Source organism: Amphiprion ocellaris, chromosome 2 (assembly GCF_022539595.1).
Source record: "Amphiprion ocellaris isolate individual 3 ecotype Okinawa chromosome 2, ASM2253959v1, whole genome shotgun sequence".
Classification (NCBI taxonomy): Eukaryota; Metazoa; Chordata; class Actinopteri; family Pomacentridae; genus Amphiprion; species Amphiprion ocellaris.
This window is the reverse complement of record NC_072767.1, coordinates 22,423,612-22,567,790: the sequence shown is the minus strand read 5'-3', so window position 1 is coordinate 22,567,790 and position 144,179 is coordinate 22,423,612. Positions and strand designations below refer to the sequence as shown.

At 39.3% G+C, this 144,179-nt stretch overlaps 6 protein-coding genes across 25 annotated transcripts in view; 2 read left to right on the top strand and 4 right to left on the bottom strand.

Annotated features, from left to right (window-relative positions):
* The window catches only part of rabgap1l (RAB GTPase activating protein 1-like), a 120,672-nt gene extending 99,446 nt beyond the window's left edge, over nt 1–21,226 (bottom strand). Inside the window, exons 1-11 of one of the 5 annotated variants that reach the window (XM_055005224.1) lie at nt 21,087–21,159; nt 20,549–20,659; nt 14,860–15,088; nt 13,973–14,123; nt 11,667–11,874; nt 10,607–10,781; nt 8,464–8,621; nt 7,677–7,787; nt 6,050–6,116; nt 5,633–5,735; nt 3,231–3,397 (exon numbers count right to left, since the gene is read on the bottom strand). In XM_055005224.1, the coding sequence (XP_054861199.1) occupies nt 3,231–3,397; nt 5,633–5,735; nt 6,050–6,116; nt 7,677–7,787; nt 8,464–8,621; nt 10,607–10,781; nt 11,667–11,874; nt 13,973–14,123; nt 14,860–14,997 (1,278 nt within the window). In that variant the 5' untranslated portion in view covers nt 14,998–15,088; nt 20,549–20,659; nt 21,087–21,159. Of the gene's footprint in view, nt 1–3,230; nt 3,398–5,632; nt 5,736–6,049; nt 6,117–7,676; nt 7,788–8,463; nt 8,622–10,606; nt 10,782–11,666; nt 11,875–13,972; nt 14,124–14,859; nt 15,089–20,548; nt 20,660–21,086 lie in introns of all 5 variants that reach the window. The other 4 variants (XM_055005232.1, XM_055005220.1, XM_055005223.1 and 1 more) reach the window with 4 other exon arrangements.
* Nucleotides 21,227–23,316: 2,090 nt separating this feature from the next.
* Nucleotides 23,317–58,330, bottom strand: fam163ab (family with sequence similarity 163 member Ab). 4 transcript variants are annotated; one of them, XM_055005898.1, is made up of 7 exons: nt 57,777–58,330; nt 45,489–45,572; nt 43,872–43,943; nt 28,563–28,662; nt 28,440–28,461; nt 26,194–26,308; nt 23,317–25,633 (listed from the first exon to the last, which is right to left on the bottom strand). In XM_055005898.1, exons 6-7 carry the CDS (start codon nt 26,284–26,286, stop codon nt 25,235–25,237), a joined length of 492 nt encoding a protein of 163 aa, XP_054861873.1. In that variant the 5' UTR covers nt 26,287–26,308; nt 28,440–28,461; nt 28,563–28,662; nt 43,872–43,943; nt 45,489–45,572; nt 57,777–58,330; the 3' UTR covers nt 23,317–25,234. The 4 variants fall into 4 exon arrangements, with proteins under 4 accessions (XP_054861873.1, XP_054861882.1, XP_023125682.2 ...); XM_055005907.1 differs by lacking the exon at nt 45,489–45,572; XM_023269914.3 differs by lacking the exons at nt 43,872–43,943; nt 45,489–45,572.
* Nucleotides 58,331–68,168: 9,838 nt separating this feature from the next.
* On the bottom strand, nt 68,169–101,868 carry tdrd5 (tudor domain containing 5). Of its 6 annotated transcripts, XM_055014443.1 has the most exons (23): nt 101,212–101,868; nt 99,781–100,023; nt 99,408–99,619; nt 98,698–99,004; nt 98,422–98,591; nt 97,858–97,941; nt 97,186–97,242; nt 96,729–96,891; nt 96,283–96,458; nt 95,765–95,979; nt 95,463–95,672; nt 95,288–95,354; nt 94,510–94,710; nt 94,125–94,259; nt 92,775–92,840; nt 92,204–92,383; nt 91,874–92,057; nt 88,950–89,004; nt 79,217–79,375; nt 77,977–78,281; nt 73,592–73,663; nt 71,447–71,605; nt 68,169–68,968 (listed from the first exon to the last, which is right to left on the bottom strand). In XM_055014443.1, the coding sequence occupies exons 1-19, from the start codon at nt 101,222–101,224 to the stop codon at nt 79,342–79,344; spliced, it is 2,772 nt and encodes a 923-aa protein (XP_054870418.1). In that variant the 5' UTR covers nt 101,225–101,868; the 3' UTR covers nt 68,169–68,968; nt 71,447–71,605; nt 73,592–73,663; nt 77,977–78,281; nt 79,217–79,341. The 6 variants fall into 6 exon arrangements, with proteins under 6 accessions (XP_054870418.1, XP_054870419.1, XP_054870423.1 ...); XM_055014444.1 differs by lacking the exons at nt 71,447–71,605; nt 73,592–73,663; XM_055014448.1 differs by lacking the exons at nt 68,169–68,968; nt 71,447–71,605 and having other exon boundaries at nt 71,630–73,663; nt 95,765–95,952.
* An 856-nt stretch (nt 101,869–102,724) lies between these two features.
* nphs2 (NPHS2 stomatin family member, podocin) lies at nt 102,725–107,003 on the top strand. The gene is made up of 7 exons (XM_023269942.3): nt 102,725–103,132; nt 103,369–103,472; nt 104,408–104,480; nt 105,225–105,307; nt 105,429–105,688; nt 106,239–106,317; nt 106,567–107,003. Exons 1-7 carry the CDS (start codon nt 102,817–102,819, stop codon nt 106,774–106,776), a joined length of 1,125 nt encoding a protein of 374 aa, XP_023125710.2. The 5' UTR covers nt 102,725–102,816; the 3' UTR covers nt 106,777–107,003.
* A 112-nt stretch (nt 107,004–107,115) lies between these two features.
* axdnd1 (axonemal dynein light chain domain containing 1) lies at nt 107,116–119,592 on the bottom strand. The gene is made up of 26 exons (XM_023269906.3): nt 119,386–119,592; nt 118,449–118,606; nt 117,877–117,980; nt 117,484–117,577; nt 116,571–116,656; nt 116,404–116,460; nt 116,090–116,198; nt 115,542–115,663; nt 115,100–115,240; nt 114,250–114,354; nt 113,756–113,876; nt 113,200–113,301; nt 112,910–113,076; nt 112,760–112,829; nt 111,949–112,183; nt 111,550–111,760; nt 111,018–111,111; nt 110,511–110,701; nt 109,983–110,073; nt 109,750–109,893; nt 109,271–109,342; nt 108,854–108,889; nt 108,395–108,496; nt 108,187–108,278; nt 107,491–107,630; nt 107,116–107,384 (listed from the first exon to the last, which is right to left on the bottom strand). Exons 1-26 carry the CDS (start codon nt 119,453–119,455, stop codon nt 107,314–107,316), a joined length of 2,985 nt encoding a protein of 994 aa, XP_023125674.2. The 5' UTR covers nt 119,456–119,592; the 3' UTR covers nt 107,116–107,313.
* Nucleotides 119,593–121,104: 1,512 nt separating this feature from the next.
* Nucleotides 121,105–143,938, top strand: crb1 (crumbs cell polarity complex component 1). Of its 8 annotated transcripts, none has more exons than XR_008603493.1 (14): nt 121,105–121,310; nt 125,500–125,736; nt 126,665–126,860; nt 126,992–127,131; nt 127,498–127,680; nt 129,526–130,485; nt 131,749–132,299; nt 133,142–133,307; nt 134,095–135,049; nt 136,120–136,164; nt 137,165–137,290; nt 138,033–138,159; nt 141,897–142,219; nt 142,316–142,456. XR_008603493.1 is itself a non-coding variant. In XM_055015867.1 (14 exons), exons 1-13 carry the CDS (start codon nt 121,229–121,231, stop codon nt 142,134–142,136), a joined length of 4,008 nt encoding a protein of 1,335 aa, XP_054871842.1. In that variant the 5' UTR covers nt 121,105–121,228; the 3' UTR covers nt 142,137–142,162; nt 142,316–142,430. The 8 variants fall into 8 exon arrangements, 4 of the variants coding, with proteins under 4 accessions (XP_054871842.1, XP_035803904.2, XP_023125673.2 ...); XM_055015867.1 differs by having other exon boundaries at nt 141,897–142,162; nt 142,316–142,430; XR_008603495.1 differs by having other exon boundaries at nt 121,106–121,310; nt 137,168–137,290.
* Nucleotides 143,939–144,179: the final 241 nt, after the last annotated feature.

The window sequence follows — 144,179 nt, the reverse complement described above, 5'->3', positions numbered from 1 at the left end:
AACTGCCAGAGGTAAAAATAAATACATAAAAATAAAAAGAGGTAAGGTTATCCAAAAATGAAAAATAATGTACATTTCAAAATTATAAAAAAAAAGGCCTTTTTCGGGGAAGAAGAAATGGGTTAACAACTTAAAGCTGTTCTGCAGCAATGGAGGTTGATCAAGCCTTGAAAGTTGGTGCTACCAAATCCTACAGGTGTCCCAACTTTTCTTGAATTCTTACAACCCCCTCTCTGTCTGCATAAAAGTAGTGTTTGAACACACTGTGGCACCATACCAACGAGAGCATTATTTGAACAGTATTGTACTGCAGAAAGTAGTGTGTTGCTATAAACATGGTGAGGAAAAGGCAATAAACAATAGAAGAAAAACAGACCATCATAACACTTAAAAATGTAGGTCTTTCCCACAGAGGAATTGTGAAGAACAGTACAGTTTTCTTCACCATCAAAAGGCACTCAGAAACTGGGGGAAACTCTGACAGAAGAGGTCTGGAAGGCCCAAAGACACAACAGAATCAGAAGACAAGTTTCTGAGAGTCAACAGCTTGGTGATAGAAGCTCACAGGACAACAGCTTCAAGCACAGCTTCATAGTGGTCGTAGTAAGAAGTCTCAGTTTCAACTGTGAAGAGAAGATTTGGAGTTGCAGGTTTGACATTGCAGAAAGAAAGCCATTGCTAAGACGTCAGAATAAGACAAGAAAAAAGGAGGCTTGCCTCTCAAACACCACCAATGGACTACTGAAGACTGGAAGAAGGTATTACGGACTGACAAATCAAAATTTGAAATCTTTGGTTCATCACGCAGTTTTTTTTTACGCCATCGAGTAGGAGAAAGGATGGTTCCTCAGTGTGTGACATCAACTGTCAAACATGGAGGAGGAAGCGTGATGGTCTGGGGCTGTTTTGCTGGATCCAGGGTCAGTGACTTGTACAGAGTGAGAGGTACCCTGAACCAAAACGGCTACCACAGCATTCTGCAGCACCATGCAGTACCCTCTGGTATGTTCCTAGTTGGTCAAGGGTTCATCCTACAGCAAGATAATGACCCAAAACACAAGTCCAAGCTCTGCCAGAACTACCTTATGAAAAAAGAACCAGATGGTAAGCTTGAAACCATGGAGTGGCAGCACAGTCTCCAGACTTAAACCCCATGGAGCTGGTTTGGGATGAACTGGACAGAAGAGTGAAAGCAAAGCAACCTACAAGTGCCACACATTTATGGGAACTTTTACAACAGAGTTGGGAAGAACTTTCTGAAGAACATTTGATTTCCATTGTGGAAAGAATGCCACGAGTGTGTTCAGCTGTTATATCTGTCAAAGGTGGCTGCTTTGATGAGTCAAAAGTTTAGAATATATTTTCAACCTTCTCTAAATCTGATCTTGACTTGAACATGATGGAACTCTTGAAATAAACTTGGACTTGATACCAAAGATCTAGCCTACAGAATTATAATGTGGACACTGAATAAATATTGCAGTGAAGCAGACAATATAAATTCAGGGAAGTTGGCTCTGATAATGATTCCTTGGTGCTTCAGACGGCTGATGACTGTTTTTGGCGTAATAAGACAATAGGACTACATATTTTATATGTGTGTGTCTCACCTCTGATTGCCATCTTCTGCAGAAACCTCCACACAGTATTATCTTTTAATTAGCTCTTAACCACAGCACCAGTCCAACATTCTTCCATTTACTGAGGAGATAACTAGAGAGGCAATCAGGCGGACGAGTCAAACCGCTGCTGTTAATTACCCACATGCAAATAATGAGACAGAGCCTCTTATTAGCTTCCACAATCCAAAGCTTCCCCACACTCCACTGCTTTGACAGCTCCCCCCGGCCTACTAAAAGAGATCTGCTTTTTAACAGGGGAGAGGAAGCTTACGGTTTAACTGTATTTTTTAAGCACCTGCAGCAACTGCTCAGCCTGGGTGTGCTTGTGTTGGCGGGAGGTAAGCGAACGTGCGCTCTCTCTCAGCACTTTTTAATCAAACAGGTTGTGAGGAAACCCAAAAGGGAAAACATTTCTGGGGTTTGGTGCCATTACACATTAACAGCAAGAAACAGGAAGGGAACTGCTTATTTTTTGTTTTATCAACAAAAACGGTGACAGCGTATTATTATTATACACATTATTTGGTGGCCAATCAACAGAGCACAAATTAAATGTGACAACGGAAACAGAGTTTAGCAGAGGTTCTAATAATTTTGAGAGCCAACTAAAATATTGAGCTGTGTAAATGTGAGGGTATTGAGTGTACCCATTCAAACACTGCATATCATTACATCCTATATTTTACAGTACAAAGTGATCTTACACAGATGAAGGGAATAACATGTTGAACATAAATGCAACAGCTTGATAATGAGAGGCAGGCAGACTAAAACTGGAGGCAAAAGAAGAAGATGCACAGATGGAAAGAGAGAAAATGGAAGTCAGCTGATATACCATTTGTATGTTTCAGCACAGATCTTTAGCGTACAACGACCAAGTCTTTCATCTCTCTTGGATACAGTATTTGGCTGATCACAAACCCAACACAATGCCTCCAAGCTGCCCACTCTGACCTTCTCTTTCACTCTGGTCAGTGTCCAAGCTGCCCATCCAGTCAAACAGCTCTTCCCTGGTCATTTTGGAGAGCGTTGCCTGGGTTCAGAACTGATGCCATTTTGGGCAGTAAGGCCCTTTGAGACACATCATTACCGGTTTATATCAATGAAAGTAATTTGACTTGAACTATCTTGTAAATTCTAATCCTTGAAAGCAATATGGCTGGCATCTATCATATCCGAAATTCTCAACTGACAGTCCTCCAGTTCATTTACTTATGTAACTGTATGTCAGTGAGGTGTGTTGATCTGTTTCAGTTACGTTTTTGAAATACTTTAAAGTCTTGTAGACATTGAGTGGATCAAACAGATTAGCTCTGAAATAATGAAATCTCATGATACATATTGTTCCATTGCTCAGCCCTACGACCAATCAATCAGAAACCATGTACAAACTGCCCCCCAAGTAACAAACCACCCACAACAAACTCTGTGTCAACACTCATCCAAGGAGCTTCCTCTTTTCAAATGAAAGATGGGTAGTACATTACATAAAGTCTTCCAACCAGGACGCTTCAAGAAAAATCTAAGTATATGGAAAGCATGATCATGTATGACTAGGTGAGCAGGTGTGCTGGATCTGGACGGATTTAATGGTATTAGCAGTGATACCTGTCTGAGTTTGAGGTAGAACATCTCACTGAAGGTCTTGCGGCTGAAGTACCAGAAGCGTTCGTTTGATGGATAGACCCTGACTAGAGTTTCCAACAGGAAGCGAACTGGCTCCACCACTTCAGTCACTACCAGGTCCACTGCCACGGTCATGTAGACCTGCTTATCTAAAGCAAAACAAGAAAAAAAACAAGGTCACTGGGGGGCTATTATGCAAGACTTTTTGTTTCATTTCTTTTTACCCGATATGACGTAGTCTATGTAAAAGAAAGCTCTAATTTCAGTGACTAAAATACATTTACTTGGGAAATTGCAGTGTTTAGGAACAAATGGTGACCAGCTTGAGGTGTACTGTAGCCTTTAAGGCCTTTACAGCGTTGCCAGGTTATGAACTGTCCATCAGGGGTTTTTTTGTTTGGTCCTCTGAGCTAGTAAAATCTAACCTTACAATAAATGCAGAAACCCAAGCAGAACTGATTTCAGTATTTGTCTGTTTAGCTTCTAACAGAAAATCTCCACTATGTATCCTGCAGGGATGTCACACCCCCTAGTGGATAAGGATAAGACTCCGAGTGCCCAACTGAATTCTTTAAAAGTATCAGCTAAATATTTTATACTGAGAGATGAACCCCAAAACTAAAAATCATTTTTGTCATAGTAGAGCAAATGGTTCAGTAAATGGTGAGAAAAAGATGTGACTCTTAAACTAATTCATCACTTATTGCTTCTGTTCTACAGGCAGTCTGATTATAAAGGAGAGACTAACAAAAAAACAAAGTGAGGGTAATGAAGTTATATCACAGTAGGAAGGTTTCAGTATTATATTTAGCTCACAGAGGGACTCCATCTAAACACAACCAACTAATTCCTGACAACCAGTGAAAGAAAAAAAGATAGGAGATAAATATCCTGACCCTTTATTCAGAAATGTACAACTACAGGGGTATGTTTAACAACAATCCAAAACTTCTGAGTAAGGATGTGGTTACATTTACAAGTGAATACTCTGTGTGAGTGAGTGAGTGAGTGAGTGAGTGATTGAGTGAGTGAGTGAGTGAGTGAGTGAGTGAGTGAGTGAGTGAGTGAGTGAGTGAGTGAGTGAGTGAGTGAGTGAGTGAGTGAGTGAGTGAGTGAGTGAGTGAGTGTTCAAGTTAGTGCTCTACATTGCCTGACTTCCATGAGGTCGACTGGTAAGACAGAATTGCCATCCACCTCCAAGTCAAACTCTATGACCCTTCGAATCAGCAAGTTGCCACATCGTCTATTTTATTAGCTTTAATGGATTCAGAGAGGCAGGTTCTCTGCCTGGGAACATTCAGTATAAAATGTCTTTTCAGGTGCATGATGATAAATAAACTTCCTCAACTTCAATATACCTTTCTGAGAACACTCTAATTTATGCATGCACTAGCTTGCAGGTAGCAATTCAGTTCTAAGTATTTTTTGTGCACCAAATTAGCATTATATTTTATGTACTTGTTAAGTTGAGGTTTTAAACAGTTATAGTAAAAATCTTACTCTAACTTACTACCTACTATCTTGTAACTATAACTATTTAGAACTACATTTAGAAGGATTACATCAACTATACATAATATACATTAATTTTCAATTTTTCCAATTAAACACTCATAAAGTTGTTGATCCAATAGTATTTATAATATGAACACATCGCTAAAAATTACATCACATTAATAATAGCTAATGATGTTAATTCAACTTGTCAGTATTAACTTATGTAATTATGAGTCTCATCATGCAAAAATATTACATGATGTGCCAATAAAACTGCAGTTACAGGAAAAATGAATCTCCTCAAATTGCTGTTTTTAATCCTGTCTCTTTCAGGTGTCCACAGCACTGCAACCCCCAGTGTCTGCTTGATGCAAATTGTTCACACTTCCATGTGTAAAATATGCCAAGCTTTGACAAGCTACGGGTCACAAGGCCAGGTGCAAGACTGTACATTATGTCAGGGAATAGATGAACGCAATTATCACATCCCAGACTCAGTTGGCCTACAAACACTGCATAATTCCCAGATGTGGCCTCTAGCTGTTAGCAGTCTCATGTCATACTGACATTAATGTATGTAAATAATTCCTGCTGTATTTCACATGTGTGTGTAGAGCCAGTAAACAGGAACTTGTGGTTTTCCATCTTACACAGATCATAAACGCAACAAAAATGCAGCAAAAACACATAGGTAATTTTAAGGACATTTTACATAAGTATATATAAGTATAGACACAGTTGGCTGGTTTTGGAACTTAAAGTAACATAAATTTAATCTTTCACTGTGTAAAAGCTTGTCTAAATATGAATAAAATTGTAGTTCTATGAATTTGCACTAATTAAAACAATTCAATTTTTATGTAAAGCGGAAAGTAACTTATCCTGACCTTTTGGTGTGTCTTCGTTCAGTGGCTGGAAGGCTGCCATGTTGGGGTTCCATGTTCCTGTGATTATGTAGGCCTTCCCATCGGAGCTCTTTCCCATTGATTCCTGTGCATGTAGTAATCTGTGGTTTATTTTCTCGTAACAATTTTCAGTTTAGTTGCAATGCAATAAATGCAATTAGAGAAGTTTGTGACTAACAGTATATGTAAAGATGTCTTCATTTGTAATAGCTCATTCAGTCCTAACTAAACAATCAACAAGGTTAAGTTGAGATGCATCATAAATCAGTGAGGTGGCAATTCTCCACAGTGTTCCACAAATAAAAGCCACGTACACTACTACTCTCAGTCACAAGTAGTAAATAAAGTACTAGAAACTGTATGCCACTAATTAAATGAATTAAATTGAGTTCTGCTCACCATGTCTAATAGATGCATGTCACTGTTGCAGACTTTCTGTCCGGGGCTCAGTAGCATCCCAAAACACCTCGAGGGAAGACACAGGAGGTACAATCCACAAATCAATGTCCACTAATTCTGCTGCAGAATTTACAGACTGCACTCACCAGCGAGGGCAAGTCGAGTTAGTCGAGGAGGGAAGGAAAAATGGATGGTGGAAAGAACTCAACTGGCGAAAGCACAAACATGTACTATAGTAAAATGTTAAAGCATAGCATGTTTCACGCAGTTCATTAAGACACTCTGGTCCAATGAGTCTACAGGAAAAGAGACCCACAGCCATCAGAAAGGACTTCAAAAAACAGGAATGCATAATCTATAAAAGGTATCTTGATAACCTGTGCAGATCAGAAAAACCTATCCCAGTAGGCCCTTTCGTTCTAATAAAAACAGCCAGTATGTGGTATTGCTGCTGACTGTAATTCAGCACCCTGGACAGGGCCCAGACGAGCTGAGTTACAGCCTCAACATTTAAGTTTATCACAAAAAAAAAAATCAGCAAACAGTAATTCTGCGAAGTCCTTAACGCAGATATTTATAGTAAAGTGACAGCTTAGTTGGTTTCTTCAGCTTCAAGTTGGAGGTGCAGTTCCAGTTTCTAGTGTGAAATACATTAAGATATATTTACAGTTGGTCCATCAATTACACAGTATTCTTTATATTCATTTTTCAAAGTTGGGCTCAAGTGTCGTACCAGGTGATTCTTTAGTAACGTGGACGTAACATTGCAAGCAAGAACAGTTACAACTTTCAGATAAAAGGTCATCTTTCCCACCAAGCAGCAGCTCAGAAATAAATACAGAGTGATAATGTAGTGCATCCACACAAAACAGGATGCAAAACCAGACTGTATTTCACAAGAATTACCCATCAAAACCAAGGCTATTTAAAAAATGAATATTAATAAAGTGCTATCAAACACGGGCAGAGCACCTCAAAAAGGATTAGCTCCAAACACAATAGGTGTTTCCACTGGCACTAAAAATAAAAGAGAGGGCAGGTGTCTGTCTCCCTCTGATAGCAATAGGAGGCAAAGGCTGAGGATGAAAAATGGAAATGACCCACTTTTTCATTAATGCTCATGTAAATACAGAAAAGGGTGGGACTGCAGAGGTTGTAAGCAATTTTGTTGTTGTTCCAACATTTTGGCCAGTGTGTGTGAGCGTCTGTGCATTGTCCTTGAGAAAGAAATTTTAAAGCAGTCTGATGCTTTCATTTGGAAAACCACTGAATAATTTACTAACATGAAGTTTATAACAAGCTCTGTTCAAACCCTGCAGATTTAAAGTAGAGTTTTGAAGCACTACTTTGTTACCTCCTTTAGTTTATTTCATTTGTCCTGCTGAGACAGATGACTGCCAGAATATAAAAAAAACAGTCTGATCAATTATTCAGAAAATAATTCCCAAAAAAGCCAAGGGTGAACAAAAGGTAAAGATATAGATTCAGGGTGCAAGATTAACATGGGGCAACACCTGAGCTATGCAGTTGAGAAAATGAATCCCATACAAAGAGGGTGAGGAATAAATACAGTATAACACCCACAGATTGTCTCGTCATGAATTATATTTATTTAAGTGATCCTTACCTTTCGATGCCCAGCTCCTTGTTGCACATTTGTTGAACTGAAACCACAACTTTCTTCTGGACCCCCTGTCGCAGTTTGAAGTAGAACTTATCTCTGTCCTTAGGCACTGGACTGTAGTGAGGAAGAAGAATCGGGTAATGCTTATGAGCAAAGGGACTTAGAAAGTATTGCATTTTGATTTTAAGTATTGTTGTATTGTGATTTATTATTTTAAGTATTGTTATCTGTGCATGTCTGCTTGTTTCTTTTCCGGATTTTCTTTGAAAAAAACAGTATTACTGTAGTAGGACTAGCCCAGTTATAGATAAAATATGACACGTCTTCCCTCAAGTCTTCTCCGGAGTGTATTATATATATATATACATATATATACATATATATATATATATATATATATATATATATATATATATATATATATATATATATATATATATATATATATATATATATATATATATATATATAATGGGCATCTGCAGTGCTTTCAGTGCAACTATTGGGCCATTTTATTTCAGAGGAGAACAGATAACACTGAGAAAATGAAAATCCATCTCTAACAAAACCTGATATACAATGGCTTGTGAAAATGGAAAAATTGTCTTATTGAGATGATAAGCTTTGTGCTCTTTACTGGTGAACAGTAGAAGCCAGATAAAACAATACTGCAGCAGCACATTAAATCTTTCCAACTACCAACACATCTGTCATATCGACAGTCCAGTGCCGATAAGAAAATGTGTGCAAATCATTTAACTATGTTTATTTGCACATGTGCACCAAGTACCTGTAGTTGCCTTTGCCATCATCCTCCCTGATCTCCAGCGACACAGTGAAGGTGTACAGGTCACTGTCAGGCGGACTGGACTGTGTTGTGTCTCTGATGTCCGCTGGCCGCGAAGAACGCCGAAAGGCTGTAGAGAAACTGTACAGGATGCGACTGACCTAAATGGAAAAGGACAAGAGAATATGATGAATAAAAACGGAGGCTTTACACACAAAAAAAGAAACAGAGGTGCTTAGAGGGAGAAAAGGAGGGAAAAACTAAATGTAATGGACTCTCATTTAAGAGCAGGCAAAGAAGATAACATAAATGTTGCATAACAAAAAGAGAATGGAATAAGTAGTACATAGAATTAACATACATGAATAGGAATGATCTGAATATGAAAGCAAAAATATAAACAATGAGGCAACTGTAGAATAGACTGGAGATGACTGAGAAAAGACAACAGTGCCATCAGCTGGTTTATAAGTGTCAGTGCTTATCAGGCTGCAGTCTGTCATGTTTATATCAGTGCACATGCACAATAATAACAGATTAGATTTATATAGCGCTTTTCTAGACACTCAAAGCACATACAATGGATCCATTATTCACTCACACATTCTCACTCTGATGGTGGTAAACTACATTTGTAGCCACAGCTGCCCTAGGACAGACTGACGGAAGCGTGGCTGCCAATCCGTGCCTACGGCCTCCGACCACCACCAACATTCATATCCCAGTGTGAGTGGTCGCACTGGAGGCATGACTAGGACAGAGCGGGAACCGAACCGCCGACCCTTCGATCACTGGACGACCCGCTCTACCACCTGAGCCACAGCCGCCCACAAAAAGAAGAACTAACTGTTCATTAAGATAAACATTTGATATGGACAGAAGAGAAAGGAACTCAAAAATGTTCTCATGCAGTTGCACAAAGTAATAATGCAAATTAAAAAAGAAAAAGAAAAATCTATGTTGAATTTCTTTGTTAATATATTTGACAAAAAATGTAAAGATCCGGGATCAACATGTGCAACTTTTTTCCAAGTGCCCACTGGTGTTTTCAAAATTGTTGGTGACTTTACATACAATAGATATGTTTGCATTTAAATTTTAACTTTGTTTCCATACTTGTGTCCTACTTCTGTGTAAACACTGCTTGTAGTACAGCTGAAAAGTTTCTGAATTTTTGTCACATCACTGTTGCCCACAGTTGAGTCACTGTAGTCCATTTTAAATGAATTTTAAGAATAAACCGTGTCTTTTGGCAGTTTCTTGAATGAGACATTGCAAATGCAGTAAAGAGACTTTGATAAAACTGCTGCATGATCAAAAAAAAAAAAATAAATTGGAAACCCTCTCCTCCAAACCTTTCAGGCATCAGAACTGGTGGAGGGCTGCATATACCAATTACTGTAAGATTCTAAAATCACATTTCTCAACAGCTATTTGTGACATGTTTCATGAGTAGAACATAGTGCAAAACTGTGAATATTTTCCTGGAGAGATCCTCTGAACTTGTGTTTCATTATCCCTGCATCAAATAACAAATCACACATCTCACCCCTCTCTATGAAAGCCAACATGAACATGCCATCTTTACATGTGGCCCTGCAGATAAGTTTCACACTTTATGATAATGACATAGTAGGACAAATCTTCATATAAACCATGTTGATTCTAACTCAGCCCTTAATGCAGGATGGAAAAAAAACTTGACTAAGTAAAAAAGAAAAAAATTCCTCCCTCTTCTTGTCAGTCCTAAGTTTGTACTTCCAATGTGGAAAAATAGTCAACTAAACTTTAACAGTTTCTTAAGGTTCCTCGTGGGATTCAGACTCCGCTGAAGTGAATGTCTTCCGTCTAACCCGTTGCTGCCCAATCTGCCCTCCCCACGGACCTCGTTGGTCTTTATACTATCTCACCTGATCTGGGTAAAAAAAGCCCTGTGATTGGCTAAAGTCTTCTGTCACAGGCTAGACTTTCTAAAGCCTGAAAACACATCCAGGAGGCGGTGAAGAAGTCTGGTTTCCTCTCAGACCACTTGAATTACAACCTTTTGAAGGCTTATTATGGACATTTTGGGCAGTGATGCTAAAGATTAAGTTTTCTATAGCAGACTGAAAACCATGTTCAGTTGGAATACATAAATGTAACTCACAGCCTCTTTGATGTGGCAGGAGAAAACATGAATCTGAAAGTCCTCAGAACTTCGGTAGCTCTCAGTGAAGGAGAAACAGTCACTTTCCACTGAGCCCTCTCGGCCACGAGCACAGAACAACACTTTGTAGATGGGGAAGGAGGCGATCTCTGTTCCTGAGGCCTGGTCCACAATCCTGGGAAAAGTTACTTCATTTTACACAAGGAAATGATACACAAAAATATAATATAATATACTATAAGATACTATACTATACTATACTATAATATAATATAATATACAAAATGTACATTGTAAATGCACTTAATATGAGCCTATATGTTTATTGAAATATGTTCAATTGGAAAAATATTGCTTTTTTTATTTAAAGTTTGATTTATTTTTTAGATTGCTTTATCTCTACAGACCTGCAACATTCTGAAAGTTTGAACATCTCGTGCATTAATATGCAAACATGCTGTCAGATACTGTAAATTACTCAGTTTTGTGTGGGAAGATTTTTAAAATGAATTTTACATGTAATCAAGCTACCAGTCAGTCAAGGGGAAAGGTATCTGTCTTGAAACAGCACAAAAATGTAAACTATTTCAGAAAGTCATGTCTCATTTCCTCTTTGGTGTTATCTAAACATTTCCATGTTCCTCTTTCTTTGAATGACTGAAAAGTTTCTCTTAGCTCCTCACATTCATTTTATCCGTAACTTAATTTCTTCTGCTCACTATCAGGCTTCAACAATGACGGGCAGCTTGAACAAGCACATTATTCAACAAGTAGTAATGTAGTCATGAAACTAGTTTTAATATAATGTGTATATATTTTCTGATGACCACAAACTATATCCCATGAATATAGTAATAGCCTATATTCAGGGAGTTTCCTGTATATTTATTATTATAAAACTTCATGATAATTCTTCAAATTTGAGTATTAGTTTGGATCTGCATTATTCAGCTAAACAAACAAATGTACTTTTCATTGACCACAGGCTAGTTTATTTGACCTGAGTCTTTGTTTCACTGTCTCACACATAAATGCAGTCTATCCTGTTTGTCTGGCTAACCTGACAGAGCCATCTGGACCACAGGGGACATGCAGGGTGATGGGGATGGGGATGGCACTCTCAGCTCGCAGTGTGGCCATAGCCCTCTGCGCTTCAGCCTCGTTGCGTGGGGCTTTGACCCAGGTGCAGCCCAGGTAAGACAGCTTGTTGAACTGGACACTGTCCTCCTCTGTGGGGACCGTGGAGCTGGATAATGCTGGACATGCTTCTGTGGACAGACAGAAAAGTTGTGATATTGTCAGTGTTCCTCTCTGCCTATATTCTGAATTAAGTGGATTCCCTCAGTTTGGTAAAATTTTAACCTTAATAAGATTCAGCTGTTGCACTGTCAATGTATAATGCAAGCAGAAACATCACTGACAAGAAGTAAAGACAACAAGGTAACAAAATGAGACAGGAAGTTGAGGGGTCTTCTCTGAAATGACCTTTGACCTGGAACTTTTACAATTACAAACAGGAAGCAGAACAATGAGAGCAGCAGCCGGACCTGTAATGCTGACTGGCTCATTTTCTACACTATGTTAACCATTTCCTCTTAAGCTACTCTGCAGCTGTGCACCACCACTGCCACAGCAAAACTGGAAGCATAGAAAATGTGCTAAACAGTAAGAATAGAAAGCAACTGCAAATCAATAAATAAATGCTCAACCTAATGTAAAACTTGTCATAATTATCCACCAAAAACAATTTCTTTAGTAATTAAAATGCAAAAGTCAGTCAGACTACCAAACTGAAAATGTATGTTTTAGCATTCCACTTTAAACCGTCTTCGTTTCTCCGCATTCACCAGCTGACAGACTAGCCACACATGTATTAACTATATACAGCTCATTTAAAAATATTTACAAAGTACTACACACACATACCTGAACTTTTTGCAGTTTTCGGCCCTTTACATTTCATCCTTGACAACATTGCTAACGCCACTATTTGCAGCCGTGTACTAACCTTCTCTGTAACACATGGTATCACTAGTTGTTTCATTTCACCTGAAAGTAAGAAGCTTCACCAGAAAGGCTCCACCACGTGTCTACATCATCCAAAAATACATACAGAGGTAGTTGGCACTGGAGTTCATCTCTGATAATTCAAATCCTGACATTTACTTTTCTGTAGTGTTTAAGGAGTTCAATTTCTCAAATAAAAAACAGGGTTTAAATCACACTTCAGACAAGTATGCTTGATGTCAATACAGTGGCTGGCAGTACTACAAATTTCCGACTCATTTGGATATGAAACTGAAACATATACAACATCACAAATAAAACAAAAAACGTTTTCCACAGCTGAGTCAAATCAAATAATGCCAAGTTCTTAAACAAAATGAACACGAGGTTGGTCTGGGGACTCTGTATATCCCAGATAATTACATATAACTAATAATGAGTGCACTTTTAATTACCAGACACCCACAGGGAATGCAACCTGTTAGCTGTAAGTGCTAGTGCTAATTCCTTGCAGATGCCACTGAGTCAACAGTGCAATGAATTGACCCCTGTGGGAGCGTTATTTTTGTACCAATGTTTGTTGAACCATCTGGACCAACCTGTCCTTGCTAGTATACAATGCAGTTAGGTCAATGTCAGAGAGTTCAGATAGCAGTCTTGCTAATCTGATATGGCAAAACTAGATTTTGGTATGTCAGCGGTATGCACACACCACTCTTCTCAATTTACATGTTTTTGCAAACAAGAATATTATATATGTTATTTGTTAAACATTGATGTTTAGTTTCAGTGGAATATGAACAAATATACAGCGAGACTATTCACATCACTCCAATAAATAATAATCATAATAATAATGCATAATTAGAAAGGTTTTGCATATCCTTTTCTGCAATGTATATCCTATAACAATTGAGAATAGTGTGCAGAAAAGACCTAAGGAAGTTATTGTCATCATCATTTTGTTTCCAGTATGTTTTCCATTGTGACCATAACCTTTCCGTTTTACCTTTACTGATCCACTAAAACACTGAGTATGAATCCTGTGCCACATGTTAAATTCTGTAAAGATAAGTTGTCCAAAATATGACAGTTTGCTTGTGTACATGTGTACAGTCACAATGATGAAATTTCAGTTGAAATGTGTACATCGGCAAACAGTAAAACTCACAATGCAATTAAATCAATTACTTTTTGACAATAGTTTCTTATTAAATAAAGAAAAATCTGCAGAGAAGAATATGTTGTCCTTAAATTAAAGTTTTTAGATCGGGTCAATTCAAAAAGCGACTGGCTGGCAGACTGTAACTAGCTGCATGCACACATAACTACCTAAAATGAAACTGGAACAGTCTTTACCAGCTGGTTGGGTCTCCAGGACTCGGCTCTCTGGTTCCCTGTGCTTCTCCATCTTTTCCACACTGCTTTTCTCTACCTTTACCTCATCATCATCATCATCCAGTATCTCCTCCATAGCTTTCTCCAGCTGTTCACTCCCATTCCAAGACATCTGAGGGCAGAGAGAAAAAGATTTTTAAAAATTGCGAAGGGGTAAAAAGGGAACAAGGAGAAATAAAACAGTAAGGAAGAGGTGAAATGAAAAGGTGGATGAGTGACTGGGACTGAGACAATCATCTCCCCATTATTTTCCTCTCTTATGTGGAAATAACAGAATCACATGAAATGGAGGTGCAGTGTGAAAAACATTTACATTGGTGGCACTAGTGGGTCTGACATTTACCAAGTCCATCTGTGTGTGCAAATGAACAAAACATTTCTGCCTCTTTATTCCATCTGATAGACATTGTGAGTGTAATCTGATTTGCGATTAGTTTTTTTCAAGTCAAGAGTCAGTGTGTGATCGATTCAAAACGTGACGTAGCATAATCACATAAGATACCATCAAAAGTGTGACTGTCACACAAGCAGGCTGGCATGAGTTTGACTGAACAGTTTAATGCCTGGGTCAGACGTGGTGAAATACATAAATCGCAAATTGCAGCCTTTGTGATTTGCTAATTGCACTGTTTGTCATTTCGACTCCAAATTGATTATTTGTTCAGCCCTACAAGGAAGGTAATGGGAAAGAAGGCTGCTGCATTTTATATATTATCCCTTGAAACAAAACCATTAGTTTTCAGGCAGCTCAAAAATCGATTACTCTATAATTCTGTACAATGTGGACATGGCTACTAATAAAAAATGATTAAATCAAATGCAAAACTGTGCCCATGTGTTATTCTGACCTTAAGTCTTGGCTTGCCTTCAGAACCCTGTGGTGATCCGGCAGAGCTGGTCTGTACCAGAACAAACTCCTCACTGGTGACGGTGGCCACGGACTCTGTAGAGCTGCTGACTTTGCCCAGTGAGGAGCTGTCATCCATGGCTAGCTGGTTTACTCAGGGTCGGCAAGGGAGACCAGGGTTAAAGCTCTCCCCCTTCCCTCCTGTCTGCCCAGCTCTGTAGGAAGGCAGTCTGCATGCACAGCCAAATACAAGCCTTTACAACATATAAAAAGCTTCCTTGTGATATTCAATTATAGACGTATAATATTATAAAAGTTACATAAAGAGTTTGACACTGAATAGGTATACTTGTTTAGAGCCTGGTAGATGATATTTTTGTTGTATTCCACAAATACATAAAGGTGTGTCATAGCATTGTGTGCCATGGTGACACTGTAATGTGTGAGGCAACATCACACTACAATGAACATATCCAGCATATGGACTCTCCAAAGACATGCCATGCAATGGCCAAACAACCTTGTGTTTTGTAATCCACAATTATGAGTGCGGGCCAAGGTAATCTAAACACGCTGTCATCTTTGAGTTGATGATACCTGCCCATGAGTAAGAGTAATTTGCAAACCTGACCTCAAACAGGCAGTTTCACAATTCCTAAGTTTGTTGTTCAGTCCTTAGAGTGAGCGTCTTCTCACATTTGTCAGTCGAATGTCACAGTTTCTGACAGGTCATGCTGACACTGAATGGGGTCACTGAGCTTCCCATAATCACAGGTCTAGATGATTCCATCTCCAAAACACTTTTGATACAATTTTATGGGCATTAAAGGCTTAAATGTATATACTTCACTCAGCACTCATCCAGAACGGTGATATACAATGTAGTATTCACATAAGCAGTTGGTTTCATTTGAATATGGTGTTGCTAGTAGTAATCCCTATTGACATGTTTGTACAGTAACAGGGCATTGCTACATTTATTATTTAGGTATATCTGTAACCACGCATCTTTAATCAACTCCCCTAATTCCTGTTTTGGAATAAAGTCTGTACGTTCTCTTCTCGTTTTTTGTGAATTAGCAGAATTGAGTTTCTCTGTAATCAGTTTACGGCGAAGTACGTTACAGACTGCCAGAGACTAATGTCCTGCTAATACAACAGTCTAAGTTTCAGTTAGTCCAGTGAGCCACTTGTGGACACATGCATGTTAACCAGCTCAGCTCTAAAACACAAGCACTGACAAAGTTGGTCACGACATCTGGATTAGCTCATTGTCTCTGCATGTTTCATCCTGCTGCCTTAATTTTGCTGGGAGTTGGTCTACACCACAAGCAAACATGTCTTCATACAAAGCTAGTTGAAACATGACAGCAAGTAAGCACAGATAAAGACAACATCCAGCCATTAGCACATAATTAAGACGGCACAAAAGCACTTTTGAAACAAAGAAAATGCCTGAATCAGTATGTAATACTGTAGATGAAGCATAGCAGACATGATTTCAACCTTTTACAGATCACGTTTGCCTAGTCCTGAAACATAAGCAAATGTACTGTACATAGATAAACAGATAATCAACAGAAACAAAGTAAATTCTCAATTTTTCTGTTAATAAGTCTATTTTGGGGGGGCTAAAATTCATTGATTTGTGATTCTAATTGTAATGATTTCCTACTTGTCTCTGTTTTATATTATTACAAACTGAACATCTTTGGGTTTTTGGTTGTTAACTGCACAAAGCAAGACCTCTCAAGAGGTTTTCTTCAATTTTTTTTTTTTTTAACTATTTTCTGATATTTTAGAAATCAAATTTGATGGATAGGGAAAACAAGCAGTAGATAAATTTATGATGACAATAATAAACTAATATAATGGAAATAATAAAACTAATAGAACTAAAATGAGTAATAAACATTTATTGTTGTCCATAGCCCAATACCAACACAGGGAATTATTTTCACTTTGTTTATAGATTTTTCTTTTTTCCAGATTGAACAGAACAGATCGGGGTTGAATTTTTGAAGATGATACTGTGGAGGGGTGCACACAGGCACACAAATTAGCAGATACACATCGTCAAGAAGAAATGCATGAAGAGCCGATTCATTCATTCACAAAGACATTATTATTCACACAAAAAGGCATTCATACATACTTAACCCCAGCAAATTATATTAATACGTGCATGTGCACACGCACACAAACATAGATAAGAAAAGCAGCAGGATCATGTGCTCCATTCATGCTTATTTAATTACACAAAGCCCAGCGTGAAGCAGAAAAGGGAACACTCCCACTGATTCACTGATGGAAGTAGCTGCAATGAAAAAGAGCCTAATGAGCCTGATGACAACGAAAGAAGCAAACACACTTTTAAGATGTTCTCATGTCAAACTATTGCACTGTCATATGATAGTGACATTCATTGGTTTATTGATCTACAAATAGCTTAGGTGGTATTTATGAGTTGGCCAGAGGCCATATTAAACCAGATTATGATATAAATAGTACAGAATTTGTCCACATCGCATTGTTTTTACTCTCTCTAACCTTTGCTGCTCTTGTGTGGCCGGACACTCTCACCGCTCTCTTTGGCTTTAACTCAAATTGTAAACACGGCGATAATCTTGAACCTAGTCATTACCAGCCGGTTCCTCCAGTACGGCCCCAGCTGGCAGCCTTGCTACCACCGCCTCCATGGAAAGTGTGAGCGGCCATTGGGGCAGCCGGACTGCCCAACACCCACAGGAGTTAGGCAAAGTTGCCACATAGCGTCTGTAAGGGTGTGGGTGTGTCTAGGGGTGGATTTGCTTTGTTGTGTTGTCACAGATTTAATAGTTACAGTCAAACAGGAACTGTAATGTCTGTCAAGTGAGCCAGAGGAGGTACTATGATTACATTCTAATTTGTTGAGTGTGCGACCCTGGGTACAAGATGCACGAGAAGAAAGTCTGACACTTCAGTGGGGGGGTGACTGATAGGGCAAACCTTTCATTTAGGTCATCTTTTTTTCAGCTAGTGATAGGAGATATTGGGCTCTGGTATCTCTTTTAGTTGTAGATAATACTGGCTACGTGCCTAATGTATGGCTTAAACTAACTCCTGCTGACGTCACTGCCAAGATACTACAAAGGCTTTCCTGCTTTCTACTTACACAAACATTACAGGCCATAGGTAAAACTGAACAGAACTGTCATTTAAGGACAGCAAACTGGCAAAAATAGCAAAAAATCCAGTTAAAGTTAGAGAGGGTCTCATTTTACAAACTCATTTAAGACTGTATAAACGTGAAAAGTGCAATTTACTTTTTGTTTGTCAGATTTTGTCCCTGCCAGCTGGTGTACATGAATTCTGAGACAGTCAAATCACACTTTATTACAACCGGCTAATTAAAGACGATCCATTACAGTGGTTTCTTTGGTGTCTGAATAGGTAACACATTTCTAGGATCAGTGTGTGACACTAGCCCAGACAGAGTTAGGATGGAGTTCATTTCCCTGTAGGTATTACTGATCTTGGAAATTCCTCTGTGCAAAGCACCCAGTACATATACAAGCAACTACAGCCAGTTTCAGCATCTGAACAAAAAGACTTCACACAGAAACACTGAAACCAGTTCTGAAGCTTGTTGCTGAACACAACAGCGTCTGCCTCTTAGTGACACCTAACACCTGTCACTGAATCACTTTCCGTTTGGCTTAAAGCCACAGCCACATAAGTTACTTTCATATTTAAAAATAACACCGCATCTACGGTGTTGTTTATGGTGCATTTGAAAGTACCACTGTGGAGGAAGCACACCGTTTTGACCTGAAGTGGACTGTTGTGACAACACGTATTGCACACTGTACAACACAGCAGGAACAGGACACACCATACAAGAGTATGAAAAGCCCGTTTCAGCAAAACCAATGAATCATTGTGAAATGTAGGCTTATTTTTCCTGATATACTGGTTAGCATTCTGGCCAATCATGTAACACAACGTCCTATTATTGTCCTTTGTGTCAGAGATACACCTCTCCATCAACATGCATAACAAAAGGCTTGTTTGGTTCCGTGCCAATATTGAATCCAGGCTTACATCAGACTAATACCTGTTTATTAATATTACCACTGTCAACTGCCAGGTAGCCACATATACAAAAGCTCCATACTTGTCAAATTGTTACCAGTATTTCTAGAGGGTCGATCAATATTGTTGAGACACATACAGAAAACTTTTAATATTATCTCCTAATATATCAACACAAGGTTATAATAAACAATAATATTAATGATCAGTTAATTTATCCATCTTCTCAATTAAATGATCATTTGGTGCATAAAATATCAGAAAACAGTTGAAAGTTTCTGAGAGTTCAAGGTCACATCTTTAAATTGCTATTTTGCCCAATCAATGGTCCAAAACTAAACATATAAAATTTAAAATGATATAACAGAGAAAAGCAGAATGTCTTCCTATTCAAGGGGCTGAAAACAACATGTTTTAGCAGCTTGGCTTTAAAAAAAAAATTGCTCAGAAGATCAAGTTAGTTGCCTTTTCTGAAAAGTGATGTTGCAACTCTACATCAGCTACTTGTTATCTCAACGAAAAAATTCTTACATCTTAAAGCCAAGTCAAGCCCCCAGTTACGGGACAGTTGCTTGTAAGAGGGCTAAAAAGCAAGCAAACCTACTAGACTGATGTTTTGATAAATGAGAAAATTAACTGTGTCACTTTAAATCACAAAAATGTAATACTGTGAAGTCCAGTGTAGTAAGAGGTGTACGCGTTTATGTGAAGGAAACACAAAATATTTTATGTGATTAGCTGGCAGATGTCTCTTTAAATTAGACTACATGTCATGATACAATGTATTTTGAGGTGCAAGAAACCACAGCACAAATACATCAGCTTTACACCACAACATCACTGAGTGTCATCAGAGTACAGTAACTCAGCTCTTTACTGTTCAGGGTTACACTATAACTTTCACTTTTGTTTTATAATGATGACTTACAGACCACCTCCACTTTGCTTTCATAACTGGCCATAGTACAAGTGATATAACGCACTCATGTTTTCAACTGTCTTAAAGCAGTACGGCACCACATTCCTTTATTGCTTGTGATTTTAGGTCTTAAGTCTCTCCTTCAGCTGAACAGCAAAGACACAGACTGTAGTGGTGATGTCATCCAGAGAAGAATCCTGGATCTGATCCACAAACAGTGAAACAAACGCTGTGACAATATGACAACAGCTGCAGTAATGTGTCTGGGATGAAGTATGGCTATATCTTCTAGTGCACAGCTGTGAGCCTTCCAGTAAACTAAAGCTCGATTGCATGGAATATGCAAAACAACAGCTCTTTCCGGGTTACACACTAATACACGGTAAATGGCCCAGTACCAAAAAGTGTCACCTGATGGCATCATTAATTCAGATGTTGATGCTCTCTGATTTCCATCTAATGAGACAGTTATCAGTGTTCATAGATAAAGGTTTTGTGGTTTGAAATTGGTTGAAATATTGCCTTATTCAGTATTAGGGTGAATTCTCCCATTAATTACTGCAGTGAACTGGTTTTGCTAATCTCACTGATGTCTGCAGGCCTGGATGGAGCACATCACAGACTCCCACAGCATCAGCAGCAGGCTAGCTTTGCATTGCAGCTTTTCTCCTAAAGCGGCAGCTCAACGGACACTTACTAGGTTCAGTGACACTGGCAAGCTGTTGTGACAGAAACGCCTCTTCGTGGTTGTCAAACGCACATAACCAGCAGACTTGTGAAGCAGCCAGATTCATCCCACAGCAGCTAACTTAACGCAAACGACACATACACACAGACAGACAGGCACAACATTAGCAAGCAGCGTGCTAACTTATCCGTACACTCATTACACTTTTTAGTGGTAGCGGGAAAAACAGCACAGGTTTGTCACAGACAGACCTGTGGACTAGAAGCTAGCTGTGTGAGCAGGTGACTGCAGGCTGAACAGGAAGGAGCTGTGCGTGTCAGCCTGGACAACCTGCTAGCTGGAGCTAAATTCGGCTAACAGCTAAGGCAGCTCGAAGTCCAAAACAGTTGGAGCACTATTCAGCGGAGCGACGGCACTCAGCAACACCACGCCCGGCTCCGGAGGAAAATGACGAGAAATAAGAAGGAAAACAACATTTCCTTTGTCACCGACTGTGGACGTGACAGTGGAATAAACAGAGGTGTTGATAACAGAGCTGTCAGCTTACTTGTTTGGAGCGCCGTAGAGTTGCTCGCTGACTGTCAGAAGAGTTGCAGCGAAGATTGTGTGTTTAAGAAGATGAATCACTCGGGAGTTTAGCGACACGCCTTCCGGTTAGGAATGTTAGCATTGTGTCACGCATGCGCCGTACACCTCTAGATGGACTATCAGTTAATTAAACCATAATGTATGTTTAGGAATTCTTCCAAATAGCCAGAAATTTTTCTGACCAAAATCAAAAGTCATAACTTGATTTCAAGAGTCCTATATTTTTTAAAATTAGAATTGTTTTTTTTATAGTATAGTATTGTACGGCAAGATTTTCAGAGTACATACTAACCTTTAATGTTAATGTTACAAACCTGCCTTTTTTGTTATTTTATGTTGTTGTAAGCTGCTGAACACTTGAATTTCCCTTGGGATTAATAAAGCATCTAATCTTATTTTCATGGACAGGTACAGTTGACATTTTAGTTATTAGGTTGACCATCATACAAAATATGTCAACTGAAGAGATGCTGCAATATTTTTGGGAAAAAAGTTCACTTGTAGTTATCAAAAAATTGTACTTTATTTGTGATTTCAATGCTGAAAATTCTGTCCATATGTGAGGGTAATGTATTTAACTACAGCTAACTATGGCACAATAAAATGTGTTTTCCTTGTGACTTGACTACCACATTAAGGATTTTGATAGTTACTTTAATGATTAGAGAGGAAACGCTTTGTAGTGCATCCAGGCACAATATCTGCTGCAAATATCCTGCTATGAAACGGAAAAATCTCCCACACAAAAAATTTAATGTACCAGACATTTTTTTACCTCACTAAATAGATCATACTGCAACAGTAAAATAATATCAAAGATTCAGCTGTGTAAGTAATGATTTAACTGTAACTGATTAACTGTGACTGTGTGTGTGACAGCACAAGAAAAGTATAATTTACTATTAGATCCTAATCAATCCTGTCTCAGTGTTGAGGATAATTTAGACTTTTAAGTTATTCATGAAGTTACCGCTGTGTTGTTGTGTTGTGTTGTGTGCAAATGCATGCACTTCTCGCTTTAGAGAGACTGCTGCTTTCTGATCCTGCAAGTATTTAATAAACTCAGAGGAAAGACTCCTACAACACTCTGGAAGCAACAAACTGAACTGCAGCTCCTGTTTACAGTTTTTGGGGATCTGTATGTCGCCTTGATCAACTAATTGCACCAACTGTGCCTTTGTGTTCCCTGTGATGTTTAGTGACACGACAAATGGCCAACTGATGGCTGCTATACTTCACTTAGACATTGCATTCACTGAAACTTAGACTCTGGACTTTCGGTGAATGAACTTGACAGAAGCTATCAGATCTGGCCAATGAGATTTTATGGGTAACCATAGTCCCCCCGGCCCCTATGTGGAGTCACATTTGCACATAGATGTATATACATGCATCTTTTTTTGACATATTTTAAAATATTGTATGTGTTCATGTGCATTTCAGTGCTAAACTGCTGTTTTGGTAACACCTCCCATTAGGCATTATTTCAGCACTCCTTTCTTGTACAATAATCAGATTGATAAAATATGTAAGAGACAAAGGCTATGTCTTACACAAAAGAGCGTTCTTTGGGGGAAATATAGAGCAAATGAGCCCTTTGTACTGAAAATGAATCTCACAGTGTGATAGTGGTTGTTCACCTCATGACAGTCGTTGGCTGGACATCTGCTTTGTGCTGATTTCAGAGCTCATTTTTGAAACGTTGCGCTCTGCAGTAGACTGGTGACCTGTCCAGGGTCTCCCCTGTCTTCAGGCTAAGTCAGCTGGGATAGACTCCAGCCCAACCGTGACCCTAATGAGGATTAAGTGGTGTATAGATAATGGATAGATAGATGGATGGATGGATGGATGGATAATTGAAACATTGCTGGAAACATTACTGACTTCTCTCTGTATTTGAGCTGAGTGTATATTACACAGCTTTGAAAATAACTATTAGAATACCTGTTGTTTTTCTTTACCCAAGTCTACATAACAAACCATTAACACTGATAATATTGTTCGAAGTTTATCATACCTGTTAAACAATTACAGCATCTTTTAAAACACATTAACATGGCTTCATCAAGGAAGAGGAAGAGGCAGAAAACGGTTAGCACAGTGGTCTAATAATTATTTCCAAAGATGTATATACATGTATGAGTGTGTGCATGTGCGTATGACTTGTCAGTAACCACACAAAAACACAATTCAAGCAGTTACAAATCTTTAATTGTCAAAAGTTAACACCATCAAATAAATATTACTGTTTCTGTATTTATCGTGTACAGTTTCTGTTTTAACCACATTTCTAAAAATCTTTTTTTGTTATGTTTTCAAAGTTAATTGGTTAAATAAGTAATAAAATACAATGGCTAAATAAATGAATGATGACAATAAATCTGTGTTGGTGGACAGTGACATGGAGAAACACAGGTTTTTATCTCACTGAATACAGATCAGACATTGACCTTCAACGAAAAACTTTAATTTTGTCAATCTTCTGTACATTTATTTGCTCATGTTAGTTAATCCAGAGAAAACTAATTCTGACATAAAGCGGTTTTGAGAAGTTTCAAGATGCACAGCGTAATGGCACTGCAGTTGGAATCTATTTAATGATGAAATTCATTGATGGGAAAAAAAATAATCAAGAAATAAATGAAGCAGTTGCTCATAAAATTGTTCTAATTATGCACTGCTGAAAAAATGCTTGAAAGACAGCACTATCCAAAAATGTCACAAAACTCTCCAAACATTATCACACCCTGCAAGTCCTAAAGGCTTCTTGCACTGTTTATTCGGCTTACCTGAACCCTGCTGTACACAGAAATATAAAGACAGTTACCACAGGAAATATTATAGTGTATGGCAAGCGATGCTGGGTAGAAAATGAGCACTGTGAGACAGTTTTTCAACCACATAAATGTGTACATTGACTTCCTCACCATGTGAAAAATAAAAGAATGAGAGGAAATTTCATGGTTATTTGCATTTCAAAGGTTCAACATGAGAGTAGTAGAGGAATATAGAAGGAGTGTACAGACAAAATAGCACAAACCAGTAAATGGCACTCCCTCATTCAAAATGCATCAAGTTCAAATCCCAGCGTGCATCTCTCTCTGCCAAGAACACGATGGGATCAAGAAATGCGTTCATTGCTTTCCGGTTAATATTTACATTTGAAACTTTTTGCATCTCTGTCAGTAAAGAGAAATTCGCTCAGTTCATTCGAAGCTTACCGCTGTGTTGCATTCAAAGGTTCAGGCATCCTTGCTTGTTCACAGGTTTCCACATCAGGGGAGAAACAAGAGGTTTAGAGCTGGACCTATGAGCCCGCGGGGTTTTCAACTGCCGTATCCACGATCCAGATTTAAATGCTTGTAAGTCTATCTACATGTGCAGCATCACAATATATCACTACAGTGCACACAGAATTCCCCCGGGAGAGTTGAGGAGATGAAGACTGCTGAAAGAAGATGGCTGGAGATGAAGAGCCGCGGTAGTTTGCTAGACAGCTTGCATAGAGAAATCTTCAATCGTCCGCCCTCCTCCTCGTTTTATGCAGAGATCCACAAAACTACACAGGAGATGTTGACTTTTCCTTTGCCACTGTTTTCAGATACATTTCATTCTGCTTAGCATGTCAAAATTGCTTCATATTTGCTACATACTTCATCATTTTTGGCAGTCACTGGGAAGATATGGAGCTTGGAAAAATGATGATCTAAAATAGCCCTCAGTCAGGAAAGACACAGTAACAGTCAACAGTGTATAACCAAACCCTTCGTGCGGGAGGATAAAGGGAAGTTTTCCTACAGACAGTTTAACATCTACTATCAATCACAAAATTATCAGTATACTTGTGAACATGGAAAGTTAAAATTTATGGGTATGAAGTGGGGAACTGGGTTTGAAAGGGGCCCCTTCTTGCCACTTACCACAATTGGCCAAGACAGTTCTCAGTTAAAACATTCAAAACCCCTAAATAAACGTGATAATTTAACCTCCAAAAACAGTGAGCCTTCATCCAGCAGATCCTCACTGGCAGCTGCAATAGGAGTCCAAATTATTGTTGTGTTGATGGTGGGTGCTGGTGTGTGTCTGTGTGTAAGGGTGATGGGGTGCTCACACCTCGGTGCTGATGGCTCGGGTGTTGGTGTAGAAATCAGGAGGCCTCCCTCGCTGGGTGTCCCTCAGCAGGGAGCCTCGGACAGCGGGCAGTGGCATCGCCAGCGCCTGGTTGTCATAGTGTGTGGGCATGTAGGTGATGCGCTCGCCACCGTTGCGCATCTCATCGGTGGTGCGGATGTAGAAGGGGGAGTCGTAGGGCGAGCAGCTGGGGCAGTAGCTGCGACGCCCCCCGGAGGTTTTGGTGGGGTTGGAGGATTTGGGCGGCTCTGGCGGCGACAGGGACAGTGGGGTGATGATCGATCCGTCCAGGCCAGAGACACTGCAGGCATTGCAGGCGAAGTGTTGCTGAGAGATGGAGCCGCTGTCAGACCCATTCTTCTTACAGCAGTAGTACTACAGAGAGACAGCTTTAGTCTGAAAAAAGTTCATGATACTTCAAACAAAAATCAACAAAATAATCACATAGTCCATTCCTGAGTCCTAAAATCTTATTTTTTCTCCTTTATTCCATCTTTCTACTGGTACAGGTTTCTATAACTAAAAGGAGACAAACTGCATTGTGAATTGGTGGAAATTTTCTTCCCCGCAGGCAGAATTTAGTCATTCAGAGATTATTTGGTAATGCAGTGTTTAAATCATGTACACTGTGAACTTTGCGTTTCCCCAGTATCTTTGAAATACAAAACTAAAACAGTTAGAATAACAAACACTTGTTAATGCTAGCATTGCATAATTATTTCCATATATTTTATATAGACTTTGCAATATGAAATGTACACACTGTATACTCACTTATTTCTCACCTTCTCTAGCAAGAATAAGGTTACCAGTAATTATCATCACATGTTGATGTTAATGCAGTGTTTGAATTCACTGATGGAAATTTAGCACAGACAATACAATGCAATAATACAATGTATCTAATGTATCAAAGATGCCCAGTGAAGGCCTACCTGGAGTCTACAGTAACAGAGCACAGCTATGATACACAGAAGTATCACTGTGGCCAGTATTCCTCCGGTTATGACAACAGTTCCAGCTGTCATCCGACCAGCTCTCCATCAAACTCTGACACAGGCACAGAGAGTCATATCATCAGCGAGAGCCTTCTTACTACTAAGTTTAATCAAAGAACACAAAGGTCAACATCACAGTGAGCACACATGCAATATAATTAGTTCATTGTAGGTAGGGGAACGGAGCGGACTCCAAAGGTCATTCTGTAATTATGTGAATTTATTTTAGTTAGAAAACCTACATAATGCAAATGACCTAAATACAGGCATGAATAATGACTGTTTGTGCAGCTGAAATCTGCAACAAAGCGGCATCGCTTCTACATCTAGATGGGTGACAAATTAAAGGAAAAACCAACATAAAGTGTGTTAGTAATGCTTTGGACTGCTATTTGCTACAAGAGCCATCCAGTGAGCCTTGGTATTGATTCTTTAAGATTCTCTAAATTTCATGTTGGTGGTGGTAGAGAGCATAGTTTGACATGTTTGTCCAAAATCTCACATAGGGGTTGTACTGGGTTGCAATCTGGTGACTGTGAAGGCCATAAAACAAGATTTATATAATTTCCATCAAGTCATTCAGGTACCCCTTGTGCTTTATGGATATGGGGCAAGAGGCCACCCCCATCTGGATAGAAATGTTACATCATAGGATAAACAAGTTGTCTCAGAACAAGTTTGTATTGATTTGCAGGGATCCTTTGGTCAAAAGTGAGAAGTGGACTGAAACCATGGCAGCAAAATGACCCCCAGAACCACTGGAGGTGTCAAAGGTTCAGGTTTTTCATCTAATTTGTCACCAGCCTGTATTTTTCTATTACTATTTTTAGCTCTTTTTTGATTCTTGGATGCCTTTATCACCAAATTGAAACTCTAAGTTTTGCTGCTCAAATGTCTGAATAGAAAATAAAAGAAACTTTGTTTTATTTTGATGTAGTATTACAGTTTTTCTCAGTCGCTTTGGTACATTTCTCGAATCATCCTCGACATTTGCAAAACAGTAAGTGCATTTCTCAAAACAATTCATACAAATAGCAAAACACCATGGATTACCTGCAAAAGCCAGTCTCTTGCTCAACATCCTTAGTTTACCTCTCAAAAGTAAATATCTGTGTCAATGAACATGTCAGTGCCATCAGAATGACAAGTCCTTGTGTCATTGTGCGGATAAGACAGTCAGATTGCTTAGTCATGTTGTCATTATAACAGTGGATTCTGGAGGGATGTTCTGATGTAAACTATGGCTAAAGTTTTGATGACAATTATTATAAATTGTAAGTTACACCTTAGTGTATGTGGGAGATTGATTGCAAGAGACTGGACAAGATTCACATTTATGTTGTTACTGTTGTAATCTGTTGACAGACCGCGTCATTTTGATACAGAAAGGAAAACAGCACTGCATAGAACAAAGAAAAAAACAATAGTAGAAAAGTGAACATAGGACAATCTCCTCAGGGAAAACTGTACATACAGTGCTGTAGGAATTCCAGTCCAGTCTTCCTGCACCTCCTGACATTCCTGTCTGTTGGGCCACAAATTCTCATCCACATCATGAATATCTTCTCTTGTGTCTTTGAGTGATTTCAGAAAACCATAACCCTTCACACATTTCCCTTCTTAGAGAAATTCAAGATTCACCTGAGAGCAATTTACCAATTCAGGACAGATTTAGAAAAAAAGTCTAATGGAAATGTACAGAAATATCCTTGACATATTTTGACAACTTGTTCAACCATTTTGCATGTAAAGTCTTATACGATGAACTAATGCCTAAATGTTGTGGGGGGGTGAGACTATTAAACAGAGACACATCATAATACATTTAGATCAACATGACATAAGCAGTTGATAATGTAGGAAACAGCAGAGAATTGTACATAATCATTTGCATGGATGTACCAAAGCATTTGCAACTTGTTCAAAGTAATGAGAAACTGCTTTTTTGATGTGCACAAGTGACACAATGATGTGAAGATTGAACAAGTAGTTTTGAGAATTTCAATTCTGTACCAAAGTGACTGAGAAAAACTGTAAATACCTAAGTTATTGTAACTGAATCACAGCATTCCATTTGACAAACAGAAAAACGAACCAAATAAAACTAAGTTAAAATGAATTTGCCTTGTGGCATTCATCTCACAGACTACACTTATAAGTGTGATTTATACTGATATACTCACGTTCTGCAAAGTTGCTTAACACCTGAAAGCAAGAAAATAACAAGGCTTGTTGGATTATATTGTAGAAAAATAGACAGACAGACAGACAGACAGACAGACAGACAGATAGATAGATAGACTTACATCAGAAGAGTGTTTGAGGGTTGTACAGGTGGAGAGAATTCAAATCAGGGTTCAAAGGTGAGAGGTCACACCGCTGGATAGCCACGCTGTATGAACATTTCTGAAGAGAGCAAGAAGGAAGGAAAGAGGTAAGGAAGCATGAAAAGATGGAGGAGACAAAGGTTTAACTAAAGTAACCATTTTTGTCCACAAGATGGCACCATGAGAACAGAAAAACATCTCGCTGTGGAACATGACTGTAAAATTCAGCACCCCCTTAGGAATCACTTGAAAAACAAGGGGTGTAGAAGAAGAGGAAGTAAAAACAGTGTAATACAACCCCCTTCAATATTTTATGCTTTCACTACCACATCTTAACTTACAAGATATTATAGGCATCAATCAGATTACATGTTCAGTTTCACTATGAATAATATGAATAATTAGAAAAACAAGAAGAGAGATGATCAAAACTGAGAATCACAGTACTTAAATGAAAACCCTGACATTTACTGTCTCAAATTCATTGGACTCGCTCATTCTTCAGCAAAGTCTCTCTCCCATCCACACTGAAATGCCCACAGACACACACATGCAGCAGTAAAAGTGATTTAGTAGCAAGGGACTTGGCTGGTTGGGGGATTTGGCCTGCAGGCTGAGGCTTGTCCAGGTGAAGTGAAATCTATTCCTGCTGATAATAACATGTCAAAGCCGTGATTGGGGTGGAGGCGGGAGACACTTTGATGTGGAATGAGAAAGGAAGGAGATAATGCAAAAAGGAAGGAATAAATGAAATAGAACCATGGGTACAGAAATGTGTGCAGGTTGGTGTACACTCACAGCTTCCTGCATAAGCACACAGAGCTAATTTCTCAGCCTGTCACTTATGATTTCTGATGTTCGACATCTGAGTGTGTGTTATGTTTTCATGCGAGACGTTCGTCCTGTAAATGTAATGTGATGGATGACGTCTGTCAGTACACCATGATGGGAGAGCAGAACAACAAACCCGTCACTCAGTGGTGCTGACCGCCCCGTCTGCAGGCCGGATTACCGCTAAACCCACAACAACACATAAATAAGACATTCATTCAGAGCAGCATCTGACCTATGCAGGATTTATGGTAAATATGAGATGCTGAGGTGCTAAGCTTCGAGCAGAGATGGGAAGCAGGCCACAGAAGTCTGGTCAGTAAACTTCTTTCTAGCCCTGCATACAGACTTTGATGTGTGACTAGTCCCCTTTAAGATCCCCCTTGAATAGCGACAGCTTCTCACCAGGCTGGAGCGCACATTGAAACTGACTGTAGTTTTTTTAGGTTCCATCAGTCACCCATCTTTTTCATACACTATGAATTTCAGAGTCATTCTTGTCCTCCATGCCCACACATATGGATGGCAAATAAATACTGTGACCTAAAATGACATGTTGTTGTTAACACTTGTTAATCTCTACATTTGACAAAAAGCCTTTGGGCCAGTGAGAATCACTGTGGTCACTACAACTAAACTGCCACACAATCCGGTGGTGTGTTTAGTGGTACAACAGAAATCGCTCCACTGTGTCTGACTAAGATCTGGATGAAAGCCATCAATTCACTCAGATTCTTCATATAAAGATGGTGATCCATCTGTGACATCACTCGTAGGTTTCCAGAGGAGTAGTTTTGAAGCTGAGTGTGATAGCTCCGATGTCACCATCTTGGCAGTATCTGATGCCTTCAAACTCCTAGTTGATCAAAAAAGATGGAATGTGAGTGGAGCTGAGGTGGGCCATGCAAACATCTATGAGCCATGTCCTAAATAATGCCTAGGTTTCATCCTTGATACTGAAATTAGCTATAGAGGCCAAAACCATTTTCAGTGGAGAGAGAGTAAACATGTTTACTTCTGCTGCAAAGTTGGACAATTGAATATGAGGGTTTATGGGGATTGTGCTGCTTTTGAAGCAGTCTCAAGTGGCCATTTGTGGAACTACAGTTTTTGGCACTTGCACAGCCAAAAACTTTTTCAGCCCTGGACGTTGCTGCATATTGGCATGATGTTCCAATGTTTTTTTTAATTTTAGAAAGATTTCAAGAATTTGGAAATTTAAAATGTAAAAACAATGCAAGGGAATTCTTCTATGACTGTTTATTATTATTTATTTATTCATAACAGCATAAGTCCCAGCTAGTTATCAGGCCTGTCATGATGAATACAGCATCACCTAATCGCAATTATTTGACCTGACCTTGATCATTTTGCACAACTGTAATAATCATTTCCATTTGCTTGTAAATACTTGTAAAACAGCAGAATGAAACTAACTGAAATGCCATGCTTCGTTCACTATTTTCAAGCCATTTCCCACCATTTGTGCCCCTTTTTACTTTTTTGGTGTAATGCCACCAACTGTTAACTCAATGTGCTGTTGATACTTGACCACCCGTGTCTTCATGAGAATCCAATGAAATTAATGTCATGGATTTAGTTGCAAACCCAAACACCACAGCATCGCCATGGGCACCGTTTGAAGCCACTAAAAAATGTAGAGCACAATAAAGTGGAGGACGCAGTTTGTGGGATTTGCAGCAAAAAAGTGGCCATCAAAGATGTCAATATCACTTATCTAAATAGAATAAAAACATGGAAACTTCATGACCGTGACAGCCTTAAATACTGTAGAAGCACATTAGGCTGCTTAAAGGAGAGGAAACTCAGTAGAAAACTGCATTAAGGTGTGATGACGTATGCCTGATGTTATGTACAGTGTAAGTGTTATGAGACTCTGAATCAGTTCCTTCAGGAAAAACACAAAGAGCTAGAAGTCCTGTCAGACTCTGCTGTGGTGAAGAAAAGATGACGGTGCTGCTTCCACAGGCTGCGATCTGAAATGCTACACTGGCACCAAGCTCATAAAACATGTTTCTGTCAGAAAGTACACTAGTCTTCAATTATTTGTGGAGACGGCAGCTGACACATTCCTCTTAACATCATTCATCATAAGTCTCTCCAGTGCGTGAAATTTCAGGCTCAGTACACCAAACTATTTTTCATAATTAATGCCAGCACAGTGACTTGTACTGCGAGGAGGAAATGGAAACGGAGTTATCGCTGTCACCATATCATCCTTTACTCAGACACACAGACATAAAGTAATACACAGATTTGTTTTTATCTCCTGTTTACATGTTGCTCTGCAAGCACTTTGAGACAAACTTGTTGGTTAGATTAATCTGAGTTTACTTCGTTGGACAGACTGTCTGCATCAGCACACACACTGTACACACTCGTATACACAAACACACACACACACATGCTGAGTGCAGACAGAAAGAAAGCTGGATCAGTCACAATTGGGTCCAGATTAGAGTGGCCCTCAAAACCCCACACTGCCTGAAGAGCCCTGGACACTGATAAGACTCTCACACACACACTGCACACATACTGTATTCAAAGAGGCAAACATTGATTTAATAATCACCAAATAAATCACAACATCCTAATAAAACAGCCATTAGAGCTGACAGCTGTCTTTACTGCACTCAATGTACCAAAACCATTACATTTCATTTCCTAAATGACACCACTGAACCTCAAAATTCACCACCAATATCTAATCCAATATAAGTTGTTAGTGCGGTATGGAATCTGATTAATCCCGCTACATTTGAGGCAGCGCCACTCCTGTCATTTGCATCAGTTTGCTGTACTTTACATGCATAACGCAGCAGGAAAGACAGCAGCTCAGGTCTTCAAGGGTTTGCAGATTTAAGCAGAACTTTGAGATTCTTTATACACACATTTTGAGCTCCTGTGACACTTCACTTCATAGAAATATGTTGAAGAAGCCACAGTTCTGGTTTCTGTTGCTCTGTTTACCTACTTTTAATTTATATAATACTATTAAAAATGTTTCTCTAGGTGTAAGAATGGATGATGAAATCCATTTGGTGAGTCACCTTGTTGTGAACTGGAGCTGCACTGCATTCTGGCCTCGGCACATTCATCATTAGATTATTTCTGGGAATATCATTATTTTTCCTGAAGCTTGGAACTAAAACATTTCAGCTTGAGGCAGAAAATACGTGTGTTTATTCCACCCAGACAGTTCAATTTCACACTCTGACACCTATCAGTCATTTTGATGACTTATATATTTACATGCGTCTGTAAGAAATGTTGATGTCTGTGAATGCTGAAATTGTATATTGTCTACTAATGGGATGTTAAGTTACATTTGGGTAAAATCAAGTATAGTTAGGACTTATAAACATTTTTTTAAAATCTGAATTATTTGTGTACATAAAAGCATTTTTAAAAAATGTAGTGTTGTTGGAAAGTTTGTAAAAACTTTAAATCTTCCTAAGTTCTGAAAAATTACGATCTAAAATATCATCAGATTTTCATACGAGGTCGGAATTTACATAAAGTGGACCCAGTTTAAAAAATGAAAAAACATATACTTTAGAATTTATTTATTGAGGAAAATAATCCAATATTACATATTTGAGAGTGGCAAAATATAAAAAGGATTAGCAGGTAATCTGATGCTGAAATTGGAGTCACGTGTTTTCAGAGAACAGAATGAAGATCTTTGGTGGTCGCTCTGTATCATTTAATGTCCCACTCGAGTTGTTAATTTAACCCCAAAAACCTCATCTTTGTGTAGTAAAGTTACATATTTCTGAGATGTTTCCATAAAAACAATGCTTTTCTGCCTTAAACTGGTTCAGATCAAACTCTGCACTGTTACTTTCTTTTGAATGTGCAGTGCTACGAAGTCCCCGCCTCTATCTTCCACTCATTTCAGATATAATTAGCATTAAATGACTGTTATTATCACACATCATTCCCAAATACTAGCAGAAGGACCAGTAGGAGTGTACTGTCATCCTCTCTGATGATTGATAAACAGTTAGTAACCCTGATAACACTGACAACCTCTTGCGGTCATGTGAATAACTGCATGTAAAATTTTCCCACCCTGTAAACAAGCAAAATGAAGCTTTGTAACATGTGGGAAACACAGTGACACGGTATTTCTGCACCACAACCTAACCAAGAAGTTCTGGTGCCCAAACTTAATCAAATAAAAACTGAACATGCAAGTAAACACAGAAAGAAAAACAGTGAGTAAAAACATAGAGACAGTGAGACTAATGAGCTCAATAGAAGGTGGAAGAAGCCCCTACTGGCCCATCAGTATTGGAATAATGCAACTTGATAACAGTTACTGTATGATATGATAACAGCTAAAACGGGTGAACCTCCACAAACCCCTCCACTGCTTCATGCAGCTCAAGTACACCAGCTCACCTAAACACTGTAAATCTATCCTGTGACTCAAAATGGTAAGTTGTATAATTAGAATAATTCAACCATAAATGTCTGAACTGAAAAAGACTGAAGAAGTAAGAAGAAGTATTCTGACAAATAGAAGAATAGAAAAAGGCCCAACCTGCAACTAGACAGGACTGGTTCTTTAGGTTTGTTACATATTAAACCCCAGAGGTGTGAATCTGTGTTTTGACAGTCATCGGTGGACTGCAGTGTTAAAGTAGAAATGCTCAGCCATGGTGTTGACCGCTACTTTTGCTCATGACATATCATCTTTCATATAAAAAGGGGAGGACACCCTGGACAGGTCACCAGTCTATCACAGGGCTACACATACAGACAAACATTCACACTTGTATTCACACCTACAGACAGTTTAGAATCACCAATTAACCTCAGTATGTTTTTGTACTGTAGGAGGAAGCCAGAGAACCTGGAGAACACCCATGCATGCACAGGGAGAACATGCAATCTCTACATAAAAAGATCCCAGGCCCTGGCCGGGATGCAAACCGGGTATCTTCCAGCTGTGAGGCAACGGTGCTAACCACCAAGCCACTGTACAGCCCTCACTACAATATTAAAGCACATAATCCAGGAGGTCACACAGGAACCCAAACTAACTTCTGAGCCTCTCTCACATTGGCTTTTGTCAGTATACCATCTGGAAAACATTGAACAACATGCCGTACATAGAAATGCAATAAGAAAGCTTCTGCCAATGAACTCAAAGGTTTGCAGAGGTACGTAATATTGGATTATTTTCCTCAATAAATCAGTAACAACGTATAACATTGTCATCACATTTAAGTGAGGGTTTTCTTCATCAATCTTTAGGACTTGTATGAAAATGTGATTACATTTTAGGTCCTATTTTTGCAGAAACATAAAACATTCTACAGATCATCAATCCACCTCAACCAAATTTTGATTGAGGTAGTTTGTTGCTAGACTGTGATTTTGGTCACTGTTGGCTGATTGCCCCAGGTGGAAACAAAGAATCAGAGCAGATGAAAGAACAAGCACAGCGTTTTCCCGTTTAACTAGGCACACACCTCTATCCATGTAGAAAAACAACAGAAAAGTATGGATGATACTATTGTAGATGTACAGATTTTTTTAAGTCAAAATAGCAGAACATCCTTTGGTAACATAAATAAAACAGATCTTACTGACGATCATATTTTCTTAGATTCTTATGAAAAAACATTAACTGCTCTCAGCAATCACTATCGTCCAGCGTCTATGTCACATAAAATTCACACTGACTGGGCAACAACACTGCTTGCTATTGATTGTATAAGACAATACAAAACACTCATAAACAGGAATTGCCTTAGAGCAGGATGTCAAGCTGAATGAATGAAAAGCATATATACTGCAGTTTACTCAGACAATCAATGTGTATACTACTGCAAATATCCCATGCTATGAGATGTCCTCATCACAAGACAAAGCAGTACTATACCGACATTTAAAACTGCAATGTATAGTTTGTATTACATCACAATAATTTTATCGATAGGTCCGGCTGCCTTATGTTACTTTAAACATATATTTGTGCATTGTGTTATGTTAAAAATAATCCTATGCTATAGAATCCCTCACGAAACAGTTAAATTAAATTATGTTTTATGATACATGTCTTTGTCATTTGTTATGATATACAGTATATGCTACACTGTGTTTCACTCCATTATGTTCGATAATGAAAGGTCTAATAATACAGCGTAGTACACTACATTGATGCTTAAAGGGTTTTACACCTGCAATCATTGGTCTTTAATTTTTGTGGGCTTTATCAGCCTTTTTTATTAGCTTGTTGGCACTTCATTGTACCCACTTCTCTTATTGCTTTCCTTTGTCTCTGTCGCACAAGGTATTTTATTTGTAGGATAAAAAAAAAAAAGTTATGTTGTAAAATTACAGGTCTCCCAGATGCCGTTTCTGGCAAACCAGAGTAATGAGAATATGACAGAAGAGCGCTCACTCTCTGATGGAGTGTTCCCTCCGGATTTCTCAGCCATCAGTCTTCAGCAGCATATGAAGGACCTTGACTGCCATAGAGGATTTTTACAAGATTGATTTTTTGGATCTTAAAATGCTCAAACCACCAGTCACATAGCGTCTGTCTTTGCTTCTCCTTACACACTACAAACATCATCCATTCTTGAAACATAAAGTCTGTAGGTTTCCTGCAATACTGAGTATGTTCGAGCAAGACATCAACCTGCTTGCTCAAATGTTCATAAAGACAAAGACATTCCACTTTTAGATATTAAACTTTGACATGATTTGAGGATTTTGAAGTATTTGTAACTTCAGATGAGCAGCATTTAAATGAATTTTTACTATGTGCAACACTTTCGAATCCACCAGATCCTAAAAACACGGTAGTCCTGCTCAAAGGAAGACTTTTAATTTTAATAGCTGACACGCAACAAAGCATGGTTTTCCCTGAAGATCCCTAAAACCTGTAACTGGTAAAGCATCTAACTAACTCCTCAACAGTGCAATTTTTGCACTGTGTTTCTTTTTCTTATCTATTCCTGCACTGCCTTTATACTTTTTCTTTGGAGCTGCTGTAACGGTGAACTTTCCCCACTGTGGGATCAATAAAGTTTATCCTTATCCTTATCCTTATCCTTCTTTCTAAAAATGAAAAACAGACCTGACGTGGTGTCCCTCAGGGCTCTATCATAGGTCCTGTTCTCTTCAGTCTGTATATGTTAGCAATTGGCAGTGTTAGTAGAAATAACTTGATTGCACACATCACAAGTAGCTAACTCAAGAATTCTTAAGGTTGAATCTGAAAAAGAAAACTGACTGCAGTTGCAACAAAAGCTGAGAGAAAAAAATATGAACAGCAAAATTAAGTAAAGTTAAGCTTTTATCTCTAGAAGGTTGTACTATTGTACCACTCTCCTACCTGGTGTATCCAAAAAACTTACTCGACTGTAAAGCATGTAAACAACCAACCCTGTCTCTCCTGTAGTATGTTCATATACAGCTAAACTGCATTCTCCTTCACGTTTTAAAATAAACATAATATGATGGCTCTCTTTTAACATGCTAGATCACCATGGGTACTTCTGCTGCTGAAAAAAGTTCTTTCTTTGTTTTAACTGTGTATCCAAAAATTTTTAAGTTGGAGTAAATGATGTTTTATCAGACAGACTTATTTTGTAGATCAGTCCTGGAAAATGAGAACCACACGTTTTCTTTTTATCCTAAGCATAAAAAAGTTGCAACATGATGTTGATGCTGAAACAATATATTGAGCAGGTCAACAAATTACTGAGCAGCTGTATGTCCTGTTTTTCATTTAAGTGTTACTAAGAAACTATGTTGTTTAAAAAAGCCTGACAGCCTCTTTGATTTTATTGGCTGTTTAGTGGGTCAAACTGGAAGTGAAGGTCAAAACAGCTCAGTGTTTAATGGTGTCATCACATCAGTATGATGTCTTAATGTTTATATCCAACTCAAGGAGAGAACTGTCACTCATCGAATGCACTTGAAATGTACTTTCAGCCATGGTCTTGTCAGACCGCAGTGACAAGTTAATATTGTGGGCTGTCTTTGCAAGGTTAATTTGACCTGAATGTGGATGAGGTACAGGTCTAATATTATTTCCTTCCCAACCTTAATCCATTTCAGTAGTTGTTTATTCAATTTTCAGCTGCTTAGGAACAGAAGTGCCTTTGAGCCATGGATTTAACATAATACAGAGCTGAGTATGAACACGTGAGAATGTTGAAATGTACCGAAAGCACAAAAATCTGTTTTTTTAAACCTGCCAAATCTCCTGTTAAACTCCTCTCTGCTCCTGACAGCTTCAGGTGTCTTAGCAGCAGCAGCTCAGAACCAAATCCCATCCAGGCAATAATTCATGCACAATTTCAACCCTCAGCCTTAATCTGGAAAACCACCATTTTGTCATCCGAGCTCCACAGCTCCATGACTGCAGTTGTAAGCAGAGAAAACAAGTCACACATCCAAACAGGATTCACAGTCACAGTTGAATTGTAATTTGTCTAATCCTGTTATCTGGTGTTCCAAAAGCTTCCCTCTATCTGCTTCCTCTCTCTGCCGTCTATGCTGCGGCCCGGCGTGGGCGTCTGTGTGCGTTTGCATGTGTGTGTAAGCATGTGTTTATTTGCATTCGTGGGTGTGAAGTAAACACATTGAGGTTGGGGAGGCGTTTTAGAAATTGGGGTATTTCTTTTACATGAAGATTATTTAGCGTAGAAGTATTATCATGGATGAAATGTAAAAACAAAAACAACATAATCTGCTGAAGATTCACTGGAAAAGTTGACAGAGTGACGGATCTGAATAAAGTCACAACATAACTGTTTGGATTATTCAGATTTTTTTCTGGTGTTGTGAGGTTAAAAGTTCACTTGTGTTTGATGATTGCAGTGTAACCATGGATGGACCTCGGAAATGTATGTACATTACCATGGAATTAATTTTTTGGGACCAATTGGTCTTAGATATACTGTATATAGTCATGGTAGAGAGCAGGGGAATAACATGCATTAAACGTGTAGCCAGTAAAGTTAACCAGGAACTCATTGATGACAGAATTTCCTTCCATTTGGTTTGCACCTTAACTACTTGATTATCAAGTCATCCAATTTTTTAAAATATTCTATGTCAGTATTAGTTCACAACCACATTTGCTGAACACTGACCACACAGTACAGCTGAGGTTAGTTTTAGAGGTTTGGCCACACATTAAATGTCGGGCAAATAGAAGCATGACCTGATAACAGTGCAGAAGGTGAAGTTACTACAATTGATTCTAAAGGGGATTCAGATGTGTTTACCAAATGTCACAACAATCAAGCTAATACACACTGAGTCTGCCAATGTCAATTTTCCTGCAGTGCTGCATGCAACAGGCTCACCAAAGACAGTACAGGCCTAATTATCTGGGGAACATAAATGCCTGTACAGAATTTCCCAGTAAATCATACTAGTTCTCATCAGTAGCTGAAATAAGTGGCAAAAAGTTTGAGGGATTATTACTTTCAGCAGGAAATGTCCTCTTAGAAGTATGACTGTTGGCACAAAATTGAATAGAAGTTAATATTTTGACCTGCTGGTAGAATTAAATGTAGTCTTCTGGGGACTACAAATGTCTATACGAAGGTTCAGTACAGTCTGTTCAACAGTTGTTAAGATAGTTCACTTCTACCTAGTGATATTGAAAATCTCATATCTTTTGTCACTTGGGAGTAGAATAATTTTGCCTACTTACATAAGGCTCCCTGAAAATGGTCCTGAAGGAGACAGTCTTTTTTTATAGCATTCATTAAACAAGACAAGTTTACCTTAAGTTTTACACTCCAGAAATCCATTCAAAGTTTTGAAGGTTCTGCTGAAACTTCCATACTACTAACTGACTTCTCTGTGTTCATTACACCAAGATATTCAAACCAAAGACAAGTAAAGTGAATAACATTGATTGTGTTGGTATAATGCAACATTCTGCTAGGAAGCATTGTGTCCTGTCATTCATGTGAATGTTCCTTTGACATCAATGTTTGACAGAGGAGGTCTTGACAAGACAAAGTGCATTTTTTTCTTTTTGCACATTGTACAAATTAAAGTTGTTTGATTTCAGAAGTTCGGTTTTCAGGGTACTTTTAAACACAGTAAAAGATGCAAACAAAGTAAATGTGGGAAAGATTACATTATATGTGGAAAGAAAACTGTCACCAACTTTTTTTGACTAGTTCACAACTACACTTTTAGGATGCTATAATATCCCTGTTGGTAAATAGATTAACTTCCTGGAATCAAACGCTTATATGTGGCCTTGAAATCCCTCTTCATGTACTGAAGAAACCACAGAAGCTCAACCAACCGTTATCCTATCTTCCCTCTTAAGCTGCCGCAGCAGATACGGTCCAGTGGACAGAGATTGATGACACAGAACATTTTAGTTCAATTACTTGATTTTGCTCAAGGTCATTTGGGGCGAAAGAATGCAATGAATGTGGAGAACCACTCTCCAGAATGATCCTCTTGGCCCTTTAAAAGGGCATGATCGATACAGATGGTAAAACGACTTTGTCCCCGTGAAGATGGAGAGAGATAGGACAACAGAGAGTTGGAACACACTTTGAGTCTATTTCTCCGTCCAATCTGGACCATGTTCTGATGCCGTATACGCTGCTGGCAGATTTATAACTGGTGTACATTATGCCGTTATGCAGCTCTCCAGGCTACTGTACTCCAGCCTGCCAGCTCCTGATTCAGCCTTTCTACACACTCGCTGTGACTCAAGACGTGGTGAATACCTTTACTCACAGGGCAAATGAAATATTTATTGCTCACAGTCCATCTGTAATTTTTATACAAACATCAAATTCAATTTCCTAGCTTTTCACAAAAGACTATCACTAGATATCTAGGCTAGTGTGATGACTATGGCTCTCCGATCTGTCGTCTACCCTCTACTACAATTTTACCACTATTACAGACATGACTGCGCTGCTAATAATACTATTACTGTGATTAATACATTTATGACAACAGCTGTTAGTGCTCTAGGAAAGCAACATAGCTACTCCTGTTCAAAAGTTAACACATTAAACATAACAGCGCATAATTATTTACTATGTTCTCAAAATATACCTGCTCAAATCACATTGGTAACTAGAAAAGCACTCAGAGAGCGCAGTACTCCGCCAAGGCTGCTCAGCTGACATATCATTTCCGACGGATGAAATCTTTAATAAAAAATGACCTTGCACTGAGCACAGGCATGTGTTATGCATGTGCATGTTATGTATGGATACCAAATTGTGTGTAAATTACTCTTATAAAGGTCTGTTGATCAGTTCATCATTTTTGGCAAGCCTTTGTTTAGCTACTGGTAAAATAACCGTTCTGTCCATGCTTCTATTTTGAAGGCGTATTTTTTAATGTTATGGGCTTTTATTTTGCCACCATTCCAGCAGCACAGGAAGTGATTATCTAAGAAGTGGTTTCTTGACATGACAAAGACGCTGCCAAAAAGTCCAAAAACACACATAAAGATGAAAGAAAACGGTTCCATGCTGTTGCTGTCTTGCAAAGGATGTGTCTAAACTTATAAGCACCTAGCTAGCACCTATCTCACAACGGGAAATCCTTAACAAAGCCGTGGATTCAGACTATAAGCCACATCACTGCAAAAATCTAATCACTTGGTCCTTGTGTCATTTCCGATCTTCCCCGAAATTTTCATCCAAATCCGTTAGTCTGTTTTTGAGTAATGTTTCACACAGAAAGACAGTCAGACAGACAGAATCACAGACAAATGTACACCGATCTTCACATAACCCGGTCATTCCTTGGCAGAGTAATAATGTTGTTAGTGTCTAGGGGGCTTTCAGTTTAGTTCATTAAATTGAGACATATTATTCCAGCTCTACATTTTTATTTTGGCACTCCCCTAGAATAGCTTTGCATGATTCAGAGTTTTAAAATAAATCCTTATTGATCTCATATTGCCTGTTTGACAGCCACTCAGTTGTGTCTCTACCTTACACAGGCAATGTGGGCTCTGGTCTCTGTAAGGCCCGCCTACCTGAAAACCAACTGTTTTCTGATTGGTCAGCTTCCGAAAGCATGCTGAGGGGCAGCATCCAGTGAGCACAACCTCAAAGCCTGAAAGCCAATTGTCTTAAGTAACATAATTTCTTGTTCATCATTATACATGGCAACTTATCAAATGTCTCTGTACATATTTGAGCCATAATTCCATCCACAATATGAGAATTAGCATCCGCAGCAACAAATACTACAGCAAGATGTCTCTGTTGAGTAACTACACATTATTTGTACATTAGAGTGCATTAAATACCCATAATATTATTCTCAAGTAGACTGTTCTGTGAGAATGTGTACACACAACCAATGTTCCCTCTAATTTTTCATGAGTCTGAGCAAACACACAAACTCCCTGAGCGTCCCTTGGACCACTGTGAGCAACATCAGATGTGTGCACTGTGGTCACACCAGCATCACATCCATTCAAGTTACATGGTTCATTAAAAGAATCAAATTACAGCATTTACATTTCTGTTAAAACACTTTGTCAACAGGAGCCAGTTGAAGGCTGCAGTGATTTTAGTGACACTACAATGTATAAGAGTGAAGTTATTGAATATTTGTCTCTCTTTACTGTTGCAGCGGTTTTACAAATTGCAGACGGACCCTGTTCACTCCATAGACACCAATGTTATTCCTGTAGCTTGAAAGACAGCTACTTTTGATAAAACTGGGCTTGTAGCACATTGTCTGCCTTGCAACAATGGGAAAGAGGCACCGTTTATGTTTTGACAACCTATATCTAACGAGTTATTGATGCTGGAAGTCTGAATCTGTGAATATCTTTCCAACTTTACTGAACTTGGGGCCACTACCACCTAAGGAGTGATATATTTAATTTTGAAAAAAGCATTTAGCCATACTTAAAGCTTTAAGTGCTTTATTAACACGGAACTAAAAATTTTGTATTGTTTTATTATCACAGGTTCTGTCTAAAAAGAGGTGGCATCATTTAAAACAGTGAAATCAAACTAACAAAATGTAATGACCAACCAGTGAGTAATACTGGATTCTGCAAAAACATAAACAACTTTTTTTAAAAATCTAAATCTTATCTTAACACAGTTAATGTATTAACTTATTTTTGTGTGTATGCATGTATTTATTGATTTGTTTAGTATTGTTAACATATCAGAGTTCTGAGTGAATTTTTCTTAAGATAGGCAAAGGCCATTTATTGATTACATATAGGCTATTAAATGTTTATTAAAAACTAAAAAGCATTTAAAAAAAAAAACAACTTAGGCATTTATTGAGTCACTAAAATACTGTAGAGTACAGACCACATCAGCATGATTATAAGCATCCTCTGGTAAATTAACAACCAGATACTGATGTCTCTCACCATATGGACTTCAGGAGATGACTGGGGGATGATAAACTGTGACCTACTGGTTGGGTTCTCTCTGTTCTCATGTTTCTTACATGTTTGTCCCCTGACAGCCGGGTCCTAATGTTTTTTGAGCAACACACCATACTATTACGTTTTTACAATGATGGTTCTACTATGGAACCAGTTTGACATGTTCAGGTGTTCTTTGTGTGAAAACTCAGAGATTTCAGGGATCAGAAGGTGGTTTTCAACTTTCTTTGTCAACTTTCTGCTTCAACTTTAAACTAAATTTCCTTCACTAACCCAGCCCTCTGGACTCCCAGTAAGCTGTGTTCCTATTGGCTGTCCAGGTGGCTGTGTTCCTATTGGCTGTCCAGGTGGCTGCTTGGTGTTATCAGGAACACCTGAGCAGCTCAGTGTCTTCCTGCTTTATTTAGCTGCAGACAAACATTTCCTCTGCTTCTCTCCACCAGTGAACTGGGTTTAGCTCCATTGCTTTAGTTTGTTCTTTAGGCGTTGGCTTGCAGCTTCCAGCAGTAAAATCATCTTTAATGTGTTTCTTGGTGTGTTTTAGGGCTTTGTACTGGATAGTTGTCTTGGTAAATGTGGTTCTTTAGCCACAGTTCGCACATGGTGCTAATGTGTGCAGTGATTAGTGGATTTGGTCCAGCTGAGTTGTGTCTTTATCTTGGCTGTAGTGAGTCTTTAGAGGTTTTTGGTCAGACACATTCTGTATTCTTGTTTGAGAACCAATGTTGGTTGTCCAGAAGGTAAGAGTTCCTGTCCTGATTCTCTGTTCTCAGAGGTTCTCTGGTAGGCTGCAGGAGACTTTAGCGTTTGGGTTGTACTAGTTTGGTTTTTGTATGGTTTCATTTGGACGACTATCTTGAGGCCCCTCCATGTGGTTTAGTGAGGTTTTCTGGAACAGTTCTACAAAGCAACCTGCAGCAGAAGAGACTTTGAGAGTTTTTAGGAAGTTCTGGAGACCAGACTTTAGAGAAGCAGAAACATTTGTCAGCAGTTTGAGCAGGAGAAGGTGAGCTTCAGAGTAGAAATGAGACAGAAACCTTCTTGACCCGTGTGGTGAGGTCCTGTACCAAGAGTTTGAGCAGGTTGTGAAGAGTCTGTAGTTCTTTGGTCTGAAAGCACAAGAAGAGTCGACTCATTAAAGGAGAAAACAGGAGATATTGTTGGTTCTTCTGTCGCTCTGCAGTTTCCTTAGACTGAATATCAAGTTTATATTTTAAATGATTTCCCATGTGAGCCCAAGAAGACTTCAATAAACTCCCTCCATCCCCTGGACACAACATATTTTATTACCATGTTAAATCTTTTTTTAAAAAATGTTTTTGAGTTTTATTCATAGTTTTAATCATAGTTTTTTTCTTTGCTTGTTTAGTTTTGTCATCTGTGTGAAAGGTGCAAAACAAATAAAGTTGAATTGATAAACTGAATAACTGACTAACTCATGATTGTGACAACAGAAGTATTTTCATTGTGATTTAAGGGTTTATTTCATTTTTAAGGTTGGGGTTAAAATCTTGACAGAAAAATAAGATTAAAGAAATAAACTACATAACAAAAAGCAATTAAATCAAAGGAAAAAAATTAATACAATAAAACTTTTTAAAAGTTTTATTATTAAAAAGATTTAAGAAATTTAAGATGTAATTTTCTAATTAAACATTTACATTTGTAATTAAATGTTTTGTCTTTTTAAAGGTTTAATGATCTAATTAAATGTTTTGCGTTTTTTAAAATGTTTGATATTCTTCGTGTCTAATTGTATTTTTTAAATGTTTAATTCTGGAAAATATTTTATCTGTAATTTTGAATATTTGTATGATAAAAGTTTTGTTTAATTTCATAATGACATGTATTGTATCATGTTGAATTATCTCATTCAATATTTTGTCTGTTTAATAGAGTTAAACATTAAATACAATTAAATTATATGTACATATACCACCTTTTAATGTTTACTTTTCTTTTTAAATGCTTCATTGTATTTTCTGTTTTCAATACCTATTTGAAGTTTTATTGTCTTTAAGATGTAATTTTCTAAATAAACATTTAATTTTGTAATTAAATGTTTTGTCTTTTTAAAGGTTTAATAATCTAATTAAATGTTTTGTCTTTTTAAAGGTTTAATGATCTAATTAAATGTTTTGCGTTTTTTAAAATGTTTGATATTCTTCTTGTCTAATTGTATTTTTTAAATGTTTAATTCTGGAAAATATTTTATCTGTAATTTTGAATATTTGTATTATAAAAATTTTGTTTAATTTCATAATGACATGTATTGTATCGTGTCGAATGATCTCATTCAATATTTTGTCTGTTTAATATAATTTAATGTAATTTAATGTTTAACTCTATTAAACAGACAAAATATTGAATGAGATCATTCGACACGATACAATACATGTCATTATGAAATTAAACAAAATTTTTATAATACAAATATTCAAAATTACAGATAAAATATTTTCCAGAATTAAACATTTAAAAAATACAATTAGACAAGAAGAATATCAAACATTTTAAAAAACGCAAAACATTTAATTAGATCATTAAACCTTTAAAAAGACAAAACATGGGTGCCCATATAGCTCAACGGGTTAAGCGGGTGACCCATGTACAGGGGCTGGTCCCCAACACAGCGTCCCGGGTTCGATTCTCACTTGCGGCCTTTTGCTGCATGTCTTCCCTCCGACTCTTCTCCCCCGTTTCCTGTCTGTCTCTCACTACGCCTATCCAATAAAAAGCTGAAAAAGGCCAAAAAAAAAGACAAAAAATTTAATGTTTAATTAGAAAATTACATCTTAAAGACAATAAAACTTCAAATATCAAACAGAAAATACAATGAAGCATTTAAAAAGAAAATTAAACATTAAAAGGTGGTAAAACATTTAAAAAGAAAAACCTTAAAGATTTAATCGAAACATTAAATATTGGGAAAGAAAAAGAAACTCAAACAAGCCGATAAAACATTTGAAAAAACAATTAAACATTAAAAAGACAAAACATTTGGAAATCAAATCAGACATTAGAAAAGAATAAAAGGTGAGAAAAGAGCAAAAGTAAACGTTTAAGAAGAATCAAACTAAAGACGAACATTTCAAAAGACACCAGTTAGACTTTAGAAGATCAAATTAAACAGAAGAGACAATAAAACGATCAAAAAGAGCAAAAACAGATGAAGGTCTTAAAGCGTTTTCTAGTCTGAAATGAAAACATCAAGTTGTTTCTTCAAACATTTCCTCTTTCTATGTTCTTGGTTTGATTGTGGATAGATTTACTAAGAACTCATTTCATTTCCAGATAAAGTCTACTAGTAGTTGAAGGCATCAATCAAACTAATGTTACCTTCTGATCTCCACAAACTTTACTGTTCAGTGAAGAGAATCAAAGTTTGTTGAGGATTTCTAAAAAACCCACAGGTGAAGGTCTGAGAAGAACTCAGATGGATGGTGTAAATGTGAAATCAAGACTCATGGTCACAAGTTTTAAGGCTTCTGTTAACCAGAAAGTTCAAACTAACAGAGAAGTACTGAGAAATTTTAAAAATTTCAGTCCTCAGACTGTCTGAAGGTTCAAACTAACAGAGAAGTACTCAGAACTTAAAAGATATCAGTCCTCAGACTGTCTCAATCGTACGACGTAGTGTGTAACTGTATGCAGCACAGTGAGCCGGCATACTTGTTTCCGTTTTCACGCCGTCTACATCAACGGAATGCACTGAAACTTTTCCCCCACTAGCTTAGCCTCGCTGTAGCACGCAGCTCAAAGGGGCGTGTCCTATCTACTCATTCATATCTATGACAACAACGGTAGCTACGCATAAGGACGCCTGACGTTGATTAGCTGCGTAAATACCATTATATACAGTCTATGGTAAATACGTATGTGAATCGCATCATTGGCTGCAGCAGCCAGTCACCGGTCACTCACTGACTCACATTGAAAAATAGAACAGAATGAATTGTTACGTGTTTATTTTATTTTCAATTTAGGTTGGATTTTTTTTTTGTGCGCAGCGCAGATTTTCTGTGTGCGGAGGCCGTGTCAGCAGTGCGCAATTGCGCACGCGCGCAGCTTAGAAGGAACAGTGCACACAACTACCATAAGGACCACACTGTGACTTTGACGGCATGCTGTGCCTGGAGATGACTGCATTGAGAAGTCTGTGACGCAAACCATCTAAAAGGTAGAAAAAACTTCAGAAATGTTTTATTCAGAGCAGTCGGAAGCTCACAAGGATGACTTTTACACAAGTTAACTCATCTGGAACTTTTGCAACATCTAATATGACCATTCAACATTGAAAAATTGCAGTTGGCACAAAGCCAACAATAATAAGCCAACAATGCATAAGGTTTTTGTTCAAACTTGGTTTACTTAATAACAATGATGATTAGATCTGATCAATGGCTACTAGATAAATGACATTCCAAAAACAACTGGCAGAAACTGGAGTATGACTAGTTTCAAACATCCCTCCTTTAACTCAACAAAAGCTGTTGGAGTGCTCTTTGGAAAGGCATTGTACTGTTTTAACAGCAGTCTCCATCAGCAGATTGTTCTCACACAGTCAGCCTGCCCCAATACTGAAATGTGTGGATAAGTACAAATGTTGAGTAGGTCAGTGTGAGAAAAAAACATTCCACTTCCCAGCTTAAACAGACATCATCACATTTAGATATTTAACACACAGACTGTTCAGCCAACAGAGAAGGGAAAGCTGCACTTCTAGTTGTCCACAGATGCTGCCTGTTTGCTTAGTTCAAATAGGCCCTATGAAATAGTCTTTTCTTTCCTTTTATGCTAAGATAAATTCATGAGGAGAACTGGTTTTGGTTTATACTGTTCTGAACATGCTGTAAATCCCCCTCCTTCAAATCCTTCCTAAGTGGGGTTAAACCATAACCAGTGCCACTGCTGACCTGAGCTTGGAAAGAGAAAGCAAACGACAACCGAAGAAACAGAAAGAAGATTGCTGAAGGGAACTGTGTGACAGCATCGCTTTGAGCAAACAAAATGTTGCTTCCTGCTTTTATCCAGTACAACCAGCTGCAACAGTAGACAAAGCATAATTTTAAAAAAATCACCAACACTCAGAACTACATGACAGGTTGAGGCCAGAGGTGAAATTTATCGACAGGCAGACTTACATCTGCAGCAGACGTCATCGAGCATAAAACAAAAGACCACTAAATGTCAAAATTATACAGTGAACTCACCAGTAGAGTTAGTTTCATACTAACTGTATACAATGCTCTTTATTACAGAGTGTATTTGTAATTAGTAGGCAAAATATTTCAACATTTTATGCATGTAGGAAAAAATACAACACCTACCATCAGCTGTCTTTGCCTTTGACATTTAAGAAAAAGTTTCTTTCTAGAAGTTTAACACTTATTGCGAGAAGCTCCTCTATTTCCTTAGTGCATTGCTTTGGAGGACAGTAGTGTCCATCAATATAAGTCCTTTTTCACAGTTTTTGGAGTACATTTCTGTATTTATTTCCCTCTGTTTAGAATAGCTACATACAGGAGCATGGAAAATTGCAACACAAACTACTAGACAAGCAGTGGGTCAGTTAAAGAATGAGCATGCAGACAGTTAAAAATTGAGACACAACCACAATTTGTTAAGATTCATAACAATCTGAACCAGTAAACTGCTGCTTCTAACCTTCGGGGAACGGTTCGAACCACAGAGTGACTGACTCACTCGTACTTCAAACTGGAAGGCTTCAATTGATTTTCTAGTTAATTTATGTCCAGTTCAGACAGATTCACAGAGAAGAGCTTGAGTAGGAAAAGGGCCTAACTTTAAAGATCTTGGCTGCTTTGCGTCCCCATACTTTACGAGGTTTACAGGGATTTCATTATAGCTGCTCAGCTCATCCCCTGCTGTCCTGCGATATGCCAGCTTCTCTTCGCATTTGGCAGCAGTGCAGCACCGCTGAACACACACCCAGTATAGGGCAGCGGGCAGCCAGGGAAGCTGTAATTACTGTACCTCCATTCTGCTGGTCAGCACGGCAGTCTCATAAAAGGAAATGAAACGGCCCAGCTTCCATCTTTGAGGGAGTAATGTACCACGAATATTACATTAGCATACATTCACATGAACATTTTATCTGTGACAGTTAATAAAGAGAGGGAGCAGAGCCACAGATGACAGGGCCAGCAGCAGGAAGGCAGGCCTGCTGAGGTGGCTTTCTCCAGAGTAGAAGGAAGTTAGGGTTCAGTGATGTGCTTGCTTTCCCATCCAGGCTGTCTCGAAATAGCCGTTATACAAAATATATTGCACTAATGGCAAAGCAGTTGCCATTAAGTAATACAGCATCTACTGGTTCTCCTCGAAGTATTAGGGATTAAACTGTACTACACTTACACTTCTACATTTCCACTTCTATACTGCATGATGTCAGATGTGAGGTTGTTCTGTAAATGCACAACATTTGGATTTTGACTATGACTTAGATCTGACTTACAGTCTTCAGACAGACATTTAATCCATTACAGAAAGCGCTCTGGTTTTAGACTATTATCTGAGTGACTAATTTGCATGAAGTCTCGGTAACTTAAGACTTTTTCTAACTAAAAGATGTCACCGAATCACCATGTCAAACTACCGGGTTCAACAAACAAATGGAAGAAACCTGTATGAATTCAACAAAGCAGACTGCATAAATAATGATGAACAAAGCGTCTGTGACATTACTCATTGATTTTCTCAACATTGGTTTTGAAACTCAGTTTGGTGGCATCGCCTAACCCCCATCTATACAAAAATAAACAAACAGGGGGCAAACAACTCCCCTCACACTCTTAACTATGGAAAACTTTATGGCATAGTGCAATTTAAACAGGTGAGTTATATAAAAACTCACCTCCATACAATCATCATTATGAGCTATAGAGACCAAAACAGTTTTGTGTGCAAGGCTGTAAACATGTTTATTTCTGCTGTAAAGTTGAGCATTTTAATATGGGTGTCTATGGGGATTGACTCACTTTTGGAGCAGCTTCAAGTGGCCATTAGAAGCACTTGCATACTGGTTTCATTTTAGAGCCTTGAGGTTAAACACATACATTTTACTGAAACATTCTTTAAAGAGTGTAACAAAACAAAACACTTCCATAGTATCTAGTGTGGCAGGGCCCAGTACTTTTTAACAAGCAAAAACTAGTGATAATATCTGAACAGTCACTGCAGTCTCTGAGAAAAACTTCCCTTATTGAACACTCCACCGTGTTCCTACTAAAATTATAATTATAAGTAATGATTTTTTTTTTTTTTTTTTTTCATTTGGTGTCAAATTCCAGCTGGTGTCACTGAATGTTTCCATGAAAACATGGACCTTAGTTCTGAGTTAGTCAAGTAGTAGGATGTACTGCCTTTGATTTTTACTCATAGTGAGTCAGTTTTTATTTGATCAGAGCAAAACTGAGACTGGAACAACACTACAGATCAGGCCAAAACATCTTTGTGAAACCAGTCTGCAAACACTGTCCAAAGCTTTATCCTCAACTGTCAAAACAGAGCCCAGCCTGACAATCCTTGAGTGAGAATAAATTTCAGTGTGTTGCTAAAACCCATCTCAACACATGGCTATGAATAAGACTGAATGTATGACCTTCAGCTTACAGGATGGTAACTGAATCCACTGTGCCATCCTGCCAACAGTCAGGCAGACACCCAGAAGAGGAAACGCTTCCAGGACAAACAACCACTCAGATCTCCTCTCATCTCCCTGCATTAGTTAGGTTGTAGCTCTCACGTAATTGTTTTCCCATTTGAGAGTGTCATTATGATTTCATATAAGTCAGTGCAATAACACAGGCAGTAAAACTCAGGAGGTAATTTAACAAATCTCAGGGGTTTTAAAGACTTGTCCTTTAATCAAAATATCTTGAATTATGTAGAAACTGAACTGAAATATTAACGTGTTTTAAATGTCTTCTGTATTCGTTGACTAAGGAAGATGCAACTGGATAGCTGTTGTTCTTATCCCATTCTGTGCAATCTTTGTTTGTGTCAAGTTGCAGGGACAGATTGCGACAGGCTTTAAATCTCCAGCATAATGTAAGTGGGAGGAAATAGATAAAAGAGATAAAACACCCTGCGGAAATCCCACAACTTTATCATGCACCAATTTCATCTTGAGAACATCGGTATCTTAACATGCACAGCAAAGGGACTAATCAGCTTAAGGCAATATTCAGATTAAAAGGTTTACATGGTCTGAAGTAATGCGATTTCTCCAATATTTTGTTTTACGTGGATTAGTTTAAAGACTGGTTTTGTATGCACATAACCATGTAGCACATTAAAAAAAAGACTAATGTTTTGGTGTCGTCTCTACTGACCTTTGACATGTCTTTTTAGGCATGTTCAGAGATGTCACAAAGAATGAAAATGTATTATGAGCACTGTATGATCAAGATTATTGCTTTAAAGTGTTATTTATGTATAAAAGGGAATCACTGATGTAAAAGGTTTTTAAAGTGCCATCTTGAGATAATTTGGTTGGACTCCAATTAGCTTTTTAAAAGCTCACCCGTAAAATTCATTTGCTACATTTTCCTTCATGAATAAATACCCTTAAAAATGAAACCTGTATGTACAAGTTCAGCTCTTTTGCAGGAAAAGTTTTGTAGGGAGAAAAAAAAGCAGAATATACAGCATGTCAGATTAACTGATGTGCATAAACGTTCAGAGAGACATGGATTATGGATGTGAAAGTGGAAGACATGAATAAATAAACACATATCATTATCAACAAAATTCATACCTGCCAGCTGAAAATGTATGTGTCAGCAGGAATGCAGTTACATCTCAGTGGCGCAACATGTTTTATTCATATGGAATGTATATTTTAGCACATATTTCTTACATGCTGACTTCGAGTCACAGGAATATGATCTGCGTCCTGTAGCCTCTGACCTGTTTCCTCTTTACTATTCACGGCATGCATGTGAGTGAAGAAAGGAGTGGATTACGGCTCCTTCTCAGGAAGAAAATCAGAAAAACTGCTTACTGCAAGTGTAAACGTTGGATCTAAGCTTCGAGCAGTGCTTGCATAAGGGAACCGTTACAGGATCAGTTCTACATTTCACTTCATGATGAATAAAACAAAGTTGGGGAGCTGGTGGGTAGTGATGAGAAAGGGCTGAAATTTCACGAAAGAAGATATGTTATGATAAAAAATAAATAAATAAAAAAAGCACGGGCAGTCAGAGAAAATGTTTCCTCAGCAGAAAAGTTGAAATAGGTGGTCAAGGTAAGACTATGAAGGGTGGATCTGTGTAGATACTGATCTGAAGCTCAAATGACCTCTAGTTCAACTCCCAACTCATGAGCAGGTTTTTTTTTGGGCTACGAGGGAGATTTTATTTCTTTTACAAGGACAAAACTATCAGATTGATGCTTTTCACACATTTCCAAATTGTTTCCTTGTTACATAACAGTTTTCTGGGGGAGGAACGTAATCATATGATACATCCTCAACAAGAAATCTGTGGTGAAAAGACATTGCATGAGATTTTATGTGACTGTTGATTCGGAGAAAATGTCACAATCACTTCGACTTTCAAAAGGTAAAGAGTGTGTGTATAGTAAGTGTTTGGAAGGCATTTGTTTGCATCTCACTGCGAGTATCTGCCCATGTATAAGTATGTAAATGTCAAGGACTACTGTGTCATTTAAAGGGCGTGTTAGTGTACGCATATGTCTGTCGGTCTCATTATGTCTGGAAGTGTGTCTGGAAGTGTGTACGCCTGTATGTGTATATGCGTGTTTTTGATGAGTCACCACGGATACAGCAGCCAGCAGGAGTAGAGCTACGTTAGCAGATAACAGCATTTCTCTTCCAGAGGCCTCCGGCTCTGCCAACAAGCCTTCCTCTCGCTGGCCTCATCCTCACCCAGCATGACTGCGCCTCACATCCACACGCCTCAAGCTGCGCACGGCAAAGTGTCACAAATTTCAATCAGAACCCCCATAAGAGTAAGCGAAAGCAAATGTTACCTGATGTTCTGGAGTCTTTCCTGAAGGTAAAAATATATTGCTGTCTGGAGAATACCTGCTGGATAGAAGTGTGTAAATAGCAGAGGCTGCAGTGGGATGCTCAGAGTCCTGTGGGACTCGTTGGTGTGTGTGTGTGTGTGTGTGTGTGTGTGTGTGTGTGTGTGTGTGTGTGTGTGTGTGTGTGTGTGTGTGTGTGTGTGTGTGTGTGTGTGTGTGTGTGTGTGTGTGTGTGTGTGTGTGTGTGTAAATGGGTGAATGAGAAACACGTTGTAAAGAGATTTGTAGAACCCAGCTAAGGATGAAAGGCACCATATAAGTGCGGATCATTTACCATTTACAGAACACAATCTGAAGGTAGTTTTAACTTTGCAACAGGAGGAAGTGGACAGCTAAAACTATAAACTGCCAGTCCTGGGATTAACTAACCTGAAAGATGGACACATTAAGTTGTAAAGAAGATTAGAGTGAGTTTTTACAATAGAAAAGCAACGCAAGGGAAGTCATGCATTCGGACTAATTTCCCTGTCTTTACTTACAAAGATGAAAAAGAATTTGACTTTTTTGAGACAAATGTGCAATACAATATCTTGATAAACAATGGTCTCACATCTGGCACCTCCGGGTTGAGACATGTACCCGCTCTGTTCTCTCTGAGAAGTAAGTACTACTTCTTAAGAATGTAACTGTAATTTTGCTATGTTATGCTATATTGTCTTTCCATGCATGATGGGAGAAGACAAGAATCATTGTAATTCTGGTATTGTGAGGGTGTGATGGTCAGAAATCCAGTGGGATGGTATTAAAAAAACAGTCATGCATAGAGCTGGAATAAATAATCATTCAGTGTCTACAGAAGCAGAGCTGCTGTGCATCTGCAAGCATTTTGTGCATTGGCTTTAATCCCATGGAATAAGATAATGAAGTGAAGTTTAAAAAAAAAAGTATGTAAAAGTGGGTTTAAGGTATTAAACACAAATCATCACTGGTACAAACTTGCAACATCCACAATCCCAATCAGATTGATGTTGCCTCCTATTTTACTCTCTATGTCCGACTTTAAAAATAAAATGTTGTCTTTTTAAATTAATGGCCACTGAGCTGAGATAACAGCTTTCTTGTTTGAGTGAAGGTATCTGGACTTGTAGACTTCTCTCTGACACATACTGACTATAAGTGACAAAGAATATTTACTGTACCAGCGGCAAGATGGAAAAGATTGTGGTTGTCTTTCAAAAATGGGTTATGATTTCTTAAATGACCTGCTGGATTTGGCTGTTTGGTTTTGATGACAGGAGTTAGACATTTCTGGACTCACAGACCATCAATGCAAGAATGTAACATGAAAAATAAGGTGTTTATTAACGTAAATGAAGTGAAGTTAATGGGAGGCTGGAAGCAGTCAGTGTCGGCTGGTGACTCGAGAGACTCCCGGCTCCAAGCACACAGATCCACAGGAGACGAGTCCAGCTCATGAGAGCGCAGGAAGGCCCTCGTCTTTTCTTAAGTGTCAGCATAAGTTCTGCCTGTGAGCGACTACAGAAGTGAGACATAGTGTTGATAGATTCCCCTAGATATTAACAAAAATATTTGCATGGCTCTATGGTTTAAAGCTGCACAAAGAACCATGTAAGATCATATTTTAGTGTTATTCATGTATGACAACCTGCCAGGCTCAGCCAAACACTAATGTTAAATCATCATGTGCAGGAAGTGGGAGACTGTGTGTGCTGGGCGCATTGAAACAAATGGACCCATCATTCTTTGTTGAACACATCTGTTATAATAAAATAAATAAATAAATAAAAGCATCTTTCTCCTCCAGACACCAGAAACCAGCCATCAGTGGAGATTCAAGTCTATTTTAAAAACGTAGCTACCTGATCATGATAGCATTGAGTCTTGTGTCCTTTCCTGCTAATGCCACGCTGCCGTTTGCACACGACTCGTCTCAGCTTTAATGTGTGATTACAGTACAGTCGACTCTCAACTGTACGGCAAGAAATACCAATCCCTCAGCCACAAAAACCTTAAGGGCTAATGAATAATTCACACACCTCTCCAGAAACACTGAAACACTCTCTTCTTCCCTGGGTAGTTGGAGACTCTGCCCATCCACCCCAGCCCCAACACAACAAACACGCATATACACGCCACTACCACAACCTTAAAAACACTCTTCCATGCATGTTGTCCCAGAAAATACACTGAGTGGAGCGTCAGCAGCAGGAAGCAAGACAGGACTTTACCTCTTAAGGCATACTGAGCACAGCACTCAGGCAAAATCTACGACACACAGGCCTTTCCTTTAGTAACAATGGCTTTACTTTGATTAAAAAAGATCTCATTTATATTCTATACACTGCAGAGCAGGCTGAGACTGTCATGATGCTAGGACTCTTTTGCCAGGAGAGGCTTTATTATAATTACAGTATGCATTTTATCACAGCCTACTAACCTTCAGATGTTCATCTTGAGTGGACATGATGCAAGATCATGGTTCATGCTTGACAGCAAGTTTTAACCACTTGTGATGGGCTGTAAGATAATTATGAGAAGCCTGCCTCGCTCTATAATTTAATGTATTTTTTGGTTTCCAATCACAACTTGGATACTTAAAAACATAGCAAATGAAAATGATAAAATGTTCAAAATAACAGATAATTACACGAGGACAGCTAGAGTATTTACAGTAGGACAGAGATTAGTAGTGCATAAGGATCCCAATTTTTAACCATTTTCTTAACTGATAGTTAGTGGGGATATCATGTAATAATCAGTAAGAACAGCCAGCATTATTCGATGTGTGGATAGGGCTCATTCGAACAACACATAGGTGACTTTCGTGGCCAAATGCTTTTGTTACAGCAGCTACTCTACAATAGTAACTAGTCCTAGTAGACTCCAGCTAGTCTTACAAATGTGAGCTCTGCCTGGAAACCATGAACTGTCACAGCAGTCTTTGTCACGGTGCCCATTGCTAGCTAAATCTCCACAATTCTCTCTACTACTCCAACATGGAACGGTCTGTAGTCCAAGAGACCGCCTTCTCTGGTCACTACAGTATTAAACACGAAGAAGACGCAATACTCCAGCTCCTTTAAGAGTGAGATGCTCCATCTGGTGGCACGACCAGGTACTACAGCTAATCTAAAATACTTTCCGACATGCATGTCAATCAACTTTGGCTGTATTGGTGAATATATTCTTAATCCATTAAATTATTAACAACAATAAATAAACCAATAATCATCAGCATCCCTAGTAGTGCAGGATCATAGTTTCTTAATTCCATACAGCATCTGCAGGCTGTTTGTCACCAGCGTGAAACCAAAACAACAGGCCGTCAGGTTGTCCAACAGGTTTTAAAAAGATTTTTGGGGCCCAATCAAGATTTTGGTGGTTCTGTAACTGAAGCAAAAACATGTAATTCACAAACTTATGTGGTTTAACTTCAAACAGTGTCAAAGAAAATCTGTGATGATTAACTAATGAGGCTGTGTAGACAAACTGTTTCCCAAATTAACTGAGGTTGATCAAATATTTAGCGTCCCAGCCAGAGGCGGTTACAGAACAACTTGATGTTGACAAACCAAATGTTGCTATCAGTGGAGTTGTAATTTCCCACAGTGTTTTGAACTGTCGGCACAGCACACCATGATACAACCAGTGTATTAAATACATTTTGTCTGTTGCTGCTGTGTTAGCCGTGACAGGCCTGACTGCAGACTCCTCGGGGAAATCAGCCCACTTCCTGTTCTATCACAGCCACTGGATGTGGAGAAATCAAGAAGTGTGTGAGGGTGAGTGTGTTGTGGAGACAGGAGGATAGGAAGAGGCTGCTCTACAGTTATTTAGTCAAGCTGTATTTTCCACTGTGAGAAATGGGTCACAGTAGTATGGCACCTACTGCCGGGTGTTGATGTGGGAGATCAATGCACTTCACAGGCTGTGCTTTAGCAGCCTCGTGCACAAAATGAAAAAAGATCTAACTTGGAGGTGAAGGTTTTTGTTTCTGTGTTACATATCTGCCCATGGGGAAAGCACTAGCCACTAACCACTCCGTCCTACAAGACTGGAGAGCAAAGTTCCTTTCATCACAGTTCTTACTTTACATTTTACTCACTGACTTCAAGGCCGAGACAAGACATGCAGTGACACCATCCCATACAACTTCTCATTGAAGTGCATTTGGCATCATTTAGAGAGGCTTTGACCATGTGAGCTTTAAAAATTCCTCTCCAGTCAATAATTTAACCTTTAAAAACTCATCTCCACAGATTAAAAATAAATTATAATACATATAAGGGTTTCTTTCATGAAAATAATTTGGCAAACCAGCTCACCGACAATTCCGGTCAAACACTGTCAAACTATTCTACAGTACAGAAGGGCAATTTGTAATTGGAATCTTGGAGCATTTCAGATGCGCATTTTCAAACTGCACACCGATTCTGAAGAATAATGATACAGACAGTATTTTTAAATGCAAGTGACTCAAGTGGGTACACAGCCCATAACCATAAGTACTCATGTTGCAGCCACTGTCTGAATCTACACTTCACCCTTTCCGTTAGAAACGATGCAGCCCTTTCCCCATGAAATGCCAGCAGAAGATCACAGCAGCAGCAAAATGGCAAAACCACAAGACTCCAGCTCCTGCTGAGCTGCTCCACTGTCACTTCATCTCCTTCACATTAAAGACACATTCCACGTTGCAATGAAAGTAAAAAGACAGCTGCAGTCACAGCAATCTTTGCTGGACAATGTGACATTTTCGCCACAGTAACTTAACAGGGGCCACTTCTTCACACCAAACATAACCACATTCTCTGATGTTTGAATCTACAGTCTGATGAATGTTATTTTTCTCGGAGGTTACAAACAAAAAATCTTACCCCATCTCTCCCCCCTTTCATCAGTGCACATACCTGATCTAGTTACATGGTCCGTGAGTTCATCTCGGGCTAATCCTGTGGAGTCTGACCATGAAAAGCCACCAGCATCCTTATCGCAGCAGCAGGAGAGCAGAGAGCAGCTGTGCATGGGACTGCGGCGGAACTTCTCCGAGGATGAGCCGGAGTCCAGAGCGCACACCGCCGCCAGGGAAACCAAACACTATCGCTGTGGAACCGGCACACTAAAGGTCAGATGGACGGCTGTGGAGACAGCCACAATCGGAGGACATCGAGGAACGGAGCATATTCACGGTGCAGCAGCAAACAGGTGAGGACGAGGAGAAAATAACGCTCCCGGATGAGCGCTTTTTACGCACATCTAACCCGTGAAAACGTTTTAACCTTCACGCACAGTGGCGGTCTTCGCAGGACTCCAAGAAGACAAACAACGGCCAGGAAGCTTGAAATCAGTGAAATTCAAACGGACACATCCAACAAGTGAAGGACGGGGAGGCGAAATGACGGAGTCCGCAGCTGGATGGACTGGGAGGAGGCGGAGGGAGGAGAGGAGCCGCCCCGCATCACACAACCTCCTGGAGAAGACGTGATGTAGAAGGCCTGCATGTCAGAGGATAGAAACATGTGGACAGATGAGATAGTTATTAGAGGAAATATTATTAACACAAGAAGTATGTTGTAGTGGCAAAGATCCCACAGATCTGTCATTCAGGGTGGCTGACTTTACTGACTGCTAGTAAAATGTGCCACTAAACTCTAAAAGACTGTAATGAGATACAGTTTAACCTCAATGCAAATGATTTAAAAGCTGTTACAAAGTGTAAAAATTACCATCACATACTGAGAAATTCTAAACAAGAGAATAAAACAAACTAATTAACTACAGTATATGTATAGACATCATCATAGTGATACTCAAAAGAGATTTAAAAACAAGTTCAATTCAATTCAATTTTATTTATATAGCGGCAATTACAGTCAAATTGTCTCGAGATGCTTTACAGAACCCATATGCCTGACCTCCAGAGCAAGCCAAAAGGCGACAGTGGCAAGGAAAACACCCTTTTAACAGGGAAAAAAAACCTCGAGCAGAACCCGGCTCTAATGTGGGGGGACCCATCTGCCTGCTGGCCGGGCGGGTTGAGAGGGACAGAAGAGGTAGAGAGGTAGAGATAGAGGGGTAGAGGTAGAGATAGAGGGGTAGAGATAGAGGGTTACAGTTGGTGGGAGAACGACCACACATCTGAAGCATCCAGCTCTGGGACCAGGGACACTCGGAGAAAGGACACAGGGAGAAACAGAGTGAGTGTAATGCAATAATGGTATATATATTAAATACAAAGGTAGTTAGAGAAGGGCTCAGTGCATCCAGAGAGGTTCCCCAGCAGCCTAGGCCTATAGCAGCATAACTAGAGGCAAACTAAAGGGACGTAAAGAGGGGAAGTCAGTTGTGCAAATGAAAACACCAGCATACCCCGTCAGGGTCCCCCAGTCAGCCCTAACTATAAGCTTTGTCAGAAAGGAAGGTTTTAAGCCTGGTCTTAAAAATAGAGAGGGTGTCCGCCTAACCCTCATTAGGCTCGCGGGGGGGGGGGGGGGGGGGGGGCCCACCCCTGGAGTCTATCCCAGCTGACTCAGGTGAAGGCAGGGGACACCCTAGACAGGTCGCCAGTCTGTCGCAGGGCTACATGCAGAGACAAACAATCACTCTCACATTCACACCTACGGGCAATTTAGAGTAATCAATTAACCTCAGCATATTTTTGGTCTGTGGGAGGAAGCCGGAGTACCCGGAGAGAACCCACGCATGCACAGGGAGAACATGCAAACTCCATGCAGAAAGATCCCGGGAAAGCCGGGACGCGAACCAGATATCTTCTCGCTAAGGTGACCTGGCTAACAGCTAGCGGAGTGTTTTCCATGGTGCGGAGCCGCGCTTCCAATTCAGAGAGCCTCGCCTCCAAAGCTACAAAGAGACTGCATTTATTACAGGTATCGTTATCACTAAAGGAGGCAGAGGAGTAACTAAAAATGTGACACACTGAGCAGGAAAGAGAAGGAGAGGAAGAGGGAGAAGCCATGCTAACTGGTAAGTGCTAGGCTAGCGGACAGAGATAACAGATTAACTTAGAATTAAGTACTGAGAGGGTGCTTGAAGAAAACGAGTGTATGTTACGATTCAAATATTACCGCTACACACAGATTTAATGATTATCAAATTAGATGGAGTGTATAAGCTACAACAGTCAGAGAACACAACACAGCGCCATAACAGGAAGTGACACAATACGCTCACCGTGACGTCAGAGCCTAAAGCAGAAGAGCACAGCAGCAGCTGTCACACATTATGTTGATTACAAAGTCACTATTCCTAGTCCCATACACCCTTTTTCATTTATTTTGTCTTTTTTACGCAGAAATCCAATAGGCAGAAATATTTTACATTCTAAAAAGTAATTCAAGGAACCTATTCCCATTTAATGCATTGGTGCAAGATTTTTTAAAAAATCAATGATTTAGATAAACCCTTTAAGTTTAAAACATGTTTTGATCGATTAAGTTAATAATGTTAACAACTACTTCAACTTAATATTGTGTGTCATTTAAACTCTAATTTCTGTGTTAGTTGATTAATAAGTAAACTAAAGTTGAGGTAACTTAAAAAAATTACCTTGATAACTAAACTTTGTTTTAAAAAGAACCCTCCCTACTTAATACTTGAAGAAGTTTTTTTTAAAATTGCCAACTAATGTTTGCAATTATAGTAATTCAGTACATAACATTTAAAATTTCTTTGTAAGTAATGTGGAAATATTAGTTGGAACAATATGTCCTGGCTGAAGTGAATTGTTATTGTTGGCACAGCATTACAATAATAAGTCTCCCATGAACAACTGATGGGGACATTAACAGATCCAAAGCTCAGCTTGTATCGGCTGTTCCCTTGCTGCATATATTCCATGCACAGAATGTATGGCAGCAAGCTAAAGTTCGAACAAGAGTTTAGCTTGACATTGTAGGACAATAGCTGCATGTAATCAGCAATTTGCATGAATTGATCTAGACTAGGAGATGTTGTTTATTAACATCTTATGCAACCTATTTTGTCATTTGCTAGTATTTAGTAAATTCAGTAATGTTTATGGGAAAGTCACAGGACAAGCAGTCTGCTGTACCTCTCTCCATAGACTTTTTCTTTATACAGTCTATGGGAAACACCATTTGAGCCAATCTAAAGAAGAAGTGCAGTACAATGTAATTCCCCTAATATAAGTTAGAATTATGGCCCTGCTATTGATTGCCCATAAACTACTATCAGTTTAAGAATATAACCTGAGTGTTACTCTTGGTTCAGAATGCAGAAAGTAGGCTGGCACACAGTAGACAAATGCTACAGTAGAACCCCCAAACACAGACCATTGAGCTACAGTAATTGATTTGCCCTCAATCACCGGTTCCTGAATTTACTTACTGTTGTAACCAAGTCTGTGTAAATATCGACAGAGGGAAGGCCTGGCTTACTAAACAGAGTAAATTTGTACTGAGATACAGATCCCATACATACATGTATACACGTGAATCACAAAACCAGCTAAGACGACGAGGGTGGAGGAAGTCAGGGAATCTCGTTTGGGTTTCACACAACACCACATGCAAGAACACTCTCAGTGAAATAGATGCAAACAAACTGTAACTAAGAGATGCTGCAAAAGCAAATTAATCAAAGTGGTTCTGTTTTTGTGGATTTCTACAGTGATGATAACCTGATGCGCTGCAGCCTCTTCTTTTTTGTTATTTAGGAGCTCCGCAGTAAGTTTTTTGTTTACCCAATTAAGGTAGTGCCTTCGTGCTTGAAACTACTTTAAATGTTGGATGTTTAACCGTTATAATGAAATTATTAGATTTTTTATTCAGATGTTGAAAGGAAAGAGCCTACACAGCTTTAATAATGATGATGCTGATCAGAGTTGGCTACAAGCTAAAAAAAAAAGTGTACCAGTTTTTTTTGTCAAAACAAAATAAGACAAAGCTGTCATCTGTTCTGAGGCTTATGTTGAGCAAATCTCTGAATGCTCATCTGCTCTTATTGCCCTTCGCCTGATTGTGGCATGGATTTCTTCATCCTTAGCCCCTAGCCTCACTTGTAAAGCCTCATCCATCTGAACAAGCCTGAAACAAACCCACAAATCCTTAAATGCTTCAAAACACCACCGAATCACTTGAAAGCACATTTTACTAAACAGATTGATCATGAACAACAGATGCTGTTTGTGATTGTGAACTGTGATGTGTTGGAAAAGAAGAGTAGGAAACCTTCCTTGAAACAGCAGCTTCTGGTCATGACAGTTTGCAGTTCCACAGCAGCAGAGATAAAACTGCAGGGAGGGCTGTTTGTACAGCTCCGTACTTCATCCGTGCTCAGCCAGCTAGAAAACTGCCTTTACTGCTGAAGAAAGTGATTTTACCCTTAGCTGCCCAAAATCCAGATAAAGATTGGGTTGATGAAAATAAGTGGACCTTTTTGTAGTAGAAATATTACGGGGACAAATGTTAAATCAGCTGGAAACATCAAGGGGGGGAAAGTCAATACAAGACACTATCTGACTCCCTATTTCAAAAGGTAATTTTAATTTGCCCTCAAGCCCGGCCACTCCACTGGTGCTGCACAGTGGACTCTGGTTGTCCCACCAGCGCCAAGAGTTTCTGAAGCTGAATGAACATGAAACAGAGTGGAGCACATTATTTATCACAGACTAAATACAGCACTCTTTTTCCACTTTTTCCAAAAGGCGGCGGTGTCTCCCAGCAGGACAACGCACCCTGTCAAACAGCAAAAACTGCTCAAAAATGGCTGGAGGAATGTGACAAAGACCCCAAGGCATTGACCACCAAACTTCCAGATTCCAATCTCACCGAGCATCTACACAGAGGCCCCAAACTGGAACCCACAGGGCCCAAAGAAGCCACAGGACAGTCAGAGTTCCAGTGCTCTTGCGGCGACAGGTCAGAATCTTGTGGCGGCACAAGAGGAATGTACAAAATAAAGTAGGAGTCCCATGAACAGCGAATGATGTTGCCAACGCATGGTGGGATTTGCCGCATGTTCTTCCACCATTCTTCTTCCTACGTTCCCTGTGTCTGTTCAACTAGTCTCTGCAATAAAGGCAAGACAGCTCAAAAGTAATCCAAAAAATAAATAAGCTGTGGACACCATTGTTATGGTAAACATTAGTAAGCATATGCTGAGTTTAGTTTAGCATAAAAACTGAAAACAAGAATAAAGTCACTCTGACTTGACTCAAAAGCAAAGGATTCCCTCTACCAGCAGCTCTAATCTCCCTGACTAACATTACACATTGGTGTTTCTCTATTCTGTACAAACACTGAGATCCAAAAGCAGTAAGTTATGGTTTTATGGGTGTTATGTGCCAAAGTATTTCTTGGCTGAGAGCAGTGACTAATTAACATATAAACCATAACCGAGGTGATTCACAACCACTACTACCGGAAAAAAGCTGGAATGACTATGATTAAGAAATTAAAGATGCTTATGTGAATAAAACCAGGTGAGTTTTTTTGACATTTTATATATGGACTGAAAAAAATATTTAAAAAACTTTGACCTCATGTTTCAATGCACACTAGACATAAATTCATGTAGCGACAAATGCAGCTCACCTGGGTGAGACAAGGAGAGCATCCAGAGTACAGACCCAGCTGGAGCAGAGGTATTGCCAGTATTTTGGGGGTGTATTTGATTTAACTGATGATATTGACTCTGGGGGAGGTGCAGACACTAGATCTGAGCCTCAGATTGCTGGATCAGTCAGCAGTGACCTTCCCTCTTTGTTTCCAGGACCGCTCTCAGTATTACAGTATTACATTTGAGTCAAAGTGCCACTGGCTTAAGCTCAATGTAGTGACTCAAAGAAAGTGCAGAAAGGTCAGATCACAGCGTCCAGACGAGGCAGGTGACACTGGTTATGAATATAAGACAACGCCGTGTAAAATGTTGAAAAAGTAATTTGAGAGTAGAAGCGGCGGTTTGATGTGGTGATTAACAGCAGGAATGAGGCTAACAGTCTGTGATGAGTATTAATGAGACTGATTTTAACCATTCACCTTAGGAGTCCCAGCAGAGCTTAACGTGAGCCTGCTGCAGCTGTTCGATCAGTCAGCCAGACAGGCTATCCATTACAGTGATGAGTTCGAGCCTGAGGTTTGGGTCTCACAGTCTAGTTCAATATGGAGACAGATGAGGAGAAACAGGAGACGCTGATCCATGAAGGACTATGTGAAATCCTCTTCTGGGCAGGAAGTGACATATTTTATACTCTGTTGAAAGTCACATAAAAATGTAGTTAGCATGGTTAAAGAACAAACAAAGAAAAAAGGGCTGATTATAAAAACAGCATTAACAGAAAACCCAAAATACTATTTTTGATTAACTGGTGGGTTCTGGGAGGTGTAGTTTCGAAGCATGACGCAACAACATTAAAGCCAGAGCCTTAAAAAATTTATAAAGCAGTGCAGTTGAGTCTGTGTGCATCTGACATATAAAATAAACATACATCCATAAAGAATAACAGAAGCACACACAGTAGCCTTCATATGGCCAGCTGTTTGGGAGAGTGTAAAGAGGAAGCGGTATCTCCATGGCAACCTGGGGAGGAAGAGGTCACTGTGTGTGTGTGCGTTTGTGTGTGTAAGTGTGTATGTGTGTGTGAGACAACAAAGCTAATGCTATTTCCTGTGCTGGGAGGCAGCTATGACTTGATGCTTATCTGGACTTGCACATCCCCAGCGTCCCCTTCCCCCAGTATTTTAGAGAGACTGTTGTCTCTCAGTCCGGCAACACTAATGTGATCAGAAATGGGTTTCCATGTCAAAGTTTTCCATCCAAATAGATTTCCCAAGATTATTTTCTCAAAGTTCCCCATCCACACAGAAAAAACATCACTTAAATCTCTTTAGATGCTTGTGTGCATTTCAGAAGATCCGCTTTTCTTTACATTCTAGCTATTTTTTCTGTTGATAAGCAGTTGATTACAAATCAGTCTTGCACTGAGCACTAAACTAAGTAACTAGGGTTAAATTGTTTGGAACATAGACTGTACATAATTGATGGGTGTTGACTCTGGGTCTAACAAGTGAAGCCAATAGGGAACTGCCTCAAACGTGCATTCCTTCAAACAGCCAGTAGAGGGCGACAGTTGTGGTTCCCAACAAAGTTAAATTGCATAAAAGTCTATGAGAAAAGAGTCACATATTGGCCTGGCTGCACCTCATTATCATTTTGCTATGGTGGGAAAAAACTCCCCAGTTTTCTTGTATTTCTTTAAACCAGTTGTCTTGGACGGTGACAAGCCCAGCATGCAGTGATGGTGCCCCTGCAAAATAGGGACAGGGGAATTGTTTCGGTGGAACCTTTGTACACAGGGAGGCATGGACTGTCATTAATAATTCACCCAAAAAAAATTTGCAGGGCTGTCTTTCTTAGTGATGCAAAACTTCAAATTTTCATTGTAGTAGATTGCTAGCCTACAGATATTTGTTTTCCATAGTGAAGGGGTCTTTGAAAATTGTGACAGGTTGACAGCAGGAAGGTCAGAGAAGGATGCATCAAAACGTGGCTAATGGCAGGCTTATTCTCACGATCTACATCCCTTGAGACAGACAGATGAGGAAATGACCCTACTTCTCACTTGAATTGTTACCTCTGCAAAATGTTCCTAATGACCTCATGGCCTCAATCAGTAGTTGTAAGTCTTATTCAATACAGCATGATGGTCATTTTGTAAAATAAGGTTCCATTTAGTGTGAAGTAGATGATAAAGCAATGAATGTACATTCAGGTCTCTGTGAGATCTACCCCTCAATCATGATTGGTTTCAAAAAACCAAGATGACAATGGCCTAAGCATCTGACTCAATGTTTCCAGACGGTAGTCCACAAACCAATGGGTGACGCCATAGTAGTTACATCTGTCTTCTGCATAGTCTGTTTGGGAAGAACTACAGTTTATATGGGCACCGCATACTAACATGAAAATATCATTCCAAGAGTGAAGTACAGTGGAGAATTTGAGACCGACTTGTTGCCATTTGGCTTGGACAGCTTGGTTTCAAAGTGAATTCCCAAATCTACTCGAGAAAATCTGCTCTGAAGCAGTTCTATTGGAAAGAAAATTCCAGAGTTACTCCTGAACATTGTTCTCTGATCCTCAACTACCAAGCTGGCTTGTTCAAGGTTATTGGTACCAATGAAGGTTTAACCAGCTTATACTTGTGTGATAGTAGCTCAAACACATTGTGTTGATCTGTACTTGTGACTTAGATAAAAATGAAAAAATCACATATCCTGATCAAAAGTAAAGTAAAGATTAGTAAAGATTAAAGTAAAAAACAAAAAACAAAACAAACATTGAGTTTCAAGGGCTCTCATACTTTTTGTTGCTACTCTGTGTAATTTCAATGATTTTAGCAAAAGACAAAACAAACATTGAGTTTCAAGGGCTCTCATACTTTTTGTTGCTACTCTTTGTGTAATTTCAATGATTTTAGCAATCCAAACCACTTTTAAACAAATTATTTAAAACCATTTTCCTGAATTTCTCCTAATTTTGAAATCCCAGTCCACTACCCACTGCCATCCCTATCATTTCTCCAATGAAGATGTAAACAGGCACTATTGACCACTTAACAATGCACTTCACCAGCAGGATATATTATATGTCTCTTCTTTTATATTGAGCTTTATTGGGAAGTTTCAGACTGGACACCTTGAAAATGGGTTTGATCTGAACCAACAGTGTTGTTTCTTATCATGTTTGCATTGTATACAGTGCTTTAATTCTCAGTTGGTAAATATCACTTTAAAATATAACACAGTGATTTCTGGTGACATTTCAATTTCCTCTGTACCTACGAAGACAAACCAGGAAGTGGAGACGTGTGAAAATGGAGAGTGTAAACAAAAAGAAGAGAAAAAGGCAGAAGAGAAGCAAATGAAGAGGACAAAGGAGACAAAAAGGGTGAGAAAAAAGAGGACAGCAGGGCAGAAAGAAAAGCAAAGATGAGCTGAGGACAGAGTAGAGATGACAAGGAGAAAGGAGGTGAGAAGAAGAGGAAAGCCTTGTGAGCAATGTTCCCTGTAATTTTTCCTGAGTCTGAGCAAACACACAAACTCCCTGAGCGTCCCTTGGACCACTGTGAGCAACATCAGACGTGTGCACTGTGGTCACACCAGCATCACATCCATTCAAGTTACATGGTTCATTAAAAGAATCAAATTACAGCATTTACTTTTCTGTTAAAACACTTTGTCAACAGGAGCCAGTTGAAGGCTGCAGTGATTTTAGTGACACTACAATGTATAAGAGTGAAGTTATTGAATATTTGTCTCTCTTTACTGTTGCAGCGGTTTTGCAAATTGCAGACGGACCCTGTTCACTCCATAGACACCAATGTTATTCCTGTAGCTTGAAAGACAGCTACTTTTGATAAAACTGGGCTTGTAGCACATTGTCTGCCTTGCAACAATGGGAAAGAGGCACCGTTTATGTTTTGACAACCTATATCTAACGAGTTATTGATGCTGGAAGTCTGAATCTGTGAATATCTTTCCAACTTTACTGAACTTGGGGCCACTACCACCTAAGGAGTGATATATTTAATTCTGAAAAAAGCATTTAGCCATACTTAAAGCTTTAAGTGCTTTATTAACACGGAACTAAAAATTTTGTATTGTTTTATTATCACAGGTTCTGTCTGAAAAGAGGTGGCATCATTTTAAACAGTGAAATCAAACTAACAAAATGTAATGACCAACCAGTGAGTAATACTGGATTCTGCAAAAACATAAACAACTTTTTAAAAAATCTAAATCTTATCTTAACACAGTTAATGTATTAACTTATTTTTGTGTGTATGCATGTATTTATTGATTTATTTAGTACTGTTAACATATCAGAGTTCTGAGTGAGTTTTTCGTAAGATAGGCAAAGGCCATTTATTGATTACATATAGGCTCTTAAATGTTTATTAAAAACTAAAAAGCATTAAAAAAAAAAAACAACTTAGGCATTTATTGTCACTAAAATACTGTAGAGTACAGACCACATCAGCATGATTATAAGCATCCTCTGGTAAATGAACAACCAGATACTGATGTCTCTCACCATATGGACTTCAGGAGATGACTGGGGGATGATAAACTGACCTACTGGTTGGGTTCTCTCTGTTCTCATGTTTCTTACATGTTTGTCCCCTGACAGCTGGGTCCTAATGTTTTTTGAGCAACACACCATACTATGACGTTTTTACAATGATGGTTCTACTATGGAACCAGTTTGACATGTTCAGGTGTTCTTTGTGAGAAAACTCAGAGATTTCAGGTATCAGAAGGTGGTTTTCAACTTTCTTTATTAACTTTCTGCTTCAACTTTAAATTAAATTTCCTTCACTAACCCCGCCCTCTGGACTCCCAGTAAGCTGTGTTCCTATTGGCTGTCCAGGTGGCTGCTTGGTGTTATCAGGAACACCTGAGCAGCTCACTGTCTTCCTGCTTTATTTAGCTGCAGACAAACATTTCCTCTGCTTCTCTTCACCACTGAACCGGGTTTGGCTCCGTTGCTTCAGTTTGTTCTTTAGGCGTTGGCTTGCAGTTTCCAGCAGTAAAATCGTCTTTAATGTGTTTCTTGGTGTGTTTTAGGGCTTTGTACTGGATAGTTGTCTTGGTAAATGAGGTTCTTTAGCCACAGTTAGCACATGGTGCTAATGTGTGCAGTGATTAGTGGATTTGGTCCAGCTGAGTTGTGTCTTTATCTTGGCTGTAGTGAGTCTTTAGAGGTTTTTGGTCAGACACATTCTGTATTCTTGTTTGTGAACCAATGTTGGTTGTCCAGAAGGTAAGAGTTCCTGTCCTGATTCTCTGTTCTCAGAGGTTCTCTGGTAGGCTGCAGGAGACTTTAGCGTTTGGGTTGTGCTAGTTTGGTTTTTGTATGGTTTCATTTGGACGACTATCTTGAGGCCCCTCCATGTGGTTTAGTGAGGTTTTCTGGAACAGTTCTACAAAGCAACCTGCAGCAAAAGAGCCTTTGAAGGTGAGCTTCAGAGTAGAAATGAGACGGAAACCTTCTTGACCCGTGTGGTGAGGTCCTGTACCAAGAGTTTGAGCAGGTTGTGAAGAGTCTGTAGTTCTTTGGTCTGAAAGCACAAGAAGAGTCGACTCATTAAAGGAGAAAACAGGAGATATTGTTGGTTCTTCTGTCGCTCTGCAGTTTCCTTAGACTGAATATCAAGTTTATATTTTAAATGATTTCCCATGTGAGCCCAAGAAGACTTCAATAAACTCCCTCCATCCCCTGGACACAACATATTTTATTACCATGTTAAATCTTTTTTTTTTTTTTTTTTTTTTTTTTAATGTTTTTGAGTTTTAATCATAGTTTTTTCTCTTTGCTTGTTTAGTTTTGTCATCTGTGTAAAAGGTGCTAAACAAATAAAGTTGAATTGATAAACTGAATAATTGACTAACTCATGATTGTGACAACAGAAGTATTTTCATTGTGATTTAAGGGTTTATTTCATTTTTAAGGTTGGGGTTAAAATCTTGACAGAAAAAGAAGATTAAAGAAATAAACTACATAACAAAAAGCAATTAAATCAAACGAAAAAAATTAAAACAATAAAACTTTTTAAAAGTTTTATTATTAAAAAGATTTAAGAAATTTAAGATGTAATTTTCTAATTAAACATTTAATTTTTTTATTAAATGTTTTGTCTTTTTAAAGGTTTAATAATCCAATTAAATGTTTTGCATTTTTTAAAATGTTTAATATTCTTGTTTTATTTTTTAAATGTTTAATTATGGAAAATATTTTATCTGTAATTTTTAATATTTGTATTTTTAAAATTTTGTTTAATTTCATAATGACATGTATGTTGTTGAATTATCTAATTCAATATTTTGTCTGTTTAATAGAGTTAAACATTAAATACAATTAAATTATATGTACATATACCACCTTTTAATGTTTAGTTTTCTTTTTAAATGCTTCATTGTATTTTCTGTTTAATTCCTATTTGAAGTTTTATTGTCTTTAAGATGTAATTTTCTAATTAAACATTTAATTTTTTAATTAAATGTTTATTCTTTTTAAGGGTTTAATAATCTGATTAAATGTTTTGCATTTTTAAAAATGTTTAACATTCTTCTTGTTTAATTGTATTTTTTAAATGTTTAATGATGGAAAATACTTTATCTGTAATTTCTAATATTTGTATTATAAAAATTTTGTTTAATTTCATAATGACATGTATTGTATCGTGTCGAATGATCTCATTCAATATTTTGTCTGTTTAATAGAGTTAAACATTAAATTACATTAAATTATATTAAACAGACAAAATATTGAATGAGATCATTCGACACGATACAATACATGTCATTATGAAATTAAACAAAATTTTTATAATACAAATATTAGAAATTACAGATAAAGTATTTTCCATCATTAAACATTTAAAAAATACAATTAAACAAGAAGAATGTTAAACATTTTTAAAAATGCAAAACATTTAATCAGATTATTAAACCCTTAAGACAAAACATGGGTGCGTATATAGCTCAACGGGTTAAGTGGGTGACCCATGTACAGAGGCTGATCTTTGACACAGCGTCCCGGGTTCGAGTCCCGCTAGTGGCCCTTTGCTGCAAGTTTTCCCCTGACTCTTCTCCCCCATTTCCTGTCTGTCTCTCACTACACGTATCCAATAAAAGGCCAAAAAAGACAAAATATTTAATTAAAAAATTAAATGTTTAATTAGAAAATTATATCTTAAAGACAATAAAAGTTCAAATAGGAATTACACTGAAAATACAATGAAGGATTTAAAAAGAAAATTAAACATTAAAAGGTGGTAAAACATTTAAAAAGAAAAACCTTAAAGATTTAATCGAAACATTAACAGACTGTCTGAAGGTTCAAACTAACAGAGAACGACTCAAGAACTTTTAAGATTTCAGTCCTCAGACTGTGTGAAGGTTCAAACTAACAGAGAAGTACTCAGGAACTGAGAAGATATCAGTCCTTGGACTTTCTGGAAGTTCAATCTAACAGAGAACTACTGTGGGACTTAGAAAATTTCAGCCCTCAGACTGTGTGAAAGCTCAGGTCCTGAGGACTCGGGAGGTGTGGAGGCTTTGAAAGTCTTGGAACTGAGGGTTCCACCCTCCAGCACAAAGGCTGAAGTCCAACCTCCTGAGAAAAACGGTCGAGTCGAGACTCAAGTTAAAAAAAACTCGAAAATGGAAAAAAAATAGATGATAAATGCACAAAAAAAAAAAAAGTATCTGAGTGAGTAGCTCAGGGGCAAGAAGAGAGACTACCAAGTGGAAGGTAGTAGGTTCAAGACCCACCACTGGCATTTTTCTTTGTCTTTGTCAGGATTTTGATAAAATTTAAGAAGGGTCTGGTCTTGAACCAGCGACCAGCAGCTCTACAGGTAAACCCTTAACTCACTGAGCTACAGATCAGAGGAAAAGCAGTAATTTCCTCGTCCCTTTGGCATCGTAGTTAATAAAGTGACCACATGGGTGGAGTCACGGCGGAGAGTAGACGGGGAGGTGGGTGGCGGCCTCCTCCCTCTACAGACCTGACCGTGAACACCGTTGACACCCACCTCAGGGAGACGCTGCCTAAGATCTCAAGGCTGCTTGGTCGTGGTCTTTTTGGCACGTACTTTTCCAAGATGAGCCGGGAAGTTTAACACTGATGGAATGACACCAGGTCTAAGCCGACAAACTTCCAATTCCTCCTCAACCCATAGTCTCTGGGAAACCTACGTGGAGTAAGAAAAGTAGACAGAGAAGTAATTAAGTCTGTAGACAACATATTAAAAAGAAATCATGCTAATAAATTAAGTACAAAGAACCGAATTCGTCAATATACTGGAGACCAGAGCTATTTAATTTGATAAGTATAACCTTGTTTAGTAACATTTAAATTATTGGAGAGCAGTCCTAAAGAACTGCCTGTTATCCCAATCATAAAATGGGTTTGGAGGAAGAACATAGATGGTAATCTGGATATACATGAGTTAGGCTTTATAACTACTATTGGTAGTATTGGTGGTAGTAATAGCAATGTGACTACTACTAGTAGTAGTGGTAGTACACACTACTGCTGCTGATACTGGCACTGCTACTACAACTTGTAATACTATTACAAATGCTGATACTACTTCTACGGTTCTAACAGCTATTTTATACTACTGCTGCTTGTACTTTTAGTATTACTACTACTGCTTGTACAACTATTCTACAGCTACTATTAATCGTCTGGTATTTGCTTGTCAAGCTGCTAGTTCCCCTTAGTGTTTTGCTAGTGGCTAACCAGTTAGCTCTCATAGACTGGAAGCTCTCAACAAGATTTCATAATGAAAAAAGAGCCAAAAACTATTCTTACCTATGAAAAGTCATTCCAAGTTCCCTTGTCTCAATCGTACGACGCAGTGTGTAATTGTATGCAGCACAGTGAGCCGGCAAACTTGTTTCCGTTTTCACGCCGTCTACATCAACGGAATGCACTGAAACTTTGCCACCACTAGCTTAGCCGTGTCCTATCTACTCATTCATATCTATGAGAACAACGGTGGCTGCACATAAGGACGTCTGACGTTGATTCGCTACGTAAATACCATTATATACAGTCTATGGTAAATACGTATGTGAATCGCATCATTGGCTGCAGCAGCCAGTCACCGGTAACTCACTGACTCACATTGAAAAATAGCACAGAATGAATTGTTACGTGTTTATTTTATTTACAATTTAGGTTGGATTTTTTTTGTGCGCAGCGCAGATTTTCTGTGCGCAGAGACCGTGTCAGCAGTGCGAAATTTGTGCACGCGCGCAGCTTAGAGGGAACAGTGCACCATACTATGACGTTTTTACAATGATGGTTCTACTATGAAGCAAGTTTGACATGTTCAAGTGTTCTTTGTGTGAAAACAGAGATTTCAGGTATCAGAAGGTGGTTTTCAACTTTCTTTGTTAACTTTCTGCTTCAACTTTAAACTAAATTTCCTTCACTAACCCAGCCCTCTGGACTTCCAGTAAGCTGTGTTCCTATTGGCTGTCCAGGTGGCTGCTTGGTGTTATCAGGAACACCTGAGCAGCTCAGTGTCTTCCTGCTTTATTTAGCTGCAGACAAACATTTCCTCTGCTTCACCTGAACTGGGTTTGGCTCCATTGCTTTAGTTTGTTATTTAGGCGTTGGCTTGCAGCTTCAAGCAGTAAAATCGTCTTTAATGTGTTTCTTGGTGTGTTTTAGGGCTTTGTACTGGATAGCTGTCTTGGTAAAGGTGGTTCTTTAGCCACAGTTAGCACATGGTGCTAATGTGTGCAGTGATTAGTGGATTTGGTGCAGCTGAGTTGTGTCTTTATCTTGGCTGTAGTGAGTCTTCAGAGGTTTTTGGTCAGGCACATTCTGTATTCTTGTTTGAGAACCAACGTTGGTTGTCCAGAAGGTAAGAGTTCCTGTCCTGATTCTCTGTTCTCAGAGGTTCTCTGGTAGGCTGCAGGAGACTTTAGCGTTTGGGTTGTGCTAGTTTGGTTTTTGTATGGTTTCATTTGGATGACTATCTTGAGGCCCCTCCATGTGGTTTAGTGAGGTTTTCTGGAACAGTTCTACAAAGCAACCTGCAGCAGAAGAGACTTTGAGAGTTTTTAGGAAGTTCTGGAGACCAGACTTTAGAGCAGCAGAAACATTTGTCAGCAGTTTGAGCAGGAGAAGGTGAGCTTCAGAGTAGAAATGAGACGGAAACCTTCTTGACCCATGTGGTGAGGTCCTGTACCAAGAGTTTGAGCAGGTTGTGAAGAGTCTGTAGTTCTTTGGTCTGAAAGCACAAGAAGAGTCGACTCATTAAAGGAGAAAACAGGAGATATTGTTGGTTCTTCTGTCACTCTGCAGTTTCCAGTTTCCTTAGACTGAATATCAAGTTTATATTTTAAATGATTTCCCATGTGAGCCCAAGAAGACTTCAATAAACTCCCTCCATCCCCTGGACACAACATATTTTATTACCATGTTAAATCTTTTTTTTTTTAAATATGTTTTTGAGTTTTAATCATAGTTTTAGCATAGTTTTTTTCTCTTTGCTTGTTTAGTTTTGTCATCTGTGTAAAAGGTGCTGAACAAATAAAGTTGAACTGATAAAGTGAATAACTGACTAACTCATGATTGTGACAACAGAAGTATTTTCATTGTGATTTAAGGGTTTATTTCATTTTTAAGGTTGGGGTTAAAATCTTGACAGAAAAAGATTAAAGAAATAAATTGCATTTTAAAAAAAGCAATTAAATCAAAGGAAAAAACATTTAATACAATAAAACTTTTAACAAGAAAATTAAACATTAAATACAATTAAATCATATTAAAGAGAAAAATATTTAATTAGATAATTAAATGGAAGATACAATACATGTAATTATGAAATTAAACAAATGTTTTTAAACAAAAATATTAAACATTAAAGATGAAATATTTTAGATCATTAAACATTAAAAAAATACAATTAAACAATAAGAATATTAAACATTTTATAAAAATACAAAACATTTAATTAGGTTATTAAACCTTTAAAAAGACAAAACATTTAATTAAAAAATTAAATGTGTAATTCAAAAATTAAATCTTAAAGACAATAAAACTTTTAATAGGAATTAAACAGAAAATACAATGAAGCATTTAAAAAGAAAATGAAACATTAAAAGGTGGTAAAACATTTAAAAAGAAAAACCTTAAAGATTTAATCAAAAAATTAAACATTAGGAAAGAAAAAGGAATTTTTCAAACATGCCAATAAAACATTTGAAAAAACAACAAGCATTTTCTAGTCTGAAATGAAAACATCAAGTAGTTTCTTCAAACATTTCCTCTTTCTGTGTTCTTGGTTTGATTGTTGACAGATTTGCTAAGAACTCATTTAAGAAAACTGCTTTCCAGATAAAGTCTACTAGTAGTTGAAGGCATCGATCAAACTAATGTTACCTTCTGATCTCCACAAACTTTACTGTTCAGTGAAGAGAATCAAAGTTTGTTAAGGATTTCTAAAAAACCCACAGGTGAAGGTCTGAGAAGAACTCAGATGGATGGTCTAAATGTGAAATCAAGACTCATGGTCACAAGTTTTAAGGCTTCTGTTAACCAGAAAGTTCAAACTAACAGAGAAGTACTGAGAAACTTTTAAAACTTCAGTCCTTAGAGTGTCTGAACGTTCAAACTAACAGAGAAGTACTGAGAAACTTTTAAGATTTCAGTCCTTGGACTGTCTAAAGGTTCAAACTAACAGAGAACTACTCAGGAATTTCAAAGATTTCAGTCCTTGGACTGTCTGAAGTTTCAAATTAACAGAGAACTACTGTGGGACTTAGAAAATTTCAGTCCTCAGACTGTCTGAAGGTTCAAACTAACAGAGAACAACTGTGGGACTTAGAAAATTTCAGCCCTCAGACTGTCTGAAAGCTCAGGTCCTGAGGACTCGGAAGGTGTGGAGGCTTTGGAAAGTCTTGGAACTGAGGGTTCCACCCTCCAGCACAAAGGCTGAAGTCCCACCTCCTGAGAAAAATGGTCGAGTCGAGACACGAGTCAAAAAAAACTCGAAAACGACAAAAAATAGATGATAAATGCGCAAAAAAATGAAGAATTAGTATCTGAGCGAGTAGCTCAGGGGGATAAGAGGAGAGACTGCAGAGCAGAGGGTCGCAGGTTCAAGACCCACCACCGGCACTTTTCTTTCTTTGTCTTTGTCAGGATTTTGAGAAAATTTAAGAAGGGTCTGGTCTTGAACCAGCGACCTGCAGCTCCACAGGCAAATCCTTAACTCACTGAGCTACAGATCAGATAAAAAAACATAATTTCGTCGTCCCTTTGTCATCGTAGTTCCTGAGGAGACCACGTGGGTGGAGCTGAGGTGGAGTCTGGGTGGAGTTAGGGCGGAGAGTGGGCGGGGAGGTGGGTGGTGGCCTCCCCCCTCTACTTCTCCGCCTCCCCCGACCACCCACCACACCTTCCCCAACCCCACGAGTTCTTCGAGTCGCCACGAGTTCTTCGAGTCTCCACGGGTTTTCCCCAGTTTCTGGAGTTTCCACCAGGTCGGAGGCAGAACAACTTCACATGAAGAGGTGTTGAAGTCAGCCAGGATGGACTGACTTTTTACAGCCACTGGAAGGAAGACCACTAGAGGAGCAGGTCTTTAACCACCATCCAGAAAATCCATGGAGTTGGTCAACTTTTATCAACCTCCATCCAGACGTTCAACTTCATATCTTTGAGATTTTTAGCACCACAAACCTTTAGTATCACACTTTATTATCATTTATTAGGACTTTAATGAAATCCACTAGCAGATTTACTTTTTGTTGACAAACTTTATTCTTGTCGTTGTGGGACTACAGTATTTAAAACTGTTCCTTCTATTTGACCTCATGTTTATTAGTTTTAGTGGAGAAAGTTATTTTAATTGTCAATCTCTTAAAAACCAAATAATAAATTGGATTAGTCAAGAGCTTTAAATTTCTTACTTTATCATATTTTAAGTATGACAAAAAAATATAAAAATAAAGCATCAAATGAGACAATTTGACCTGTAACTGGCGTTATATCAATAAAATAGAATTTAAATTGTATGTATCTTGTAATGTTGGAGTAATTCAGCCATATATGTTGGAAAACACATTGTCTTTGTCCATTAATCTGTTGATTGTTTTCTCCAGTAATTCATTTCTTGTTTTGGTTTATAAAATGTCAAACCCAAATATATTCAGTTTACCGTCATAAAAACCAAAAAGATTTACATTCATGATGCAGGAATCAGGCAGTTTTTCACTTTTTATCTTAGTTTAGTCAGAAAGATAGTTGATAATGTGTGAATTGTTGCAGTTTGTGAGCAGTAAAAGGTTTTAATCTTTGGGGCCGAGTGTCAGAAAACATTTAGAAACCACCATCAACAAAACACTCAACAAAGATTTGAACATCATTGAAGGGAAATCCAACGTTTGCATGACAATGTCTAATTAAAGGACATTAATTTCCAATGTAAATGTGTGATATTCATCCTCTGGAGCTTTCTCTTCACATCGTCTTCCACCTGGACTGGTTTGGTTGGGAGTATGTGCAACAAATATTTGAAAAACTGCACTTTAACATCAATGAATGACACTGAAGTTTAATCTCTACATAAATGAGACTGAGTCTGGATGTGCTGCTCTGTCATTAACTCCTAAGTTTAGGGAAAGTTAAAACAAAAGAGGACAGTTCAAATAAGACTTGAGAATGAGCTTATTTTGAACAAACATCTCAGACTTTCTGAGCTTCAGCACCTATAGCAAGATATTTTAACAACAAGCAACTCAAGAGATCCAGAAGTTGGAGAGAGTTAGCTTTAGCTGAGCCAAAGAACATGTGGGATGCTAACCTAGCAAACATTTCAGACTTTTCTCTGTGAATTCTGAGAAATAATTTACTATTTAATGACAGAGCTACACATCTTAACTCAGTCTCATTAAACAGACTCTAATTCAGTGTCATCCATCCATATTAAAGTGCAGTTACCCAAAGTGTTTGTTGCATGAGCTCCAACAAAACCTGTCCAGGTAGAAGGCCACTTTGACAAACAGGAAGTGGAAGATTCCAAGCAGATTTATAGAAGGGGGAACCGGACTGTACTAAGTGTGGTCAAGTATAGAGGGGTGTTTTGTGGGTTTTTAAGGCTGATAATGATTATTAGTGAGACATTTGGAGTAGATATTCATTTGCAGTAAATGAAAGTATTTAAAATCTTGGAGTTAAACTTAGAAGAACACAAACTCTAACAGAAAACTTTGTTGATACGTTTTTGTTTTGTTTACAGATGTTAAGTTAAAGGAGTTTTATTCGTTACGTATAACCAATCAAATCACTCCAGAAGACAGAGCGACCACAGGTAGATAAAGGTTCAGAGCCAAAGTAGCACCATTTTTAAATGTATTTATTACTGTAAATCAGTAAAAAATAAAATACTGATAATCAGTAAATCAGTCAGCCCACAATTACTACAATTCTACAATGTATGTCTCTTTCCTTTGACTTGTTATTTGTACAATATACGATGTATATGATGGAGTTTTTTCATACCAAAGGCTATACTATGATGTTTTCTAAGAGACATACCATGCTACTCTGGTTGTTCTGGCTCTGGGCCGCTGCACTCCTCCTCTGTTGTTTTCTGGATTGTACTCAGCTGCATGCCTTCGTCCACCAGGCCTCCGTTGACTCGTCCCGCCTGCCGTCTCTGGAGCTGAAGCTGGATTGGAACAGACCAAAGTACAGTCCAATCACGATTCCAGCTGCCTCTCAAAAGGCTCCTTCATCTGGCAGGTGGCGGCACTTCTTCTGAGGGGAAGCTGAGCTGGTCTGGCAGAACTTTGGAGATGTGTTCCAGTGGTTGGTGGATGTGTGGGGAGATAGAGAGGGACCTTTGACTTGTTCAGAAAGGAAAACAGGGAACTCACTGGTAGTTTTAGTTTAGGCTGCTACTGCGGTGTGTTTTTGGGCTTGAAGAGGTGAACAGGAAGAGTTTTTTTCATATTGATTATCTTTTACTTTGTTCCTGGTTGGAATGCCCATCAATGTCAACATGAAGTTCACTTTTAGTTCTGTTTATTTATTTTTATTTTACTAACACCCATTTGTTTTTAACCCCCTCACATGTTGTGTTGTTGTAAACTTACTCTTTCAAATAAATTCTCGTCTAACCCTCTGGAAACCAGCGTTTGAACTGTTTTTGTGTTGCTCCTCACCTACTGACAGCTGTGGACTAAAGGCTATACTGTGAGGTTTTTAGAGCGACATGCTATACTATGATGTTTGTTGGGCGACACGCTATACTATAGGCTTTTTTAATTGACATATTACTGTGACTTTTTTTTGTTTTTTTGTTTTTTTTAGCAACATATAAGAATTCGAACAGTTTTAAAAGTTACTATACTTTTACTTGTGCAATGAAATTATTATTCTATGGCATTTTTTAGATGACATATTATACTCTGATGTTTTCTTGAATTACATTCTATTTTGACAATATACTGCACTATGACATTTTTTGAACCACATATCATACATGACAATTTTAGGCAACATCCTATCATTTTGCGCTTTTTGAACCACATAATAATCTATGTTTTGTTTTCTTTTTTCTTGCCAACATGCTGTACTATGAACTACAGGCCATACTATGTTATTCTTGAATAAAGCATACTATACTTTAACATTGTCTGAACTACATCCTATACTGTGGCGTTATACACAGAGTGCTTTGGGTACATGTTGATTTATAATCTAGATTTTTTTTCTGTTTTGTTTTTTTGATGGGATTACCACAGACCTGACCGTGAACACCGTCGACACCCACCTGAGGGAGACACTGCCTAAGATCTCAAGGCTGCTTGGTCGTGGTCTTTCTGGCACGTACTCTTCAAAGATGAGCCAGGAAGTTAAACACTGATGGAATGACACCAGGTCTAAGCCGACAAACTTTCAATTCCTCCTCAACCCATAGTCTCTGGGAAACCTACATGGAGTAAGAAAAGTAGACAGAGAAGTAATTAAGTCTGTACACAAAATATTAAAAAGAAATCATGCTAATAAATTAAGTACAAAGAACCGAATTCGCCAATATACTGGAGACCAGAGCTATTTAATTTGATAAGTATAACCTTGTTTAGTAACATTTAAATTATTGGAGAGCAGTCCTAAAGAACTGCCTGTAATCCCAATCATCACCTATGAAAAGTCATTCCAAGTTTCCTTGTCTCAATCGTACGACGTAGTGTGTAATTGTATGCAGCACAGTGAGAAGGCATACTTGTTTCTGTTTTCACGCTGTCTACATCAACGGAATGCACTGAAACTTTTCCCCCACTAGCTTAACCTCGCAGTAGTACGCAGCTCAAAGGGGCGTGTCCTATCTACTCATTCATATCTATGACAACAACGGTGGCTGCACATAAGGACGCCTGACGTTGATTAGCTGCGTAAATACCATTATATACAGTCTATGGTAAATACATATGTGAATCGCATCATTGGCTGCAGCAGTCAGTCACCGGTCACTCACTGACTCATATTGAAAAATAGCACAGAATGAATTGTTACGTGTTTATTTTATTTACAATTTAGGTTGGATTTTTTTTTTTGTGCGCAACGCAGATTTTCTGTGCGCGGAGACCGTGTCAGCAGTGCGCAATTGCGCACGCGTGCAGCTTAGAGGGAACAGTGCTTGTGAGTTGATGATAAATCATGACTAAGCATTACGCTGCTGGCTGCAAGTAAAGCCATTCATCAGGTGACCTGCTGCTCTGTCTGCTCTTCATTCAACACTGCTTTCTCTAAATACTCAGCTTCGATAAAGACATTGGTTTAAGATCGATTACACACGGCCAGTTAACATCAATATCTGTCGTTGCTAACTCAAGTGCAGATACGCAACAAAGAAACCACAATAAATGATCTGAGTATACCGTGCATGATCCGTCACTGGAAAACTAGCGCCGTCAGGAACTAACAGTGAGACAAAGTAGTTAGGAAATACTTTTCTATTGAGTGAAGTTTTTCCAAACACACCACAACAGCCATAATGCAACACAAACCTGCCTCTCATCTTGTCCTCAGTCATGAACAACCTCAGAAACTCCTTTAGCTGGAGGTTGTGATTCTGATCCCATTTGACTCAAACTGGTCAGTTTGATGAAGTCTACAGAAATAAATCATCAGGTAAAAGCAATGACGCATTTAATGCACTGTCAAGTTTTTGGATCTACAAAATTTGTGACAAAGCACAACCTTTGAGTTTTTCACTGTGTAAAGAAAACTGGAGGGAATCCCACTTTCAGCAGAGGGCCCGAATTTGAGCTCCACCGCTGATAATAAATGTTGACCTTCCAGGGCTTTCGCCTATTGACAGTCTTTTGATTCTATTCACAAAATTTCATGTCTGTGCCTCAAACACTCCGATGTGACCAAGGGGTTAAAATTGGAGGCGTGTTTATGCAGGTTACTTTTGAATTATATGCCCAATTTTCAAAAACAACATACTGTTTGATGCATTGGGTCAAGCTGAATTAAAGCCTGATGATGTAAATTTCTATCACGCTGAATGTCAAGAATACCAAAACCATTTTCCAAATCTTCCCAAAATTGGCACAGATGAACCTAATGCCCAGCCTTACAGAAGATATCTTAAGAATTTTTGATTTTCAAATGCATTTTTCCATCACAGTCAATTGAAATGGGTGGCAAAGTGCAAAACATTTCGTGAGATCATACTTCAGCAACGTTTTGAATAATCTAAACTAAATCGTGCCCATGGGATCCAACAGGCAAAGATCTGCTGCACCCATTGACTTTATATTCTGTTGTTTTATCCCTAATGTGTTTACCTTACATGAATAATTCATGTGTCTGGTAATAGTGTGACAGGCTCCAAGTCAAGATATGTCCACTTGCCATAACTGATGTGACTACCACATTAGATCTTATTGAAAGGTCTAAAAAATGTTCACAGGCAACTTTTTTTTTCAATCTTCCTCCCAAAAGCTATCAGATGGATGTAAGACTTTTGAGGCTCTTTGCCTCTTTCAACCAATCAAAACTGATGGTCAATCCGACAAACTGAAAGTGAGATAACATCTCAGCATTTATTTCATGTGTTGACACCGAATTCATACAAGCTTTGTACCCCTTTCACAGGTTGTCCAAAAAAAATGTGCCACATGCATAGTAGAGGGCATTGCAATAAGCAGAAATGCATTTTTCCTAATACCTTTTGAAGTATTCATCTTATAAAAGTGGTTGTTGTCAGCATGTCAGGAAAAGCCAAACAACCTATCATGCCACACTGACTGAATTTATGAAGACACTGTGTTGCATTAACAAAAAAAAATAATCAGTGGCCATAAACATTGTTACATATTTACCAAATCTAAAACAAATCATCTTCAGACAAACCACTGGGATGCTGCACTTAGCAAAAACCGGTTAGGGTTTCATAAGTGTTGATGCGTTTCCCTGAACAAAAGTGTTTCTTGTGTGAGGTGATATTTTGGAGGATCCGAAAGATGAGACATGACAAATGGTGATGGCAACTCGGTTGGTTAAAACTGCCAGAGATCCAGTACCTGCTCACCTGTAATCTGTTGGGCTTGCAGATTTTGATATCATCATCTATCACCTTAACTGAAGCCGGCAAATGAGTAAAACAGAATGTGACCTCACATCACTTACAATCTTTATGCATAAAATCTGCCATCACTGCTTACAACAATGCTTTTAACATGAACAGATCAAGTTGCCATGGTGACTGCCCTGCTGAACTGCTTGACTCTCACAGCTGCTTGCAACTGTATTTAATTAGTTTGAGTTGCCCAACTCTTACTAACTATATATTTGACACAGGCACTATTTTACCTTAAATGCAACAATACTGTAAAAGCCATGGGTGGATGTTGCAGAGTAAAATAAGTGAGCATTCAAATAAGTTGTGAATGTGATCTAAGACTTTACAGGTTCATCCACTGTCACTGGTCAAACACCTTTGTCCTTCCTTGTTTGCGCTTTAGAGCTTCACAGTTCTTCTCCAGCAAACTGTCTTTGGCTGAAAAAGCTACAAATTAAGGTTTTATGTAACAAAGGCCTAAACTGAAGGTTGCTGAAAGTTACAGTGCTGCAGCTGTTTAAGACCAAACATTGCTGGTCTTCTGATGTCGTCTATAGGAATGGATTGGAGCCTGTTCGTCCCAGATATGTTGTATAGCTGACAGTCTTTTGTTTTACAAATCCTGTCTAACGCACCAAAGGGACTGACTGTAGAATGAGCAGAGAGGGCTTTAACTACAGATTCGCAGAACTTACTGGAGGGCAAACAGTCCTTACACAAGCATGTACACATACAGCGTATGTTTCTACCTCAGCTGATTAAATGTCATGTTTTCTTAGCCTTTACAGAATACGTTTGCTTAAATACAGGAGGATAGCAATGAGACAGAAATGAGGAGGAGGAGGTAAGAAAAAGATGCCGACGAAGGAGGAAAAGACAGGAAGAGCCACAGAGGGGGGGAGGTCTGTGGGGATAAACAATACCCAGTGATGGTGCACGTTGTCTCTGTTGTCACTGAGCATGGCAGGTTGATGCATTGCACCGCTGGACCAAAGACAATTCTGCGAACAGTCTGGCATATCTGCATATCAATTATTTGTGGCTGCCATAAATACGGTTTAATGGAACTGTCAGTGTGTGCCATCGCATAATAACTGAGCCTGGAGCTCAGCTGCAGCTGGTTGATGCTGGCAAACAATACACTGGCCACATCTGCATCCAGGTGGAGCACAGCATGAAGTGGAGCAGGTGATTTAGGAGACCTGTACCGACTTGATAATGAAAAACAGGAGTGTGGAAAGATTGGTATTCTTTACACTTTCTAGTATTTTTATGTCAGCCACTACCCTGTGTTTGTCTACCATGCTGAATACAAGAATATGTGAATAAGAACAGACCAAAGATTGCGTGTAATTAGTTGGTACCAAAATAATACACACCTAGATGTTTTTGTTCATAACAAACCCATCCTGAAGAGAATTTGAAAATTGTTTGTTTTTGATAAGCAGTGTTCTCCAGCATTCATCATAATTTATTTTTCCATTTTCAAAATCAGATTACACAAACGGGCATATTGAACAAAGTTAATCATTTAACTAAAAATTTAACTAAAATGACTCTTTTCTATGTATTTACACATCATGGTCTTATCAGGCTTTAGTTTAAGACATTTGGGAGGTTCAAACTTCTAAGTTGAAGAACAAAAAAACTTTTCACAAAGCTGGTTATGGTCAATAATGGTTATTGTGGTCAGTAATTAGCTGAACAACTGCAGAGCCACAGAAAGAAAAAAATATCTCGTCCATGCTCAGTGGAGGTCACCATATCACCAAGCATACGGTGCAACTAGAAACAGTTTATGTTAGTCTCATGAAAAGCAGAAATATTTGCAACAAACACCGTAAGTTCTCTCCTTCAGTGCAACCCTACAGGCTTAATTTGACCTTAACTGAGGGATTTGCTTAAGAATGTCACAGAGAATCCTTTAAAATGTTTTTACTTAGTTGGGGAAAAACACTAAGTTAATTACAGCACTGAAAGAGACTTTACAGTAGTATAATTTTAGTTTTAATTTTAACTGCCCCCTGGAGACAAATAAAGTTTTCTGAATTTGAATCTTTAATTCTGCTTTCAGTGGAGACCATTGGTTCGCTCGCATTTCTTGCCTGTGTTTCCTGTCATTGCCTCACTTGTTAGTGTCTCATAAAGGTATCTTAATTTTTTCCCTTAATTTGGTTGCTAAGGTCTGTTATGCAATATATTTGTTTTTGTATTCCTTAAGTGTAACACAAAACCGTAAATATGCCAGTATTTTTTAAGAGAACAATCTTTTCTCTGAGATGTGCGTCACTTTGGATAAAAGAGTCTGCTAAATGAAATTGTAGAAAGCTTTAAGGAGAAGACTTAAGGGTGTTGTGCAACCACCTGTATTTTAAGGAAACCTGAACTTAATCCTAACTTAAGGCGTTTTGTGCAACCGGGTTTAGCTTATCAATGTCTAGCTGACAGCTTCCACATGTCTGTTTTTTGAATTATGTTAGAAGTGATACTGGCGTTTTTTAAGGTTTATTTAACTATACTGATGACAAATGCTCCTCTTATGAGTTGCTGTTCTGCTGTTATGTGACCGACTATTTAGATTTCTTTCTTAGAAGGGTCAACATCCTAGTTGGCCAGAATGAACCTCCTGAGGACCAGTTCTCCGAGCTGAGGCCCCACAATATTTAAACTGAATATGCAGGCATACATTTTGGCATCAAGGGAAACAAAAAGAAATACATTGCACCATTAACCTTCATCCATCTTTTCTCCCTCCATCCGTCTGTCTATTCTTCACCCTGTTTCTCTGACGAGCAGCTCTACTCTTCCCCCAGGGTCTCTTCAAGGCCCCCATTATTTCACAAAGCCATAAATTCTCAGTCCCAGTGGCAGAGGTCAGGGCTAAGAGTCAGAGAGGTGGAGGGACGTTTACCTTATGAATAGAACTCATAGTCTAGAATAAGATTAATACAACATGAATAGCTACTACAACCACTACTATTACATGACCTGCTGATAATATTGTACATTACCAACCAGAGCCACAGACAGTGCAGTTCTAGAAGAATAAATTTATCTTAATGCATATAAGGTGAGTGCTCTCTAATATACTTGAAGCCACAATTATGTTTATGGAGCCAAGGAATGTCACTTTAACTAGAGAGCCTATCTAAGCATAAGTAGTGCAGAGATATATGGATGCTGGATGTATGTAGTTGATTGCACTGCCTGTCTTTAATAAGCCTGAATAGTCCTAATATATCATGCGCTTGTTTATGTGGGCTGTCTGATGTCACTGTTTCCAATATCAGCATTCACAAATACACAAGGTAAATTCTCATACATGCACTGCTAGTAAGTACAGTTCATTCTGAGTTACCATTAGGAACAGGGAATCCTTAAAGTGGGACAGAAAAAGCTTCACTCTGTGCACTGGTTCTGCTCATATCTCTGTGTATAAAAGTAGCAGAACCAGAAGTCTTAGGGATTAGTAGAAGAACTAAGTTTCTCTCCACATTTTCTCCGACTGTACAAAAATTCATACAGCAAATAAGAATTAAGACACAGGAGCAAAAATAAGGGCAACTCTTTCCTAGAAATACTCGTGAGCATGTGAGTGTGACTCAATATACCTGCAATTATACACAACATAAAAATTCACATACCAACAGCAGCTGCTCACACACAGTTCTCAACACTTGGTCTCTGCTAACCTTTTCTCTCTCTCGAACCTTTACCCTCACCCTAACCAGTCAAGGCAGATGGTTGCCCTATATGAGCCTGGCTCTACTGCAGCTCTCTTACTGTTACTAGTGAGTCCTTACTCTCCATGGTTGCAAAAAAAAATGAATAAAAGAAATAATTTATCTTTTGCACATCCTCTGAAGGAGCTCCTCAAGCTCCATCACAACATAGGTGCTTAAAAAAAAAACAGACAGAGGAACATTTCCAGCAACCATCACTCCTGTGTTCTAATGCTACATTGTGTTCGCTAATGGTGTTGAAAGGCTAATTGATGGTTTGAAAACCCTCGTGAAATTATGTTAGCACATGAATAAAAGCGTGAGTTTTCATGGAAATGTGAAATTGCCTGGTTGACCGCAAACATTTGAACGGTGGTGCATATTGTAGTTGGTTTAGATGGAGATTGACTGCTGAACTACTAAACTTTATACAGATCTCTATTTTGAACCAGTAGTTCTCAATATAGCGTCTTTCCAAAGAGTCACAGGATCATAACAAAAGAAATTCTGCTAAACTCGTTGCATCCAATCCTAATTAGTGCAGTTCTTGATGCATTTTATATATTTTAACTTCTTTCAGATGCCACTTACTTGTATGAAACTGCATGATAGAGTACAAAGTTTTTTTAAATGTGTACAACAGCACATTATTTGAGTAAATGTCCTTAGCTACCTTTTACCACTGTCCTCAGGTGATCAAATTTAAGGTTGCACAGTCAACATCCGATTGTCTGTGGGTTTATTCAGCCTAGTTTTAAAACGGCAACATCAGGCATCAACAAAATGCTCAAAATATAGATGTAAATATAAAAATGTGGAGACAACCACCTAAATTATCGATAGCACCCCTCATCTGCACAACAAGCCAGAAGCTTGCGAAACAAAAGCAGTCTTCTTTTGACAGTCTGGTTCCAGGTCTCAACTGTAAATCAAAGCCACCACATCTTCATGCTTCATTCAGCACACAGATGCTCTGCTGCTGTTGGCTGCTAATTCAGCTGCAACCACATTACTCTCCTCCTTAATAAGGTTTACCGAGCGTCTGTCTTACCGAGCTTCACCCTCCTCCACCCACACAAACACCCTAATGGAGCTTGAAACAGGCATTGGCTTGCAGTGTGTGTTTGTGTGTGCCTTTGTGCTCTGCAGTGTGTTGGTGTTGCTAAATGAATGCTGTGTGTGTGATTATGTGCCTGTATGTGAAGGACTGCCATTTTATGTTTGGAATTTAGGAAAAGCTGAGTGTGTAAAGGCAAACGTCTGTTACTTTGAAATGTGTCTTAAAGTGTGAATGTCAATTTTTAAGGATTGTTACAAATGTGTCTGTTTAAAGGCACGTAAAATTGGAGATATTGTTTACTGCTTCTCATGTAGCCAACAAGGACAGGTGTTATTGAGCTAAATTTTTACGTATCATTTATGTTGAAGGCATTTAGTTGGACAGACAGGTTATGAAAGCAGAAAATGTGTTTGTGTGTGCAGTATGTAGGTTAATGGCCTTCATTGTGTTGAAGTTAGAGAATGAGCTGTTCTCATTAGGAGCCTTTTAAAAAGCTAATTGGTGGAGCCAGTAAAGGTCAGGGACTCCAGCAGGAAACACAGTGATTCAGGATTCTACATTCTGCTTCATAATCTGACCTTCTAAAGTCTGAGCACATTTTAGTTAAAAAACAACAAATAAATAAATAAAAAGAAGCCCTAGTTTTAAGGTACAGTCATGTCCTATTACATTAGATTAAATGAAAAGGAGGCCGTTTGGGGCTGTGCGTGCATCTTTGCTAAATAAACACATTTTAGCCTCGCAACTGTTATCTTTCATCAGTAAAATGCTTCACTCACGGCAATGAGTGTCATAGAGTTAAGAGATATTTTATTTTTTCAGTTTTCATTGAGATGACCTCTTGATCCCTGCAGTCAATAGTATTCGGGGGTAAAGTTTTGAGACTGCATTATAGCGGAAATTTATACATAATTGGAATGACAGGTAGATGCCGTCAAGATAAGTACAACAACAGATTAAGTGCCATGCTGACATTATTCTGATGATTCTAAGAGCCAAGAAACAGAAGCTGAAGCCTTATGGGACCACAAATACTGAATTGAGAAAACTGACACAGATACTTAACAAATGGCAAAATGTTGTCTCCTTTTCAAATGTCAAAATTCAAAAGGTAACATCAGAGAAAATTTGTTCTGGGGCTTTTGAAATTGTCTCAACTACAAACAATTCAGTATGAAAACAAGATTAAAGCTACACTAAAAGCTCTGTGAGACTGTATTAAGTCAAAGCGCTGCTTTGTGCTACATGGGAGTGCTCAAATTCATATGTTCATAACAATGATTTATTACTATCATCTTAGCACAGTGTGTTAGCATTTAACAGTTAGAGGCATTTCATTAAAAACCAACAGTGAGCTGCTGGTGACAGTGCAGGAAAAATGAAGGGATCGCTAACGTCAGACCAACAGTCTGTGGTTTGAGACTATGTATGAAATACGTATTGTACGCATGAATACATGAGTATGAACACTAATTATTTGCACTGCTCTTGTTTTTAAGTTTTAACAAACATGTTTCACACCATATATAAGCAACCGAGTTCCACACAGCATCTCAGACAATCTCTGATGAAAACAGTGGTAATTAATACAGCTAACAATTACATACAAACTGAAATATTAAAATAGTGAAATCAAATCAGATTTATTATTCAAAATAAAATTGCATTTGTCATGACTTATATGTCGCCATTTTTGTTCAGTATAACAGTATCTGAAATGTTAAACCTGCTCAAAACAGAAATATAATTGTGTACAAGGAAATGAAACTGTTTTTCACATCTAACATCTTGATGGCTTTTGAGAAAATAATAAAAACTTTTTTTAAAATAAGAAGCCTTTGCAAGATTATTCACAATTAACCATTTCCTGTAATTTAGTCTGCTAGAAAAGTGCTACAATTACACCAACATCAAACTTTTAAACAGAGCCCAACATAAGCGTTTAACTGATCTACTTTAAAATACATATAAAGTCTACAGAACTCAGGTCCTTGCAAACAAAATGACTTTTAAACTACATTTTCAAATACTGCAAAGATAAATGATAAGAAATGTATTTCTTCAAGAATAAGAATCCGTCTTTATTACAAGTCCTTCATGCAGTTGGTTTGACAGTTGTTTTGGAGCAGCTGTAGGAGGCATGGCCTACCTGGACCCAAAGAAAGGAGACACACAGCCAGAGTTACGCCAGTAGACAGGAGCACCTGGAAACAGAATAACACACATATTTCATTTCAATTTAAAATCTAATATTACAATTTATTTATTTTACTCCTCTGTCAGCAGAGCATCTGTTGTGCTACTGTTGTACTTCACAGTGGAGGACCTACCGTAACAACACCAGACTACAAGTGCATCTCAACACCTCCTACACTGCAAAAAGTCTATTTGTCTTATTTTTAGTCAAAGTGTCTCATCCCACTCGATTTAAGATAAATTCACTTAACAAGTGACATTTCAGCAAGATGGAGGGACTTGTTTTAAGACAATGCATCTCAAATATCTTGTTAAGTCAAACAATCTTGAAATTATCTTGTTTTGAGGTGTATTTTACAAGAAAACTCAAAATAAGTTTAATACATCTCTAATTAGAAGGTTACATGAAAGCAAAAATCTATTTTTGAGTGAAAAACTGCTATTTTTTTAGCATGTCTGGCTTATTTTAAGACACCTAAGCTTGACACCTAAAATATAGCTTAAAAGAAGTTTTCCCAGCTAATTTTAAGATCTCAATATTCTAAATATATCTTATTTCAAGAAATCTTACGAAGCCATTTTTCACTTGTTTTTTTCACCTATTTCAAGGTAAAAGCTCCTTGAAATAAGGTGGGGTTTTTTTTCTTGCTTTGAGAGGGGCATTTTTTCCAGTGTACTGTGAGTTGTGGTCAGAGGTGTTTGTTGGGCTTGTACCCACACCTGAGAGGGTGTCATGAGGACTCCAACAGTTCACCAGAACGTCACAGTAGCAAAGTAGAAAAACCATCACTGGACATCCGCAAAAGCAAGATTCTTATCTGTTGTAACTCTAACCTTGTGGCTACACTGAATGTGTGAAGTATGTAGACCATTAGCAGATTGGATGTGCTACAGAATGGATCTTTTTACTGGCTACACTTGCAGTGCACATACAGCCTAAAGTTAGGGCAAAACAAGAAGTTGAGCTTTCTTTTTTGGATTGCTGTCATAGTTTTTCATGAGTTTGTGTAATACGGGTAAGTTAAGACCTGCAGACTACAGTCGACTGTAAGAAATAACAGTACTAAGATACTATCAGCTGGTATCTATTGTTAAATGTTGTCATTGCGGTCAAGACTTGCCTTGTTAGACAGAAAATTGTCATTTTCCATATACTGAGTGTTTAAATAATTTTAAAAAGTATAGACACTTTATGACAAATTTCTGTGTAACAGGGTCGCACACACCTCACATAAAAAATATTTTCACTTTTTCAGTGCATATCTCTATGAGGCACATGAAAGCACACAAGTGCAGCTCATACGCCTGGTGTAGACGCCTTCATTGATTATAATGGAGCCGTAGTGTTGCACTATCTGCATATGCTACACTTTCAGTGTAGGCACAAGGATAAGAGAGTCCATAATTTACAAATTAATAACTCAGGAAACTGTCATTTTCATTTCTTTCTATAGGCTGCAGTGATTTTTCTGAAGAGCAGCCCAACAACAAGCGGCGCACTGACCCTTCATGTTAAACAAGTCTGTCTATCTGTCAAACTGAGCTGTAGGCATATCAAGAGAAATGCAAGATAATTGTGACAAGGCACAAATGCAGACTTTGCAACTGTAAGAGTAGATTTTTTCCTGAGTCAAGTTGTTTTGCAATGTCAGGTCTCTGAGGGAAGTCAGAAAGCATGGTAAGTAACAAAATACAGAAGTGACAAATATGAAGAGAAAGAATTGATATAAACTACAGGGAATATAGTGAGCAGGTTGTTGAATTGTGCTGTGGGACAGTCACGCATTGTCAAAACACACACTCAAGCATTTCTTCTAATCCGTCTTGTTCTAATTCTCATTTGTATCTTGTGTTTTTATCTGTATTTGTGCAGCTTGCGTGCAGCACGCTGCATCGCTACAGCCTGCAATAAGCGATTTGTAGTTAAATCTTCCTTAATCCACTGTATTGCTTTTTTCACTAACATGGTGCAAGTGGAAGCATGGTCGAGCAGCAGTGTATCGATATCAGGACAAATGCAATGAAAGCAGCTTGTTGGGTCAAATAGCTCTGGTAACAGGTCTAATTGAATCTGTGTCAGGTTCTCACTGCAGGTACATCCACCACTGCAAGCAGCAGGGTGGAAATCAATACATCCTCTCTGCATCCATGGACACACTCTAATTTCATTGAAGGCTTTTCTCTGCGTGCATGGTTGAGAGAGTGATGGAGCGAATGAGTGTACATGTGCAGGTTAATGAAGGTCATTGTTTAATCCCGTTAGAAAATGAGTGTGTGTGCAAGAGAGAAAACTAAAGCTTTGTGTGTACAATAGGACATTAGTTCAATCATGTTACCATTCTGCAGTGTGTAGGAAATGTTTACTTCTCTTACCAATGATAAAAGCCAAGTGAGGAATTCGAATGTAAGTTCAAGCGTAATGTATTTTTTTTAAGCGCAGCTACATTTAGTGGTGCTAACTTGTCAAGATGTAAACAAATAAAAGACTAAAACAACAGGGGTTGAGTTGCTACCAAAAGTCACATCCACAAAAGTAGTACGGGAACTGTTGTTTTAAAATTTGGAGCAAAGTTATCTGTCTAATAGATGTAGAGGAAGGAAAAATAGACGCAACTAAATTTTGAAATCACTGGTTCTACCGAATGCCTCAAAACTGCAGCGGTTAACAAGAAATGACACAAGATTTAAACTTAAAAATTAAAATACTATTAAATAACAAATTCATATGAATCAAACGGAATCAACAAACAGGCAAAGTGTTTCTTTTTCAATAAATCAGTTGCAGTTTTAATTCAAACTGCTCCTGCAGATTGCATTCTATTGTTCATGAATAATATTCACGTTGTGTCCCTAGGTGGTAAATAAATGTATATGTACCCGGAAAGCAGTCCTGGGTCGGGGCCAGGTCAGGAGTATGGAGGTTCAGCATCCTTAGGATCTGGGATGGTCTGACCATTGGAGGGGTAGTGACCTTGGGCTGCTGCTGCACTTGTTCTGGTGTAGGACAGCAGGGGCTGGAATTACTGCTGGATGGAGCTGGTGGAGGAGTCATGCTCACTGTCTGAGAACAGAGGAAATTTTCTTCACTGAACAAAAAACAACACTTACTTATTCCTTTGTTTGAAGTGGCTAACAGAAGAGCTTACAAAAACCTTAATCCACCATGATTTTACATCAGTTAAACCAAACACAAATGATTCATCTTACTTCAACATCAGCTTTACAGTGAGCCCGCGTCATCTCAATCAGATCTGGAGGAGCGAGAGGGCTGGTGTTGGAACACGGGGAGCTGGTAGGAGGATATTCATTGGTCGACACACAGCCTACTTCATTACTTCCAGGGGTTTGGACATTTAGCAGAGCTCTGAACGGGTTGCCCCCTTCACCCTGAACACCACATAAAAATGAAACAATATGAATTTCTTACCATTCCCCTTGGATATACATTAGGTTTTCTCAGTGAAAAGAGCAGTATAACCAATTCAAAACAGAGTTACAATACCTAAGCATAGTAAAGTATATTTTAATGGTTACACTGTGATGACCCCTGTAAACTGTTTATCCTCAACCCTATTCGGGAATTACAGCTCCGATTACCAAAAGGGCCATATATAAGATCAACTATAGGAACTCATACAGGATTAAACCCAATGCAGTTGACCATACTATATTATAATAAATTGTTGTACAGAAGCTAAAATTACAAATGTTTGAAAACACATTGAATGAAGGCAGTAGTCGTGTTCCTGTGGATGAGCTCAGAGTCAGATGGTCTTACCTGGATGTGGGGGATGATCTCATTTTCACCGATATACTCCAGTGCGGGTAGTTCTTCATCTTCAACCTGCGACACCAAAAACACTCCTGTGTCTTTCACATACATATAGAGATTGTTCGATCTTAAAAATGGGATTGGAGTCGATAAAGGTGATTTTTCCTGATTGGTATTGGTGTGAACCTAAGTCCAGTTCTTTGTTTACACCCAATGTCACACAGGTGATGTAAATTTAAATAATTTTTGGGATAAATGCAACATTATCCTTTAATAATTATTACCTTTTCATACAAATTGTGCATACTAGACATGTATGTCCTATGTTCTATGATATCACTGTTTCAAGCCATGACGCAATACTTTACAAGTGGACGTTTGCAACAGTCGGAACAACATTTTCTCCAGTCATTCCTGATTTACTGTGTTTACCAGAGTGTGATGAACATGAGGTCGCAGTGACCTTGATGTTTGGCCATCAAAATCTAAACAGTTCATACTAGAGTCAAAATGAACATTTGTGTCAAATTTGAAGTAATGAATTCAAGACAATCCTTGAGATATTGCATTTACATGAACAAGACAGATGGACGGACAATCCAAAAACATAATGCCTCCACCTTACTGTTGCTGGGATGGAGGCATAAAAGCTCTGGACTGTTTTCAACACTGTAACATGCTGTTTCCTGTATGTTCAGTTTGACAAGCTGCCACTCATTAACATAAGAGAGAGAGACAATCTTGTAATCCAATATCCATTAAACTGCCCACTGATTGGCTCTCATCTTATTTACTGTCCAACCAAGCTGTGACCTTCCAACAGTGTGGCTATACATTAAGCAATGTTGGACTGCAACTCCCCCTTCAGCAAGATGATGTGTGTATTTAGTCTGAGTGTGTACATTGAGTGCGTTTGTGTGTGTGTGTCCATCTGCAGTGGGCCTGCAGCACTGACAGTATGGCTGGTGAGATAAGAGCTATGGACAGTGGAGAATAAGAGCTTTACAGCAACATTAAAAGACTGGGTAAGAAAATGAAAGTGAGAGAGGGAGGGAAAGAAGAGACAGAGTGCAAATCCACCACTAACATTCAAATAACCCAGTACTGACACTGACTTTTTTGGCTATGCATAAAACAACAGGAGTTGGGTCTCTGATGTGCTTCTGTATGCTACATAAGAACTGTGTGTCAGACGGTGCAATAGCACTGCAAACTTTCTCGACCCCGACAGTTTTTTAGCACCACAATTGTGGGGGCTACATCCGACAATTTCCGCAACTTTCCCGAAATCAATCCACTGCTAGAGCTACAACTTCTTTTCAAGCATGACTCAGTTGTAGAATGTGTCTGTGCTACCTTCAGCGTGGCCAAAATGGACTGTTTAAGGTTGTCCGCTGGCTTGGGGGATGAAATCACCTCCAGTTCTACCTCTGGCAGGTCAACCATTCCCGTTCCCAAGTAGAGACTTACTGGCGTGATCTGGACACACAACTGCAAAAGCAGGACCAATGAATTCCCTCACAACTGACTATGAATTTAAAATATTACTTGCATAATTACTATTAGTACCTGTATTAATTATTTAGCAGATAACTCATACAGTGATGTCGTATACTGAATAAAGACTTGACAATAATAATGTTTCACCAGGTAAGGCTTTGACATATAAAAGCAGACATCTGCCAACTTCAAATACTGTTATAGCACAAATACAATACAAATTCTGATGTGTGTGGCTCACTGCTGCGGTCACTGCAGGGCTACAGGCTGTCCCATGGCCTTGGCTCAGCAGAACATGGTGGATATAGATGTCATTTTCAGTATTTGTGTCACACAGGTAGAGCTGCAGCACATCTCCAGTGTAACAATCCAGAGCACCCACCAGGGTGCGATCAGAGCACAGTTTCTGGAAAGAAGCTGTGGCCTCAATAGTCCAAATCCCCTGCAAGAGACCAACAACAGCTGTACTTATTAATGAAAGATAAGATAAGATAAGATAAAGTTCTTTATTTCTCCCCACTCCAGGGGAAATTTAAATATAAATGAATTATAACAGCACTGAGCAGTAGCTACATTGTTAAGACACATCCAACTTGGTTTAATAGTACACCTCTACTTTAGTTTTGTGATATGTACTGTGAACAAAGCTGATGGTGAATTTTTGAATAAAAAAAAAAAACAATATACAGTTATAACTAATAACAGTTATAACTGCAAGCTACTTTGTTGCTATTTTGGATTCATGTACAAGACAAGCTTGTTTTCTAAACACCACAGAAAAGAACGGTTTTTCAACTAATTGAAATGTGGTATGTACAAGAAAAATCTTATCGATAAGGTCATACAATATAAGATGAATGCATGCAGGAACATGACATTCAACACTGTCTTTCGTGCTACAGGCCAGCCGGATACAGTGCACACACTAGCAATAACAAAAAGTTGGTGCAAATCTTCGTAATAAAGCTCATATTTGTCAAGAAACATCTAATATATTGTTAGACAAACTGAAAACTCACAGTGGTGGGTTTAATTCCAGTGAGAGATGATGGAACAGCTTGTGCTGGAAGAACTGAATAAGCTGACCTGGTAAACACAGAGATATACTGTAGGGAATACAACAAAACACTCATCTGTCATCTTCGTAACACTAACGGTATTATTTATATGCTCAGAAGTTTGATGTGCACTTACTTGAGGAATTTGAGGTTGGCGCTCTGTACTACTGTCATGACTCCAAAGTCAACATAGTACACCTCAACCTGTGTGGGGCTGATGACTTGATGGATCACCACCCGGTAAACCCACATTCCTGTGGGTGATATGCAGCAGACCTGACCCCGTCGGACAAACTGTTCAGGTAGGCGGTAGCACTCCGACACATCACGACAGTTGTAATATCGTCTTGGAGACAAGAGGAGAGGAAAAGGGCGGAAAAAGTCAATGTAAGCTGATGTTTTGACTACAAACTACGCTGGTACCAACATGTACACCACCTCATCTCCATCATCATCTGCTCCATAGCTTGGGCTTCTTCACTCCCACTAAAACGGATGTAGAAATGTCCAGGTGACTCCACCTGTTCAACCAAGACTTCTACAAGCTCTCGGGCAGCATGGCGTGTCGGTGGTTTGAGATGCTCGCTTTGCAGGGCGTCCAGGGGCACAGTAGGGCTGCAGTGTAACTGAATGGCGGGGTACAAATCACAGCTCTTTAGACAGACATAGAGAAAAAGCAAAGTGCGTGCTGTGAGAAGGACAGAGCAATGCTTTTCTATGCATTCAGTATTTAGTATATTGTACAGATGTCAAACATGTACACAGAGATAAAATCATTATTGTACACTGTAGGGCTGGACCCCAATATCCGAATATTCGATCGTTACGATCATATTCGAGTATTAATTTTGAGATCCAAATATCCCATTATTCGGCTCGTCCCTTCGTCCCTTCTATTATGGCTAAAAAAAACCAACCAAAAAAACCCATTTACGAATATTTTGTTGTACACTAACCATTTCTTTGGTCTTAGTAATGTGACTCATCTCCACCTCCTCGTCTGCAACTTCTGCTGTGATATTATCACTCTCTTCTTCCAGTTTACCCTCCCAAGGTGATTCTCCTCCACTGAGGTAGTAGCTTGTAGATTGCAATTTTGCACCATCATCAAAATTCTCAGTCTCTTTTGATTCTAAAAAATAAAGAACACATTTCTTGTTTAATGGAAAGCCAATTATGCAACGAGAATGCTTTGTTACAGGGCATTGGTTAGGAAAATACTAACTGCTGAAACAAACACAGATTGATGCCTTAGTGATACTGAGACAAAGATATACACAAACTGGAGGAAAAGGGGTTACTGGCACTTAACATAAAACAACACAACAGAAAATCAACATAAAAATAACATTTGCTTGTACAGAAGCATTAACTGGTGATGCTACCAGATTAATTATCCCACCTGGTTGTGTACTGTTACTGTCCTGTATGTTCATGATTATCCAGTGATGTCCATTGTCACCTCCTGCTGGTTTGAGGTGGAAAATGTCACTCAGGGCACCAACAAGTTCTGTGACGTTGACAAAGCCGCTCTGTAGCAATGGCAAGTCCTCATCAAAAAGTCTCTGGGGGGTGTAAAGCACCACATGTGAGACTTCAACAATAACATAAAGCATCTTGGTTATTTTCTAGATTTACAACATACTTTAAATCTGAAAGCAGGGCAATACACACAACCAGAACATAGGAGCCAATAACTTAGATTTAGCTGGTTCTGAAAATTAGACTTAGACAGACTTTAATACTCCCCAGAGGGAAATTCTGTTGTTCATTGATCTAGTTTCTTAAATGATGTAGAAGTTTTAGGCTGCCAGTCGTATGACTAATTTGGTTAAAACCAACATGTATATTTTGTTTACCTTATACTCAGAAGGCAGATCGTGAACCGATAATCCACCAGTCTTCTGGCTTACCACCTGCAGAGAGTTGTTGACATATGATGGGTTTCATTTCAAGACTCTTGTCTCATTAAAACATACTTATAAACACATAACTTGATCACCTTCTGTACCAAAATAAGTCACCAAAATTATCACATTAGATACTGGACGATATGATGTAGTAAAATAAACTGCCTCATTAACATTTTGTTATTTATTGCCATCTTCACTGTAAAAATCAAAATGAAGAAAAACACACAATATGCCACTAGCTGCAGATTTGTGGTGCTATTTGTTCATGTACTGATGTGTGACATCCACACAACATTTTGATTTCCTACAGAAGTGTCATTTCATTTATTGAGCTGTTGTTGTCATCCATCACTGTGACTGACACGGCTGTTAAAGAGCAATGAGACTAGAGAGGTGACAGGCTGAGCGTAAACGTATGAAATCATCGCGTTTTGATTTATAATCCGCTTCACCCAGCCCTTTTGCACTTCAAGCTGCTGCATACACATGAACCACGATAGCAGGAGAACTTGAAGGTGCCCACACAGCCTATGAGTCCAACACCTACTGCTTTACACACTTGCTGCCGCACTTGCATAACAGAAAGAGACGTGCTTATAAATTAGCGTGAAGTCTGACCTTTTGTAGCTTCTCCTTCAGCTCCTGACTGATGGTGCCAGCAACTCCATTCTCCAGGATTTGCTGACGAAGCTCCTCCTCCAGCTGATATAAAGTTTCATAAGAAAAAAAAAAGACACAAAAAGATAACTACTTATAATAGATAATTTTACACTAAACATTTTTTCTAGCCATTCTTAATGAAATAAATCAGTGAGACAGAACTATTTCTTGCATTTCTGCTGGTATGTTAAAAATAATCCTGACCAATCACATTCTGAAATCTTGACAAAAGAAGAGTAAAACAGCACTGCATTACTCTTTAAAAGAAGAGTAAAACAACATATCATTACTCTTTAAAAGAAGAGTAAAACAACACTGCATTAAATTAAATGCAATGTTGCTTTACTTATGTCTTTTTATAAAGTTTAGTTTTTTGCAAGTTGTCATCTGACAAAGTTTTGTTTGTGTATCTAGTTTATTCAAGAATGAAATGTTCCTGTATGTTCTCACGTATTGTATTAAGTAGCTAACCTGTCTTTCATATGCAAGCTATCTGAAACTACCTTTCAACTGAAAACAAACCTTGAGGATGCGCTTATGAAAGAGCTGACCATCTTGACAAGGCACAGGTGTGGCTTCCTGAATCTTTTTAGCCATCTCTGTCTTGTCACTGACAGTTGTTGACTCATTATGGTCTGAGCCCAAGGTAGTCTCAGTAGAAGGCTGGTTCAAAGAAGTCACTAAAACTTTAGCTGGAGAACAAAAAGATGTTTCAAAAGAATCAGACTATTGCAAAAGACAACAGCAAGTCTCTGATGCATTTACTGCCTATATAAACCCAACTTTTGAAAAACACACCTGGAGGTTTTGTTGATGTCTGGACTTCGATTCTTGGCCCTTTGGAGGCTGGTTTGTTGATTCTAGGCGATCTTGGATTTATGGATCCAAACGACATTGGTGAGCTGGCGGGGCAGAGCAGTGGCCTGGGGATCATATGTTCCCTAAGGATCAAAACTGAGCCAAGCCTGCTTTGTTGGATGACGATCATGTCCGCTGCTGCCTCCAGCATCTCTCCAGTGGAGTAGAAGCCATAGCTGTGGACACGCAGCAGGTGGCCAAAGGAGCGAAAGAAAGAGGCCTCTAGGTCAGACACCCTGAGTGGACCCTGGGAGAGCGGCCACAGCATTACTCCAAATGAGAGTGCAATGACATAGCAACATTTTGTTATAAACTATTTTGTGAAAAATAACAAAAACAGAAAAGAACGTAAACAAAAAAAGCAAGCCGGGCCTTTACTTCCCTTATTTTGAGAGATCTATGGCAAAATCAATATAAATATTTAAGACATTATGAAGCCTAAAAAAACAACCTTACAAACAGCAATCTCTGCATTTTTTTGTGCAAATTTGTCCTATTTCAGGGAATAGGAAGGTCAGATTATACAGTGTCATTCAAACTTCAGCAGGCTTAAACAGTCTAGCGTATAATGTAGATCACCCACAATGGACCTGGGGAGAGAAATAATAGAAAATTACAACCAACCTGCATAGAAAACCTGTACGTCATACCTTGGAGAGCAGAAGGCGGAGCTGTGCCCTCAGCTGGGACGGAAGGGATGGGGGAGCAGAACCTCTTCTTGGCAGGACCAAAGAGGGGGAGGAATGAAGGTAACGAGGGGAGAAGTAGCTGAAACCTCCTGTCCCGACTTTCTTGCCTTTTTTAGGTGAGCGCTGTTTGGCTACCAGCTCCTCAATGGTGCGAGTAGACTCTCCACTAACAGCTATGACAAAGGAGACCAAAGTGAGAGAAGGAAAGAATAAAACTTGAATCGGTGTGTGAAGACAACAAAAACAGAAATAGGGAACTTGGCCTCAGGCAGTAATAACCATTTTTTTAAAATGCTAAAACAGTATTAATGCATACAAAAAATAAAAAGACTACCTCGTAAGTATTGGGTACTATCTGGCCTGGTGTGAACGGACACCACATCTGGCAGGGCCCTAGCCATATCCATAACGCTCCTGAAGCCCAGAAGTTTCAAGGGCATTGGATGTCCCACCATGATGAAGTAGTCTCGTTTGAGCTGATCAGGGTCCAATCCCATCTTAGATGAAATAAGCAAGGAGCGAACATCCTTCTTCAGCTTTTCCAAAACATCTTCCTGGTTCATCTTGCCTACTTTGTCTGGAAAGACAGCAAAAGGAGTAAACAAGATGACAATTAGAATAATGGCAACAAAATACATCCTGAACCCCAACAAGGAGAGTGTACTATGACGCAGACTTTCTTTCTTATAGCTAGCTTAACAAAATTTAAGACCCCAATTAGATAAAACGAGTATTATGACAATGGTTACAAATGTTATTTTTTAAAGCCAGGTTTACTTCACCAGGCTCAAGGCATGTGCAGGGGCATGTAGTGCCCAATTTCATTCTTCTTCTGCACCAAATGAAGCGATGGTGTACCACCTACTTCTGTCAAGACGAAAGGTTGTTACAATAGAGATAGCTGAAGAGTGTAAAAATGCACTACAGTAGAAAGCACTGTTTTTGCAAATGATGTCCAAGAGGAATGTTGGTACAAATTATTTTACCACTCAGTGAACTCTTAGTGCAGACGCTTATTTTTAAAATAACAGCTGCCCGTTACAGCTCTTAAACTTTAAATTTCATACAATAAAATGTAATATTAAAGAAGTGCATTAATGTCTGACACTGTCCAATAATAAATGATATATGAACATGACTTTAGTTTTTGGCCAAGTGAATATTATTTGCGATAAATACCAATGGACTAATCGGCTTTCTAATCTGTGTTCTATTAGCTGCAGTACAAGCAGTGTAAAACAGACTTCAGAGCAAATCAAGCATTAAAAAACATCTTTTTACATTACATTTTCTACATCAGCAGAAGTTCACTCAAAGTCCCTACGTCCACTTACCTGTGTCTAAACAGAAAATCCCACTACCAATTTTATAAAATGCATGAATGGATAAAAAAAAAAAAATATCAGCAGGTGATGGTGGCTGAAGTCATGTCATAAAATAAAATTTATTCCCCTTGCGCCATCTTGGTTAACTTAGAAATGCATGCTAGCTACCACATTTAATACTACTGCCTCATACTGTATGTCTTTTTCAAGTTAAATAACATGGCGACCAGTAACAGTCATGACAGTACTGTGCTAGCTAACAGACACATCCCCACCTGGACACGACCAACTGCTAAATTAGCCAAAGTTTAGCCTCCACCAAGCAGAGCAAAAGAGAGAGTTGGCGTTGCAATTTCGAGTACGTTGTTAATTAACGCAGTCACGAACGTAACTGTCATGTCTTGTGAGGAAATTGTTTCAAAAATATAATTTTAAATTACCCGAAGTCCTCATTGAGTTGGTCGTATCGTACCGTCCTACACATCGGTGTCTAGCTCCTTCCTTGGGTTTAGCTCTTCTCTCCGCACCTGTTGCTAGCAAACCACCGGACACGTTGTCAACAGCAGCAGTGTGAAAACGGCGACAAAAAGAAAGCTAACTGCGCTTTGTTTACCAACGTTTATTCGTTAAAACCTCTGTTGTGATTTAGTTAACGTGAATAAAAACAGCACGGTCTCAGTTGGCAGCTCAGCTAAATTAAATTGACTTCGAACAACAACTTTGCTGAACCGTTAGCTGCACCGTAAACGAAGATCGTTTGTTGCAGGGCGACGATGAGCCGCTCTCAGAAAAAACAAAAACAAAAACAAAAAAAAAAAAAAACCATGACCAACAGGTCTAAGCCCCTTGTGTAAGGCAGAAGTCTTCTCACCTGATCACTACAGTAACATTTTCTGTAATTCGTCTAAAATATAATCTCGCTATTTTTAAGTTGTGTCATTAAATTACCTGAATTTTAAAAGGCATTAGATAAATACTATTGGATTTATAGAGTTTAGCAAAAACACCCCATCAGTAATTTGCGATAATGTTAAACTAAAATACAGATTTTAATAATTCCTCACACAGCCGCTGTGAAGCGCAGGCACAGGTTCGGGGTGAGATGATCCCTAAATGAAGCACACCTTGTCCTCTGGGCGTCGTTTACCTGAGAGTGGCGGAGGTATGTTCGTTTACGTGTGAAAGCGTGGCTCACACGGGCGGGGTGAAGCTTGCGAATAGGTTTCTTCTCAACAGCTAATGATGTACAAATGATAAATTTTGCAGCATGTAAAGGATGTCAGTTTTACTTGCACATGTAACCTCATAGGCTACGTATAAAGCTACTGTATTTGTTGAATATCCTCTTTGTCTTCACCCAGCAGACATACAGACTAGATGCATGTAGCCTCTGTGTACGTGTGTTTGTGTGTGTATCTTTCTCACTTGTATATGCAAGAAAAACAAGATTGAGTGTGGTTAAATATGGGTGAGACAGTGAGCATGTTTGATTAAGGACTCCTCAGGGAGGCTGCTGTATGTCTTCTGTCAAAACAGAAAAGAGGAAAAAAACTCCCATCGGCCCCTTAAGACCTGAGTCTGCACATTCCCAGTGAAGACACATTGACTCCCTGAGCTGCACTGACACTATTAATCCCAAAAGCAAACCCTCAAGCTGGAAAAGATGTGACAGATGGGACAGATGTGATATATTTTGTTGAACTGTATACAAAAACGTCGACCATTATTACTATATCTTGATATTTTTGTCATAATATTGTGACATTTTATTTTATTCTACTTATTTTAAGGCACTGCTTTCACAAAAGATATTAAATGTCGTGCTCACCAAAATTCACTGACATGAAAGTATTTGAAAAAACAGAGGACAGTAGGTGGCACTCCCACTGCTGTCCTACTCCCACATTCAGACGTCAGTATCCAGTCAGAGGAAGCAACACCCAGGAGCAAATGTCCAAAAATTTCTTTTTCTTTCCACTTCAGCAATCCATCGCTCAAAAACAGCGAGCTCTTCAGTGCTCTTCGTTGCAAAGCCTTCAGCCAGCATGGAGAAGTCCTCAAATGTCCAACCGAATCACTCACCGAGATCCAGAACGGTGCCCAGGAAGGAGAGGGAAAGGGGAGCCTTGGTGCCTCCAAGAGGTCAACGTCAAAGGGTACCCAAGGCCCAACGGATCCCTGAAGCACCACCAGGGAGGAAAGAAAGGCTGCAGAAGGAGAAGCCGGAGGCCACTGAGGTGATGGTGGAGCAGGAGACAGAAGTGAAGCTAAAATCTACTGTGGTGGACATAGACAGCGTGAGAGATGATGAGGTCAAGGAGGAGAATCTGGGGCTCCTGGAGGCAGCAGAGCAGGAGGACGGTGAGTTGAAACCTGAGGAAGAACCTGGTAGTGTTGGTGGAGAAAGCTGTACAGTGTTATTTTATTTGTATGTTGTATTTTTGCAGTTTTAGGCTGTTGTGATCTGTGATTTGAAATTGTCAGGCTTTAACTTTTGGTCCATTTTGAGACCTTTTATTTGTGTGTAGTTTGATGTAAAAACAGTTGTTTTCTATATTGGTTGGAGTTCTTCATATAAGTGCTGTGGGTCTCTGCAGGTCTAAAGCGCAAGAACCTGGGGGTGTTTGAGTGGCTACTGATGGTCATTGTCTTGGCTCTGGTTCTCCTCTTCCTCCCTTTGTCCATCTGGTTTTGTGTCAAAGTACGAACTACAATAATCTTCACAAAAATAAGTTAAATGTCTTCAGTAGAATTAGCTAGTAGAGGAAACACTACACCTGCAGTTTGTGATGCATTTTTTTTTTAGCCAGAAGAAAATTCTAAAATGATTTAATCCAAGTTACAAAACAGAACTGTGAAAATCACCTTTTGAATCAATTTTAATTGCCACTGTCTAGAAGGGCTTTTAACACTAAACAATTTTAACTGTTAACGTTTGTCTTTATTTAACTGTCAAAGTACTGTTTCCATCTTAACAAAGAGTAAAATATTTGGATAAATAAATTAATATAAGGTGGTTGGTTTACTTCCAGTGTTGAGGTCATTACTCAAAAATAGCAATGCAAATACACATTAAGCGTTAATATATGTAGAAGCAACACCATTCCTTATTAACCCACTCCTTGTAGAAAGTAACTCATTACCCTACTCACTTTACTTTTGGATTATTCTGCAACGTCGTCTGACAATCATTGTCATGTATTTGCCAGTTAACAATGTAAGTAGATTTGCCCACAAATCAACACAAATCCTCATCATAACAAGGAGAACATACAAAAGATCATTATTTTATCCTCTTTAATGCAAAGCCAGTAGCAAAGTAACTGTAATGTGATTACTAAATGTAGTTGCATCAAGTGCTACAGACATATGTAATGCGAAAACAGCAATGCTTCACTTTGTAATGCGTTACCCCAACACCGTTAATATTTAATGAAATGTATTAAACACAACGTCAACAGATCAGAGATGTGCCATTGCTCTGATAAAAAGCTCTGATAGTCTGACTCCACAATGTGTGATATTAGACCAAAGAATTCAATAAAACTTGTTTTGTATGTCAATCTGACACTCTAGCCATCAGTGAATTCCATTCATCTGCTCTGTCTGACTGAAGGCTGTCATTTTGATTTACAGGTAGTGAGGGAACATGAGAGAGCTGTCATCTTCAGAATGGGCCACCTGCTGCGTGGAAAACCCAGAGGACCTGGTCAGTCCACATTACTGTTATTTCTTCATGCATATCTGTTGACAGTGATTAAAAAAACTGTAATTTATTAAGCATGACAGCTCATTCTTAACCTTGGGAATATACTTTTTGCATGACAGACATTCTGACTTGTAGCAGTGGTGACTAATTTTATTAACTTCAATTAATGTGTCTCAGTAACTACTTCAAGTTCACTAAGCAGCCACAACAACACCACTACTAGACACCTCTCACAGCTGTTTTCATTGACGGCTGTTAAGTGTTCTTTTTTTTCCTAATTTTGTCCCATAACACAAATGACAGGAAACTATTTCTGAGGATGTCTGTTGGTGTCTCTAGATTGTCCATCTACAGGTTCATTATTATCTACAATAAACACAGATAATAAACATATAAACAAAAGTAATGCATAGACAGGTGTCAAATTAAAGGAAAAATTATGTTAAAGTGTCTTCTTAAGGTGTTGAGCTTCTTACTGGTATATGCACAACACAACTACCAGATCTTCTCACTCTGGGGGTCGAAGGTTTGTCCTTTAATATGCCACCCATCTGTAGGTTAGATCTACTCTGTTGGTGAGAAATATCTGATTGTCATATCCAGCAGAATGTTGTTAACTTATCACGATCATTACCAGCTATCAATTGAAAAGAGATAAAGCATTATAGGTCACAGTTAATAGAAACTAATGAGACAAGGCTCACTAGGGGTTTATCTGATGTTCTACTGCCTTTTCCTCTCCAGGCCTCATTTTCTACCTCCCGCTCCTTGATGTGTGTCATAAAGTCGACATAAGACTGAAAATGTTGAAGGTTCCACCACACATGGTACAGGGCACAGACACACATATCAGACAGGCATATTCACATAAGGACATATAAAGGAAAATGATATGTCAGTTAAAAAAAAAAAGATTTAGGATGAAATTTCCTCATATTTTTTATGCAGGTGGTGACAAAGGACCTGGTGAGGCCAGAGCTGAGTGCAGTGTGTTATTACCAAATAGAGAACGTGGCTCTGTGCAGTGCAGCTCTGTCCAGTCTGAGCACAGTTCTGCAGAACGTGGTCCAGGCAGCAGTCAGAGACGTTCTAGCCCAGCACACATTCAGCCACATCCTGCTGCACCGGCGGAGGATCGGGGAGCAGATACAGGCAACCGTTGACTCTGTTGCTTGTCGCTGGGGCATCAGGGTGGAGAGAGCAGACATGTAAGACTGTAGATAAAAAGATTCCTTAGTTATCTTGTTATTTTGTGATTGTTAATTCACTTTTTTGGGGGGCTATTCTTCCTCTGCTGCATCCCAATAAGTTTGTGAATAGCTACTAGAGGTCATGGCTAAAAAGCTCATAAACCATGTTACATGTTGTGGTAGCAGAGCATTCTGGTTCACCTTTAGTTATAGTGCATGTGGAAAAAAATGTTGATGTTCCTCTTTTGCTGTATCCCTTTGTGGTGGTTGAACACTTGTACAGAACAGTCGCTCGACGAATAAGATCCTGCACTTCTGGGTGCAAAACCAGATTTTATGAGTTGACACTTTAAATGACTAAATAAAATGATTATTTTTATGGGAACCTATAAACCTAAAAAAAAAAAAGAGGCTAATTTGTACAATAAAGCACAAGAATGAGAAGGATTTTTCTCTGCACACAGTGATTTTTTGTGGTAAACAGCTAAGAGGAATAAAGAGATTTGTAGTGCTCTGTGATGTCCCTGCTGACCCAGCTGGGTGGTGCTTGTGTTTGATTTTCTGTCAGAGATGAGCTCAGTTTTCCTGTGGAGTTACAGCAGAGTCTGGCTGCTGAGGCCGAGGCCAAGAGACAGCAGCAGGTCAGAGTAAGTAACCATAAGTGTTTTTATAATTTAACAATCCTTGTTTAATATTTTATCGCTTGTTTCTGCATTTTAGATGTTTCGGTCAAAATGACAACAACTACTATCAACTAAAGATGCAGCTAACATTTGGAACCATGTTATTAGCAGCATTAGTAAATTGGTAAAACAGTAAGATGTGGTTTTAGTTCAACACTTTGTTAAGCCTATTGGGATCATTTCTACATTCTCAGCAGTCCTTTTTCTCTATAGGTAAAAGCAGCAGAAAGTGAAAGAGCTGTCTGGGATGGGTTTCGGGCCTCCTTCCGTCTCCTCCACCCAGCCTTGGTCCTTCCTCTCCCTCCAGATCTCCTCAACACAAACTCCGACCTTTCATCCCTCCCACCACCTCCTCCGCCTGCTATGGAAGGAGAAGGAGGGCCGACAGTGGAGGAGACAGAGACAGACTCACCAATGATGTGATCAGGTTGTTAACAGATAAAATGTAAATTATCATTGTTATTTAAAATATGCAAGGTGAATGTGGGCTAGTCATTCTCATCTTCTTGTAGTTTTCACATGTTTTAATCCTATGTTAAAGACAGAACTGAAGCTGAATAATTGTGTATATTCAAGCACAATCTGCATGTTTTATAACAATGAACTCTGACGTTTAAGAACCTGAGCCTGTGTGTAAACAGGTCAAATAATCAAACTGTAAAGTGATGCATCTCATGCACCATCACATTCTTCACTCTGATCATTCAGTGCAACAATAGTTGTCAATAGTCAGTTCTAATGAAAGGTCCAGAAAAGTCTCCATTGAATATCTGCACAACTTTAATTTTTTGAAGGAGGCACAAACAAATTTGAACTGCATACAATGGAGTGATGTAATTATCATACAGAAGTTGCACATTCCGAATAAGGACAGCTGGACCTTTTCATTCCACTGGGCTACTTTGGAAACTTGTTAGCTAGTATATGGGTGGTAATATACTGCTGCTTGTTGGTTTGCTTTCAGCTGTGGTTTTCTTTTACACTAGCTGGTACTGCTACTGGCAGCGGGGAAGGTGGTTGCTTCTTTTCTTCTGAAATACAAAGAGAGAAAGACATGTACCACTTCTATGCCTTATACCATGATACTGTCTCTTTGCAATAGTTAAAAGTTCCTACCATCAGTTGTTTAGTCTGTACCTTCATTAGTTTTGGCCTCCAGACTGGACCGACCCTGCAGTTGCCTTTCCAGGTCTTTAATCTTCTCCAGAGCTGCCTGCAGGGCGTCTTCAGCTTTCAGTGCTCTCTCCTCAGTGGTCTTCACTCGCACCTCAGAATCACTGCGGGACAAAGGACAAGAAATGTAACTTGGATGTCTTTTGCACTTGCACAAGTCAATAGAGGCGATTTCTAAGCAACAACACAAATGTGGCTGGACACCCAAAGAAGTGTACATATTTATTTCCTTGCTACCTCTGATATGATTTTGCCTAATAAATTTCACTTAAGTCTGCAAGGGGCAAAAATATATTTACATCTATTTATGTGTGTGCAAATTATTCAGCTGTGATTTTAATGGCTTTTCATGCTCGCTTCCCAGTTCTTATTGTAAGAAAAAGAAAGAAAAAAAACATCACTTGCCATGTGGCACGAAGGGTTTATAGCCAGCAATTGTTTAAAACAGCATTTGAAAAATTCTAAACAATCTAGATATTCACTGATGTCCTTACTGTTATGAAACAGTCATGAAAAAACATGGACAGGGAAAGGATAAAGAAAAAAAACAAGATTTTTGCAGTAAGAGATCATATGATTCATACTGTATATACTTTCACAGTGTTGCTAATATTACAAAAAACATAATTGTTTCATGCAACAATGGGAAAGTGCACTTACTGCAGTTCATGCTGCAGTAATCCTACTGTGGTCAGATCACTAAAAGCTTTCTGGGTTTCTTCTGTCACTGGAGACACAACCTGCTCATCAGTCTGACAGACAAACAGGTGATTAGAGGGACAGACAAACAAGCTGATCAGTTCTATAGAAAGCGAAACACTTGTCACTAATAGTGAAGAAAGGCATGACGATAGGTATGGTGACTGACCTCATTCAGCTGGACTCTGCTCTGTCCCAGCTTTCTTTGTGTGACATTTCCATCATAGCCAATCAGCCTCACCACAGGGCTCTCACAAACCATTAGCTCCCCCTGCAGGACAAGAACAAAAACACTGCTCATTTCCAGTCAGTCTGGTGAATACAAATGTTTGATGCAAGTTGTGCTCCTTTCATAAAACCTGATTGTAAAATTGCCTATTTTTCACAAGAGTATATTTAATTCGTTATAAGGGTTCTGTCCAAATTGCACGATATTTCAAAGATTTTCAGACCTGAAGACTGCAGGTGTAACATAATGTTAATTTTGTATCACACTAAGTTCCATAATCTGAGCAAAGACCCACGAACGTCTAATCTCACAGTTATAGGCAAGCTTAAGTTGTTTTTGTCAGAACAATCCTTTTAAGTAATGTTTCGACTACAATTTATTTAAGTACACTTTACAGACCTCTTGTTGTTGTGTTTCATTTCCTTCAGCAATGCTCTGCCAAGAAATAAGAGTACAGTCATAACAAACAGTGCTGGTCAGATATATGAAGTAACAAAGCTTAATACTACTATGTATTCAAGGCCATGCTGAACAGTGCATCAACTTCAGTTACATTTCGCAAAGCATCAATCTAATAGTAGATTTTACATTGATCTCATTGTTTAAGGATATGTCATCTTACCACCGGAAAAAACCTGCTGCTCTAAATCTTAACTTGCATTAATACTCTATTGCTTCTTTCTACCTCTAACACCCTAAAAACTCACTGTGAGATTTTAGGGTGTTAGAGTCTGGACGCCGTTGTGCATTTACAGTGAAAACAGGGTTTTCTTAATCCTTTTTTAACTAGTGTTTTCTGCTGTTAATGAGACTAACCTCTCTTAGTTCTGTCTCACTCTCATCTTTGATGTCTTTGACCTCATTGTCTGCTGAAGCTTCATGATTCACCTGTAAACACACACAAATAGCCACCATTAAAATCAGAAAAAACACTGTCTTTTGATCCTGACAAAACTAAACTATTCTTTAGCATTACTCTCAATCTTCTCATCTCTCTCATAATTTCCAGAACTCAAACTGTGTGACGAGATGATCTCAGTTTTGGTGGGTAACAACAACTTTGAATACAGCAAAATCTGAACTATTGTGAACCCTCTCCTCTGATGTCAGCTATATTACACTGTAATATCACTATCGGTCTGCTATCCGACACCAGACTTTCAGGTCAAGGTGAAATTTCTCCAGTAATGAAAAGAATAAATATGTGCAGCCATGCCTGTACTCATCTTCAGGCATAATCTGACTATTAATTAATATAAAAAATTGGTCTGGATTGTATTTTGAGTTGTCCTTACGTGATTGTCCATGCTGTCTGCTGGAGAGACCTGGGCATTATTGTTGGACGTGGCCATCGATTGTTTGACAGGCAGCTCCACAGGACGATCATGAACTCCTGAGAGCAGTATCATACAGGTCTCCACCCAATCAACACACTCCCTCTGAAGAGAGCATTAAAGGTTTGTCATGGAAAAAAACATATAGAAACATTTTAACAGCAAAACAAAATTAATTTCAGCTCACTGTTTACCTGCAGATTTTTGCATTCGTTCATCACATTTTCATCTTCAGCTTTACGTAGATTTGGGACAACCTGCTGCTCCACAATCAGGGTGCAGGAGCTAGAGTCAAAAACGGATGTAAAAAGTTTTAGCTAGAGTTCAGGAGCAGAACTGCACCTCAAACACTCCTCCTTCTGTTATATGTTCACAAATGCCTGTCTTCCCTACACGCTCATTTTTTTTCATTTGCCATACCCCATCCTCCATCTTTTTATTCTGCTTCTCTCCTCTTCCTTTTAGAAAGCCCAGGAGCTGCCACTGATCCTAAACGAAGCCTGGCCAACACTGCAGCATCTTACCTCACCTCTAATCAACACAACATTTACATTCTCACCTAATAACCAGTTGTGTGCATCTTGCTGATGTAGGTAACCTACTTGAGCTGTTGCATTACTATGTGCTATATGTATAGAGTAAAGAGGTGATCAGGCTACACACTGCCTGTTAGTTACTGCTGTAAACAGCATTTGCCTCTTAATCTGAACAACCTCTAGTACCTGCTGATGTAGCTGGAAAAATAGTCTAGTTTCCCAGTTAGCATCCTTGCATCATCATCCAGAGTCTGCAGTGAGATCTTTGCAGTGTAGTGGTTGTCCTGTTCTTCATTCTCCTCCTCGTTCTGGTCAGGCACCATGAGGATCAACAGATCCAACATCCAGCGAGTCTGAGCCATGTGAACAGAACTGACCTGGTAGGAAAGAAAACATTAAAACTCAAGACAGCATCCTGGTACTTTACAGAAAATCCTTTGAAAAGCAAGTCGATCTAAAAATAAAAAGAAATGATTGTGTGTCTCCTCTCTCTTAGCAACTACAGTAGACTTGTTTCTGTTTAGGGCCTTAAAGACAACAGTATAGGACTTCATATTGGACAGGTACAGGGAAAATTTACTGCGTCACACCTGAGCACCACATTTCTGAAGCAGATATGTTTGTTCAACAACAGTTGATTAAAATGTATTTCATCCTCCCTTGACAGCATTACTAAGCGTGATCAGTACTCACTTCTTCATGGAGTGTTTGGTTCTCACCCTCAGTGAAGCTGGACAACCTGGTAATAAACCCTTGCACTTTGTCTAACACATTTTCGGTCTTGGTACTGTTGGAACAAGCCCACACAACAGAGCATTTTAAAGTAATGACGAACAACAACAGGGATATATGTAAACTTCAGTAAGAAAACATACGTGGCCTTAGTCTTTTCTGTAAGTCTGATTGTTTTTTTTTCTATGTGCTAATTTAAAAACTACCTGCTTTGGGACTTCAATTCTCTTAAAAACTACCAATTTTCTTAAGGTGATATCAAACTCAAAGTCTTACTGAAGAACACTGAGGTGAATATAGGCAAAGAACAAATTAATGTGAACTTTGAAGAAATTAGCAAATATTTGAATGCATAATAAAATATACATACATTTGTTTCACAAACACAGAATACTAATTGTATAGCCAACATTTCCACAGACTTATTTACAAAATAATGAGAAACCTTAGTTTGTAAATTAAAACTAACAATACCACAGAATGAAAAACATACTATATGTCAGGCTTGTTCTGGTCTTTTTTGTTCTCTGTCTGCATGATGCACTGTAAAACTTCTTCAGCCAAACTCTGCCAATCATGCAATGCTTTCTCCAGCTTCAGCCAATCAGAGACAGACATCATTTCTGGCCATCCATTCACTGTGGCAATTTTGGAGACCCAGGATTCTATCAACCCGAGCAATGACGTGATCCGTCTGTGTATCCCTGAAATAACATGGCTGGAATTAGCTTCAGCACTTTAGTCCATCCATATTTTAGGAATCATGCTTGGCTTATCTTACACAATGAGTTTACTAAAACACACCAAAAAAATGAGACTCACATATATGAAGAACAGTGTGGCTACAGTTTGTGTGTGTGAGAATATGAGTGTATGGTGTATTGACTCTCACCATTCTCTCCACTAACTTGTGTTTCCAGTTGTTTGAGGAGCTCAGATAGGACCTTATCCAGTTCTCTGAGGTCCTGCTGGCCTCCAGGGGGTTCACCGTCAGGAGAAGTGTGTCTCCTAAACAGCTGAAGGCTCATATTCACCCATTTTTCCTGGAGACTGCAAAGTTCGCCCAGTGTCTGCTGGCAGCAAAGCTGTTTCTCACCTTGGTAATGCTCACACTGGAGTGCCAACATCTGCAGAAACAGAACACAAAAGAACTTTGCTATTTACTGAACGTGTTGTTTGGTGTTCGAAAGTTTATTATATCCACAACATTTTTGGAATATTTACTGTAAATGAAGCCTGCTAAAATGGCCACTGCCTTGTCCCTGAGTTATAAAAATACGAGTTTAACCCGCTCTAAAGAATGTTAAAGCATCGAGCCAAGTCTTCACTGCTCAGCTAAGATCTATGCAGGTAGCTTCTCATTGTCAATTCATTTCCAGCTTGAAAACAGAGATTTTGAAACAGATGACAGAAGTGAGACACAACAGACAGATGACAGCATGGAATACAGTGGATGACATGAATCAGATTTGACAAGTGATGATAATTATGACAGTTGAGGCAGATGAGAGAAAAAAAGTGATTTGGTGATGTGATTAGATTAAGAACATTAAAGAGATATGACAGATCAAATACACAATGATGATGAGATTATTGTAAGAGTTCAGAAGGATGTCAGAAATAGGATATTTTAGATAGATAATCAGATACATTAGACTGTTAAGATAAGGAAAACCCACAAACAGAACAAACAAATGTCTTACATTCGACCACTCCTTCAAATCAGCATGAAGCTCTTCCACTGATGTTTTGTCATATTGTGTATCAGTAGACCTTGAAAAAGAAAAATGCTTATATCAATCGATAATCACAAAACATTAAATATTTTCTGTTGTTTTTTAAGCTTTCCCCACTTCTTTTTTGTGGTGCAGAAGGAAAGCCACTTGGAGATGCCTTGCTGAGTGGTACTGATCTGTGCACACTGAGCATGCTCAATCTGCTTCAGCTGCGACGTGAGAGCGATCAGCTGCTCTTTCCAGGAGTCAGTAAGCAGCATAACAATCTTCAGGTTTTCTGTATCCTAAAGCAAGAGGGTCACTGTCATAGTCAGACTCTAACTGAATCATCAGGGATACTTGAAAAGCAATCTGCATCTGTGCATTAAAAGGAAAGAAAATGTGAAGACATAGGAAGTGCATTTTACCTTTGAAGTGAGGTAAAGGATGCAGTGTTCTGCTGTCTTGAACCAGCTTTGCTCGATAATATGCAGCCGACTGACCAACTGCAGCTTCTTCACACTGATCACCTACCAGTAATAAAAATATGCCAAACTCTTCTGGATCAATCATTTTATTGTTACTGAGCATTTTTGAACAGAAATTTGATCCCCAGAATCTAAAAACTATTGTGGTAGACATTTAAAGTTAAAACAGTTAATCTACAATAAACAGCTTTGAGCACACGGTGAAATCTTATTCACTGATAAACATGTTGAAAACAGCAAAATCTTTGTCCTACCATCTTCCTTATCACTATACTCTGTTAGCTGTGGCCTCCATCAATGCATATTAACCAGTTTCTCATTCCTTCTGATTCCATAACGAAAGTCAGTTAATATTATTTCATTATTTCTTCAGCATAACAATAATACACCTTCACATGAAACAATACAGAAAATAACAAAACACAAAAAGAAAAAAAATACACCGAGATATTAGTCAACCTGGATTTTAAAAAAATGACACCATGGCCTCACATACCTTGAGGGCAAGGCAGAAGGTGATCTGGCTCCAGCAGTCTCTGTCCTCTGTCATCTGGAGCAGCTGAGCCTCAAGGCGAGTCCTCTGCAGCTCATACAGCTCATGGTATCCCTGGACCACACTAAGAAGAGCACATAAATCATTTATGAGGTCACATTTTCTGCTTTTCCCACTAAATTGCAGCTGCACTTAGTCTCCATCTTTGAGGAAAATGTTGAGAGAGATCTTTTTACTTGGTCCTTCACTAATTTCTGGCAGTAGTAAATAAGGACAAAGTAAAAGCTACTGTGTGCATCACATATCAATTAAATGACGAAGTAGTTGTTTCTACAGTAAACGCTTTTCTGCAGGTTGGTGCAAATAAAAAAAATAAATCACTCATGTTGAAAAGACAAATAAGGTTCTTTTTTGGGTTGAATTTTGCAGTACATCCACTTAATGAATTTGTGACCAGGACTGTATGAGCTGAAGTTCATTTCAGTCCTTTGACTTACTCAGAGTTAGTGTGAGTTTGCTTGAGTGCCTCAGCCAGCTGCCGGTGAGCGAGCTCTGCCTGATGGGAAACAAAGGCGTCGTGGTTTCTGATTTTGGACAATTCCCTGTAAAGACAACACACAGACAGAAACCCACAGAATGAGCATACATACATCTTTCATACTCACACATTTGTAATGCTTGCTATTATTTAAATACTCCCTATGGTGAAAATAATGTTTTTCCTTTTTAAGATGTTAATGTTCTGTTTTTTATATGCTGGAAGACACATCATGAGTGAAACAAACAGTGAACACCATGGCTGAGCATTTCCACCAAAAAATTGCAGTCGACCAGTGACAGTCTCAAAAACATGCATTCAGACAGCCAGGGGTTCATATGTAACAAACCTCAGGAAATTATCCTGCTGGGTGGAGCTTTCTGTATCATCATTCTTTGAGTCGGGTCGGTTACTAGGTCAAACATGTATGGCTGAATTGCTCCAGTATTACAACCTGCCATTTTGTAGCAGAAAGTAATTTTACAGTATTTGAACAGAGTCACAGGTAAGCTGGTGTGCTGAAGCTGTGAGACGCAGTGCGTGGGGAGGGCTGTGTGGGAACCTGGGTGGGGACTTGGTGAAGAGTTACATCTAAGCCATTTTAAGGCAGGAAGGAATTATTTTCATAGAAAAGACTTCTTTATATGGAACTCTGATGCGCAGCAGGATGACCAGAGAAGGACTATACCTTCCTTGCATTTATTATTTCCTCTAAAAACAGACTCAATCCATGAATATGTGCTGAAGCTTAAGAGCACACAGTACTATTATTCATCATGAAAGCAGCAGTCTGACTCTGATCTACGAACGTGCTTAGCTGCTGGATGGAAGTCTTGATGCGATGGATCTCCTCTGTGAGGCGGCGGTCCAGAGCCCGCTGTGCCACTGCCTCAGTGTGTAAAGCTTTCAGACGGTGAGGGATTCGATCCAGCAGAGACTGGTAGCGCTGTCTGGACAAACAAACACATGAGATGCTGGGGATAAAAAGCCTGCTTGAGTTATTACCAGAAAAGATTCTCTGAAAGTTGTTCATTTTTTACCAAGCAATCTGTCTAAACACATAAGTTTGCAAGTTACTTTAAAGCAACAAAATACAACACATTTACAGAATTATGCTTCATTTTATTTGACTTCTTACTGACATCTATAGTTTGATCATTTGGTTTTCAAGCCTGTTTGGGTCATGCAACTTCCCAAATAAGTGGTGAGGTTTAACCATTTAGATGCAATCCTAATGTGTTGGCTACTAACCTGAGTTTTGCGAGCAGTTGTCCTCTTTCAGCACAGCCCACACTGACCTGCCTGATCAGCTCATGGAAAACAATGTTGTAGATGTTCTGCTCAACCTTCACCAGCTCAAGCAAACTCTCCAGCTGTAAGACAAATCATACTTTCACACATGTACACACTGTATGGCTATTATTACTACAATATCTGACTGCTTTTGTTTTCATACACAAATACGTATCTCTCAAGGTGTCTTGATTATGACAGTAATGTTAATGGTACATTCCTCCACGTATTGTATTTCTATGAGGCAAGAATTATCCAAATCTGTACGAAAGCAGCACAGAATCCTGATTAACTGAGCATTGAGCAAATTCACTGCTCTTGTCAGTATCAATTTGTTGTATTAACGTTATCTTTCAGTTACCAGCACCCACAACCTTGCAGTACTTCATGCACACCAAGTTTTTTTCTCTTTCTCTCTGAATAAAAAAAAGGTCTATATGCATCGTAAACTTCAGCCGTGTCAGCCATATGGGCAAAGAACAACTTATGTCAGTCTGTGTGCCTACTTGGGAGAGCTCAGTCAGCTCCTCACTCTGCTGATCCACTCCAGCCTTCTCTAGCATGTCATCCATCATCCTCATCAGCTGGACCACTTCCAGCCGGCCACTGGGGTTCCTGGACACAGAAGATGCACACATATCTGTATCACTACATATTTAAGGGCACTCGACCCTTATCTTACCAGTATAATGGCAGGCAACACTATTGCTTCTCACAGTGAAGCTGTATTATTAGTAATTCAGGCTACCAAATCTCCCAGTGAAGATTACTCAACCAAAACTAGTCTGTCAATTAGAGTAAATCATATTGATAAACTCACAGAGAAGGGAGGGCCCGAAGCTTCTGCTCATCATCCTTCAGCTGCACTGTGAATGCACTGAGGAAGAAAAACAACAGAAGAGTTGACGCAAAGCTCTCCTTTGACAGTGATAACATCAGGCTGCACAGTTAACAGGGAAACAGTGGACTGAAGATAATGAAGCTCACTCTTCATAGAACTCAAGGCTCCGTATCCCTTTGTTTTTCACAATGTGATATTCTTCAGGGATCAGACTTTCTGAGATGCTCAAGTTCTGAAAGACAGAGTGACCACGATTATCACCTCTCACCGTATACTCATGTACAAGTAGACCAATCAGCCACAATGTTAAAACCACTGACATGTGAAGTGAACAACACTGATGATCTCTTTATAATGGCACCTGCCGAGGGGTGAGATACATTAGGCAGCAAGTAAAAAGTCAATTCTTAAAGTTGATCTGTTGGGAGCAGGAATAATGGGCAGTGTATGGATCTCAGTGATTCTGATAAGAGCCAAATTGTAAAGACTGGGTCAGAGCATGTCCAAAACAGCAGTTCTTGTGAGGAATTACCAATATGCAGTGGTTATACCTACAAAAAAATGTCCAAGGAAGGACAACTGAGTTTTTAGTGCCTAAGGCTCACTGATGTGTGTGTAGAGCAAAGACCCTGTTGTGGCTGATTGGTGTGGCAATATGGCAATACATTTTTAGCACAACTGTAATACTTTCAACCAGAGAATATGAAAAATTTGAACAACTTAAATTTCTATCTAAAGTTAGTATATTCCTTCACACAAATATACAATATGACAACATAAGCTCTAACAAGCACATTTTAAACTTTTGAACCAACCTTCAAGTTACTAACATACTGCAGAACAGATGCACACACAATAGTTTTAATCCACAAGATATCTCTTTTGTTCTCCTTTTTCCTTTTTTTGTGGTTTAGTTATAAGGTGCCTATTAGGCAGGTTATAATAAACTGAAAACGTAAATTAAGGAGAGGCACATTCTGAGACACTCTGTATTTCTCTCCTAATGGCATAAAGGGTCAAAAGGCCAGGAAGTCAGACAGGTCAGATGTGGCAGCTTACCTGTGTGTCTCCATTGCTGTTCTTGTCAGTCACTGGTGGAAGGGGTGTTGTCTTCCTCTGCGTTACCATGGCATCACACAGGAATGAAATATCCCTGTATCGACCATGTATAAAGAAAAGAAAGGATGCTCTTTAGTTTTTTTAGTTAATCCACTGATTGCACTAAGTCTTTGTGAGACATATCATCGTAATTTTAGATTGTCAGTCTGAAAAACACACTTTTATCTAAATAAGAAATATAGAAATCTATTTCTACTTGTGATGGTAAATAACATATGAAGATATAATAAAACATAACAGACTAAATTCCAGTCTAGCCTGGGCATTTGTAGTAACTTCACAGTTGCAGTCACATAGTTTATGTAGTTGCATATGTCTTGTCTGTCTACTGACCTGCCAGCTCCAGTCAGCGTGGTTGGCTGCTCCAAAAAGTATTTATATTTCTTGCGTCCAAGCGGATGATGCCAGACTGCATCTGGCCGTCTGATTCCACAGCCCTGTATAAGTCCGCATGAACACTGATCACAGCTGTCACTTGGAATGACAAATGACAGTTTTGAAATGAAAGTTTTGTACTGTGTTTTTCAAAGTTAGTCAGTGAGATGTCATACCCAGACCAATGTAAGGATTCATTCTTTGCAATTACATATTTTAAAAAAAAGTCATGTAACCCTTACTGTTTCAGTAAATGGTGTTTTATATTAGCAAACGGGTAGAAGACTGATAGCCATATCGCATTCTTTTTTCCAAAAAAACTCCAATAACATTGAAGTGAATGGCACTTGTTTGGTGGTAAATTGAACTGATGGTTTGTCAGTCTTCCTGCATATATCAGAGAGACAATGAAATCAAATCTGTTCCTAATGTGTGTATAAAGGCAAAATGTAAGTAACTTTGGAGAAATTAACCGGCGAATGCTAAATAATGTGAAACAAAGTCATGTATATAAATGAGGATGAAGGTACCTCGCAGTGCCGACGATGTGCGGTTTGCCCTGGTGTGCTCCTGTTGCAGACAGTGGAAGTGAGGGTGACCAGGAGTTCATGTGGGATGACCTGCTGCTTGACAGGAGAAGTCTCCATCTTTCTGCTCACTGCAGGGACCGGAAAATTCTGTTCTGCCACTGAGAAAAAAAAATATAGCCAAAAATCTGTAAGGTGTACATGTCTGCCTCTGATTTGATATGAGGGGATGTGTCATCACCTACATGTACCATATTATCATTTCCATGTATAATAATGGACTCGTATTTTTCTTGAATTGCACAAGAAACTAGGGCTCTGATAATGACAATTCCGGCTTCTCTTTTTTTCTTCTTCTGGTTGATCACAAGTTTTGGAAATGTTTAAAATATACTTGTAACATTAATTGTCAGATCCAATCAGATCATTCAAATCAATCAAATCAACATGATAAATGACACTGTACAGTCATAACCTTAGTCTTTACACTTGTAAGTTCAAAATGCCAGTCTTATTTCTGTACTTGAAAGCACTTTTGCTCAACAGCTGTAGTTTTAAATTTGTTACACGAATAACACTGACTTGACTTATACCTATACTTCACAAAGCAAACACAAACAGGCATTTTACTGCTTTGCCATTGTCTTATTCCTTTATTCTGTTTTTAAAAGTACCGTATCTATTTTTCCCGTTAATTTTCTCCCCTCCTTTGTGATTTGAACCACGTTTGAATTAGCAGTATTGTTCACCTGACATTTATGCCAATACAGCACAGTGACACTGAAATGGATTTGAATGGAACTAATAGTGTGCTTTGGCTGTGTGAGCACTGTCTCTCAAACAAAAGGCAGTGTTTTGTTTGTTTATCATGCATCATTAGCTGACTAGCGGTGCTAAGTTAAGCTAGCCTCCCCACTGACTGTGCACCAGTTAAGGTCACCTCTGGTGTCCGCTGCTGGTTGAGGCCTCGACAAACTCGGCGCTGAACTGACTCTTGTGGACGCAGACATCCTGGAAGCACGGCGGGAACGCTACACGGACGTTTTACGGACCATATTATGCAACTTTCACAACGTCATGTGGGCGAGAAGCCAGTTTTTTTAGTTGAGAAAAAAAACGTCTCTCGCACGCTCCCTTGAGCTTCAACTTCCTGGTCGCGTTGTCATGGAAACGCGTGGTGCTTTCAGTGGACACTGAAGTTTGTTCGTTTTAGGAGACAACTGTTGGATTGGTAATCTTATCATAGACATAAAAAGCTTTTCTATTGAAATGCTCTACACTTCCAACAGCAGACAGCATAAGAAGAAACATGCAATGAAATCATATTCAGTTAGATTTAGCTCTGTAGTGTCATTTAAGCTTTGATATGCAGATTTAGAATTTCTTTTATAATTCTTTATTTCAGCGGTTCAGTTTCCTTGATCATTTGAAGTCGCAACATAAATTCGACACACATGAGAGGTTCGATGTGAGATTAAATTAATAAAATCATAAATGAGTTGTTTTTATTGTGTATTCCTTAATTATATATGTGTGTGTGTTCAAATTTTTGACTATATCTATCTATCTATCTATCTATCTATCTATCTATCTATCTATCTATCTATCTATCTATCTATCTATCTATCTATCTATCTATCTATCTATCTATCTATATGAAATCAACTTTATTTTGAAATGTAAGCATTGGTCTTATTTTAATTGCAGCTTAAATGTTGCACAACACATACAATATTTTTTGATTATTTCCAATTATAATTAATACACCCACTGCAAATAGTTATTGTGTCTTATTGTTTTATGTTTCACTGTTATGTCTTTTTTTTTCTTACGGACTATGGATGTAAATTAGCATTGTGCTATAATCCGGCATATTTACGCCCATTTCTGAATAAATGGGCGTTCATTAATGTGCACTGTCCCTACCAAATAAAGAAATAAATAAAAAAAAATAAAAAAAAATAAATCACCATTAGCAAGTCTGTAATTACTTTTTCATTAGTATTTATATATTTAAAAATAATGTCACATGACTAGATGCATAGCCTACAGCAGCGGGGACTTTCCAGCTAGCTAGGTAGCTACACACACAAATACACGGTAACACACAAAGTGACTGACGCACACACTGACACAAACACAACACTACATGTTCACGAAATAGTTCTTCACCAGAACTGCTCGGAGACACTAGTGAAGAATTTAAGCTAGCTAGCCAGCTAATGTAGTCTTAGCTTAACATAGTCATCTAGTTAGCTTTTAAGAGAGATGAAAAACACTTTTTACAATTGGTCAGCTCTTATGTTTTTGTATTAGATTATGATGTGAACGATTTCACAGCAATCAAACAATCCTTGATATCTATAGGGAGCTTCTGAAGGTCAGTTCAACTCTCTACCTTTTTTTTTTTGCAATAATAGAATTTATGACACGTTTTCTTTTGTATTTACACTGAGATTGCTGTCCCTCCCATGTGATCCGTCACTCTGTGTGTGTGTGTGTGTGTGTGTGTGTGTGTGTGTGTGTGTGTGTGTGTGTGTGTGTGTGTGTGTGTGTGTGTGTGTGTGTGTGTGTGTGTGTGCGTGTGCTGAACGACACGCTGTGCTCTCTGTGTTTCGTGTGATGGGGTCTTGATGGCGCTCCAGCAGCAACCCAAGTGCGCATCAAGTGGATCTGGAGTTGACAGTAGATGAGCCGCTTGCAGACAGACGCACAGATATCCAGGAGAAGACACATCCGCGTATGACTGGACTTAAGCATAACGAACAGGATGTTTTCCTGTCATGATTATGGATTTAATTCGTTGTCACAATTTTGAGTTACTTGCCTGCACAATTCTCATCTCATCACTGATTGTGGTAGACGGTAAGTGACTGCTCCTTTTAGCCTTTGAGTTCGGTTTTAGTTGTTATTATGTAGTTTATGGGTTTTTGTATAGTGTCATGCTGATGCTATATTATCAGCAGGGATTTTTGCTTTTGCCCAACTTGAAAGCGGACTGAGTTACAAGCACGCAAGAGAAAATGTTGCATCTTATTATTTCTCCGAGCAGGATGCCTTCTTTGAAACACTGTATTAAAACACTTTAATTTTCATTTAATGCAAATATTTCCTTCAAGTAAGTAAAACTGTGCAAATGTGCGTCCATTTTCCGTTTGTTTAATTGAGTTCAGCTCGAATTCTAACCAGTTCATGCTTGGAATTTTAATTACAAGACTGCGAGGTGACCTCATTGCCTATAGTAATCATTTTCTAAGGCCTGAAAACTAAAGATGAATAAAAAGATCTAACAATGGGGGGCAATATAGTCACCCATGAGGGGGGTGGGAGGACTGGGGAGGGTTGGCTGTGTGTGGACAAGTGATTGGACAAAAGGGGGGATGAACTATATGTGTCTGTGCCTCACCAAAACACCCATGTCTTCTTATCACCACTGAAACAAACAGACAGACGTATACAGCAGCAGCATGCATCAGTCCAGCAGAGATGTCAGGTGGCCTGCATGTGCCATTTGAAGGCCTCCAGATAGGTCCAAACAAAGACCCCGAGATGTCATTTGCATATGAAAAAGCCTTACATGCTGTGGGAGGGGATGTGTGGTTGGCTGGAGCTGCGTCTCAAATAAGCAGCAGTCCTGGTTCTGAGTCCTCTGAACTCTGCCTTGGGGAAAGACCAGTGGATAAACAGACACTGCCTGTTGTGATTTCCTCTATTATGTTAATTTAACCCTCCTGTTGTTTTCATTTACAGGCACCAAAAAATATTGTTTCCTTGTCTGAAAAAAATCCAAAAGTTCAGCAAAAAAAAATCCCCAAATTTCAGAAAATTTGCAAAATCTTTAGGAAGAAAATTCCAATAATTCCTTAAAAGTTTACCTTAAAAGTTTTATATAAAAAAAAAACAACAAAAAAAACCCAAATTTGGCAAGAAAATTCTTGTAAATGTTTTTTTAAAAATTATTAAAATCTTCCAAAAAAATTCCAAAAATATCTAGTGATTACATATATATATCTATATATATATAAACTTCTAATATTTTCTTTAAGAATAGTCACAAAAAAATCAACCAAAATCCAGCGAATTTCGCTGGATTTTGGTTGATTTTTTGTGAATGTTCTTAAGAAATATTTTTTTTTAGCATTTCTTTTTTCCACCAAAAAATGTTCAAAAATTTCCCAAAAATGTTGCAAATGTGGACATCAGAAATTTCACTATGAAAATAGATTTTTTTTTCTCCACATTTTCAAACTTTAAAACGAGTCAATTTGACCCGCAGGACAACACAAGGGTTAAAGTAGTAAATATGCCAGTCTGCCCAACATGTGAGCTATAAATCTCTGGAAAATGTGAATCTAATCTGGTCAAGGTTTAAAAGTTGATCCTGGTTGTAATGTGAGCTAATACAGGCATATGGTCAGCATGGCCACTGATAGCGTTGATCTCCATCATAACCCCCGGCCTTACGGTCCATACCTCAGCCACACTGAGTCCAAGTCTAGACATCTATAAGCTGCTCCTGGAGAACCCTGCTGGCTGTCTGTGAAATTGATTGACCTCCACCAATGACAGAAGACCCGTGTTTGAGTTGTTGGAAGATGGAGCACAAAGTGTAATTGTGCTCTTCTGAGTCATTATAGTCTCTCAGCCTGATTGGGCTCTTGAAAGATGATTACTGTGTATCGTGATTACTGGAACATCTTTGTTCATTTCAGCAGGGCTGCATTTTTGGCCTCCAGCCTCGTAGTGATTTTGAATCTCTCCGGTTACCACAATTCAAGACACACTTCCACACTTTCAAGTATCCATCTAATATTTATATGTTCCTCAGAAGGCTTTTAGAAATGCGGTGCAGTCTGATTGTCATCTAATAGAAGCGACACTTGTTCAGCTGATTTGAAGCCTCCTTTTGGTGGCATCTCGCCTTTTTTGCCTCCCTTATGCACATTCCTCGGATTATGAGAATCATTGCCTCTGAGCTGGTTCCATTTGTTCCGGCTGTAGTATGCCAATTTTGAGATGCCTCACCAGTAGCTATTCATCTTTTATGTTTTCGAGCATATGCAAAAGCTGCAGGGAGCAAGTCTCACAGCAGTCATGATATATGATTGTAGTCAGCAAGAGTGAAGAAAAACACAATGCTTCATTGTGAGGCTCTCAAGAAGTTTAGTTTTGCAGGTCACAGGGAAACTGTTGTTTGAGCTTCCTGGGCCAAAGCATGGGGGCAACCTGATGTAAAATTTACATGTAATAGTGTCACACTGTGCAGATTTTTTCTAAGTAGAAGGGACTTAAGGGGATTATTAAGAGCTTTATGAACTTAGGGACATTTTCTTAAATTATCTTAACATTTGTTGATTTAATTAACTGTCTGTTTTCACAGCTAATAAAACAGACAGAAAATGCCATCATACAACCATGCATTCCCTTGCTGACGATACTGACAATCAAAAAATTAATTTGGCTGAAAAGAAAAATGACAGACATACTATAGCAATCTCATGTTTGTTATACTCTATTAACAAAATGTTAACCATACCGTGATCTTTACAGCTGGTAGCAGTGCTTTTGTAGCATCATGTATGCATTAACTGCATGAAGAAGTTTTACTATTTATGTTTTTTTTGTACTGAAACCAAAATGCAAAAAGGGAATAACCAGTTCCAGCTTCTCAAACATCACTATTTGCTCGACTTCTATGATATCAAACTGGATATGTTTTTATGCTGGACATCCCAGCTGCATGAGTTAAATCAAGAACGTCTTATTTTGTCCAAACTGTAGCCTAAACTGAAGAAAAACTGCAAATTGTCACAGTGCATTATCCCTATAGGGATTAGCAACATCAGCTCGTTATTGATCTACATATTAACAACACAATTGTGTTTTACATGAGAGGTTTGCTGCATCTCTTATAGTTTGACTATGCTTATGTATTTAGAATACTCACTCCCCTTAATCAAGTCATACACATAGTAACTAATATGTTTTATGCTTTCCTGTTGTGTGATCATAGAAGTGGTGGCTGTATGTGACTGCTGCTGTTGGTCAGGAAAGAATTTTACTCTCAAAGAGGTTCAAGAACAATAAAATTTGTATTTGTGCTAATATGAAAGATTTGATGTGTTAATGCATCATATGGCGAGAAAACAGTCACTGAAATGCTATTTAATTTTTTTTATAATGTTTGATGAAAACTTTTGTTCATGATAAAATTCAGACTAAAATTACAAAAAACACTGGATTTACATTAAAACCCTGGGTAAAATATGACTGAACTGGTTTAACAAGAATAATTAGCTGCTATGTTAGTCTTTGGTGTGAAAACAAAGTTCAACCCACATGTTTAAATCATACAGAGTATTGAAACTGTTGTCTTTCATCATTAGTGGAAAGAATCCAGTGCTGATCTTCTCATTCCTACTTAAACCACTGAAATGAGATGTAAACTCAGAGCTCTGGCAATGTGCTGTTTAATGTCTCGCTCATTAAAACACTCCACAACGTGTAGAGGAATAAATGCCTCATATCTTCGGTTGGATGCTGTCACCATGGAAATAGATTGGATGCTAAAGCCAAACACTGGGCTGGTTACCATGGCAGCTAACTACGACGCCTTGAGAGACCCTTAAAGTCCTTGTGGCAACAACTGCTCGCCAGTGTTTTAATCAAAGAGAAATGAGCATCATGCCAGACATGAAATCAAGTCAGTCGATAGTTTGTATTGTTTCCTTCATGTCACATAGCTTCTTGAGGAGTTTGAAATGCTATTGAAACAACTTCTTTGCATGTAATACTCAGTACACGGGTTGTTTTATGTGTCATTTTATAGCAACATTAATATAGTCAGATGCTGTGAAGTAGATTTTAATCATATGTCGCCAGAGCATTTTAGTAATAGTAATGTATACTCTATTATTAAGCTAAACTGTGACGAATAAGAGATTTATTTTTTCAGGAGCAATGAAAATACATTTTTTTTGTATCTATGCAGCTTTCTGCCTTGAGTCTATGATGCCATCTGATGATAATATTTCCAAACATGATCTGTTCATAGGTGCATCCCCTGACAAGCTGCCTCCAACTGTGGACCAGTGCTCACCAAACCCTTGCCAGAACCGGGCGTTATGTCGACTCCGGGGGGACGGCTACTCTTGCTTCTGTGTGCCGGGTTTCCAGGGGGCTCACTGTCAGATTGATGTGAATGAGTGTGCTTCAGAGCCCTGCAGCAACGGAGCCACCTGTGTGGACAGAGTGGGCAGATTCTCCTGTCTGTGTTCTCCTGGATTCACCGGTGAGTGTGTCTCCCAAAGGCATCTTTAAAGAGAAAGCACAGCATCTCAGTCCTTTGTGATAAGATGTTTACGGGATTTGGAGGTTTAGACATTTTAAATTATTGTAGAAATCTAAATGTGTTAGAGTGTTTCCATAGTTTCAGATGGTTTCTACAAGTTGATTCCAGGTGTTTTTAATTTTTGGACAAATGAATAATCAAAGAAATTCTTTTTCTTCTTTTTATTTATGGCATCATAACTTAGTTACACTCCACAGAAGCCATTTTTAATTGTCTCTACTTCAGGCCATATTGTGCTCTTTCAATAGAGGCTTTATATTTCAAAACTGAAGAATGAACCTACATGGAGCAAAACGTGCTGAATTGTTAAATGGCCTTTCATTTCATACCTGCTTTTTCCTTTTGTATATCAGTCAGCCACAGTAAGAGAATAATATGCTTACTGAAAGGTCCCAAAAGGATTAACTTTAAAAATGTGTCTGAATATTGTTTTAAATCTCTCTAAATCTGCTTCATTATTGACTTGAACTGGTTTTGCCCTTATTGATGAATTAATTGGCTGAAAACGTCATGACAGATTTATGACTGCAACAAAACTGATAGTCTACGAGGGATTCAGATGTTTAATTGTTCACACTGATAATTTTGCTGCATTTAAGTACCAAAAAAGTTGATTTTGCAAGTTGAACTTTATATTGGTATTGTCCTCCTGCTAATTTGCAAAAAGGTAGACTTATTTACAATAGTTGTGGGGGACTGAAGTATACTCTGAAGCATTTTTTAAAGTTTGATAGCAGAGAGAAGCCTTGCTGTGAGATAAAAGCGCAATCCACACATGATCACAGACAATCCACATAAAAGCTTTGTTCACTTTCACCCCACCTGGCTCGCCTGCCCTTTGACATCTGTAGCGCTTTGATGTTCACAGGGGTCACTTGTGAGGTCCAGATTGATGAGTGTCAATCGCAGCCTTGTCTCAATGGCGGTAGTTGCCATGACTACGCTGGAGGCTACAGTTGCACCTGCCTATCCGGTTTCCAAGGACACCGGTGCGAAATCAACATTGACGAGTGCCAAGAGCAGCCATGCCAGAATGGGGGTCTTTGTATAGACGGGGTGAATGAGTGAGTAGCCCAACCCTGGTCTTTGAAAATAAATAGCTCCTACATATGAACACAGACTGAAGGGAATGCTGTAAATAGTCCTATTAATGTGATTCATACATCGTAAGTGTCTTGCTGTGTGATCGTGTCAGATACAGCTGCGACTGCTCTCACTCAGCTTTCACCGGCCGACACTGTGAGACGCCGCTGCCACCGTGCCTCTCTGAACCCTGCTTTAACAGTGCCATCTGTAAGGACGACCACGGTAACTACACCTGTGAGTGCTGGCCTGGTGAGTGAAGCTCTGCTGCTTCTCAGTTATCAGGGAAAATAGTTTATTCGTGACCTGTGAGTTTGAATAAACTTTGAGGTTTCGGTTTTATTAAGAGAAATTTTAATAGAAAAACAATGCAATACAAGAATGAGCAAACATAGAAGTTGTGGATGAATCAAGTTATAGCTACATGAAGCCACCTATAAATTTGTTTACTGGTTTATATGTGGCATGTAAACCTCTCCGTGAACAGCAGACATTTATGATAAATTATGAGGAAGAATCTGTCCAGGACCATGTTAGTAAATCCATATCGGAAGTCATCTGTACTGTTGATTTTGCACGTTATTCCTGTCTGAAACTCTGACTTCCTCCTCTTTCCAGGGTTTGAGGGGCGTCACTGTGAGGTCGACATCAGTGAGTGTAGCAGCAGTCCTTGCCTGCGTGGAGGCCGCTGCATCGAGAGGTCGTGGCAGGCTTTGTACGGCAGCGAGCCTCTGCTGCCTGAACACTATGACCAGCGACAGGCTGCAGGCTACATCTGCAGCTGCCCTCCAGGAACGACAGGTAGCTAGTTCTGATTAATCACATCACATTGTGTGTTAGACAGGTCTCCAGTGATAGTTTATTAGTGCAAGACAGAATCTGCTCCATTCCACCGGACAGGGACTTGTTCATACTGACACATCCACAGAAATCACCACAGTTGTGTTGTGTCTGTAAATGTTCTCTAGATAGAAAATGCAGCCAGTTCTAACTTTTTTTTAAGTAAGTTTATCCAGATCACAAGTCACCACATCCCTAGCGGTATGTTGTCATGCAGATAGCTTGAGTAGTACTTAACACTATCACACTCAATGTAGGCAACTCAAAACACTGGTCCCAAACACAAGCACCCATCACAACTGTAAGTTTTAACTTCAACAACTATATATTAGAATTTGTTCAAGTCAGCAAAAAACATGAAAGGCTATTGTGGGAATCTGATGAGGAAAATGATCAGTAAAAGCCAACTCTTGGCCAAAAACTGACAGTGCTGGCTGTGGACTCTGTTTTTGACTTTGGGATGTTGATGATGCAACCCTTTAAAAGCAGTATCTGTCAGGACTGGGATGCCCCCCAGTGGCAGTATCAAAAAGAGACTCTGAGACCTCAGCCAGTTTTCACTGCAGTGTTTCAGTTTTGGAACAAAATAAACATAGCCTTTATAATTTGACTCTTATTGTAATGCTGCGTTCATCTTATTGCTGCTGAGGTTGCGTAACGATTGAGTGGGACAACTACCCTGTCGACAACAAATCAATAAAATTTGTATTTAGGTCAAGGATGTTTGTTCAACAGGTAATATTATTGAAAATCTAATTAAATTACTACCATTTGCATAGATGGAGTAAATTATTAGTGCCTCCGTATCCGGAGAAACACTTTCTAGGGGGGATGTTGCATCAAGTTCTAGTTTTCTGTTGCAAAACCTGAAAATTCTGCTTACACAACACTTGATCCTGCAGGGAAGGTAAGACTGTGAGCTGTTGCCTGCTGAAAGTTGTGTTCTAAAAATTGACTCTCTGCCAGTGGCAGTGGCACTGATTCAGTAAGGTGGCCAAATAGCATTAGCTTAATCCCCAGGATCTGGCTTTACTGGTCTCCTGACTGGAGCTATTCAGCCCTTCGTGGTTCAGAGAAGTAGACAAGGAGCAAACCTCCAGCAGGATGGCCTGTAACCACACCAGCTGATATGGAGCACTTAGACAAGTTTGGGGCAACTGTGGGGGAAAACCTGACGGCATGATGTGGAAACCTGCACCATGGATTTGGGGGATTTTGTTGCTTGGAACAGGTAACATCAGAGCTTGTTGTATAAATAGATTGTGGATAGCTGTTACATAATAGGTATTGAATTCATCTTTCCTTCCTACCAATTGCAAAAGCAACAATACGTTGTTGGATTATTTTTCTATATAGGAGAGATTTCTGGAGACAAACAGAAACAAACAGACAAACAAGGCTGCTGGTAATAGCTGGACTAGTCCAACATGTCTACTGGTAATTACTGATACAAGTAAAACACCGGCATGGAAAACTAGGTTTAATACCTGACATTTTTAGGTCAGGTGAAGCTAACTTTACTACATATGGATCAGAAGAATGGGTTCGTTATTTCTGAGGTACCAAAGATGGAGAAAAAACAGGAACACAAAAAGACAGAAAACAACAACAAAAAACATAAGGTAAACTAAAAAAAAAATGTTGTGCTTATAAGAAAAGCAAAAAGACAAAAGGCACAGAAAATGATCTTTTTAGTGAGCAGAATAATCCAAAACACTGGACATTACTGACATCTTGAGTTGTTTATTAACACTAGTAGCACACTTCAGGATTTGCGTGATTTTTTTTCTATTCTTCTGCTGACAGGTTCCCTCTGCCAGGAGGTGATAAACCACTGTGAGTCCAGTCCCTGCCAGAATGGGGGCAGATGTGAGAGCTACGTTGGAGGCTACATTTGTCACTGCCTCAAACAGAGTACTGATGGCATCCTTTATGGAGGCGTAAACTGTGATGTGAAGTTAGTGGGTTGTGAGGGCCACGAATGTCAGAACCAAGGCTCCTGCTCTCCGTTCCTGCTGGATGGGACTCACGGATACACCTGTTCCTGCTCACCTGGCTACACTGGACCTCTCTGTAAGACCACCACCACCTTTTCCTTTGAACGCAGAGGGTACCTGCTGCTGCAGAGTCCCCTGGTGGATGCCAACTGCAACATCACCCTGAGCTTTAAGACTGTCCTGCCCAGAGCGCTGTTGTTCCAGAGGAACACCAGGGGACTGCTGCTGAGCCTGGAGCTGGACGGAGGGCAGCTACGTCTCACGCTGAGGAGAGTGGCCTCTGCAGGCGCTGAAGCAGAAATCCTCAGCCAGGTTCTGGAGATTTCACAGAATGTCACAGATGGAGAGTGGCATTCTGTAGAGGCTGTGCTTGGAAACTGGCTGCTCAGCCTTAAACTGCTGGATGATGCTGGGAGCTGTGCAGGCCAGTCATGCCACAAAGTGGCTCCAGTTCAAAGCACCCTGGCCGGGTTCGTGTCGTCTCCTCAGAGCACTTTTATTGGAGGAATACCTCAGGACTCAAAAGGCCGCAGTGAGCACTCTGCCCTTCCTGCATTCATTGGATGCATGCGAGATGTGTTTGTAGACTGGCAGCTCATCGTCCCTGAGGAATGGCTGAGCGACTCTGCTATTAATGTGTCCCCCGGCTGCAGCCACAGGGACCGCTGCCTGGATGTGCCGTGCCAAAACAGAGGACAGTGTGTAAACCTGTGGCAGAGCTACCAGTGCCGGTGCCCAAGGCCTTATGAGGGGCAGGACTGTGAGGAGGGTATGTTTACAACTGCAACACGAGTGACTAGATAGGAATTGAAAGGCCAAACAGCAGCAGCACACTATAAAATCTGGAGTAGCTTTTGCTTTGTTCCTAAATCTACTGTACAAACAAAACACGTGAGGACATTTTTATGATCCAAACACCAAAAACAGATGACACTCGAGAATCTTCAGGCTTTAAGCTTATCCATTTAATTAAGATTCAAGGAAGGTCCGATTCACCAAGTTTCTCAAGTAAGTAATTAAATAACATCCTCAGTTGCTGATGTGCAACAGAAGATAACGGTGTGGGCCAATCAAAAGACACGGTAAAGGACAGAGGCAGAGATCCTCTTATCTGGCGCCCTGGATTAAGGATGAAAGGGATTCTATTTTTGAAATAGTAACAACATGCTAGGAAATATCGCACAGTTCAGCCAAGTGTTGAGTACTGTCACGAGGACATTAGAAGCTGAGTTATAAATACATTTTAGCTGCTGATTTAACTAAACTTCCCCCAGAAAATATTGAATAGGTCAGTTTTTCCACCGTGGATATCTATAGCCTTTTGAGTCTATCAAAGAAGATTACTGGTGTCTGATGGGATATTTCCACGCACATTTACACACATGAGCACAACTACAAACACCTACACACTTGAAATATCCGCACACATACACATAGGAGCTTTTATAAGACTTTATATAACTTGTCCGACACTCTATGCCCTTTGTGTGTCTTGCCTGTTTAATGAGGTGACCGGCCCACAGTGGAAAGTGCTGACAGTGGACACAGAACATAGATCTCATGAGGGCTGGTGGCTGCTGAAATTTCCTCTTCTTTTCTTTAGGGATCTCATCATAAACTGCTTAAATGTCTTTTTCTCCAGTTAGGTAAAAATTTTGCAGAAACCAAAATCTATCATAAATGCTCTTTGAGTGGACAATATTTTGGTTCTGCGGTCAGCAGGAAAAAACCCTCATTTTACACTCAAAAGATAAAGATAAAAATGTAACAAATTTGAGATTGATAGGAGATTTGTGAGACGCTGATATTAGGTTACAGGCACCCTAACTCATTTTTTCTTTTTGGTTAAGACCATTTTTGTCCCCATTACTTTTGTGTTCATTTCAAAGGATATCAAATCAATTGTGATGATCTCACACCGTTTGAAGCACAGTAATCTCATAATGCAGGTTGGCCAAGCTGAAAAGTTTTAAAAATAGATTATTCATGCCATTATTTTGTTATTTCATCTTAATCACCCCGTTTTTTGCAGAACATGTGACGGCTCGCTTTGGGAACGAAGACTCTCACAGTTATGCAGCGTTTACTATCACCGAGGATCTGGGTCACAACCTCTCCATCTCCCTGTTCCTGCGTACACGGAGGCACAGTGGACTCCTCCTGGCGTTTTCCAACAGCAGCAGCCAGTATCTGCACATGTGGCTGGAAGACGGCAGGGTCACAGTTCAGCTCAATAACTATGAGAGCGTGAAGTCTGAGAGCACGATCGATGATGCAGAAGTCCACTTTGTGAACCTGGAGGTGGCGGAGGGTCGTATGGCGCTCCATGTGGCAGCTGAGAAACAGGGTGATGTGGAGGTTAGGACGGTCGACGTCCGAGCAGGGGATACTGTGCATGTGGGAGGCCTGCTGGAGAAGAGGTCGACTGCAGTGTTCGGGGGATATTTTAAAGGCTGCATCCAGGACCTGAGGATCAGTGACAGGAGGCTGCAGTTCTTTGGGTTGGACACCTCAGTGAGATCTTATCCTCTTGAGCTTATGGAGAATGTGACCGCTGGCTGCTCTGGAGACAACGCCTGCAGTGTGAGTGGGACAGACACAGTGTTTTTGTAACTGCTGGTAGATTAGTATGTGCAGACATAAGCAAGATTTAAGCACAACTTAATTTTGAATCTTGAGCCCTCCTGTTGTCCTCATTTACAGGCACCAAAAAGTATTGTTTCCTTGTCTGAAAAAAATCCAAAAATTCAGCAAAATAAATCCCTAAATTTCAGAAAATGTGCAAAATCTTCAGGAAGAGAATTCCAATAATACCTTAAAATTTTTTATTTAAAAAAAAAAAAAAAAAAATCCCCCAAATGTGGCGAGAAAATTCTTGTAAATATTTTCAGAAAATGAGAAAAAAATCTTCCAAAAAAATCCTAAAAATATGTAAAGTGATTACATATATATCAGTAAAACTTCTAATATTTTCTTTAAGAACATTCATAAAAAAATCAACCAAAATCCAGCAAATTTCGCTAGATTTTGGTTGACTTTTGTGAATGTTCTCAAGAAACATTTTTGACATTTCTTTTTTTTCCACCAAAAAATGTTTAAAAACTTCCCAAAAATGTTGAAAATGTGGACATCAGAAGTTTCACTGTGAAAATATATATTTTTTTCCACATTATCAAACTTTAAAAGGAGTCAATTTGACCAACACAAGGGTTAAATGAGACCTTCTATTTGTCTTGGAAAGTGCTCTCATACTATACAGTCACAGCAGACTTTCAGTGAGTCACAAAGAAAATAATCAGGATTCACAATGCACATATAGTAAATATCCCAACAAATTATGAGAACAAGCACGTAGTGAATTAACATTGTTTCATCAAAATGCATAAAATGGATCAATAAAGAAACTCCCTTTATGAATTTCTCAGAGGAATCCGTGTCTAAATGGGGGAATGTGCTACTCCACGTGGGACGACTTCACCTGCACCTGCCCCCCCAACACATCGGGGCGCCGCTGTGAGGAGGTCAGATGGTGTGAACTGTCACCTTGCCCCACAGACGCAGAGTGCAGGATGCTGAACCAGGGGTATGAATGTAAGTGACCTCCAAGATCTCAGCAGTTAGAAGAAGAGTTGTTTTTAGGTCACTTGAAATGACTCCACATGATGTCACAAACCTTCCTAAAGTTTAGGCTGCAAGTCGCGCTTTGACCTGAATAATAATGGTGCAGCATTAGAATATTCATGCAATGCCTTTATGTAAACAGTTTATTTTTCTATAGCTGAGCCCAAGTCTTTAGGGCTAAAATTTGTTGCCTTCTTAGTATTTCTTACTTAACATAAAAGCCCTTAAATCCCAACGTTGTGCTGTTTATCTGTCGCTTACAGTAAAATGTAGGTTACCTAATCTTTGACCTTGTTTGTGGAATTAGTCATTATTGTCGTATTTGGCCACTATGTAACCAAGTGACACAACACTCTTTATTATTTACCGGTCTCAATCTGCTCACATGGTATTCTGCATGTGCTCCGTAAAGACGGATTGGTCTGAAGCCAGCTTATTCTTTTTTTTGCTGGGATTAGCGATGATTGGTCATGTCATCCGTCTGCTCTATAAGCCACCCCATATTCATGATGAGCTCATTGAGAAACATCCACCTGCTTCTTAAGGGTCTTTCCACTAAATGGATTTTAGTGTTATCAAACGGGTAAACGTGATGTGGTAACACTGCCTGTTACCTTTGAGAATACAACCTGCTCATTGTTGTGTTCTCATGCCAGCCGAAAGTCAAAAATGAGAACTGACAAAACAAGTTTTTTCATAGTGAGACAAAAAATTTTGTAAAGAAATACAAAGCAGAAATGTTCTCCTGATCTCCTAGGTTACTCCAATGCAACCTTCCTGGATGACAGCACTGTGTTGTCCTACCAGGGAAACGGCTACATATCCCGCAACCTAACGAACCTCTCCCTGAGCCTGCGCACACGGAAGCGTAATGCAGCCATTCTACATGCAGAAAAGAGTTCAGCTTTCATCACAGTCTCCATCCAGGATGGCTTCCTCTTCATGGAGCTTCAGAGTACCTCGGAAGGTGGCGGCAAGGTGGAGGAGAAACAGGAGGGACAGGAGGAAGGAGTGTCTCCAGTCAGTCTGAGCAGCAGGAGGAGTGTCAGCGATGGAGAGTGGCACAGTGTCCACTTGTTCATGGCAGCACCCTGGGCACAAACCTCTCGGTGGAGTCTGGTGCTGGATGAAAACATAGAGGAAGCCAGTACTTCCAAGAGCGAAGGAGGCAACCTGAACTTCCTCAGACAGGGAGTGGACATCTTCTTAGGGGGTCTGGCTCCTGAAGCCGGCTGGTCCCTGGCTGGTTGTCTGAGCACCGTGGAGCTGGGTGGCATCGCCCTGTCTTACCTCAGCTCCTCTGATGTCAACCTCCCACGGCTGCAGGAGGAGCAGTTCACCCAGACATCGCTGAGTCCGGCTCTCCTCGGCTGCAGCGGGGCCCCGGTGTGTGAACCCAACCCCTGCCTGAACGGAGGGGAGTGCCAGGACCTGTTCAACACCTACAACTGCAGCTGCACCGAGGGCTGGGCCGGGAGGCGCTGCGACTTCTTCCTGGACACCTGCGCTTCCAATCCCTGCGTTCATGGCAACTGCAGCATCAACGGGCTGACCTATGAGTGCATCTGTGAGTTTGGATACACCGGCGTGGACTGCGAGGAAGACTTGGATGTGTGCGAAAACCACCTGTGCGCTCACGGAGGCACCTGTCTGCATGGGCCGGACAGGTACGCCTGCCTCTGCCCCGAGAACTACACCGGACCCCTCTGCAAGTAAGCTTAGCTGTTTGCTGGGTAAACATCCATCCATCCATCCATCCATTATCTATACACCGCTTAATCCTCACTAGGGTCGCGGGGGGGTGGAGTCTATCCCAGCTGACTCGGGCGAAGGCAGGGGACACCCTAGACAGGTCGCCAGTCTGTCGCAGGGCTACATATATAGACAAACAAGCACTCTCACATTCACACCTACGGGCAATTTAGAATAATCAATTAACCTCAGCATATTTTTGGACTGTGGGAGGAAGCCGGAGTACCCGGAGAGAACCCACGCATGCACAGGGAGAACATGCAAACTCCATGCAGAAAGATCCCGGGAAAGCCGGGACGCGAACCAGGGATCTTCTCGCTGCAAGGCGAAAGTGCTAACCACTATACCACTGTGCAGCCCTGCTGGGTAAACAGTTGTGTAGAATATAAGTCCTATTTTGGTGAGTGCAAAAGGCTTGTGGAGAATGTAGATGAGCAGAGAGGAAACAATCCCATTAATACTTCACGCTCCAAAGATAACTTTCTTTTCCTGTGAACGGCGCTGAAAGCTTAGTTAGTAAACACGAAATGCACAAATAAATGCTCCAAAATTGCACAGACAAGGGACCGCGCCACTACACAAACAAAATCCTTCACTGTAAATGTCTCCACATTTCTGCCTCTGTTCAGCATTTCAACCACGCCTGCAGTGAGCGTCTCAGAAGCTGCATTTCTATTCTAGTGTCAGCCAGAAAAGGCCTCAGTCTGCTGTGGTGTCTCACTACACAAGGCTCTCTGGTTCAGCGCCAGTTTCTTTCCCCTGTCATCTACCGTTTGCCTCGGAGAACCAGCAGGGGAACGCCTCCAAGCATTTATCCTGTAAACACACAGCCTCTTGCATTTTGCCTCTTTTGCACATAGAAAACCTTTGCAAGTATCTCTCGCTAAGCAAGCCACCAGTCAAGCGATCTCCCTTTACTGGGAACATCTAGGCTGTAAAGTTTTCATCAAAATGACTTCCTTTTGTTTGTCTCTCTTGTTTGTGCCTCTTTCTTCCTGCTTTCACCACCTTTCTTTCTGTTCCCCTGCAGTGAACGCGTTGAAGAAATTCCATGGTACATTGTTGTCAAAAATGTGTGAGTTTTCTGTTTTTATTTCTCATGTGTTCCCAGGTGTTTGTTTCCTGTTAGATATTTGTCTCTCAAATGTCATGTGCGATGCCTCTTGTTTTGTTTTTTTCTTGTTCATACCGAGTGCAACAAAACACCAAGCAAAGCAAATATTAACTCTCCCTCTGACACCGTTCGTTTTAAAATGAGCCAACCACTTTTTCAAATGAGTGACGGCTGTAGCTCAAAATGACTCGTGTTATCCAAATGAAAGCTTTGCCAACTAAAATTACGCATTTTCCAAAATGAATCTTGTCAGCATTGAGGGAAGACAGACAGAGCTGCAGCGCTTCAGGCAAATAGAAGGTCAAGAGAAGTGGTTGGTTTTTTTCATTCCTGTACATGTGATTTGACATCCTGCTGGTGAAGAGATGCCAGAGGTCTTTAATCTTATTATCCTGGTCGCCTCCTAAGCCTCTTTGTCTCCCCTGTGGGGAACAGCAGGAGGCTGAACAATACATCTCCTGCTTGGCTGATTCTTCAGCTTCCGGTTGACATAAAGCTGCTAAAAACTGCTGCACATTACCTGCTAAACAACTCAGTGCCTCCTATAAGCAAGCGAGTTTATTTATAGAGCACGTTATCGTACACGGAGCTTATTCCAAGTGCTCTGCAGGCATGTACAAGATAAAATACAAAATGCAGCAGAGTACAATTAAATCATTTGTGCACACAGATTTTATAGAAGAGTGATGACTATAGTAAGTGAATAAAAATGCAGAATACTGTTACTGGCAGTTTAGAACAGATTTTTTTATATATAAAACCGACTAATGAAACCCATGGAGAAAACAACTGTCTTTAGCTTACTTTTAAAAAGGCTACATTTGGGGCTAATCCACGGGGAGCCGGTAGGGCTTTAATGTCAACTCTAAATTTAACTGGAAGCTGGTGTAATAATTTACAAGTAAGTAAAGCACAAATAACCTTTTGTATCTATCCTCATATATGTCTAAATGTTTTCTAGCAGAAGGCCCAAGTTACCTGTTTCGGTGTGCGGCGATGACACTAGAAACTACACCTGCTTCAACGGAGGCAACTGCACTAACCGGGAACTGTCCTGTGACTGTCCACCAGGCTTCATCGGCCACCGGTACGAGCGATGGAAAACACAGACATATATTATCAGATGAGTAGAACAGATATGGATTAGAGCGGGTTAGTTTAGTTAAGCATCAGCTGCTTCATCATCACTGGCTTATTTAGTGGCAGGCTGACTTGCAACTTCCAATCATGACGCATAACATTTATGATATCCTGTCATTTCTCAGTATTACTCTGGTGCACACTTTCTTTGCCTCACCAGCGAAATCTTTATGTACTATTTTTTTATTCTTTACTGATATAAGATGTTAAAATCCCTCTCTGGTCTGGTCATGCTGTTGCTTCCTCTAGAATGCACAGATCTACATAATCTCTGTCTCTCTCTCTCTCCACTCACAGCAGCTTGAGCACACCGGCTCACCTACTGTTCTGCTCAAACACTGTAAATATACTCTACGCTACACAAGGTCAAGACGTAGTATTGAAGTAATTTTGCTATACAGAAAGGGCAGCTGATTTTGAAGAAGAATAATGTTAGAGAAAAGCCAATCCTGCAGGTAGACAGGATTGGTTTGTTATATATAAAACCCTGCCAGTCTGAATCTTTTGAGATGGTCATCGGTGCGTTGTTGTTTCAAGGTGGAAACGCTCAGCAATGACTGCTTATTTTGCCCATGATGTGTCTTCTAGCATATAAAAAACAGCATATAGAGATGTTAACAAGGTAAAAAACAAAACAAAACACACAATACATCTGCTGACTTTGTGCCTCTGTGTTTGTGTGTCTGCAGATGTGAGCAGGAGGTGGATGAGTGTAAGTCCAACCCCTGTCTGAACGGAGGCTACTGCCGCAACCTCATCGACAAGTTCAGCTGTGTGTGTGAAATGAGCTTCGCTGGAGACTTGTGCCAGACGGACGTAAGCGACATTTACTTTTACGTGGCTGTGCTGCTGTGGCAGAACCTCTTCCAGCTGCTCTCCTACCTCATCCTCAGGCTGGACGATGAGCCGGAGGTGGAATGGGGACAAAACGACTGAGTCTGTGTGCGAATGCTGTGTTTGAGCAAGTGGGTGCCGAGTGCAGTTTGTGAGTTTGCCGGTGCATTTGTATGCTTGAATGATTGGTCGTAAAAGATGAGAATGGGCAGCACTTTTCCATACAAAGCTCAGAGGACTCCTGTTCAAGTTGGTGACACCTGATCAGGTGTTTCTGACCAGCACACTACAGACATTAGGGATTTCTTTAGTTTGACGTCAAGTTAAAGGGACCACAGAACTGTTTTGTGCCTTAAAATTATACTTTGGTAATCAGCAGCACCTTATTTAACCTAGTTATTTATATTATCAACTTTAAGTGAATAATTTACTCATAGTAGCTGTAGATCATAGAGGCAATAACCTTTTGTAAAACCAGTCCAGACTATAACAGTGAATGGCTGCAGCTACAGTGAAAAGAGTTGTGTTCTGTTGGGTATTCTTGTGATTATTTAAATATTTATCTGATAAATTGTGATAAAAAGGGAAAAATGTCCATCAAGTAACCCTTTCAACAAGCTTGTTATGTCCATGCAGTAGTCCTAAATCTTAATGAGAGAATCATTTGAATCATTTAATTTTTTTTTTGAGTTGAATAACTGATTCATCAAATAGGCATTTCAGCACAAAACTGTACAGAATTACTATTTTATAAAGGGAAGGATGGTCTACATTCAATGAAGCACTTTTAGGTGAGGTGAGGAACATTATGGAATGTGAGTTATTTATAATGTTTCCCACTGAAGACATCCTGTCAGTCTTGTCTGAACTGGATTTTGGGAGCTCCACACGGATGAATTTGTGAACTATGAAAAGCAGTGTTGTAGTTACAAAAACACCTAGAGGGGCTAGAAGACGACAAGATGTCTCGCTTTGTTCTTGATGTGCATTCAGAGCACCGCGGTAACTGACTGACTGACTGACTGCTGTGTGTTGTTTTGTACCAAAGAGGAAGTTTTTCTTCCTCTAAACCTTCCCTCTCTGAGCCAAAGATATTTTAAGCCTAAATTCTCCGCGGCTCCCCTTGAATGGCACCTACCAACACTTACCATGCTGTTGTGGTCAACGTTTCATGAATCATTGCACTCGTGTGTCTCTCATGGTAGACTTGTGTGTGTTATTGTTTGTCTTTCATTCTTATTGTGCTGACATCATGCTGAATAATCCATGTATGACTGTAACTTCTCGTCCGTCTTTGTTCCCTCCATTGTATTCGTCCTGTCTCTGTCTGTCTCTGTTGTTGTCAAATAAAAGAAAAATCTTTCTTATCAGCCTTGATTTGTTGTCTGTCCTCTTTTCTCTTCCATAACCAAACATGTTTTACTCCCATTTCCACCATCGTGCAAACTGCTGTCGAAGGTTCAAATCATTTCATTGATTTTCTAACTGCGGATCAGTGTGTGTGTGTGTGTGTGTGTGTGTGTGTGTGTGTGAAGTCAGGTGGCCACCGTGACACCGAACGTAGGCACTTAATCTCTTTTTAACAAGATGTAGAGTGAGTATCACCTAGAATAGCCCAAGTTCATAGACACTTAGTCACACACACACACACGCACGCACGCACGCACGCACGCACGCACGCACACACACACACAGTGAAGCCACATTGCTGCAGTATTTGTACATCTCTGTCCATGCACTTGATCTGAGGCTATTCCTCACTGTGCAGGAGGTTTGAACATCATCCTATGCATGAAGCAGAGTGAACGGCATGTTCACTGTTACTGCAGCAAAACCCTTCCTGATGTGCTTTTAGATGAAGAAAAATGCTGAACCGTGAACTAAACCTCAGCTGACGATAGCATAATATGAGGCTCCAGTAGTTGTCTGTTGTAGGTGTCCTTCAGTATTTTCCTGCTGAGCTACAGCTGAGTGGTGAAGACACATAATTTTCTTCTTAAGAGACTAACTAAAGATAATTACCTGAGGTCTCTGATTCAGAGGTAAAGACTTGTATTAGCTGCAGATTAACTTTAGACAACATTTTTGCAGAAGCAGAACTAATTCTGTCCTGGCTCACTCATATTTAATACCTAGTAATAACCAAAGAAATGATTAAAATAAGAAAAAACACTCAGAAATCGTGTATTGGTGTAATCTCACACACTTCTGAGCACGTTGTGAATATGCATTGGCACTAGTCCCTAATACACCTGCCTCCTGTCTTCCATCTTGTGTTTTGCAAGTCCATGTGCAGATATGTGTGTGTGTGAGCGTGAGTGTGTGTGTGTGTGTGTGTGTGCGTGTGTATGTGTGTGTGTGTGTGTGTGTGCGTGCTTTGCAGGCACAGGTAGCCCTAATGGTGAGGAAAGAGGGGGAGGAAATGGGAGGCAGTTTTTCAGTGTCGGCACTGATGTGGCCATCCTTTGAGAGCCGGGAGAAGCAGGGAGGAAGAAATGTGCTTTGCCAGCAAAAAAGCGGCATCTGGTGCTGAAGTGCAGTTTCAGCAGAGAGCTGGTGGCATTCACAGAAGTTTGGTCTGCTTCACAGAAACGTATGAGGGCAGCTTATCTGGCAGCCTCACACACACACACACACACACACACACACACACACACACACACACACACACACTGAGCAGGCTGATAGTGCTGACAGCAGGGAAGCATTGCTGCCTGTGTCTCTGTGTGTGGAGCTGCTCAGCCGAGGCTTCAGGGTGGCCTTGCTGTGTACCTCAGAGACTGGTTAGGTAGACATCTCTGTGTCTGTGTGTGGCAGTCAGTGACTGATGGCGGGTCCTGGCTGCAGGCTGCTCCCGCTCGCTTGTGTCACACTCGCTCTGACAGCCAACTGTGCTGCACTGACAGGTAAGCACTTTCCAGGAGTCAACAAAGAACCTGTAGCGAGGGAAAGAAGCTCTAATGTCTGCAGCGTCAAGCATGAGCGCATAAGTTATTTTTTGCCTCAGGACACGGATGGTTGTATTTTTATTAGAATTATGTTTCCATGTTGATTGCTGGGTGTAAAGTTTGCTGACTTCTGAGATGATTTTTCCTTGCCTTGTGTAACCTGACAAGTTCAGTGAGAAGCTTTAGCTCTGAAGTCGCTGTCAGCAGGGATTTTAAGTGTTATGGAGCGAGACTTACAGCTGTTGTGCTGTTGTAACCTTGCAGCAGCCACTCAGAGACTCACAACTATCACACCAACCACAGCCACTGATGTAAGTGCACCTGCTGTTCTGTGTTCTGCTGCTGCTTAATGACTGTTAACAATCACTCACCTGCTGCACTTGAAAGCTTTAAATCATCTCCATTCGCTCGGGTTTGATTGGTGACATCAGACATCTGCAGGTTTGTGTGCAGGATACTGTAGTGTTGTTTCTAGTTGGTGTGTGTGTGTGTGTGTGTTCGGTGAAGATCAGAGGGCCACAAGGCTGTAAGTTAAATATGAAATGTGTCATTTAAGCGCCTGGATACAAATCAGACGCTGCATGTAAAGCAGCTTTTATTTCTGCTTTAAAAGAGTTGTGTGTGTTTGCATGAGCTATTTTGGGTGTTTGGGAGTTTGTTTTTGGAGGTGTTTGTTGTGTATGTGCTGATGGGATCATCAGGCAGCATCTTGCCTCTGCGTGTGTGTGTGTGTGTGTGTGTGTGTGTGTGTGTGTGTGTGATCCTTCACAGACGGAGCGTGCTCCATACAGCTCGCGGGTGGCTGCCGTGCTGGCACCGTGTCTGGTTGGCTTGGCGATAGTGGTGATGCTGGGGCTGGCGCTCGCTGCAGCCAAACTGCGAGAGAGGCGGCAGACGGAGGGAGGTTTCAGTCCGCAGCAGCTCGAGGCTCCTGGTGGTCGCAACCCACCTGCTGAGCTGGGAAACACATCCATCAGCACTTTGGCAGCACGCGTGGAGCGCCTGGTGTAGTGTAAAGAAGTCGGGAGAAGAAAAAAGTGTGTGTGCGAGTGTGAGAAAAAATAAAGTGTTCGCGAGAGACAGAAATAAACAATGTAAGCCATGTGTGAGAATTCTTGGAACCAGAACATTTGTTCTACATTTCCAGGAAACGCTTCTCTCTGACTCTGCCTCTCTCTGATTCCCTCCAGATGACCTCTGACGGTCTGACCTCTGACCTCTTACTGTCCATCAGTCTGGTGTCTGTCATCATGCTGCTGGTTCTCATCCTGACCTCCGTCGGCCTCGTGGTGGCGCTGAATCGACGTGCCACCCACGGCACCTACAGCCCCAGCCGGCAGGAGAAGGAGGGGTCGCGGGTGGAGATGTGGAGCATCACGCAGCCGCCGCCTATGGAGAGACTGATATGAGATGCAGGAGGTGACTGTTTCATGCAGGATAATAATCTGGTCCTGGTAGTAATAAAAGTAACAACACCATTAAACAAACCTCATGTACAACTGGCTCAGTTTGGAGATGTGGAACCTGCTTGGCAGCATTAGAAATGACTGCTGCTTTTCTTCATTTGCATACGCACGACTGAAGACTGCAGGAGATCGTGTGACACCGTTTTTGTGTGACTGTGAAGCCGAGAGCTTCATCCATCTTCCTGTGATGCTTTGCACCTGGTTTCACAGTGCACAAGTACATCCATCTTAACGGAAAGAGTTCAGAATGTATCGAGTCTGTCACATCTGTGGGTCTGATCCATATTTTTAGGACTGATGGAGCAGCGAGTGCTGAAAGGAAAAACTGATCTGGATTTAGGGCCCACAAACACATGGTCTCAAAGCCTCATTTGTGAAGCTGAACCAGACAGGATGGTCCTCGTTTAAAGGATAAATCTGGTATTATTCTGTATTTTTCTTATTGTGAGCAAACCCTGTGAAATAATCAAAACCAGCAGTGTGTCTCAGTCATCCTCTGACTCCTGGTGAAGATGAATCATTTGAGTTACAAATATATACATTAACTTCTGAAAAACACTCAATAATTTCCCAAATGTGAGAGGCTTTTATTTAGCCAGAATTGCACATAAGTGCTCTAGTGCTATAAAATAAAGTAATAAGTCCAGATTCACTGTTGCGTAGAAAGATGTCAGCTTTTCATAGCATGGAGCTCTTTGGAAATGAGAACAAAAAAAGCCATATCAGCCTTCGCCTACAGAGAATGCCTGTTTTGTTTTTTATCTTTTAATGCGATTTGTTAACAATAAAAAATACATATATAAATAGAATATCACAATACTTGAGATTTAAATTCCTGAAATTCCATCCATGTGTATTTATTAAAGAAAAGCCCCTAATCTGATTCTTTGTTCTGTATATTAAATGTCAATACGCAGTGTGTTGCTGCCTGTATTGATTTATTTTCACTTCCAGTGAACATTCCCTCTGGATGTTTCACACTGCAGCTCCTTACTGACAGAATCCTGTCCTTTCACAGCCAGGTTTCAGGATTAGAGGCACTAGACAAGAATAGTTTCTTAGAAGCTGACCTGTATATTGATCAAAACAAACACTGTCTAGACTACAATGTCATTTTATGTGTATATACTGTCATGATTATTTCAAATTGTGAATTTTAGGTTTTTTTTATTTTGATTGCTGGTAACTGTATATAGAGAAAGTGCTGCTGGTTAATTAAACTGAATTTATTTGTTTTAATTTATTCTATGTCCATAAAGTGTTTTATTATTAGGAACAGTGTGATGCTGCTGTAAGACAGGGCTTGCTTTTTAAATTTAATTAATAAACCTGATATTACTACAACAAGCACACAGTCACTGATTTAATAAAGCAGCACCCTACACACAATCAGTGCTCTTCTACTGGAATACTACCTGGCCCAGGTTTTCTGCCCGTTTCTTAGCCTGTGGTGAATTGATGAAACACAAAATAATTAGAAAAAGCACAGACCGTATTTAAAAGATAAATGCGGCCACTTTGACGTCACCCATCGGTTTGCGGAATAACAATTTAAAGCCACAAGTTTGGTGTTGCCGTCATTTTGGTC

What these genes read in the sequence shown, in the direction of transcription:
- fam163ab (XM_055005898.1), bottom strand. Translation starts at nt 26,286, where the DNA reads ATGACAGCTGGAACTGTTGTCATAACCGGAGGAATACTGGCCACAGTG. An exon ending in TCTGTTACTGTAGACTCCAG is followed by an intron (nt 25,634 to 26,193) that starts GTAGGCCTTCAC and finishes GTCTCTCTGTAG; the next exon opens with TACTACTGCTGTAAGAAGAA.
- tdrd5 (XM_055014443.1), bottom strand. An exon ending in CAGTAACAGTACACAACCAG is followed by an intron (nt 96,459 to 96,728) that starts GTGGGATAATTA and finishes TTTATTTTTTAG; the next exon opens with AATCAAAAGAGACTGAGAAT. An exon ending in GACCCAGGACTGCTTTCCGG is followed by an intron (nt 89,005 to 91,873) that starts GTACATATACAT and finishes TTCTGTTTCCAG; the next exon opens with GTGCTCCTGTCTACTGGCGT.
- nphs2 (XM_023269942.3), top strand. Translation starts at nt 102,817, where the DNA reads ATGGAGAAGTCCTCAAATGTCCAACCGAATCACTCACCGAGATCCAGA. An exon ending in GGCAGCAGAGCAGGAGGACG is followed by an intron (nt 103,133 to 103,368) that starts GTGAGTTGAAAC and finishes GGGTCTCTGCAG; the next exon opens with GTCTAAAGCGCAAGAACCTG. An exon ending in CCATCTGGTTTTGTGTCAAA is followed by an intron (nt 103,473 to 104,407) that starts GTACGAACTACA and finishes TTTGATTTACAG; the next exon opens with GTAGTGAGGGAACATGAGAG.
- axdnd1 (XM_023269906.3), bottom strand. Translation starts at nt 119,455, where the DNA reads ATGTCTGCGTCCACAAGAGTCAGTTCAGCGCCGAGTTTGTCGAGGCCT. An exon ending in ACCAGCAGCGGACACCAGAG is followed by an intron (nt 118,607 to 119,385) that starts GTGACCTTAACT and finishes TTTTTTTCTCAG; the next exon opens with TGGCAGAACAGAATTTTCCG. An exon ending in GTGAGACAGAACTAAGAGAG is followed by an intron (nt 108,890 to 109,270) that starts GTTAGTCTCATT and finishes ATTTCTTGGCAG; the next exon opens with AGCATTGCTGAAGGAAATGA.
- crb1 (XM_055015867.1), top strand. Translation starts at nt 121,229, where the DNA reads ATGATTATGGATTTAATTCGTTGTCACAATTTTGAGTTACTTGCCTGC. An exon ending in GGGGCAGGACTGTGAGGAGG is followed by an intron (nt 130,486 to 131,748) that starts GTATGTTTACAA and finishes CGTTTTTTGCAG; the next exon opens with AACATGTGACGGCTCGCTTT. An exon ending in TACATTGTTGTCAAAAATGT is followed by an intron (nt 136,165 to 137,164) that starts GTGAGTTTTCTG and finishes AATGTTTTCTAG; the next exon opens with CAGAAGGCCCAAGTTACCTG.